At 41.8% G+C, this 101895-nt stretch overlaps 7 protein-coding genes, 1 long non-coding RNA gene and 1 other non-coding gene across 15 annotated transcripts; 4 read left to right on the forward strand and 5 right to left on the reverse strand.

Annotated features, from left to right (window-relative positions):
* Positions 1-330: 330 nt before the first annotated feature.
* rpl9 (ribosomal protein L9) lies at positions 331-3597 on the forward strand. Its single transcript, XM_028400623.1, has 7 exons — positions 331-482; positions 590-705; positions 855-950; positions 1080-1212; positions 1362-1442; positions 2950-3074; positions 3441-3597. Exons 1-6 carry the CDS (start codon positions 437-439, stop codon positions 3054-3056), a joined length of 579 nt encoding a protein of 192 aa, XP_028256424.1. The 5' UTR covers positions 331-436; the 3' UTR covers positions 3057-3074; positions 3441-3597.
* A 2887-nt stretch (positions 3598-6484) lies between these two features.
* On the forward strand, positions 6485-14005 carry rfc1 (replication factor C (activator 1) 1). Its single transcript, XM_028403595.1, has 23 exons — positions 6485-6588; positions 6948-7100; positions 7180-7255; positions 7465-7578; positions 7685-7977; positions 8069-8143; positions 8228-8305; positions 8389-8724; positions 8804-8917; positions 8996-9175; positions 9367-9471; positions 9790-10213; positions 10309-10421; positions 10510-10624; positions 10773-10861; positions 11033-11170; positions 11254-11349; positions 11428-11681; positions 11758-11875; positions 12368-12513; positions 12605-12818; positions 13096-13281; positions 13370-14005. The coding sequence occupies exons 1-23, from the start codon at positions 6586-6588 to the stop codon at positions 13463-13465; spliced, it is 3516 nt and encodes a 1171-aa protein (XP_028259396.1). The 5' UTR covers positions 6485-6585; the 3' UTR covers positions 13466-14005.
* On the reverse strand, positions 13964-23470 carry wdr19 (WD repeat domain 19). The gene is made up of 36 exons (XM_028403582.1): positions 23365-23470; positions 22733-22824; positions 22591-22656; positions 22367-22492; positions 22112-22227; positions 21909-22024; positions 21522-21602; positions 21214-21326; positions 20951-21124; positions 20796-20866; positions 20543-20715; positions 20336-20456; positions 20128-20234; positions 19892-20008; positions 19654-19809; positions 19355-19502; positions 19035-19251; positions 18741-18900; positions 18509-18619; positions 18285-18394; positions 18149-18206; positions 17824-17970; positions 17654-17736; positions 17486-17569; positions 17248-17394; positions 16869-16993; positions 16649-16758; positions 16497-16565; positions 16330-16407; positions 16043-16139; positions 15821-15945; positions 15437-15518; positions 15179-15329; positions 14915-15038; positions 14747-14823; positions 13964-14545 (listed from the first exon to the last, which is right to left on the reverse strand). The coding sequence occupies exons 1-36, from the start codon at positions 23368-23370 to the stop codon at positions 14431-14433; spliced, it is 4053 nt and encodes a 1350-aa protein (XP_028259383.1). The 5' UTR covers positions 23371-23470; the 3' UTR covers positions 13964-14430.
* A 3409-nt stretch (positions 23471-26879) lies between these two features.
* Positions 26880-63974, reverse strand: klhl5 (kelch-like family member 5). Of its 4 annotated transcripts, none has more exons than XM_028416615.1 (16): positions 63879-63974; positions 62428-62491; positions 61791-61848; positions 45721-46451; positions 42451-42639; positions 38420-38556; positions 38112-38308; positions 36670-36882; positions 33370-33556; positions 33010-33234; positions 32486-32561; positions 32113-32199; positions 31366-31440; positions 30936-31073; positions 30620-30791; positions 26880-29332 (listed from the first exon to the last, which is right to left on the reverse strand). In XM_028416615.1, the coding sequence occupies exons 1-16, from the start codon at positions 63919-63921 to the stop codon at positions 29276-29278; spliced, it is 2649 nt and encodes an 882-aa protein (XP_028272416.1). In that variant the 5' UTR covers positions 63922-63974; the 3' UTR covers positions 26880-29275. The 4 variants fall into 4 exon arrangements, with proteins under 4 accessions (XP_028272416.1, XP_028272435.1, XP_028272421.1 ...); XM_028416620.1 differs by having other exon boundaries at positions 29276-29332; positions 45721-47474; positions 61791-61910; positions 63879-63936; XM_028416626.1 differs by lacking the exon at positions 61791-61848 and having other exon boundaries at positions 29276-29332; positions 45721-47474; positions 63879-63924.
* LOC114442865 (uncharacterized) lies at positions 50785-51627 on the reverse strand. The gene is made up of 3 exons (XR_003671387.1): positions 51242-51627; positions 50941-51025; positions 50785-50822 (listed from the first exon to the last, which is right to left on the reverse strand). It is a non-coding gene; the product is annotated as an uncharacterized LOC114442865 (long non-coding RNA).
* LOC114442855 (uncharacterized) lies at positions 63958-68251 on the forward strand. 2 transcript variants are annotated; one of them, XM_028416681.1, is made up of 10 exons: positions 63958-64288; positions 64736-64981; positions 65222-65530; positions 66180-66290; positions 66379-66432; positions 67434-67469; positions 67544-67582; positions 67666-67692; positions 67779-67826; positions 68013-68251. In XM_028416681.1, the coding sequence occupies exons 1-10, from the start codon at positions 64201-64203 to the stop codon at positions 68063-68065; spliced, it is 1011 nt and encodes a 336-aa protein (XP_028272482.1). In that variant the 5' UTR covers positions 63958-64200; the 3' UTR covers positions 68066-68251. The 2 variants fall into 2 exon arrangements, with proteins under 2 accessions (XP_028272482.1, XP_028272473.1); XM_028416672.1 differs by lacking the exons at positions 67434-67469; positions 67544-67582; positions 67666-67692; positions 67779-67826; positions 68013-68251 and adding an exon at positions 66986-67424 and having other exon boundaries at positions 63984-64080; positions 64194-64288.
* Positions 68114-75359, reverse strand: fam114a1 (family with sequence similarity 114 member A1). Of its 3 annotated transcripts, none has more exons than XM_028416653.1 (13): positions 75171-75359; positions 73999-74319; positions 73840-73924; positions 73232-73464; positions 72977-73111; positions 72739-72891; positions 72483-72657; positions 71410-71495; positions 70973-71206; positions 70704-70843; positions 70386-70458; positions 69990-70043; positions 68114-69824 (listed from the first exon to the last, which is right to left on the reverse strand). In XM_028416653.1, exons 2-13 carry the CDS (start codon positions 74311-74313, stop codon positions 69696-69698), a joined length of 1812 nt encoding a protein of 603 aa, XP_028272454.1. In that variant the 5' UTR covers positions 74314-74319; positions 75171-75359; the 3' UTR covers positions 68114-69695. The 3 variants fall into 3 exon arrangements, with proteins under 3 accessions (XP_028272454.1, XP_028272461.1, XP_028272447.1); XM_028416660.1 differs by having other exon boundaries at positions 72522-72657; positions 75038-75172; XM_028416646.1 differs by having other exon boundaries at positions 75038-75172.
* A 470-nt stretch (positions 75360-75829) lies between these two features.
* trnap-agg (transfer RNA proline (anticodon AGG)) lies at positions 75830-75901 on the forward strand. The gene has a single exon. It is a non-coding gene; the product is annotated as a tRNA-Pro (tRNA).
* An 838-nt stretch (positions 75902-76739) lies between these two features.
* klf3 (Kruppel like factor 3 (basic)) lies at positions 76740-87908 on the reverse strand. Its single transcript, XM_028399595.1, has 6 exons — positions 87613-87908; positions 81793-81853; positions 80891-81386; positions 80382-80526; positions 78664-78830; positions 76740-78358 (listed from the first exon to the last, which is right to left on the reverse strand). Exons 2-6 carry the CDS (start codon positions 81832-81834, stop codon positions 78177-78179), a joined length of 1032 nt encoding a protein of 343 aa, XP_028255396.1. The 5' UTR covers positions 81835-81853; positions 87613-87908; the 3' UTR covers positions 76740-78176.
* Between the last annotated feature and the right edge of the window lie 13987 nt (positions 87909-101895).

Raw genomic sequence — 101895 nt, forward strand, 5'->3', positions numbered from 1 at the left:
TGTTCAACATATTGGCTGACAGAGGCCTGAAGCTATTCGTATTTGCTAATGGCTGCTGCAGATTGTGTATTATATTTAAGACTTGTTGTGTAGCTACAGTTCTTAACGTCCACTAACGTGTTAAAATTAATGCGATTGTTCAATTATACACATTGGACATACCAGTGTCACTACCTAGTGCAGTTTTAAACTAGCTTTAGCAGTAATGCTAGCTAATTCAACGCAGTGTGGATGCTCTCCGCTGTATCCCATACTGCCCGGCGTTATTGAAGTCAAGTACTATAAACAGCTGCTCTGTGTGTATAACAAGCTTGCTGTCCTGGATTGGTGTACATCCTTAACTGCATGTCATAAATCTCGCTTAGAATAGAAACATAGATGCTTATAAAACGGGCCAAAAAGTTAAGGAAAACTAACATTGTGCATTCTCTACAGAATGAAGACCATTCTCAGCAGTCAGACTGTCGACCTCCCCGACAATGGTAAGAAGAAAGTAGTGACCTCCATGTACACTTAAATTTCACTTTTGCCAGTGTGAAATGGTGTGAATTTAACTAACTTACATTGTTCTGTTGTGTGATTTTTGTAGTCGAGGTCAGGTTGAAGGGGCGCACAGTGATTGTCAAAGGGCCCCGTGGTAAGCTCACCAGGGAGTTCAACCACATCAACCTGGAGCTCTCTTTGCTGGGCAAGAAACAGAAGAAGGTAAGTGCTCGAAACACTGTATTACTGAGGTACAGCTTTATTTCATTTAAAGATTTTAAAACTGTCAAGCATTTGTTTTTGACATGGTCACACAAGTGTGGTCACACTTCAGTGAAGGGTATTTTGAATGGCTCTAATGTCTTCCTCAGCTTCGTGTGGATAAATGGTGGGGTAACAGGAAGGAGCTCGCCACAGTCCGCACTATTTGCAGCCACGTCCAGAACATGATTAAGGGAGTCACTTTGGTAAGAACCTGTGTTTCCCATAGGAAGAAGTATACGTTTATGATTTCTGTTTAGTGGTTGTATGTCTTGATGCTGCCCATTTTAACAGTCCCAACTTTACTCAGTTTTTTCACTTTTGTGTTTCTGCAGGGTTTCAGGTACAAAATGCGTTCCGTGTATGCCCATTTCCCTATCAACGTTGTCATTCAGGAGACTGGAACAATGGTGGAGATCAGGAACTTCCTGGGAGAGAAATATATCCGACGTGTCAGAATGAGGCCCGGTGAGTACACTGTTATGGAAATGTTGTGTAGGAGACAATGTATTTAAGGTTCTAACACTATAACTACTTCTTTATTGGAATTCTGAAAGTCTCTGGATCACTTGTGATTGGCAATAAAACATTTGCTATGTTCTCCTCTTGGCTTTCAGGTGTGGTGTGTGCAGTCTCAGCTGCCCAGAAGGACGAGCTGGTCCTGGAGGGTAACGACATCGAGTTGGTGTCAAACTCAGGTATGTCTGCATTTTTTTCAAACTGACTTGGGTGTTTCTCCTGCCACATGGTGTACTGTACTGCTGAGATCCATATCCTGTTGCTCAAGCAAAGTTGAAACATTTAAGGTGTTGCTACTGGCTCATTTTATTAATCAGAATCAGAATCAGAAATACTTTATTGATCCCCGGGGGGAAATTGTTTTCGTTCCAGGTGCTCCATGTATACTCAAAAAAGACAGAAATACAAATAAGGTAAAGTAGTGAGCGTAAAAAATAAAAAATATAAGATAAAAACCTAATAAATTCTAAACATTAATGTACATTCAAGTCAAATCCTGGCAAGTGAAGACTAAAGTCATATATAATACAACTTGTACCGTGTGCAGTAAAATCTTGTCTGAATAAATCCAATATGGATATGATTACAAGACAGTGTGTTCTGATCTCAGAGGGAGGTGTTGTACAGTTTGATGGCCACAGGAAGGAAGGACCTCCTGTGGCGCTCAGTGGTGCATTTAGGAGGGATCAGTCTGGCACTGAACGTACTCCTGCACTTCAGCAGCACGTGGTGTAGAGGATGGAAGCTGTTCTCCAGGATCCCCTGCAGTTTAGACAGCAGATTATGCGGAACCTTGATAGTCATACATGATGCTGCCTTAAATTTTACTAAAAAATACAACGGCTCTGTGACTTGTTTGGCAGAAGGCTGGTATCTCCTATAAAACCTGTAGACTTTTGTGTAGTGTTTTCCTACTCTGAACAGCCAGTTCCATCCGAGCTGTGTGGTGTAGCAGTTAATCCTGTGAAATTCCGTTTTAATGTGTAGCCTCCCCCTTCCTTTTACTTCAGAATGGACCATTATCCTCTAAACAATAAATTTGCTGACAATTTCTACTGTTCAATGGCAAGAGGGCTTCTCTCTCGTATGCAGTGCTACTGTGAGGTGCAAAGGGAGATTTGTGTTAAATGGGACTTAATTTTTCATTGAGAGTTGTACTTTTTGCTGTGACACAGGAAATGCATCAGAACTTCATTGATCCGACCCATCTCTTATCTCCAGTTTTTATTATTTTGTTTGTAATGTTTATTAAGAAACACTTAATATTTAAGTGGTTTTCTTGTTAAGATGATAATGCACCTTACTTCTTTTAAGTGTATTTTTCCCCTTTGCCATAAAGTAGTGTTAAGTAGTGCCATGACATTGGTGTCTTTTGGCTCTGCGCTTCCATAGAAGCATTTTCTTGTATTCAATTTGCTGCAGACCAGATGGACGTCTAGGTCCATCAGGAATTGGTTACGGCTGCTGCACAGGGCTAACGAAGCTTAGCTGGAAATGTCTTTAATGTGACGTAGGCAGACGTGCAGCTCAGTCTGTCTCCAGCTCAAACACAAATTGAAATGATGCAGAGCCAAAAATAAACATGTCATGTGGTACTTCCTGCACTGTACTCCTACCTTGTCTGTATTTACTGTGACTCCCATGTGATGTGATGTGCTGCTTACCATCCCAACTTCTCTGTTCCAGCTGCTCTGATCCAGCAGGCCACCACAGTCAAAAATAAGGATATCAGAAAATTCTTGGATGGCATTTATGTCTCTGAGAAGGGAACAGTAGTGGAGCCGGATCAGTAAAGGTTGCACCTGTTAGAGGTTAGATACTGCCGTCAAAGTTCCCTTATGTCCTAAAGGGGAGAGAACTCTTCTTTCTTTGCATGCTTCTTGTTTGTTTTTTTTAAATGAGATTTCTGCATTTCAAATTGCACACAATGTATGCTTATTTAAATTATTGAAACATATTTTAGCATAAGATGGATGCAAAGGTTATTGCCAAAAGTGGATCCATTTTTTTTTAATTTTCTTTTTTAAGGTGACTGCATGTTTTTGTCAACATTTCCGTGAATGTTTTCCCTCTGGTGTTCATTCTCAACTTTGAATATTTGCCTTCCAAATATGGCATTAGTTGGCATGTTTGGTCCTTCCTCTGCCTTAATACTCTACTCTTCTATTTGTCTCTAGCGGCCTTGATCCAACAGGCCACCACAGTCAGAAAGAAGGACATCAGGAAGTTCCTGGATGGCATCTACATCAGTGAGAAGACCACTGTGGTGGAGTCAGCTGCTGAATAATTCCTCACACTGTTCTGTTAAGACCAATAAAACCATGTTTTCCAATGCCTGCTGGTTTGTTTTGTGGCTAAAACTTAAACCAAGTCACCTGATCAGAACGGGTTTAAGTTAAACCTGTAAACATATAGTGAAGTTTATAACTAGTTTGTAATTACAATAAAACCCTCACACTGGATGTAGTACATGACTAATGCATCAGCAATGTTAACATTTATACTTGCCTGAAGGTATAGATGTGCCAAGGTAAGTATCAGGTGTCTTAATTCTGGTCATCTTAATAGTAAAGTCATATTGTCCAAAATAAATACATGCAGGGTTCTTGTTTCTATTGTCCTGAATAACTTAGAAGATGGCATTGACTTGAGCTGGGCAAGTTAGATTATGATCTTCAATGGCATGTGGTGACTTTTATGTGCAATTCTCAAATATGTGCTCCATGCTCTGGACACTGCTGACACAGCAAACCTTGCCACAGCTTGTATTCATGTGCCATCCTGGCTGAGCTGCACTACCTGAGCACCTGTGTGGGTTGTAGACACTGCCTCATGCTACCTCTAGGGGTGAGAGCACTGACAAAATGCAAAAGTGAGCAAAACATCAGGCAGAAAGGATGAGAGCAGAGAAATGGTCTGTGGTCAGCACCTGCAGAACCTCTCCTTTATAGGGGCTGTCTTGATAATTTCCTCTCATTCCCACCTGTTGTCTGTTCCATTTGAACAACAGCAGCTGAAACTGATTCTCAATCAGTGTTGCTTCCTAACTGGACAGGCTGATTTCACAGAAGAGTGACTGACTTGGAGCTACACTGTGTTCCCTTTATTTTTTTGAGCAGTGTATATAAGTCGACAGTGTGAGCTATAAGGCACGTGTCTTACAAATGTTTGACAAATGTGCGTGAAAATATCAGACAACTTTGCCAAAAAAACACAAATTTGTGTGAAAATATCTCAAAGTTGCCTGAAAAATCTCACAAATTTTCCAGAAAAAAAACTCCTAAGGAAAAATGTCACGAATTTGCTAAAAAAAAAAATGCTAGAAAAGATGTCACATATTTGCCAGAAAAAAACTCAGATTCAGAGAATTTGCATCTGTTGTTCTTGGTGAAGGAATCACGTTGTGTTTCCAAGACTTTATGTTCATATGTAAACTGGATAAAATGCAACTGTTTCAGGGCTGTTCTATGGCGACCACCACAGGTTGCTTGTACTTTTTGAAAAGCTACATGTCTGTAGTCAGCATTTTGGTATGATAACCCCATTGAAGTCACAGCTGAAGTATTGTTATCAGCTGGTAGACACTGGTGCATATCTTGGTATTGGCCCTTGTTGCGGACTTATTTCAATAATTTATAATATTAAATTTGGTATCATACAGAGGACACTGGAGCTCTTCAAACTTTTAATCACATTTTCCTGCAGAGCTAGGGTTAGGTTCTGTCGTGAGGCTTAGAGCCTCAAGTGAGACATTTCTGTAATGGTCTCTGTAAGCCAAATGGAGGTAACTTTGAACCACAACTCTGTGACCTTCCTAACTTTAACCCTAACCCTAGCTGTAACCCTAAGCCTAACCCTAACCCTAGCTGTAACCCTAACCCTAATGCAGAGCCAGGGTTGTACTGGATATTGGCCTCTGGAACAAGTTGTGTGTTGGCTGGTGTATTTTGGGAATGACACAAGATGAACTGATACCGGCTGCAGGGAAGTCGCACATGATATACAGGAGGAAGGGAGAGACAATGAGATACAGGTGAGAAATATTAGGGGGGGAGCAGGTAATCACCAGGAGGAGGGAGTACACGAAACGAGAGCGAGATCAGTGACTTCAAAATACAGGAATCCATACAAAACCAGAGAACTAGAACAAAAGCAAACACAACAAAACTACAAAATAAAAGCCCTGGTTCAGGCTGAAACCCTGACAAAAGCATTGTTAAAATAAACGTTTTACTTATTGAATTAGAATCTGCCAAGTGTTTGTTGTGATGAACCCCAAACTCAGAAAAACAAGTGAAGGAAGTGTAGAAAAAGACTTCTACATTTAAAATTAAAAATATCATTATCTTAACAACAGTAAGCTGCTCCATGCAGCCTGTATGAGCCTTCCACAGCCCGTCCGTGATTTGAGAAGAGACCAATCAATCACGCCAACCATGCCCCTCATTTATCGATCTTTATCATTTAATTTTATCTTTTTATTCAACAAATTATTTATGATAGACCACCAGATCACCGAAAACGCAAAAATTATGTAGTATTTTATTAAAGAAAATGTCGATTTTGTATTGTTTTTTAATTTTTATTATTGGAAAAATGTACACAACAATTTGGCATAGTACTATGTTTCAACAGTACATAAAGTGAAAATATTACAGTAAAAAAATAAATAAAAAACAATAATTAACCCAAATAATGAGAGTAAAAATGAAATGATAAATAAAAGTCCACCCCCCCCCCTCTCATTTACATACATACAAATAAATAAACTAGGGGAGAGGGCTAGGGGAAGTGAGATTAAACTCTACTAAATCATAAGGCTTCATTGCAGTTTTTCTCTCCATGTCTTTTAAAGATGAAAAGTAATGACACAACTCTCCATGAAAAGCATAGAATTGGGGTTTGGTTTTCATAAGTTTGTTCTTTGTATAAAACAAAATTTGCAAGGATGATGATTGTATTAATTCCCATATCATGCACTGGATCTTTTATATACACACCATATAAAATATTCTCTTTAACTAAATTGATAAACTTGGGGAATAGCCAGTTAGTCTTGTAAATCTTCCCAGAAGGCATTAATAAGTTTGCAATCATAAAATAAATGTTCTATAGATTCAATTTCATCATCACAGAATAAGTAGTTGCTCTGTTCACTTCCACTTCCGCATTGGCCTCATTTTTCAGCCCGGGTGGTTGCTGCTTGACGTTGCGTCATTTCCGGGCGACGACAGAACCTAGCTTCGCGCGCCAAGCAGTTGAAGGAGTTGCCTACTTGTTTTTGATAACAAACATTTTTCAACACTGCAAGACGTGTTCATAATGGTATGTTACACATTTCTGTCATTTATCCCCCCATAGAGACCGTATATGTAAACACGAATAAAAATAAATTCATCGCATAGTCTTGTTAAAACTGCTCCCCGCTGTTGAAGTGTGAATGCGCAGTGTTAGCTGCAGCTAAAGAGGATAAAATTGACAACTTGTTATTAAATGTTAGTGAGGCAAAATTCGGCCTGCTGCACAGTGAGATCACCTTTTGTTTAGTTCCCGTGTAACCGTTTCAACGTATCCGTTCAAATTGTGCACGTTTTCTGGCATCTTACACGTGAGAAAGTGAAATTTAGTCTGTATCAGTACCAGTTTGGATGTAGGCACTCTTCTATATGTGTGTGTGTGTGCAGGATATCAGGCGGTTCTTTGCGCCGACAACAGCTAAGCCTGCGGTGCAGAAACCAGCCCCAAATGGAAACATCAAACCTGACGAGAAGAAGAAGAAGAAAAATCCTCTCTCTTCAGACGAGGAGGTGAAAAAGAAAAAGAAAGAGACCTCCAAGGTAAGAACAATAATTCGATCTCCTGTCATTTTGCAAGGGTCGATCTGTTTTTATATTAAGTTATGTTTTTTTTTTTAAGGTAAAAAGCTCCAAAACAGAGGAGCAGCACAAGGATAGTGAGAAAAAACGAAAGAAACATGCAGTCATAGCATCAGGTATGAAGGATAATAATTAATTTGATCCATCAGTGTTTTTGATGTGTTATGAGGTTCACATTGAAGAGTTTATTACAATTTTTCAAACTGTTCAGAGCTAAAAAAAAGTAAATAAAAGCATTACTCATTAGGACAGAACTCTGTTCTTTAGAAATAAACTGATACAAATGTCTTTTCTTCAACACACACACATCTTTCTTTCTGCTCAGACTCGGACTCAGAGGAGCATGGGAAGTCGAAGAAATCCCCCCCAAAAAAACCTAAGACAAGCAAGACAGAGACATATCCTAAAAAAGATCCTGTTCAGTATGTCTCTGAAACAGGTGACGATTTATCTTCACATTACTCACACGTGTTATAAGTTAACAAAATGTGTTCATGTACTGTAGCTTTTTGAGTACAATGAGTCCGTATCTGCTCTGCTTGTAGATTCAGACAGTGACAGCTTTCAGACCTTGAAGAAGGCCTCCAAACCCAAGCAGAACGGCACTTTGAAACGGAAATCAGAGGCAGATAGTCCTCAGTCACGAGTCAAAGAGGGGGGTAAGAAGTCTCCTGCCAAGCCCTCCTCCACACAGGGGAAAACAGTTTCACCTGCCACTCCTAAGTCCGCCCCGCCTCCTCAGCCAAAACAAACCCCCACCTCCGTTCTCGACTACTTTGGCAGTGCGTCTATTCAGCGCTCAGAGAAGAAGCTGGTGGCCAGCACCAAACGAAAAGCTGTGAGTGCTGATGGGTCTTCTCTCACTCTTTTTATCATGGGATTACACCTTAACAACAAACCGACTTTTTAAAAACTTCTCTACTTCTCAGCCAACTCAAGACATGGATGACCTGATCAGTGATGAGGAAATTGCCAGACAGCTGCAGATGGAAGAGGACATGGAGGTAGATCGATGATGCATTCATTAAAGCTCTTTCTCTTTGCTATTCTAATGTTATGATATATGATTTTTTTACTTTTTCACTCAGCTGGAAAAGCAGGTTCATGAGGACGAGGAGTTTGCCAGAACAATTTCAATGCTGGATGAGCCACCAGTGGCGAAGAAGGTAATGAATATAGTGATTTAAAAAAAAATGTATTTTTTTTAAATGCTAGCAGTGTTAAATATCTGTTTAAACATCTCATCTAGGCTCGTAAAGACTCAGATCAAAAACACAGCCTGACTCCCCAAAAGAGCGGTGCTGGAGGCAGCACAACCAGCCCATTAAAGAGAATTAAAAGCATGCCGGAGGATGTGGTTGGTCCATCTCCTAAGAAGAGCCCTGTCAAAGCCAGCTCTAAACTGGCCATGATGAAGAAAAGGGACGAGGTGAAGGATGAAGTACCCAAGAGCAAAACTTCACCAACAAAAATTAAAATCTCACCAAAAAAGGAGCCTGTTACCTTATCTATTTCGGAAAAGAGGTTTACACCAAAAACAGGAACCACACCCTCTGCACTTAAAACTTCTCCCAAGAAACCAGAGGTGAGCCATGCAGCAGCCTTATTCTGGTCATAATGGATACAATCAAAACACACTAAATGCGCTCCTTTGTCCCAATCAGAGCACAAGTACCAGTCCTGAAGATGCAGAGAAGAAGAAGGCCAATGCCTCAGCTTACAGAAACTACCTCAACAGAGATGGACCACGAGCTCTTGGCTCCAAGGAGATCCCAGTGGTAAGGTATACTGTAAATCAATCTGTCATCGTGATGAGCGAAGTTTAGCTGATTGACTGTGTTTCACCTGTTTTCTAGGGAGCAGAGAACTGTTTGGAGGGCTGCGTGTTTGTGCTGACAGGTGTCCTGGAGTCAATGGAGAGAGATGACACCAAAACTCTCATTGAACGTTATGGAGGCAAGGTGACGGGCAACGTCAGCAAGAAGACAACCTACCTGGTGCAGGGCAGAGACAGCGGAGCCTCGAAGCTTGAAAAGGTGACAAAACTCTTTGGACTGGGATCCTTACTAGACTTCTCACTTACTAGTGATAGAAGGGAGGCATACTGAACATAATTAAGACAAAATGGTAAAAAAAGAAAACAGTCTATGAATTAATGATGTGTATACCTGCAAACATACAATGCTTTAAGAATTACCTTTATACTTTTATTTCTTGCACTGCTCAGGCTGAGAGTTTGGGCACCACGATCCTGGATGAAGACGGTCTTTTGGAGTTGATCAGAACCAAACCAGGAAAGAAGTCGAAGTATGAGATTGCTGCAGAAGCCGAGGTCAGTGTATGTCCTGGACTGTACTGTCATGTTAAAACTTTACATTCACAATGGTACAAGAATTGACTGATATTTATGTTTACCTGCCGTTTTTTTTATCTCTAAAAAGTCTGATCTATGGCTATGGCTGTCTAATCTGTAATGTGAAAAAACCTCTGAAAAAAATGGGTCTTGACAAAAAATAATCTGTGTGGACTTGCAGCCTAAGAAGCTGAATTATTGAGCAATTACTCAATAATTAAATTAATATTCCTGTTCATCAATCAAACATCTGTTTTTTGTAAAAATGTACTTTCAATGCGTTTCCCCCTCTGTCAGAGCAAAGCCTCCAAGACCAGAACTCCCCCCAGCCGGACTTCAAAAAGCACCCCCAAAGCCCAGAAGATCTCTCCCTCCAAGGGAAACTCCAGGTCCCCTCACACTCCGAGCCCATCAAAGACCAGCCTGGCACAAGGCCATGGAGCCAGGACCAGAGACACTGGCACCCCGCCTGGGAGAGGGTCAAGTCACACAGTCCGGAGGGAGCTGGGCCTTTCCTCCTCTTCCTCTTCTTCCTTAACTCCAGGACCATCATCCTCAACAGCAGGGGAGGGTGCCAGTCTGCTGTGGGTGGACAAGTACCGTCCACGCTCCCTGAAGACTGTGATTGGCCAGCAAGGAGAGCAGAGCTGTGCCAACAAGTTGCTGCGCTGGCTGCAGCACTGGTACACACGCAACAGCGGGGGAGCTGGCAAGCCAGCAGGTAACAGAACACTCAGTATGTTTCAGAGAATTTTAACTTTTTAATTGTTGGGATTGCCGAGCATGACATTTTTTGTGGCGCTTTCTGCTGTACAGTTGCGAGGTTTGGTAAATTTGGAGGGAAAGATGATGGATCAGGATTTAAAGCCGCTCTGCTCTCTGGACCACCGGGGGTGGGGAAGACTACGACAGCAGCCCTAGTCTGTGAGGTCAGTCTGAAAACACACACACAGGTGAATGGTTTGCATTTTAGTGTTGTATCACTCCTTCTGACTGTGTTTGGTTGTCACCCTTTAGGAGTTGGGCTTTAGCTATGTGGAAATGAATGCCAGCTGCACTCGCAGCAAAAACAGCCTGAAGGAAGTCGTTGCTGAGTCACTCAACAACACCAGCATTGAGAACTTCTACAAAGGTGACGCATCGCTCCATCTGTTTGCACAAACACCAGTATACATTTATAGACACAAGCAAAACATATAGTTTGTGTTTTTCTGCTTGTTTCTCATCAAAATAATTGTGGGCATCCATTTTTTTCTCATACAAAACTGACTGCTTTGTAGGCACGTCTCAGACAGTGAGCAGTAAACACGTCCTGATCATGGATGAGGTCGATGGCATGGCTGGTAATGAAGATCGTGGAGGAATCCAGGTATATACACGCCTTCCTTTTTTAGAAAAAAAAAAAAAAAAGATCATTAAGGGATCAAAGGGCCTTTTTCCAAACATAAACTCAGAATCAGATAACTTTTAAATTCACTTACTGGTTCCTCTGACATGGTTCTTTCTTTGATACTAATGTCTGATCTTTTGCCTCCTGTAGGAGATGATTGGCCTAATCAAAAATTCAAAGATTCCAATCATCTGCATGTGCAATGATCGTAACCACCCCAAGATCAGATCATTGGCCAACTACTGCTTCGACCTGCGCTTCCAGAGGCCGCGAGTGGAACAGATCAAGGTACTATATCCTGCATGCTATGCTGTGCTGTTGTATGCCTGTTGCTGGCTGTTAAATGTACTTTTTTTCTCTAATTTTTTTAGGGAGCCATGATGTCCATTGCCTTTAAAGAGGGAATCAAGATTCCACCCCCAGCTCTTAATGAAATAATTTTAGCCTCTAATCAGGATGTCCGACAGGTAAACAAGAGTTTAAGAATGTTCTCTTATGGCTTTGCTTGCCAGTTTTGCTGCTTACCAGTGCTGGTTTCTCTCCAGGTGATCCATAATCTGAGCATGTGGTCAGCCAAAGACAAGGTGATGACATACGACCAGTGCAAGTCAGATGCGACCAGAGCTCGCAAGGACATGCACCTGGGGCCATTTGATGTTTGCAGGAAGGTGTTTACTTTAGGGGAAGAGACTGCCCACATGACCCTCATTGACAAGTCTGACCTGTTCTTCCATGACTACTCGCTGGCTCCGCTGTTTGTCCAGGAGAACTACCTGCATGTTCGTCCATCTGCTGCCAGGTGAGACTTTTGAGACTTTCCTGAAAAGTTTGACATTTCTTTCAGTATTCCTGTACTGACTGGTCTTTTCTCACAGTGGTGATATGAAGTCCCATCTGGTGTTGCTTAGTAAGACGGCAGATTCCATCAGTGATGGCGATCTGGTCGACAGAAGAATTCGCTCAGGTCAAAACTGGTCATTGCTGCCCACCCAGGTATTGCACACACACCTAAAACATAAGTCTGACCAACATTAGTAAACAGCTTAACTGTTTTCATTGATGTTGTGTTTCTATGCTACATGTTTGTCTCTCTAAGGAGAGGATAACTAACACAGGCAGGGTAGCACTGTGGTGCAAACAGCATTTTAGCTTAGTGTCAGTGACACAGCCTAACAAGCCCAGACTCTATCACATAGTTTTCCTCAGAGAGGTGTGGTTTCATTGAAGTGGGATTATATGCCTAATTGTTTGTAGATGAGGGTCATCCTTGTCAGTGGAGCTCGGTGGCTTTAGTTGTTTAATGTTAGTTTAGTTTGTTTTAATAGTTGTCTGATAGTGAGTTAGAGGGGTGATAATGAAGTGTGCATTATCTACTGCAAGTAAAATACTCTGAGCTGCCTCACATGATTCCATTTAAAAAAAAAAAAAAAAAAAACTTTCCCTACATCAAACTTAAAAACATACCTTGTTTCTGTGTGTTTGTAGGCCATCTATGCCAGCGTGTTACCTGGTGAACTCATGAGAGGCTACATGTCTCAGTTCCCCGTCTTCCCCAGCTGGCTCGGAAAGAACTCTTCCACAGGCAAACATTCCCGTACTGTTCAGGAGCTGGCCTCACACATGAGCTTAAAGTAATTTTTTTTTCTCTTTTCCTTCTTACAGACACACTCTCTAACACCCTAAAGTGTTTGAGTGTAATGTGTGATTTTCTTTCCCCTGCAGGACAATGAGCAGTAAACAGGCAGTGAACCTGGACTACCTGCATTACCTGAGACAGGCGCTGTTGAATCCACTTCAGAAATACGGAGCAGAGGGTGCCAGTCAAGCTGTACAGCTGCTGGATGACTACCAGCTCATCAAGGAGGACGTGGACAACATCATGGAGATCAGCATCTGGGGTGGACAGCCTGATCCCTACTCTAAACTGGACTCAAAGGTCAGCAGGATGGTTTGGATAGTGAATTGGACAGGAAACAATTGCAGTCTGTTTAGCAACCCCATGCTTTACATGCTTTAAATGTACTGGGGAAAATTAGCAGTTTTTTTGTTGTTGTTGATAGGGTGAACGTGTTAGTTGCCAAATCAGCAATTATTTGTGTCATCTTTCTAGACAATAATCTGCAAAAATGCTAAAAAGCTGTTGTAACAAATGTCAAAACATGCAACCTGTATGTGGAACATTACGTTTTACGACTTGTGCTCTTTGCTCTTAGGTGAAGGCAGCTTTCACACGGACATATAACAAAGAGGTTCACCTGACACCATACTCCCTGCAAGCTGTAAAGAAGGGCCGCCGCGGAGGTGGCGGAGAGTTAGAACTGGGAGGAGAGGAAATGAGCCAGGGGGGTCAGGAGTCTGAGGAGGAAACGGACACTCTGAAAGCAGATGCTATGATCAAAGTAAGGGCAGTCATATAATCTGTGATGCATTTTATCTCATCCATATCCTCTGTATTCTTTCCCTCACAGTTCTTATTTCTCTATGCAGCAGAAGAAGGCAAAAGCCACTAAGGAGTCCAATAAGGAGAAAAAAGAAGATTCTGGGAAGGGAAAAGGCAAGGGCAAAGGCAAGGCTAAGAAATGACTACTATCCAGAGGAGGAGAATAAACTGGTGTGCCACACTGCACTAATATTAATCCATTATCAAATGTCAGAAAGTAGTGAAATTTCATCAGTTTATCTGTCTTTAAAACAGTGACTGACACATCATCCTTTCTTTTAACTCCCATTGTCACCATACAGCACAAATGATGCTTATTACCTGCCCTTTATCATGTATATACACCTCTGTAGTTACATGTCTCATTGGGAGTAGCGAGCGTTTCTTCTGTCATCACCTTGTGGTGCAGGTGTGAGGATGTAAATGAGTGGTGTAGACTGTTACTTTTTGCTACAAATACAACTCAGAGATCCCTTTGCTTTTGCTCTATGGTTAGCACTAATTACATTTTTCTGTAAATTGCATTTTGTAAAAAGTATTCATGAGGATTAAGAGAGAAATACAGTATGTTTCTCATGAGTGGTTGTTAGTTTTTTATATATATACAAAAGAAAAAGTCATGTTGATGAACAGTTTTATAGAATGGTTTGTTATTTTTCAGGAAATAAAATCAAATATTTAAATAGGTAAAATTCTTCCAAGTTTCAGAGAAGCTACCAAGTGTTTTGTGTAGTAAGAATGTCACAGAAATAACAAAATGTAATCTAACATTATGCAATAAATATAACCCTAAAAAAGAAAGAAAAGTCTTGCAGGACAGCTAATAACTGGAGATTATAATGATATAATTTGTCTGACAGGCATCAGATTTTTTTATTGGATTTTTCTACATTTGTCACAATATAGATAACTACTATGGTATAGGTATACCCAATTTGCCTTGAGCCTCTTAAATTAAGTGTTAAACTCAAATAGCTAAAAAAAAACATTTTTATAGAAACAAGTACAGAATATTGTAAAAGAAGAGTGCACAAATATCCAAGAAAAAACCTACTGTGACCCATAGGGTGCATAAAAAATATATGTTATATGTCCAACAACTTTTCTGTCATTGATCTACTTCATCAGTCTGCAGGTATTTGGAACAATCAGAGATCTTTTTAACCTGTTTGACGCTCAGACCCACAGAGCACATTGGACACATCGTCTCAGTCTCCAGCAACCTGGAACAAAGAGCAGTGTGGACATGAAAGTAGTGACAGTGGTGCAGTTTAGGACACAAATTTAATTTAGAGCGACTGCTCTAGTCTTTGATATGGCCAAGAGACTGTTAGCATAGCTCACCACAAGGATGTGCCTTTTCAAAAAACAAAACAAAATCTAACTTTGCCTAAACTATTATATATAGTTTGTGTGTCACTTACAGGGTAAACTGTGAGTAAAGAGCAGGAAATTCACAATGAGGACAGATGGACCAGTCCTCTTTCAACATATGACGACCCTGAGGAAAACAAAATGGTACAAATACCAAACGAAAAGTTAGTGGAAACAATCTGGTTCGGTAGATGTGTACTGTATAAGCTGTGGTGTACCGTGGCAATGCAGTAAGGCAGGTTGTTCTTGCAGGAAATACACAGCAGTTCGGTTTGTGCCAGCTGGAAGCCACAGAAAGGACATGGAGTAGTTTCCTCTTCAACCTCTGATGTATCAGGACGTCTGTGGTGCAGGTAGAATGTGAAAACGGAGATTCAGAGACAAAGGGAGAGGGACAAATTAAAAAATCAGAGAGATTAAACACATCATGTGTGTATAGAAAGACAAGGAAGTGTACAGGAGGTGTGGATGTCTGAACTTACCGAACCATAGCTTCAATCTTTTTCCTGTACTTTGCATCGATCTGGTTTCGGTACTCTGGTCTCATCAACATGGCGGCAAAGCTGAAAGCCGAGTTCTTTAGGCCAGCACGGTGACATTCAATTACTGCTGATGTCAGAATGGGGACCACATCTACACACACACACACACAGGGATGAGACTCATGTCAGACACATAAAAATTCCTTCAACAGATTTAGGTTTACTTATGTGTTCTGTGATCTGGACTGTATGACTTACGTGCAGGAAACTTGCTGATGTTGTTGCTGACACGAATGAGCATGCGTGCCCCTTTCAGGTGGTCTCCTCTCTTTACATGGATCTACATAAAAACACAAACACTACACTTACACAATGTCACATCACACTCATTGTCGATCATATCACTCTGATCAGATTGCTGCACATTGTCCCATAAATCTTGAAGAACTCTATATAACTACTTAATAATAAAAAAAAAATCAATTTTGCAAAAATTAAATGTATTTGACTTCTAGTGGATGGAAAGTTGTTACTGATCAGAGCTGTTTCCATAGCAACTGCCCATTGTTTAGAGAAAGCAGACTGCAGAATGCTGTGATCTAATCTAGAGGAGCTGCATTGTATGATTTAAACTGTACTAACCTTGACCAGCAGGTAGGAGTGGAGGATCATCAGATTAGTGGCCATCTCAGCAGGAATCTTGATCTTCTGAGCCTGCAGCTCCGTGTACATGCTGAACAGCACGTCATGTGCATTGCGGTAGTTCCCTGTGATGGTAACAAGACAACAGTTTATACAGTGATAAAACATTCCACAGTGCTGTAACAGTCACACAGTTATTCCTTTGTTTGAATACAATTGTACCTGTGCACTGCTCTTCTCTAGCAATGATGATTGCGGTGCGAGCGGCTTCTCTGTGCTGCTGCAGTGCCATGTACAGACGAAACAGGTACTTTGCATCCTGGGAAGGAACACAGGGATTAATCAGCCATCATATACTTCCAGTGTATGAACACACAGGGTAAATTCAGTAGCAGCAAATAAACACAAAACCTATTGAGTGAAAAAATCTGTCAGATGAAAAATGTGTGATTGTACACTACAGACTACAGAATGATGATCATCTCACATCATTTCAGTGTATTGATTACCTTGGGCATGCCATCACTTTCTCCCATCAGGTAATCTATGAGCTGATTGGTTAACGGGATGTCCTTGGCCTGACCCACCTGAAAAACACACATCAAAGAGATACACACATTCAGCTCAATGTCTAGATGCACACAGAGAGAGAGAGAGAGAGAGAGAGAGCTCTCACCGTCTCAATAGCCATCTCTATGGCCAGGTTGTCATCTTTGTTGGAACACTTGAGAAAATGCTTCAGTGCCTTAGAGGTGGAAAGAAATATCTGCATTAGATAATCTCCTAAAAAATGACAGATGAGGAAATAAATGAAGTCATGGTTCTTACTCTGCTGTACTGCCCACACTTCTGAAAAAACTTTCCAGCCTGCAGGTGTTTCTTCTCTTCTTCAAAGTACAAAGCAATGCTCTGATAGTCCTCCTGCGTGGCCTCGAGACCTGATGAACACAAATGAAATTACAGGTAATGAATATTAAAGTCCATTTAATAAAGAATTACACTGATATATCCACATGTACACTACACACACACATACACACAGACTGACCGATGATGTCTGCATAGACCTCCATCTGTCCATGCTGCTGAGCCAGCTGGAAGGCTTCATCGTTGCACTGAGACAGAACCAGGAAGTGAATGGCTGAGCCATAGTCATTCAGTCGCAGGAAGAACCTTGACACACACACACAACATTAAAGACACATTTTACAAAACTAGCAAAAACCTAAAAAACACAATTAGTTGACAGAAACCAGTCTGATGACTGTTATACATTAGTAATTAAGGTACTTATAAATAAAAAAAAATGTATACTGCCAATGCTTTCGTTATATAAAGCACTGCTAAAACTTGGCAAAATGATATTAAAATGTAATGACTATCAAGAAAACCAGACAGATATTTGCCAGGTAAGATAACAATCTTACCTGGCAACCATCTTTGCTCCATCGATGCTCTGCGTTTCCCTGACGATGCGCACAGCGTCCTCAGGATTGTTAAGGTGATCCAGCAGCACACGAATCACGTTGTCCCAGTCTTTGGCGCTCTCATATGCCTGTGCTGCATCTTTATACCTGGTGCACACAGTACACTTTACATAAGTTCCTTTTCAGTGATTTTTTTATCTTTTGCAAAAAGAGGCAGACACAGAGACTAAGTACGTACTTCCCATCTGCTTCCTTGGCCTTTGCATACTGCAGGTGAATCTTGGGAGAGGAGACATTTGGGAGCAACTCTCCTACCTTTGCCCTGTAGTAAAATAAATTAACTATCAGTTAAAAGGAAGACAAACGTGAAGGTCTGAAAGTTGTTGTGTGTTGATATTTGTCTCACCAGTTCTTGCAGCGAATGTAGACCGATGCAGCTTTGTCATAATACTGGCCTTTTTCATAGAGCTGAGCAGCTTCAGAAAATTGCTGCGATGAAGGAAAACAGATGATACATCAGATATCCATAATCTGTTACAGTGTTACAGGTTAAATAGGTAAATATCTGAGCTCTACCTTCATGCTCTCCAGTATGGCTCCACATTCCTTCTTAAGGATTCTGCTTGGATGCTGAACAGCCTGAGCAGCTCCTCTCCTGATGTCACCCATCCTAATGGACATCCTGGCTACACCTGCCTGGCACGCCTCATCATGGTCTTGAAACTGCGCAGCGAGAGAAAAAAATGAGGAAGAGGAGAACAGACACTGGCAGATTCAAGATTATTTCGCTTTTTTTTTTTTTTAAATAAAACAATAAAATCAAGTGGGAAAGAAAACTGAAAAGAACTCACCATTCCACCATTTACAAACTTCTATAAAAAAGGTTTTTAATCAGACTTACTTTGTTGTTGTGGGTCATTCCTTTTTCATAGTGTGCCAATGCATTAACATAGTCGCCGCTACAAAAGAGACAGAAAGAGGTTTAGTGATGTGTCGTCAGACCCACATACATAGGAGTGATGTGTGTGATCACTTACATAAACTCCAGATGGACCGCATATTCTTTGGATATAAAGGGAATCTGGTCTTCTGCTAGCCTCTTGGCTAACATCAGAGCACTGTCCCAATGCAGCAGTTCTCTTCTCATCTAATATACACAAAATGTATATAATGTGTTACTGACTATAACACAACTAATGGAATTGGAAGTGGTAAAAACAAATACAGGAAACTGTTCTTTTACACAGATATTCAAACACACCTCCAGAGCAGCAATTGGGCAGCTTGAGGAGAGATAAAGGTCTTGGGCCAGGTTGTAGTCACCCAGAAACATGGCCAAATGTCCTGCCAGCAAATTCCTGTCTTCTATACCCTGGAAAAACAGCAAGAAAGACACAGAGGAATGGAGAGATTAGGAGGTAAAGGAGGTAAAAATAGGAGTGTGTTATTTTTATCCAAGCATACAGTGGAGTGTCATGATCACTAATGTGTACCTGAATAGCCTGCAGTGACAGGACCATGCCCACGTTGCCACTCATGCGGTAGACCTGGATGCCCAATTCAATCTCCATGTGGATGAGACAGGCTTTGCCTAACTCCGCCCAGTCCGTGTCACTGCCAGCAGACTTGCACAGTTCCCATGCCTCGTGAAAACTGGAGAGGAGATATAGTCATCCCCAGGTGGTCTGCTTTAGATTCTCATATAAATTACTGCATACCTCTAAAGGTCTTTTCAAACAAAAGCACACACACAGATGTGTGATGTGTGTATTGACAGCATGGCTGACCTTTTGAGCATGAGAGCCTGAGAGAGCTGCTGGCTAAAGTCCGGTGATGATTCTGTAGCTGATGTGCGAGTTGAGTGCTTGAGGAAGGAGTGTGTGCTCAGAGCCACTTCACTGGTCTTACCGCTTGCCGTCTGACAAGTCAGCTCACCGTTGTACAGGAGCAAGGGCTTCTGGGAGTAGAGGAGTGGAGTGAACCCCACCAAAACCACCTGTGGGCCTGAGAAGGGTGGATCTTAATTTTAAAAAGGCAGCTATTGTCTGTTAACATCGGTATATTTGTGGTGTTTGGTTATTTTTTTTAACAGTATTAGGCATCATACCATATATAGTAGTTTTGTGCAAGGCATAGGTGTAGACCTTGTCGTCATCATAAGCTACAAACACCCCTCTGTCTGCATGCCAGTTGTCCCATAGCACTCCTGTGATGGTGGGAGAGAAGTTGGGGAGCTCAAAGCAGGAGGTTGTTGCCTGGATTGGACACACACAAACACACACATAGACACATATACTCTTCAAACTCTTTGGAATCCAAACTACCTCTGTGACTCTACTCTTTAAGGGTAACGTGACACATTTGTTTAACATACAGTAGTGTGCAGATATTTGTGGATGTACTGACATTTGCAGGGGAGTACAAAAAGCCGCCATTCTTATCATCAATGAACACCAGCCGCGTGCCATTGAGGTCAGGAAACACTTTCCTGACACCAACGGAGTGACTGTAGCAGCTCACAGTCTCCCAGTCCTCCACCAAGACACACACCACATTGCCTGACTGAGAAGAAAGAAGAGTACAACTTCCGTTAGTAGACGGAAAAAAAAACAGGCTGCAAATGACAATGTGTGCTGAGCCTTACATCGGTGCCGTAGTACAGGAAGTCAGCAGTGAGTGCGTGGCAAAGGATCCGACCTTTTCTGTCGTCCTCTGGAAAAAGCTTCATCTGCTTCCTCTCCTCCTGATGTCTGCCTTCAATCTTAACCAAAACAGACTAGTATTTTATTTATGCCTATAATAATGAACAGTAAAGCCTGTTCAATAACTGGTTATGGGTCAATAAAAAGAGAAACAAAACACGGAGAACAGACGACCCACCATGTGGAGCTGCACTTTTCCCTCAAACAGTGCTGCTGCATAGTCCGCATTAAGGCACATGCTGGCTATTGTCCCCAAATACTCGATGTCCTTCAGCTTGTTAAAACCTGAGCAACACACAAAAACATTCCAGGGACAAAAACCAATCACTAACTTTGAGGTGACTAAATGGCTCAGAAACACCATGTAGTATTTGTTTCACACACACCGGGTTTTTGGTCTACCAGAGCATAAAACCAGGCTCTGTTGTTCATCCCCACAGCCACATGGTACGGCCCCACTGCAATAAAGGTGGGCTCCACCTCCACTTCTATGGTCACAGGATTCTCCTGAAAACACGCAGTGACTGATTGCCGACACTGATTATACATGGTTATATTCCTGTGCGTGCACATGTGTGTGTGTGAGATCTCACCCCCTCTACGTGGTTGGACACCGTCACCTCCAGTAACGAGGTGAGGTAGGCCAGCCGGGTACCTAAACTGTCACCAAGGATGGGCAGCTTGGTCAGAAAGACATGGAGCGTCCCTTTTTGTGTGGACACAGCCAGCAGCTGGCCATCATCCGTCCAGCTCAGCTGATCCAGTCCTGCAAGAGGAGAGATGGAGAAGTGGGCGATGTATTCAGCCAACTGTGACTGTATGGCTAAAAAAAGAGGGCTGTCTCACCTTTAGTTTCATCATCCAGTTGAACTATACTGCTTATATCCTTGAGATCAGACAGCTCGTGGATCTTTATGCTGCAACAAACACACTGAACCTTCAATTTGGACCTAATAAATCATCTAAAAGGTGGTGCTGTTTTCATAAGAGAGTGTGTGTACCAGTTGTCGCCACAGGAAGCAGCCTTGTTTAATGCTTGTGAGATGGCCACACTGTTGAGACTATCTTTGTGGTTGTGAGCCTGATAGAGCTCATGTCCGATCTCCCTGATGTGAGTGGAAATCACCACAAAGTATCCATTGGAGAAGCCTATGAGTATATATCCATCACCATACCTAGGTAAAGAGAGAGCAAAAGAGCATTATAGACAAGATTTAATACAAGATTAATTAGCTGTGTGTGTGTGTGTGTGTGTGCGCAGTACCAGCGGTAGGACACAATTTTTCCATAGCGGGAATCAAAGGCCAGCTCTATTGGGTTTTCAGGGTCGTTGATATTAAAAAGCATCAGTATCTTCTTGTCCATAGACACACTCACCTGAAGGGTCCATAAATGCAACAAGATGAGCCAAATTACATTTCAAAGATCTGAAATAGGAATTTGTATTATACACTCCCATGACTGTCCGGCTCTGAATGTCAATAGAATCTTTAACATTTCACCAACAAATGCTCAATAAGGACTCCTCTCCTGTATACAAAAATGGTTTAATCTTGCAGAGGACACACTTACAGTACTCTCTCCTCGAGAAGACCTTTCATCTGTCTTCATCACTGAAAAGTAGACTTCTGCAGGTTCTCCACGAAGAGATGTCTGGAAAAGTAATTAAAGTATGTCTAGTTCATTCTTCCATATTTGGGAATACTGTGAATTCTGTTATGTATCAAAAACATCAGTTTGTGTTATTTCCATCAGTTTGTATTTGTCCTTCATTACATGTGGGTTTGTAGTGACCCCCCTTACTCTCTTATAATTTTTCATGATGGCTGCAGTATTGTAGTTTAGCACAGACAATTTTTAATATCACTCATTGCTTCTAGGTATTGTTCTATTTTCTGTATTCAAGCTCTTTGCAACAGGTATGACCAAGAAGTTAAAAACACATCAGTACTGACATACCTGTCTGATTGTGTCCCCCTCATGATTGCTGATGCTCAGTGTATTGTCATCGCTCCCCAGAGCCAGTAGATTCTGAGCACTCCAGCAGCCGCAGGTTATCTTCTTGGTGTGTTTGCCTAGCAAATGTGGAGGTAGAGGGGCAGACACTCAACATTACAGGACACAAAAAAAGCATATATGTAGGTGTGGTGTGCATGTATTACCCAGCACAGGGATCTTGCGAGAAGTCTGACGATTGTAGATCAACAGGTTTCCTTTGACGGTCCCGACAGCCAACAGTGGACCTGTCTTTGACCACAAGATGAAGGACATCTGATCTCTGGAGAAATCAACGAAGAAACAAACCCAGAATGTTAGAAAGAAGAAGCGATGCTTGGGCATTTAACAAGTCAAAAATTAAGTAATAGGCTCTGTGCTATTGTCTACCTCTTTGAAAACATGATGGATTATAGTCATACCTCATACCACTGTCAATGTGAGATGTTTTATTGACACTGGCATCCCACAGGTGGATAGAACTGGACTTTGCAGCTATTACTGCCAGAATGTCCCCATCCTTATCCCAGTCCATTCCCACACAGCGCCTACAGGACAGAACAGGACCAGAGCTTACTAAAAAAACTTTTGAACAGTAAGCCTTCTTTGGCAGATGGAAACCGCAGTGATTTATTTTAAGACTTACCCCGGCAGGTTGAGTTCTGTCCACTTGTGTCCATGTCGATCATATATTTTCACTGAGTTGTCCTGTCTGTATAATTAGAAAATGCAGTTTCATTGCCTGATGAAGATGAAGCAGATTTCTCCACCACACACACGTTACTGACCCTGCAACAGCGATATAATTGCCAAGGCTTTTCTGCCACCTATACAGAAGGCTAGAACCCGCCCAGGCTTTTTCAGCGAGGACGAAAACACTCTGTGGACATAAAAAAAAAGTCATTTTATCCACAACAGGCTATTGGCAGTTTCATGTCATCTTCTGTGGATTCTGAGAAATGTCATAAACTAAATAACCAGATAGTGTAGAGCATGAAAAATGTGGGCATTAAGAAGTGGTAACATTATTATTATTAAAAGATTCTGCAACAGGTGTGACAGACTGTTACGACAATTTTAGCTATTTACCAGTTAGCCGAACATTGGTACTCTTGTCTTTGCAAGGTCTATGTGCAAAAGTTTGACTGTCTATTAAAAAAAGACACGCCTTAGACATTATACTTGGAAATACAGCAGGTAAGCAGGTGTCTTTCATAACGTTACATCCGACAGAATAGCTGCTTTGTACCACTGGCGTGCTACATGATAGCTTCCAGGAGCTGCCTAAGTAAGTTGCTGTAGTTAGCATTAGCCTGTTAGCTAGCAGTTTAAGTCCATTCCTAAGATAACACTAAACATCGACCTCGTAAAATGAAACAAAAGTAAGGCTTGTTGACACGTGCTTTCCTCTGACACCAACCTTCATCTTGACGGTATTTAATCAATGCGACTTGGATATTATCAGATCTGTTTATGACATCTTCGACATTAGCGTTGTGTTTGTAAATTTCCCACAATGCTTCACTCCGAAGCGTCTACTGATGTTGCGGCGATGTCATAGCAACAGTCAGCAGCCAATAAGGCGTCTCTAAAGTGACGTAAAAATATGTTCTTAAACTCTTTCTTTTTTTCTGTATGTTGTAGAATTTTCTTATGAAAGAAATGAGTTGTCTTTTGTCACTTTAAAATTTACCACACACCACCACCACAGTGGCAGCAATGGCTCCAGTGATGATGAGTCCAGCTCCACCTCAAACAGCTGATGTAGCACCAGCCGCATCAGGCATTGTGGTGTCTGGGGGATTTTGCAGCTACACTAACAACTAAAATATCAACACTGAAAAACTTTATTTAAAAAAAACGATTAAAAATGCACTTTCTGAGGTATTGGTTGGGTGAGAAGTCTGAGGAGCCACAAAAAAGTGTGAAGTGTTACATGGATTTATGAATAGTCCATCATCACATTTTTAAATGGTAAACAAGAATGTGAAAAAGCAATAGCTTTGCTTTAGGTCTACAGTATGTAAGATAAAATTCAGCAACATCAGTAAGACGTGTTTGTTGTTTGTTGCTCAGTAGTGGGCACCTTAATGTGGTGTATTGTATAGTCAGAGGCAGAAGGTGATGAGGAGCAGGAGACTCAGGGTGGAGAGGTGAAAAGAAGTACAAAAAGTAAAAACCCAAACTTCAAGAAATTAGGTCAAAACAGCATAACTAAAAACCAATTACAAAAGTAGAAAAAAAGCAGCAGGATGAAGTTAAGACAAAGAGGAGCACAAGAAATAAATACACGAGGGTTAAGAGAGGTGAGAACAATTCATCCTCAATCACCAAGGAGGGAAATACAAGAGGAAGTAAAACAAACACAGACACACTAAAATACGACACTTTAAAAAAAATAGGAAAACAGCTATCAAAAGGCAAAAACCTAAATAAACCTGAAAACTTTCAAAACAGTAAACCGAGAATATAATAAGACCATGGATTATGACAAATTCCACGTCCTTTGACTCAGTAATACTAATGAAGTTTGTACATTGCTGTAACAGATGCCCAAACACGAGTGCAGCAGCTGCCCCAGTGCCTCTGCACACAACTGCAATAAGCAGAAAGATTGTCAATAACAACACCGACATTCATGAGATGCTTTATGGAGACCAGCTCAGCGAGTAATGGAACTGATATTTTCCACTGTCAAAGCAGCTTCTTGTGCAGCATCAGTCAGCTCACTGGATAAATGATCCCATCTGTTCACCCAGCACCCTGCAGGCTGCGGTTCACAGACAGAGGATGAACAGAAATCCTGTATAACCTCCAACTGTCTGATTTGAATGCATCAGCTGCTCTGTTTTATTACACGTCTGAGAGCTGTTTATTAGTGTATTTGTGGATAGATCCAGAAAAGATACAGGAAGGGTGGCAGCAGAAGAAATGTCATCTGCTTCAGAATGTATTCACCAGCAGAGCGAGAATGATCATTGAACTATTTTTAACCCTATAGAGGCTAAGTTGTTTCAGTTGACAGATAGAAGAAAGTAACTTCACCGTGGATCCAGTAGGAGGCAGCTTTGCACCATTTGTCACAGTCCTAAAACCTCCTAAAGAACTGCTGTTCCACCGTTTCTGTTGTCCTGAAAGTGTTGAAACATGAGAGGACAGTCTGTTGTTGTATAGTTTTGTTTTATCATTGAGGCAGGTGAACAACTGTGATGATGATGATGATGATGATGATGCAGTGCCATCTTGTTTACAGATGGAAAGTTTGTTTTTCCATTCAAACTCTGGGATGTGCCAGCTGTGTGACACAAATGTTCCTCATTGTGCATGCTGAAGCAGAATACACCCTGCTGACTCAGATCTCATTAAGCTGCACTAAAAGGAGCTGCTGTATTAGTTTCAAACAAGAACAGAAATAAAAACAGTCCAATGACAAAAACAAAGTTAGAAAGAAACAAATCTCTGTTATATAATTATATAGCAGTAAAACATGGACAGTGACTTACTTCCTTGCCTTAAATTCAGCTGCACTCATTAGACTGCGCCAAGGCTTCCTGCTTTGGCAGCTGCAGAAGAAATTAGGTTATGAATTTCCTCTTTCATATGAATTCTTCTGAGAATTGAGACAAACTGAAGATCTCATTCTGTACAGTGCATCTTCACACTCTCATACTTATTCTGCATGGATCTGCCTATATATATACTGCAGGGCAGGATCCTGCAGAACATCACATCTCCTTAAATATGGTTAATTCATACTGGACTCTGGGCCATCCCTGCAGGACAGTCTCATTATGCAGGAAGCAGCGAATCAGCGTGTGTAATGTACAGCGCAGAGAAATCAGACAAAAAAAGAAGGTTTAAATTATTTAGATAGTGGCAGTCCTGATTGTCAAGAGGCTCCACAGTTATTATGTCGCACTCTACAAATGCCAAAAATTTCTTCATTGAGAGCAGTAATAGCCTCAGCCTGTCTGAGAGCTGCGAAGTGACACTCCAGAACTTTAATTATGAAGAACATTTTACACTCCTAGGTTCAAATTAATTGGCTGAGACTTGCCTGTGATTTTCCTGTTTGGAGTTTTATGTCCCAAAAGTTTCTACTAAACACTGTGAGCATCACTGTGTTACATAATTTCTACACCAATAGAGGAAATCAAACCTTTTCCCTCCACAGTAAGCAATGTTTGACTTTTTTAGCTCTTCATTGAAATTTGAGGTAAAGTTCTCCACTAGGATTGAAAACACAACAACTGTGCACCTGACCTGTTTTGTGGGTTGTTTCTACATCTGGCTGTCGAACATGCAGTGGAGTCAGATGCTCTGTCTGCATCTTCTGTTTTCCTCTTGTTCCTGTCAGACCTAATAGACTCAGGTGTGTTAAGGCAGCCAGACAAGGTCACTGGCATCATCTCTCAGCGCCACACTGGGAGCCGTTTGTCAGAACTGCCGATGATTTAAAGCTTCCCCTGCAATAAATAACAGAGTGAATCAGTTGGCTACTGGTCGACGTCCTGGGGGTTAAAATGTCTGTAAATTGCGAGTGTTTCTCTTGCTCGCACTTTTGAGGAACGCTAAAATGTGCTGCTGCGCCTCTGGCTCAGGCTGCAGCCTTTTTAAACGGAGGGATATTAACCCCCAGGCGTGGGAAATTAATTCAAAAATGCATAACAGCAGTTAGAACCTGTAGAGAAACCTTTGAACTGTAAAGTCCATTGCTGGAGCTGCGTTGATGGTTCAGGATAAGAGCCAACGCATAAAAGGTTTTCACACCATAATGACATTTATGGTGATTGTAATGAATGCAAACTGCCTCCAAAAAAACATCTGTGCCATTAACATGATCTACAATCGATCCATGCTAACAGGAAAAACACAGAAACAACCATTAAATCACATATTGACTTTATTGTATAAAAGACATTTTGCAGTGGCATATATTGTACATACATAATTTATTTTGTACAAGAGGAGGTGTATAAAAAGAGGAGATGAGCAGCTGTGCCATTTCTCCCCGACCGGCTTTATTACACCTCTTCATCATCTGTATTCATAGTACACAAGGTAACACATGGCATATTAGTGTAATATACAACATGATGCAATAAGACTACATATACTGATTTATATGTACATAATATACACTAAAAAATAGCTTGACTTGGAATGTCTGTCTGTTTAAACCTCTGACTGAAATCACATGACACGGTGAAGGTGACACCTTTGCTCTGCTGTAGAGAATCATGGTAAGTAATCAGTGCGCAGGTCTGAAGGGGATGAAAACAGAACGATGCAGCAGCGCATTATGCTCGAATAAACATCAGCTCAGGTGTGGGGAATTCACAGACCTTCCCATGTCTTCTTTTTAGATGTCATGCTGGCAAATATGGGCAGCTTTTCAATCTTTCCTGGCTCCTGGGGCACTCGGCTTTCAGCTGTGTGTTTGAGTGTGTCTTTGTATAAACGGGTGTATATGTGTACTTATATGTGATGTGTTTGTAAAGTGCATCCTGTGGGCTATATTAGCTCTAGATCTGTCAGTTCAGACAGGATGCCTGCTTCTAACTGTCAGGAGTTTTTTTTCTTTATGCCACACACAAACACACACAGCTGCATGGCTATCTTTGTGAGGACATTCACTCAGAATGCATTACCACTTTATCTAATATTTACAGCAGACAACTTTGTCACGCAGTACTGTTGCTGTACCAAGTTAATTTCTCTATAGTTCACGGCATCATAGAGTTTTAAATCTAGTTTCTGTGGTGACATTCATGTCCTGCCATTCTCGACAGAGCAAGAGAGGGCAGACATGTTATGCAGGGTTGCTTTAAGCCTCCAACAGTTCTTTGTTGGTCTCCTTACAAAGGTGCATGGTATTATGTCAATACTATGGAGGTTTCTTACCCTGTAAGTTTGGTTAAACAAGCCTACACAAACATAAACACCTAGGTTTTTTTTTGTCACTGGGCTCATATTTCCCTCATGCCTGATCCTTTGTCTACAACAACATGAAATCTAATAACGCCATGAACTCAACATCAAACAAAACGCCGGCACCGGCAGAATGAACGTTATTAAATTCCTGCTCTCATTACATTGCCCGTTGTTCATTTTGGTCTGGGTTTTCAATTCTGCTGTGAAGTGATGCATGCATCTGTGTGTGTGAGTGTATGAGTGTGTGTGTGTCTGCGGTGATGAAATGGGAAAACGGGGATGAAGAGAAAGCAGCAGGGAGTTGAGGATGTGGAGAGTGGAAGGAAGGGGGGGAAGATTCTCATTTGAGATAAAAATATACTCCTTGCAATCTTTCCACACATGCACGCACACGCGCACACACAAACACAGACAACGAAGAAACACGTACAGTGAGGAAAAATAGGGTGTCTTGCAGACAGAAAAGCTCTATTGACCCTGTGTAAAACCAAGCCTCTAAATAGCTGACCCTGTGCTCTGGAGGAAATTGAAAACAGAATTTCCCTGCAGGGATCAACAAAGGGTCACAGTGGGATCATTATTGTTATGATTGCTAAACCTAATAACACTGCTTAACTGACCTCAACTATAGGAAAAAAAATTAAAATGGCATCCTGTTAAAAAAAAGGCTTCAATGAAGTGCATTTCACAGTCTGGAGAGGTTTCAGATGTGAGCTGATGCAACATGGAAGACATACACACTGAAAGATCAGATGAAGCATGATATGTTTTTCACTGAAAATAATAAAGCACCTCATACAGTGCTTCCACACAGAATGGCTGTTCATGAGTTTGTGCTGATTATGTCGAAAGTCTTTCTTTCATCTGTCAGCGAGCAACAGTGGGAAAGCAGAGAAGAGCTCATGCCAGCGGCACCTAATGGGGAATATATTAAAATAGCATCAATACACACTATCAGATATTGTTTGGAAAACTGAGGGCATAAAATGATGAGGCAATCTGGAGAATTTTCTGTCTCACCATGTTGTCAGCAGAAATAGAACTTGAAAGCAGACATGTCGGTTTATATATATATTTGTGTGTGTGTGTGTGTTTCACCTGCTCTACAGGAATAAAATAATGGGCAAGAAAAAAAAAACCTGCCTGACAGCTGATCAGATAAACACAGCAGATTCTTCTTCGTCAAGGGTACTGGTGGCAGTTCACTTCTGCCGTGAGAACATGAAAACATCACACACCTGACACATACCTAAAGCGTAATCTCTCTGATTAGCAGGCATTAAGGAGAGTAAAACCTGAAGAGTTTCTTTGGATGCAGGCAGAATCCTTCTGTGTCTGTGGATTCACAGGGGGAACGTCTCTGAGCCACATCATGCACTGTCTGCACCTTTATGTTTTCACAGTCTGACAGCCACAACGCACGCACCTGCCCTGCCCAAACAAAGAGGTGCCACCTGCAAACACAACAGAGAAACACAAGCATCACAGTTAGCACTTGACAGTAAAAGCAATGGATTGTATATGAAAAATCATTTGTACCCTGTCAGTAAAGATCACATCATCTGGTCAGAGGATACAGGCAATATTACTACCACTAAAACAGTTTATGAATAGCAGCAGGGGGAAGTGACAGCATAGTGGTAAACTGAGCAGTGCAGAGAAACACTGACAGCTTCAGCACTCTGCTGTTGTAAAAATGAGGTCTTGGAGTTCCAATTAAACTTGTGAGAAGACTTGAGTTAAATGTGAATGTAGCAGCACCATCTGCATCCGATATCCAATGACCTGTTGATTATGTGTAGTCTTGTTGCATTTTCAACATAGCATATATGTTGATGAAGATTCTCAGTCATCCAGGTCATCATACATTCATCATACATTCAGAACTGATGAAGCTGCTTGGATGAGCAGCGAAACGTCTTCTAGAAAACTCTACAAGTCCAGACGCCTTGCTTCAATCTTCTCTAAACATAGCATATAGTACCAACATATCTAAAGTTGACGTCGTCTTCTGTTCTATTTTCTGTCCATAGCCACAGACAGTCCAGGCTGTGCGACATAAACTTTGCACCCATTATTTCAGTTTTCGAGGTACCAAGACGGACAGATTTGTGCAGAAGCCAGCAGAGAAGTGATGCTACTGGGACAGGACAGACTATACACCCACTGGTTTGTTTGTTTCAGTTTCTGACAACGCATACAGGACACATTTAACATGTTCCCTCTCAACTCAGTATGTCCTCATCCTTCTGTGACAGTCTGAACAGTTCCCTGTATTCTGTATCCACCCACTTACACCTCTCTTGTTCTCAGCATGGTGCATGTCTCGAAAATGGAAGATTTCCATCAACTTTGGTTGGAAATCCTGTGAGGCTTTGCAGGATATGTGGTATGAACCGAAGCGTAATAGAGACTCCTAAAAGCTGCTGAATGAGGATGTTCTTAGTTTGAAACGTGTCCCCTTTGCTCCCTGCTGCTGCAGCGGCAAGGACAATATTAGCATGAAGAAACACACATTTAAATAACAATGGAAACATGCCAAGAGACACTGGAGAGGAGCTGGAGGAAGGTCAAACTGTGTCTGTGTATTTATATAACAACTTTATTGGTGTAAATAGTGATTTATCCTTGTTTTTACTTTAATTTCTCTGTGTACCTACAACTAGACACATACATGCTAATCTGCTGTGCATTTGCGTAATGTTCAACAACAGAACTTTTCTTGTGTGTGTATACAATACCTGTGTCCACTCATTTGTCTGAGGGTCGTAGGCTTCCACAGTATTGAGATACACCTGCCCATCGTAACCACCCACAGCATAGAGACGGTCGCCAAGGAGACAGACGCCAACAGCATCTCTGCTGATGCTCATCGGGGCTACAGCTGTCCACGCGTCAGTCTGAGGGTCATACCTGTGTATGCACACAATTACTTTTTTATTGTGTGCAAAGTCATGCATTGTAAATGTTCAGATATCAAATTGCTGCATTAAAAAGTATTCTATCACATCTCCTTAAACAAACAAAAAACCTCACATGCTTAAAATGTAAACTCACCTTTCCACGCAGTCACTTAACCGAGATGCCAGGGATGAAGCCGGAGCGTCGTGACCTCCAATAGCGTACAGGAAGCCGTGCCATGTGGCCACACCCACGCCTCCTCTCCTTTTAGCCATAGGAGCACAAGCATTCCACCTGTCAATGGAGATTGCAAATATGCGAATGAAGAGAAGTTTTTCTTTTTTTTTTTTTTAAATGCAGTGGACCAGATCCTCCTTTCAGCACCTCTAAGATACCTTAATGAACATACTTTAAAACAGAATTTCAATGAGGTCTATCCTAATGTTCTGGGACGGTTAGTAGTCTCCTTTGATCCGTGGGTAAATAATCTTAAAAGCAGAGATGCTTCACAGGAGAAAATGGTAGGCAGGAAATAACACAGGAGATAGCAATTAATTCTTGGCAAATGAAGTCTGCTGTGTCTGACCTGTTGGTGTGGGGGTCAAAACACTCCACTGAACGCAGGCAGGATGAGCCATCACGACCTCCTACTGCATACAACCTGAGGAAGACAGAAGATGCCGTTATCCCGTTACACATGCACTCATAAAACAATGACCACATTTCTGGACTCTAGAAGCCCCATTTCAATGTAGTGACAGTGAAACAGATGGTGCAAGGACAGTGTGTGTGTGTGTGAGAGAGGTTTTTTGGGGCAAAATGAGGTGAGAAAAATCAATCAGACAACACTCTTGGGGCAACACAACCCCAAGCAGTCACTCAGTGTGTGTGTGTGTGTGTGTGTGTGTGTGTGTCTGTGGATGAGAGGTTGGGACGGTGAAGGAAACAGAACCAGTCAAGCAAGTAATGAGCTCCATCAGGCAAAGAGCCCAGAGAATACACACATACATGCTACACTCAGTGTCTCACTCCCTCACACAGACACACACACACACACAACTGCTGGGCATGGTTAATACAAATCTGTTGTTTCTGTATTAATTAGCATCTATAAGGCTTTTCACTGCAGGTCTGAAGCTCTGAATAATAAAAACTGTGATGCAATATTTAGATAGACTCGAGGTCTGAACTCATCAAAGCCTGCTATTACAATGTGTTTGTTCATGTGTGTTCACAGTGAATGAGGTTTTCATTCCTTTTTTATGGAAAAACAACAGCGAGTCTGTACAGGAAGGACCTTACAACCAGTCATAGGCAATGCAAGTTCACTTACTTGCCATTTAGCACAGCTACTCCTACTGTACTTCTGGGTGTAGCCATGCTTGCGACAAAGCTCCATTGGCGGCCTTGAGGATCCCACCTGAAAGATAGGGAGGAAAATGAAAACTCTCATTTATCCAGGTCATCTTATATTCAAGGCTTTAGGATTGAGACTGGACCCATAGCATAGCTCTGTCCTTGTCAAAGAGAGAAAGTGTACGCAGTTTTAATGGAGTGGTTTCAATGTACTGTTATGGACATGTCATTGTAATGCAAAGAAGACAGAGACATGATGCGAGTATCTCAAAATGAAGCAAAAAGTAAATATAGTAATTAAGAGTGAAATGACCCTTTAAATGGATCAAAATACAGAAGTATCCTCTCACCTTTCCACTGTACTGAGGTAGCTCCAGCCATCATGTCCTCCTACTGCATACATGGGCCCTTCCAGGACAGCAACACCTAGAAAACACAAACACATGTGCGTGATTGGATCATGGTTCTGAACAACAGCTCAGTAAAGCCTGCACACATTTAGGACAAGAGGTGTGAGTTTTTATGGCCTGTCTGCAACCACACCCAGGGCATTACTCGTGCAGCATTAGCAGCATGTTGACACCTCCAAACTCGAGGGATTTATCTGTCAGAACATCTGTGCTGCCAGATGTGTGTCTCAATCCCCACCCTACTTTACACACATATGCACACATTTATAAAACACAATGAAACAGCACAGCATGCCTCACCAAATGTTGTCATAGTAATAGCAAGCCAGTGCCATGAGCAGAGAGACTGCCCTTCAAAAAAGAAATGTGGGTTCAATGCACCCAGTTTAAGTGTCAGAGGTCAAGTAAAGCACAACAAATTCACACCACACCCAGCTTGTTCCAAATGTATATCAGGTGCTCACCTAAACCATGTCTGTGTGTGGACATGGGAGGCATGACGCTCCAAGTTTTGCTGTGTGGGTTGTAACACTCCACAGTGTTGAGGGTCTTGAGTCCATCTCGTCCTCCAACCACATAGAGACGGCCATCGAGGACAGCTACACCAAACTGTAGTCTCCGTCCACTCATGGTGGCGACCTGGCGCCAGGTGTCCCGACGCAGACAGTACTGCTCAATACTTGTAGCACCTGGATAAAGCAAAAAAAAAAATGTTTTTAATGTTTTCTAGAAGTGATGTCTTTTGCAGCTCACTGTGGAGGCTGTAATGTTTTTTTGCAGTTGCATCACATGTGTCTGGCTGTGTGTGGGTTTTTGTGTTCTACCTTTTGTGGCATCCATGCCCCCCACAGCAAACATGGCCCCTACTGTGGCCTTGCGGGGTCTGGTACGGGGACTCTGAAGCAAAGGCCGGCGTTGGGGCAAAAGGTGATACTTCATCCCCTCCATCAGGAAGCGTTGGCACTCTACACTGTCCCGGAGGAGAGGATTTGACTCCAAATCTGCCAAGAACTACACACATAACAGCAATCATGTCACAGCTGCAGCTGTGAAACATATAATGAGAAAGGCGTCTGTTGCGGGTGTAGGCCCATGTTGCTTACGATGTTACCACTGATTGAGGACGCTTTAGAGTCGAAAGAAAGCTGCTCTCTCATTGATTGAGAGATTAGATCAGATCAGACCCACCATTAGTGATCTCAAACACAGGCATATACACACACAGGGGCATGCCAAAGCAGACCATCTGACACACTAGAAAACTAATCTGTCCTCAGCATCCCATCAGCTTTCTAGTCCATACCCTCTAACCTCATCTACAATCACACACACACACATCAACAGCCTGGGGCTGCTGTATGAAGCCCTTTAATTCACCTGTCTGTGCCTTAAAATACTTCCAGAGGAAATCAGCACCTGTGAGAGGTAGGGTGGTGAGAAGCAACTTTTCTCTGAAGGCAAGAATGATTTACATTTAGATAGGTGTGTGTTTGTGTGTGTTTGTGTGTGTTTGTGTGTGTGTGGGGGGGAATAGTTCCATAATTCATTTTCAGTGTGTATTTTCTGGCTTAAGCAAAATCAGCAGACATTCAAAGCTGGCTACTAAGATTAGGATATAACACAAACTGATAAAAGGATAGTTAATTATTTTTACACTCTCGTTTTCTTCTATAATTCAGACTACTACAAAGAAAGACTAGGCCTAAATACGTCAACTTGGTCACTGAATATAAAATCAATTTTCCCAGCCAGACATGTAGAGTGTAAAGCAAGCATGCTAAATGGATAAGCAGCTTACACACCAGGGCGAACCCACATTTCTATTGCATTCAATCACTGCAACAAATTACTGCGAAGACTAGTTGTTCATTCATTTGTGTATGCACGTGCATGTGCGCATGTGCTGAAGAAGGATAGATAGAGAGAACGAGTTTGCCCTCTCCTGTGGTATTTATCCATTCTGCTGTGTAGGTTTGAATGTGAAGGCCGAGATAAGACTGAATCCTGCAGGCGTCCTAGCAACTCCTCTGTCCTCTCTTTACCTCACAGTGGGCACTGAGAAAGTTGTGTTATCTTCTCTGTTTCTGTTCACACTTGGAAAGAGACAGTACATGCTCTCTACCCACTGATAACAGACACACATACACTCCCATACACACAGAACACCGCTTCCAGCTATGTACATTTTTTATGCTGTATGCAACTCTCATTTCCCTTGCAAGACAAGCTCCTGTTCTGCTAGCAGTGCAGTCCTCTCTGTACTCTCTGCACAAAACATACACAGCACACAAGAGCTAAAACAACAGGTCAATGGATTATTTCATTGACAAAAAACAACAAAACAATTAAATGTTGTTTTTTTTTAGTAATATGATTTAATGTTCAAACCCTGTGATGGACTGGTGTACCCTGCCCTCCAGGGATAGGCTCCAGCACCACCGTGTCCCTGTACAGGACAAGCAGGTTCAGAAAATGGTTGGAGTCAATGTTTGTCAGTCCTGACAACATACGTATTTGAACCTTAGGCCATGAATCTTGGTACTAACACTCATGGTGCCAGTGCCAGCTGGGTTTTTAATCTTGTGTGCATTTAGAAATGCTTAAAAACAATAAATTGTCATTGGGCTTACATGTAGTTGTATAGCTGTTTGTTGCAGTTTGTCAGGCCACAGATGCTTAATCGAGAAGTTTAAACAGTGTGTGAGTGTGTGTGCATGTGTCTGTGTATGTGTGTAAGACAAGTGTTAATGGGGAGAGGAGATTAAAAGGTATTAATCTAGTGAATTGACATCCTCTTGAAGAACAATCGCACAGCACCCTAGATAGAGAGCTGACTAATTGGATGATGAATATTGATCAGTGGTTTGTGTAAGGTTTATATCTGAGCCTATTGGCATTTCACAGCTCACGAGGTGCTGAACGTTTCATCTGTCACATGCGGTGTGGTGGTGGTGGGGGAGGGGCTGTCATACACAATACAGCGTTACTTTCGGTCTCTCTGCTCTGTTGCCATTCTGCCGCTTACCTCTCTGCCATCCATCTTCTCCCCTGATTACATCTTACAGCTACTTGTGATTTCAGCTGACCAGGGCAAAGCCATATATCTGAGGTGTTCATACTGTCTACTGCACAAGAGCACACACAAGGAGATGTATAGATGCAGGCAGAGACGATAAAAGGCCAAGGGAGGGAAGAAGAGTTTTATTGCTACAGTTTCTTTATATATAGCAAGGGGAAATCACCGATGAAGGCAACAGAGAGAACAGATAATTTAGCTGCAGTTAAAAGAGATATCACACTTAATTATAGTTTGTATCTGTGCGTGCACCAAATACGCCTGGCAGTAAGTGATGTTCTGCCTAGCATATAATCTTCTCAGCATCATACTACAAGGCAGATGCCCTACTACGCAAACTACAACAAGCAAGACACACATAACCACACAGATGGGAGACAAACCAACACCTACACCTGACAGAGTAATGGTTGTGATCTGTTGTAAGCATACTTTTACTTTTACTGCATAATGGTTATAGTCCCCCTAATTGTCTGAAGAGGATACTGTAAATAACTGAGAGGTAGAACGAATTAGAGGAGAGAGAGGGAGAAAGCTTTGACTGATCATCCTGAGGAAAAGTGAGCTGTGAGGATAGCGGCGCCTCCTACAATAAGCTTTAAAAATATAGACTAATGTCAGCCACAGAGGGACATGGGCACTTTCTAAATATTAGTGCATGTAATTAATCTTGGCAATAGGCAGACTAATTAAATTTAAGTGAGTGAAAATAGGGTGGCTGTTATTGCGACTATTGATATGCATCACAGTAATACACCAGATCTGCATAAACATAAATACTAACAATATGGGTGGACTGTGAATCAACCATGGCAGGCTTAAATCACATCAATACTGCTGCTCATTCAATGAATATTAAAATTTAGCATTTCCGCTGTCCATTCAGTCATGGCGACCAGCCAACTCAATTTTTAGTAAGTCAATATATCTTGTCTTCTTGTTACCTACATAAAAATAGTTTCAAGGAGTTTAAAACAGTCTAAAAGAAAATAAATGTTGAACTAAAGCATCTCAAATTGTTACTGTAGTACAGAGTTGTTTGTCTTACCTGTGGCTGCAGCAGTGGGAGTCGGATATGAGCGAGCAGTAATGGAAGGTGGCGTTGCCTAGTGGAGGCATCATGACGGACCCAGGTAAGCAAAGAGGTTACTACGGTTTCCTCGTCTGGCACATTGATGTCATCAGATGTGAGCAGTCTTTCCATCTCCTCCACTGGGAGTAACAGGAACTCCTGGCCTCCAACCACCTCCATAAAGTGTTCCTGGTGGAAAGAAAAGAGGCTAGAGCTCAAGCTTTTTCATGCTGGGCCAAAGAAAATAAATTGGGGAAAGAGTCAGCTTTCGGTCCCAAGTCAAATGTCTGCAGTAGTTACAGGTAGTAATTGCCTCCATAAACAATTAGCAGCAATATAAACATGCCACTAGACATGCACAGTCAGAATAGCACTATAGTGCAGTAACCCAAAGTTCTATGGGTACAGGGCTTGGGAAGGAAACGATTAGATTTAAGTGGGGTTTTCCTCCTGCTTTAAAAATGCATATACAGGATCACTTCAGAGTAAAAAATACAGTAGTACAAGTAAGAGATGAAACAGTTCGGAAGAAAAGAAACTGATTCGCTTTAAAACAGAAGAAAGGATAAATAATGTTTTGCAAGAGAAAGACGGGGTTAAGAAAGGGGAAAAACAACAAGGCGGACTTGAAAGGAAAGAGGAAATGGATTAAGGCAAAGAAAAGAAAGGAAATTAAGGCTTTAAAAAGACGGAAAGCATCTTGATGAGAAAACACTAGAATGATTCATTCAGAAGATGGAGAGTGAAGATAACTAATAATCCTTCATTATGAATTAATCTGATAACAGTTGTTTAGTCTATCAATGTACCCAAAAAATAATCAGTCCCAAAACTGTTCACATCTTTAAATTAGTCTTTTCGTACCACAGCTATATAAACAATGTTGTCATCTGATTGCACAGTATAGCTCTTACAGAAGGGCTGTAATAATCCTGTAAGCTGTGTAAATGTGTGTGAGTAAATGACAAATACAGTCACACCTAATAAAGGCAACCGTTGTGACATAATTACCCCAAATTAAACCTTTCTAGTAATCCACTTAGAGAGGAACAGAGAGAAAGAAAGAAGTGGCAGACACTGAGTGAAAAATGTGGCATGTAAAGACAGGAGAGGACACAGAAAGAAAAAGAATAATCAAGTCGATAAAGGAACTATTTCATCGTCACCATAGCAACTCTACTGAAAAACAGCCATTGTGACGATAATGGTCTTCTGCTGTGTAAACGAGGAGCCAATTTATTATCAAATACAACATCAAGGCCTGACTGTGGCCTAAGTCTTACTGTGAGAGTAACCGTATAGAGGTGGGGGATAAAACGTGAAAGAGAGAGGTGATAGAAAATATATTCTTACTTTTAATTTAAACATTGATAATAGTCTAACTGAATTCGCATCATTATTTTCTAATGTGTACCCACCATGGTGTAGGCGTGCGCAGCCCGCTGAAGGTCATGGCAGCCCTGAGCGTCGGCATAGGAGCGGATGCCGAGACAGTTGGAGGGGTGGAGCTGCTTCATGAGGAAGGAACAGCAGGCCTGAGCCACAGATGACAACTGCAGCAGGCAGGAGGCAGACAACAGAGACTCAATGGTGTCCTCTCTCAACTCCAAGCGGCCTGGACGATATGTCAGAAGGAGGAGAAAGGAGGTGGTATTTATATTTCTCTCTTTTGAGCAAAAATCAACCAGACAATATCTGCTCATCCATCACTAGTAAAAACAAATACCTGTGTATGCATACTGTACTAGGACCCACAGTGCATCAGGATCCACTCCTTCCATCTTCACCTCATCCTGCTTGGCCTCCCGCACATCACTAGTGAACATGGCCGCAAAGTAGTCTGACACAGATGAGAGGACCAGTCTGTGAGAGGAGAGGAGTGTCAGGCATCAGTCAGAGAGGAAGGACAGCTGTAATGGAGGAACAGACTACTTTGACCTTGCTGACAGGATAAGTGTGGACTGAAAGGGAAAACAAGCAGACACGACTTAGGAAGGCACATTTTGTATGTAGACATCAGGATTCATCAAATAAATAACTTGTCAAAGTGTCGAATAATTAGTATATATAAGGACTTTCATTGCCTCAGGTGCATGCCCTACTACCAAAGTAATAACTATGGTAGTTACCATGCTATTAGAATTGCTTCTCCTAAACAAAAACATACATCTGAAGGGAATTGATTTTTAAAAATGTTATTAAATGTAAAAGGAACTATGCAACAAAAAAGCCATTTCCAGATGAGTATAAAGATCTTCAGATATTGCTGAGTTGGATCAAGTTAACTCTCAACAGCAGGTTATTATAATCTAATAAATAATCTAATAAATCTCTAAAAAAAAAGTCTTTGAAACCAGGGTGTCACCAGATATCTAGAAGATAATTTCTATAAAATTAAGCTGATATTTGGAAAGATGTTTCCAGAGGCCAGAGCCTTTTTTCACTGACACACTTAAACAATATTGGACTAAAGACTGCTCACTTACTGATTCATCTTTATTATTGATTAATCTGCCAAATAATTATAATTTATTATTATTAGGGTAGTGTATTCAGATGCATCAAGGTGTCATCAACATCAGGGGTCATCAATTAACTAAAATTCTTCTGAAACTTCTTGCTGCTCCCTGCTGCAGCCAGAGAATGTTCCACATTTCTGGTTTAATAATGACTCATCAACAGTTGACAGATTAATATATAGCTCCAGATTAATGTTTTAATGTAGCTCTGGACTTAACATACTAATTCCACTAACAAGATTTATACAGTCCGATTTCCCCGTTTAAAGCTATAGTGCAAAATGTCTGCCTCCTCGCTTACTGCAGTGACTAACTGAGAGAAACAAGTCGTCGGGTCTGCTTTGCTATTATTTATTTATTTATTCATTTTTAAACAACTCTATTACGCTAGTAAACGCTAACATGGGTTAGCCCTGGAATGGTTTTCCCCTCACTGGAAAGCTTCTAGAAGTGACTGACAGCAGGCTTGCTGTCAGTCACTTCTAGAAGCGTGTCCACAACAGCAGGGTGCAGGGACAGTACAGAAGGAGAAGAGGAGAGAGAGAATAATATGCTTAATATAAGGTCAAAGTGAAATTTCATGCCAGAGAGTCAGAGAAAGAAGTTCTATGGTATAATGGAGAGCACCGAAGATGAAGGTCAGAGAGGCATTATCTTAAGGTCACTTGAACATAGACAGCTAATTAATTCCCTTCTGCAACATTCCATTACTCTTTCATGTCACTGTTAAGTTAAACACACACACACAAACATCAGGCGATTGAAAAAATACTTGGTTTATATGAAACACCAAGAGAAAATAAGATTAAACCTGGTTAGAGTGGCAACTCAATTAAGTGTCTGACAGAAAAATAATATTTTTGTAAATATTTTGATTAAAAATTCAAAATATGTTTGTTTGCAATGACTTTGCTGTAGGCTTGTGAAGATTTGTATCTTAATACCCCTTGGAGTTTGGGAGTATTGACTTGGTTACCATTAAAAAATATATCTTGGCTATCCAAAGCAAAGCAATCTTCTAATTGATAAGCAATATTTCTTGGTGCTTGCACTCCTTCCCCCCACATTAGACAGATTTTGACATGGCTCTGTGTGTGTTAATGAAACTATTTTCTGCCTCCACAGTTCTGTGTCTTTGTGTGTTGCATTGCCTTCATGCTCAACAAACTTGTGCTACATGTGCATACACTGAATGTGAATATCTTGTGCATATGTGTATATAATCTCATTACCAAGTGTAACACTGAGACCTTGACAGATACCCTGGAGCAGGGAGTGCTGTGTGTGTGTGGTTCGTGAACATGTGCATTGTGCAGACAAAGATGTCAAAATGCACTATAGTCAGCAGAAGTTGTTCTGCCAGTATTCCAGTCAGGTATCTTTTTCTGTTGTCTTATCTTCCTAGCACACATACACAATTAATTTTTCATGTGGGTCTCTGTCTAACTTGCTATGAGCGACACTGGCTATATACAGAACCGGGTTATTTACACACACACACACAAAAAAGAAATTGTGTTGAAGACAGAGACATGACAGCCAGTGTGTCACGCTGTAATGGAAAGAGCAAAGGGTAAAAATTCCAGTGAGGAGAGCAGGAAACAGACGAGTTGGACTCAAGAAAAGAGGGCAAGAGCTGGAAACTGAACACTGTGTCTGTTTGCAGTAGTGGAAAAACAGGCAAAAACAAGCAGCAGGTCATGAGAAAAAACTGTTCCCTACAGATACAACTATGCACAGGCATAGAAGAGGGACCTACAGTATATCTCCTAGTGTAGTTAATGGTATGGCAGTGTGCCTTTTAACGGCTGTGTGCTGCAATTTAACAGGTGCTGAGGTTAACTAGAAGCCAAAGAGTTAGTCCTTCTTCCCAAAGTCTTATCACTTGTAAAACCAACCTTGTAAAGCCTGTGTTAAAGAGCAGCCCATAGCTAATTCCCTGAGCTTTTCTAAAGGCCCTTCCTGTGCCATCACCCACACAGTGGATCAGAGATCTGAACTGGGTTAACATGGATGTAGTAAATACAAGAGAGCCATGCATCCTTATTGATCTACACTTATAGTAAACAAAGGTGATGGCATACTTTCTGAAACCAGGCAGCAGTGCCTATATGGAGGTAGAAATTAGACTTAAAAGAACATTTACTTGTATGCAATTCTACCCTAGAGAGAAAAGGTAAAAAAATGTTCTGCTGTGTTTTATGTAAACCCAGTCAGAGTTTGGCTCAAAGTGCTTTGCTTGCAACAAACTCCACAAGAAATGTGCAGCTATATACAGTACAAGTAGTCTATTCAGCATGTACAACATATTTGAATGTACATGCAAGACACTGTGAGAGGGAGAGAAAGTGCATATATTTTTGTACTATGAAAAGCACCTTTATCCTACACATACAATAAATCAATTCCCAAACAAAACAACTGCTTTCACACAAAGATGTCTTACTCCTACCCTCTTGCTGGCAAATACACAATCCACACACATACACATACCGACTAACTTCAGACGCCAACATACTCGTTCACATGCGCTATTAAGATTTCTGTACAGCAGGGTCTTTGGTTTGCTACCATCTGTGCCTGGAGGACTAAATCAAATGAGGCAGAAGAGGAAGGCAGTGGGAGAAAAGGAGTCTTTCTGCTGGTGGAGGACCACTTTTCTGTTTTATCCTCGGTGCAGATGGACCCTGCTGCTATACCAGTGTGGCCACATGCCCGGAGAGTAAGAGCAACAGAGCAGACAGTAGCAAGGGGCTATGAGGTGAATGGTCGGCACATGTGTGTATGTAGAGTGACTAATCTATGATTCAGGGACTCAGCTGACTACAATGTACGGTACAGAAATACTTCTAAAATAAAAATGGACTTCATATGAGTCTGACTGTGGTTCAGCTGAAAGACTTTCCACACATGCAATATGTGTCATCATGCTATATGTCTGCATATGTGACATGGTTAATTGCATGTTAATAGCCAAAACACAAGCAAATTAATTAAACATCTTGAACAATTTGGCGACGTGTGCAAGAGATAATAGTTGATTGCAGAGATACCTACAGATACCTGTCAATCTTTTATACTTGCTGATATCATGATGTCATCCATGATGTGCATCACTTCTCTTATGTTTCACATTTTTGTTGGGCCAAAACACCTTGTAATTCCAGCACAACTAAGGGATTATGTACCAAGAAAGGTTTTAACTATCTGCAACATTACAGCATTTCTTTGCTCCTACCTGTGAGCAGGTATCCGTCTCTCTCCTGCCACCAGTATGACGTCACAGAGCTGTCTGGTCTTCAGGTAGCCCTCCATCTTGCGGAAAGTGACATCAGCATGAGACAGAGCGGTGAACATACACTCTTCTGGACACACGCATGGCTCCATCGACACGCATGACGACAGCGTGGCGCTGCTGTTAGAGGTCCTGTAGCCACACAGTGACATGCAGACAAAGACACAAAAAGCGGAAGATGTCAGCTTTAAACGCATGTGTCCATGCCGGCTCTCTTTTGTTCAAGACAAAGAATTGCATGTGTGAAGAGAGCGACACCAGCTGCTCTGTGTCTTCTATGTAGTATCTTTTTTGTGCATTCGTTCTCCTTCACATTACTACAGAGTTACTGGATGTCGCCAGTAGCAGACAAAAGCTCTTTAACGGTCCAATTACTAGGAGAAAATCGCCAGATAAATTTAGCCCACTTAAAAGAGAATCTGCCAATTAAATAGCTCTGGGAGCTGAGCCCATAGGATATACCGTAATTTACTCGGCTCCCTGATGGTAACCAGTTTCCTCGTAGCTACACCAATGACAGAAAATGAAGCAGGTTTTGGGCGAGGTTGGCTTCAACATTCATTATCCACTAGTGTATTACTGAAGCTGAGGGCTGTTATGTCTTATTTTCTAGTCAGGGTTGATGAGTGTGTGTCTAACATGTAAACTTACATGTGTGAGTGTGAAAGATAAGCACCAAAGTATAGCTACCCTGTGAATCATCATCCATCATGGATCCCAAACCAGCATTTAATTTATGAGTGCCACTGCTGTACTACATTTTTAATTTAACAGCAGAAGTGGCAGGACTGGTCCTACAGCAACAAAGAGATAAAAACTGCCACTCCGAGGATAGCATCGTTTCGACTGCACCAGTAAAAGAGAAATCGCACCCTTTTAGAAATGTGGAGGTGTGTGTGAATGCAAAGCACAAGCTGTTGCAATCAAACTGTCCTAAATTGCAATTTTCTGCATGAATATTCTCTCAGGAATAAACAGAGAGGGAGCTCCACAACAACACAGAAAAGCAAAAATCTGGGAAGGTCAGTGTGACTCGTGGACAAAACAATGCATTAAATAAAAAGCAAGATAATCATAAGTCATTCCTATGTGTAGTTTGTCTTTGTCCAGGTCTTGACAGCTTTTTCATAAAAAAAGCAACCATAACATGAGACTGATGTTCATGAGTACATATACTCACTTTAGGCTTGTGTATTTGTGCTGCTAGCAGCAGTCATCTTCTCTCTGTCTCTCTACCCAATCTGTCAGTCTCCTGTCCCCACGTTTTTCTCCAGCTAATCTAACCATTCACTCACTTCATTCCACCTCATCCCATCATCCATCTCTGCCTCCATTTTCTCTCTTGCCTATCCTGTTCTAAACCTCCAAGGAGGCTTTTTGGCTAGCTTTCCTGCCCTCGAGAGTGAGTGTGTGTGTGTGTTTGTGTCTGTTTGCACAAGTGTGTATGTAGATGAATGGTGTGGCTAAATACTGCCAGAAGAGATGGCTTTGAAGTGGGGGAATGCTGCCTTCCAGTCCCCTTTACTGAGCCTGGCAGGCACTCAACATGGACATAGAGAGACAGAGAGGACGAGGAGAAAGAGAGAGTGTGTCTAGGGCAAATCAACACCATGCAGCCAGATTTTTTTAAACCCCTACACCAGGCAAGGACACTCAACCAAGTGTCATTTAGTCTTTCTCCCTGTCACTCGCTGTATCTCTCTCTCTCTCTCTTGCACATTTGCACACACATTTCACACACTAGCCAGGATAAAAAGCAGAGGGCAAATGAATGGCTGAGGGTGGACAGAGCTGAACATAGGACAGAAGGAGAGAGGAGGGGGTAAGTAAGAGAGACACAGCAGGATTAAATGATTGGGGAAAGCAGGGGTGGGGTGTGTGAAAGTAAAAGGGGAGAGGAGGAGATGAGTGGAGCAGAGCCTTCAGCCACTCTGGGATTCTGTACGCGTCCCTTCCCATGATCCCATTTGGGATTCTGCCACCCGTGTTCTTGGAGTATCATAGTGTTCACAGGAGCTCTCTGAGGGAGAGGATGAATTGCATACCAGAGGACATAAACACATACATATACAGTACATACTGCGGAACAAACAATGCTCAGAGCTGCACATTCAGTAAGTAAAAAAACAAAACAACTAATCTCTGTGTTGGTATGGCAACCATTATATGCATGCCTGTATCCATGTACTCAAAATCCATCCATTTAAACTCCTATCATCTCTTTTTGCCTATGCTAATGATGTGTGTGTGTGTGCATGCATTACTATTAAGCGGAAGTAATTTTCTGTGTAAGCGCTGCCAGACTTCCATCATCACAGAAGATATGACATCAAGCCTTGCATAACAATAGATATTTTTAAAACCATATTTCTCTCCCTGTCCCCTCACAAACACAGAAATATACACATCAGCACTAAAAACAAATGGGGACAGAATAAAAACACCGATCAGTTTTTTAAAAAATGGATCTGTCATTGCTCTTACTGAAAGCTGTTTTTAAAATTGCTTTGTGTGCGTGGTTTATGAATCATTTATATTTCCTGATGTGTGTCTTGGGAGCAGTATGATAGGAGGCTTTCTGATGCATCATTTTGCCATCATAGTAAACAAACCCACTTGCTGTATTCCTTCCTTTACATTTCACATTTACTGCTGCATTATGATAAAAACATGCATATTGCACAAAGGCTAAGTTATCATCCTCTAATTGGTTGTCTTGCTGTACCTTTCAACGCTGTTAATTAAATGTGTTTTCACACCACCATGCAGCTGGAAGCCCCCTCCATCATACATGTGCACACAGACATACACAAACACAAAGGATTACCAACAATCAGAAAACAAAACCATGTGAATGTCAGCCGCAGTAGACAGAACTCAGCTTTGGAGTCATATAGTAAATATGAATCCCATATTCATATAAGTGTGCTATTTATCTTTGTGCATAGAGTCTGGTTGGTGAAGCCTCAGAAGGTTGTGGAGAGAAATCTATTTACACTTCTCACTTGTCCTTAGTGTGTCCGTGACACTGACAGGAGCTAAACACCTCGATAATGACAGTGATCCATCATATTACAGTCCTCTATTACTTCACTGAAAACATGTCAAAACTTTTTGTTCTGGTAAGTGGTTGTGGTTTTATCAAACTGCGTTCTCTTTAAGTTCCAGTTGAAAAGTCTTAAAACTACACAAGCATCCTCCTTTCGAGCGTACCTGCATGAGCTGGAGTCTGTCTCCGGGTGGTTGCCCTCCTCTGAGCCCGCCGCCGCCGCTGCTGCTGCTGCTGCCGCCGCCGCTTCCTCCTCTTCATCCCCAACATGAGCGCAGGGCTCGGGTACCAGCTGGGGCTGTGGGGCCTCGCTAGGGGGCTCCATGCTGGTCAACGGTCGAGAGCGACGGTGAGGCGGTGGGGAGCCCCACGACAACGCCGCGGCGGAGCTTCTACACTCTGGCTGGCTGAAGGAGCGGGGACAGGAGCTCCCCGTGGCTCCAAGTGCCGACCCTGCCGGACCGCCCCGACTCCCCGCCGGCTCAGCAAAGTTTCTGTTGCTGCCGTTACAAAGGTTAGACCCAGCGCTGCCGCTGGCCACCAGACCGCCGTGACTCCCCGCGCTGGGGTTCAGGCTGGCTGAATTCGAGTTGCTACAACCGCTAACTGAAGGTCCGTCTCCGGAGCTGCCGCCCGTTCTCCTCCCGGCGAAGTAGTCTTCCAGCGGCGGGGAGTGAGGCGGCGGGACCGCGGGGTGACCGAACCACCTCCATCGGATCCTGAGGATCTGCTTCACATCGAACTCCTTCCGCGAGGAAGAGCCCGAGCCGCTACTCGACATTCCAGGGCTCGACACGAGGAAATGGCGGGGGAGATCCCGTGCCGCTCCGCTCTGCCGTGAAAGCTGTACACCGGACCGCGTCTCTCTTGGCAACCGCACGCCCGTTAACAGCGACTAAAAGAAATGAGCTGAACATACCGGAGTATATACAGACAGAGAGAGGGAGAGGGAGAGAGGGAGAGGAGGTGCTGGCTTCTCCTCTCTGACTTTAACGTCAGTGCCTCCATGTACCAAAACCACAAACATCTGCCACAAGAACAAATTAATGTCACATTTCTGCCAAATAACTCAAGCCACAAACATCGATTATCAATCAATAATAATCCACCATCAGCAGCCAGTGTGGGAGAAAGTGTGGTTTGATGTTTGAGTTGATTATCAGATAATTAAATCACCAATCACACACTCAATCATAAAACATCCCATCTATAATAGTCCAATTTCAGTTTTGTGGTGAACAACATAATAAAAATATCTCCTCCGTACCTGTGTTTCCTACATCATTACATATTCATCAAAGACTCTAAAATGTAATGAGTCGATGGACACATCTTAATCATCCTCATTCTCAGCCTGTCTGGCTGCTTTCACAGACTCCTCTCAGTAACTCTTCCTCTTTGTGAGTCTTTGTGTGTTATTGCCTCTGAAAAATCACACTTTGTTTGCCATGCTGCCATGAGCTGACTTGTTGTTTGAGCAGATCATGAAAACAGTATAACCAGCTTTACTTGGAAGCTTAACTGGACCCAAGTGTCTGTGAAAATTACATTTTACTCGAATCCCAACCAACAACACACACGCACACACACACACTTTTTACATCTTCCTCCAGTCTCTCCACAAACCATTACTCTTCTCCATCTATTAGTACACTTTCCTTTCCACAGTTTTTCTTCTTGTTCCTCCCTTCCAGAGCAGCTATTCATAGTCAATACTCATCAGTGGGAGAGGGTCCTGTGGGAGCCATCCCATCCACACACCCAAGGCACCCAGCAGACCAGCCAGCCAGAACCTTCCTCACTTCCACACTAGCCCCAGGATGACTGGAGGATAGGCCGGAGCTATGGAGCTGTAACACAGTGTGTTCTGGATGGAGTCCCACTAACAGGAGGGGAGGGATGCTTTAGGAGCTCCAATCTAGCAAAAATCAATAAGTCAAACAGCCGAGGTCAGTTTGTGAATTACACAGATGGGAGATGTGTTACTCATGAATTGGCCCTGCAGACTAACAGCCAGGACCGGTGACTTGTTTTCTTCCATAAATAAATGAGAGAAGCAGCTGAATTCAGCCAGTTTGGCTATTTTTGGTTTTGTTTGCCAGATTCTGCAAAACAAAGGGCGTTTCTACAATATCAAGACATGCTGGTGACTAAGTGCAGAACCACCATGCTCTAATCTGATCAATATTACAACGTCAGTTCACACACAGACACACACACAGGCCAAGGCAGGGAGGGAACATGAAAACAAGCAGCGGCAGCAGCAGCAAGGCAAAGAAATAATAGGAGTTATGGATTATTGTTTTAAGCACCAAATTATGAAAAGTAACTAACATGTTACATAACACACCCCATAAACCAGAGGGTGTTGCCTGGCTGTCTCAGACTTCCAGAAAGTTATGCAGTCCGGGAGGATTTCAGGACGCAGTGAGCCAACACCTTGGTCATTCAGAGCTGTTTTGACAACATGCTGAGATGTGCACAGCTCTTTAAAAAGGACTGTTGTGTGTTTTTTGATCTATCAAGATCATGTCATGGATTTTAATCTAACTTGGTGCAGAATACAGGCACAAAGACCACTAAACAAGTCAAATGCACCGATGTTTAGGGATTACAGAGTTCAAAGTAGTTTTCTATCAAATATTGAATAGAATGGAAACTTTGTTACATAGCATTTCTTTAATGCCATTAATGTTTGTGGTGCACCAATAAGTGCAGTGTCCACTTCACTTCTGTCTTTGTATGACAGTGTGTATTCTGCATCAGTGTTAATCTGACCATGTTCCCTATTGGTGGGGAACATGGTCAGTATGTGTTCTGAGAAAGGGGAATGAATTTCAGATTTCATTTATGTGCAGCTGACTTTAAGAGCCCCTGTGTTAGCAGGTTATGCGGATAACTTTATGACCCCATCTTTAAAGTTTCTAGCCAGAAAAGCTGCTCCACCTCGGCTCACAACTGCTAAAAAAAAAGTACTTAGGGAGGAAACGACTGCATTTCCACAACACTCACGATGGAAATACCGTCCTGTTACTAAGGGATGCTGGGAATTGGGCTCTGAGGGGAAATGAAGCTGAGGAATAGTGGGCAATTCAGCCCCGGTCTCCTTCAGTTGGATCTAATCATTGGTCACTTGGCAGGAGCCTCCTTGATCCACCTATGGTTATTAGTCTCCTGGCTGGGGTAGTCCAAGGCTATCACTCAAAACTCTCAAGCACAACTTTACGGCTCTATACACACATATCAACACACACACACACTAAAGAAAATTACACCATGCAATCACATACTCACTTAATAAGCATCCAGTTTATGTGTATTCACATTATGCAAGAATGCAGTCACACACAACACATGCACACTCTGCAGTCCATAAGACTGCACAGACTAACTCTCACATAAATACACATAAAAACAGGTAGTTGTCATCCAGAGAAGGATGTCGTAAAAAGGTTTTATGGGGCCAGAAAGTGAAACATTATCTGTCTGGTCTGGCTGAGATGATCAGCTCATCTATCATGACTGATGTTCATCCTCCAACGATCATCCTCCAGTCCCTTTTCTTCATATTTTCTGTATACTCATATACTCATATATTCATATGTCTGCTTTTTTTCCTCTCATTGCATTGCTCAGTTTTAAAAAGATGCCCTTTTCCCACCTTCTCTACTCTTCTCCCCATTTTCCCTTACAACCTCCATTTCCCATTCCCCATCTCTGCTGTTATACTGTGCCACACAAGGGACTGTGAGTGTGTATGTGTGTATGCATGTGCATGTGCATGGAATTGAGGGACTCTGGTGTTCATTCCCCGAGGTGTAGACCTGCCTGAACGATGCTGCAAAAGCCCTCATTCTGTACAGCCTCACAGGCAAACACCTAACATGCGCATGGTGTTCAAAGCCTGCACGGCTCTGACAAATATGAATCATATGCCCGCTATACATTCTGCATGCATGCACACGAAAACACAAGGGCATACTTTCATTCAAGTCACAGCCCTGCATCATGCACAAACACACACACAGCCACTGCCTGCTTCAGATGTGTAATCGGAGTGTTGGCTGGTACTGTAGCTGCAGGCAAGTCCGTCCTTCAGGCTCAAAGCAGGTTCAGACTGGCCAAGCAAATAATTACCTCTTCACACCAGCCCCACCCAACACATGAACGAGCCAGGAAGTCTGTGTGTGTGTGTGTGTGTGTGTGAGAGAGAGAGTGTGTGTGTGTGTGTGTGTTTGTGTGTTGCAATTTAATCGATCTGGTGGCACAATAGTCACTATTACTGTGCAGAAAATGAATTTCACTCTGACAAGAGGACTTGAATGATGTGAGGAAACCTGAGGGGTGAAATTTTAATTCAAACTATAAAGGCAACAAACCATGATTTCTTAAAGAATAGGCTCCTCTGACTTATACTTGAGCCTACCTTTAAATGTGATGATTAGTAAGTGAGTAGTGTAATCATAACATTGCTGGTGTTTAAAAGAGCTAATGTAGCAGATCCTGCAGTCGTCTACTCCAGTCCATATCACCCCAGTGTCATTCGACCACCTCACAATTTAGCCCTGGATTCAGGTGTGTTGTGCTTAGTGCATCAAACGTGGTTCAAGCTGACAGCCTCAGGCAGGAGTGGCTCGAGGTATTTTATCAGATTTTTACACCACTCTGCGTCAAAAAACACAACTTCATTATATGCAAAATAGCACGCTTGTATTGTAATGGATGGTAATGGCCTTTAAAGTTAATAGAATAGAAATGCATTCTGCAAATCAGTGTCTTCACCAGCATATTAGTGTGTGTGTGTGTGTGTGTGTGTGTGTGCACTCAAAAAAATAACTCATTGGATGAACTTAATTAAATTGTGGGAGACTTTTCCATCCAATAAATATGGGTAGCCCCAACTCAAAACAAGTATGTTTATACAATATAATGTATAACCTAAACATATCTATTAAATATAATTTAAGTTAGAGTTAAATCAACTCATTGTTATTGTTGTTATTGTTATTGTTATTTGTGTTTTTCCAACCTAAAGATATAAAAAAATTATTATTATAAAATTACCTTTAAATTAACCAACCCCTTAAGAAAAACATGGCACTATACCTGGTTGAGGTCCTTTTATTTAAATGCAGCAGAAATAGAAACAGTAAGGTGAATAACATTCCTCCAGGACATAAACCTTTGCATTTCAATATACCAAATTAAGTTGGATGAAACGACCACATCGCTGGGCTCCTGTCTTCAGAACGTGTAAGCTGCCCTCCTATAGGGTTAAAAAACACAAACACACAACACCCATGTCACATACAATCCTGAGCATCACATAAACATGTGAATCTTTCATCAATATTGAAGTTCCTCCTTTGTTCTGGCAAACTTACAGAAGCTTCTTTGAGAAGTGGTTCAGCCGGGCCATGAATTTCAATGCAAAGGCTTTGTGATGATCCGCAAGAAGTCATCATTCACCTTGAAAACAGTAGTAGTACAAAACAGTATTTCTTTGTTGTAGTTACTCTCACACAGACTTGAATAGCTATAAAGAAATGTGAGTTTTCATTTTACATTCATTAATTACCATGGAGAAATAAAAATGTGATTTAGTAGTAGCATAATCCATGTATTGAAAGTACATCTGCATGCAGGCAGTCTGTGTATGGTGTATGATAAGCTGCAGATGCCTACCTGGTTCCAAACTGCACTCTTCACACATCCACATACAGCATCCTGTAAAATAAAAGAAGTCAGAAAAGAGTCAGATCACATTGACCAAATAACAATAAGATGCTGTAATTGATTACCAAGGATATGATTAGCTACAGTCATTAAGAGCATAGAATGAGATTATATATTAGAGGTATGCATATAATAAATATGTTAAAGATGTTATGCTGCAGCAGCCACAATTTCACAATGAAACAGCCCAATTTCAAATCTGAAAAGCCTCTGAGGTCCACCAAAACTTGAATCTGAAATCTAAACTCGTTTTAATCAAATATCATTTAATAGGTATTTTTAGGTTGAAAAATACATTATATTGCAGAAACGTACTTGTTTTGAGTTGGGGCTACCCATATTTACTGGATGGAAAAGTCTCCCACAATTTAACTGAGTTCATCCAATGAGTTCTTTTTACACAGCACAGACACACATGCAGGGAAGCAGGCACCCACCAGCAGACAGAATTCAACGTGCCTGTGTAGAAAACTCCAAGTACTGTTTACCACTTACCTCTGACAGCTATGTGACGCGACCATAGACGTTAGCTACAACGAATGCTAACTAATCTTAGCTGCTTGTGAAACAATGACTGACATTTCCTCTTAAACTCAATGTCCATTTATCTTAAGGTGTGCACATTATTTCACACAAAGATAATAAACTTATTGAATAGAAGACTGAAAACTTACCAACAGTAGTTTCAAGCGGAGGCGGATGACAGGTAGGACAGAGGCTGATCTCGTGCACATTTGAACTCATTCTGGTTAAGTTTGAGAGGGCCACGGGAGTCAAAGCTATTTGAATGTATGTTACATCTGCTAAACATATTTGGGTATTGTTGGAATTAATAATATTTTCACGAGACAAACAAATTAATAATGTTTCACCTCTAAGAGGGGCTTAAATTATTTTTTTGAGTGTGTGTGTGTGTGTGTGTCTAATCTGAATAAAGCACAGCAGACCACCTTCAGCTGGTAATTTCTCTCTTATCCTCCATCACATCAGTCAATAACAGAGCCACACAGATCAAGGCGAGCATTCTCTGTGGTCTTTGTGTGTGTGTGTGTGTGGTTGTGTATTCGGTTCCATCTGCATTCTGCAAGTGTGTGTTTTAGCTCCAGATAGGCTATGTTGTCCCAGTTTCCTGAGAAGTAACTAATAAGAGAGATGAAACGCAGCCTCAGATTTAGACCCTCCTTCCCTACAGCCTCTTTCATATCTCTGTGTTTTCACATGAAATACATTCTGCAAAGTTTTTGAGGGGATTCTGCATCCAGAGTTCAGTTGAGTGACTTGTCCATTTTATCAATGCCCCCTTTGCTCGATGTCTTTTGATTGCTTCCTTTAATAGCTTCCTCCGTCCATTTACTGATGTCCTCCTTCACTGCTTCTCTGATCCATTAGTCTTGTTGTCTAATTTTCTCTCTATAGTGTCTCCCCCACAAAAGATGGAATATCTATTTGCCAAGGGCTGGTATTAATTATGTGTGTCTCATTTGCAGACTAATAAAAGGTTTTGAGTGCAGATGCAGTCGATTGTAATGAGTGGAAGTAAAAGACAGCAGAAAGAGAGAATGCAATCCAATAGCTGTTTGATCTGAGACATGGGAACACAGCAGGCAAGGCTCAAAACACCCCAATGACCCACAATTACATCCATGCCTTGCACTGACACAGAAACCAACATGCACACATAAACACACACACACACTCATCATGTGCTGAAGCAGAACCTTCCATCCTGCTCCCTCTGCACTGAGCAAGACTTTGACACACTTTTACTGCCATGTTTTATTAACACAAATGTAGAGACAGAGAAAACGTGAGAGTGTGTGTGTATGTGTGTGTGTTTCCTACCAGCTCTGGGAGGCGGAATATACACATATTACACACATGCACTCTTGTATGCACACAAGGCTTTGGACTGCCCAAGTGTGAACCAAACTGGCCAATTACTTTGATCCATGCCTGTTGCCGAGGGAAGAGAAAATACTTTCTCTGTTTTCGCCCTAAAGTGCACCACCTGGATATGCGCACGCACACACATACACACACCACATACACTAACGTAACATAATGGCTTCGGTCTGGCTTGCCAGCTCTGGTCCCTCTAATTGCCTGTGAGGATGGAGAGAGCAGAGAAGCAGGAAGGGAAAATGCAAACTGCAGAATTTAACCACACATTTTGAGCAGCACTGTTTTGCAACACCAGTGCATGAGGAGGGAGCAGGATGGAAACAGCTGTGGCTGAGAAAACAATTGTTTCTGGCTCTCATTCAAACCAATCAAACAGCTTGTTAGGTCAACTCCTGTGCTAACATACAGCCATGTAAACCTGCAGAGGCAGCCAGGGATGTTTTGATCTCTGATGTTTGGCCTTGATGGGCATCTCTTCAACCCTACATTCTGCTGCTGTAGCACAAACAGACGTTCATGAGCTGATGTGAGATTATCTGACCATCACGTCAAACAATAAACTAATGTCCATCTGACAATATTCATACAGTATGGAGGCCAAACTCCATCTATGAATCTACTGTAGCACTGAATTTTAGTATACAATTATTGGCCACACCATTAATCCACATATAGCAAACACTTGTAACCATGCCTGTATTTATGCAATTCAGTGCTGAGCATTAGGAAGTGAATCAGCAGAGCAGTAGGTGCTGCCTCAGACCTATAGACTCCTATATTGACATATATTACACATCTGTGCACAAATTGACACAAATGATCCATATTCTTTGTCTCTATGTGTTTGTGCTTGTTGTGATTGTTAGCCGCTGTTAAAAAAATTGCTGAACTATGAAGTTTGTAGCTGCACCCAACAGGAGATAATACACATCCTGAATTATTGATGGAAATGAAAACAACTCTATATTTTCTATCGCTAACCGTCTGTCCGCCCTGCTCTCTCCCTTTCTCTCCACGCTGGTGGTTTAACAGCACTCTAATGACAACAACTCTCTTATGGTCCCTATTTGGTTTCATTTGCAAGCAGATGCAGATACTGTACAAACACACCACACACACACACAGACAAGCAAACAGTCTCTATTCTTATGTGTTGGTTTGCACTTACATGATGCACTCAGGTCTCAGGGCAGGTGGCAGGTGTAGAGCATAGCAAAGTGCATGCCATGCAATTCATCAACACTATACCACTGCCACTCCTCCCTCTCGCTCTCTAATGCTCCATAGCTCTTTTTCCAATTTCCCTACTGACATTTTTTTTCCATTTCTGTCCATCACAACAAACCCCTTTGTCTCCGTTATTTTCCCCTTTCTGTTTTTTTTCTCTCTGTGCAGCAGTGCCTTCTTTCCTGTTCACTCTCTTCCTAAATGGGCAGAGTGTCGAGGGCGGAAAGGAAGTGAAAAACACGATGGAGAGAGATGGAAAGAGAGGCAGAGAGAGAGCATTTATGGCCAAATAAAGAGCAGGCCTTAATAATTTACTCTGCCCTGCAGCCACAAGCCAATCACAGACTATTGCTCCCATTGAAATGATAGGAAGTGTCACAAGCAGTGAGAGAGTGATGGGTTAAAAAAAAAAAGTGGAGGCTGGGAGGCTGCAACACTGACAGTCCCCCGATACAGTGATAAATTATTTTAGGTGATACCAGGTCTAAAATCTTTGAAACATACACATCAAAATGTCAAGAAGACCCAGATGTCACCTCAACATGACGTTGATTTTTTTTCCTTACTACATGCAAGTTATTCTGAATAAAGTGAAATATTAATAGGACAGATGATGCCTTCTCTTTCTTCTTGCAGCCTTATTATACACTTTAATTACCTCCACAGTCACAGATGTGGAGATGTTTGTAATTCTGTGGCTGTAAACATGTTTATCTCAACTGTAAATTTGGACTTTTTAAAAAGGGAGTTTTGTTGTGATTGACAGCCCATCCTTATCAAAGGGTGATCATTTTCTGTGTTTAGTGACCAATACGGTCATATTGCAATCCAGCAAGTTGTGGGGATTTACAATATCATTTAATTTTAGTCATTTTCCTCAGCACTTTACACTAATATTAATTTTCTGACTACTGGTCTAAGATGATGAGTGACCCTTGTCATATAATCCTTTAGCATTGTCAGTCACACATAGGAAGTTGGTTTGTGAGGCTTAAACTTCCCTTTAACCTTAATGGATTCAACCTTGAGTACAGATCTGGCAGTGAAAACGATTTATTTTGGGCAATTAGACAGGTTATTCACAGTCAGCTCATGTATCGTTACAATTTACACCTCCACATGCACCCTTGTGGAGCTCCTAAAGTATTCAATGCCCCTACTGTGAAAGAAATAGAGAGTGCCTCAGCAGCATGTTTAGCCTTTGGATTAGACTGTGCAATATCCAGCGAGCTCTTGGATCGGTCAGTCAGAGGAAGGTCACCTTGCCCCCCACCAATCATTGATTCATATATCTATGAGACAGCAGAGACACGGAAGAGAGGACAGGGATGGACTGAGAGAGAAAGTAAACAGGAGATGTGAAAAAGGAAGAAATTATACATTATCAATGAATTTTATAATACTGGTTGACAATTGGCAGCATGAATGTTAACCTAACCCAAAACCAAACATGAGCTCACTACTCAGCCAAGCCACTCGACACCTCGTCAAGTCGCCTCTGTGATCAGTTTTTATAATAAAAACATAAGAGAAAAGAGACAGAGGTGGATGAGCTCAGCAACCGGTATGGTTAAAATGTAGGAGGTCACTGAGTGGAGACTAACCAGGCAGATCACATGTCCTCACATACAAATGACCTAGTAGGTCAATTACTAGTGATATGCTTGTTGTGACCACAGAGGCCTCAAGGAGGTGGGACTGTTGTTACTGAAACACAACTCCAGACTTTCATCCAGAAGACTAGAGCATAGAGTGAGATCTATGTCTTATATATTCAGTCATCAAAACAAATGCAGCTCTTTTCTGTCGCTAAGACTCATTGGCCATGGTTTGATTGGTCTGAACAGTGGCTGCATGGGATGTAAGTATACACCACAGCTGTTAGAGTAGGCACAGGCAAAGCTCTATGTGAAAGCTAAGGATGCATAAGGCCTGACTCTGTCATGTAATGCTTAGGTGAAACCTATATAGTAGATGTGCCTTTTGAAGAATACAGCCCCTAAACTGAGACACAGCTAAATCAGAATCAGAAACACGTTATTAATCCCAGGGGGAAATTACCGGTACTCACATTCCAGGTGCTCCATGCATGATAAGAAATAATAACAGGCTAAAATATAAAAATAAGGTAAGTTGCATAGGGAGTTGTACAGTTTGACTGTCGCAGGAAGAAATGACCTCCTGTGTGCATAGGAATAATAAGTATAAAAGCACCATCTGTCAGACTGGGTGGTGGACCGTCTGCATTCTAAAGGTGTGTTCCTGTTTAATTGCAGAGTAAAAGGAACATGGCAGGACGGGACAGATTTAGAATGAGAATGAGTGGATAGCAATGAGAACTAGAGGAGGAGCAGGCAGGAGGTCTTGTTGGATAGGGTAAGTAAGCATTAATCAGCGGTATGTGGGATAATTACAGGGCGGGGGGGCATTTAGAGGACGCTGACACTGCAGCTTATCAGCCCATGGCTGGCCTTCAGTGCTTCATATTTCAGCACATGGAAGCTTTTAGCATGCATCTGCTGCACAGAATGAAATCACCCGATGACAGGAGAGCATTTAGGATGTAGTGACGAGAGATAAAATGTTAATCAAATCATGACTTTTTCATGCAGTCACTAATGTATGATTATAATCTGCTATGCCAGGATTGATTATAGTTAACACAGACAGAACCTGCTTCCACTGATTGATGAGGAAAATCTTTTTTATTCTCAAAGCAAATGCGGGAAACAGCTGACGTCACTGAAACAGCCAACTTTCTCCAAAACATTTCCTCACTCTTTTTTCCATCAAATTCAGGACCTATGAAGTCGGTAATGGTGAAATAACAAAGAAGTTTCATTTTACTTCAGAAATGCTCCATATTTACAAATCAGAAGTGTTTTCATCTTTTAAAAAGCACTTCAGTCAATAATACTTAAAGGCCTCTGTAAATAGCATGGCTGCACAAATAACACACACACACACATCTATAAATTCCTCTATAAAACCAGCCGAAGGGCAGCTTAGAGTAACATCGTCTTTACCCGCCTAACAATGAGTCATTTCAGCCTGTATGGATTGCTTCACTTTTCTAAAAGGATGCACTGAAGCACTTTTCAAAAACACCCTAATGGCATTGTTTGACAGCAAACGTTTGCTAAAAGGCTTTTAATCTGCCAGGAAAATTGGCTCACTGTGATACAACAATCTCACTTATTAGAGATTTGGTGCTCGCAACACCTCATCATGACACTTAAAAGTCTTTCCCGACTTCCCTGAATTCACTCTTTTTTTGCCAATCTTCCTGCCCACTTGATGTTTTCGTTGTTTTTAAAGACAAATTTTACACCAAACATCTCTTCAGAGAGTCCAATTAAGGCAGTGACCACTTAAAGTGACAGATTGTGAGCGTCCTGCTTCCACAGCCACCCTCAGCATCACTCATGTTCCATTGCCAGAGTCCACCACCATGGCTACGATCACATCACAAGCCACGTTGGTCATATGTGATTTGTTTGTTGTTTTTCTGCTGATCAGATTTGTCTAGAGATTTGAGCGGCAACAGTGGAATTGTCTATAACTATTTAGCAGTTAAAGCTATAATGCTTTGCTTAAAGATATTTTGTTGACAGATGCAAAGTGCTAGTCAGTGCTGGTCAATACTGTTAAAGCTCCAAACAGAAAACACAAACCGGGCAGATTTCTGTTCATAATCCAACGATTCAACGTCTTCTTAACATATTGGCTCTGTTTTTCCCTCATCAGAACTCCCTGGACAGGATCAGAAACTTGAACATCACATCAACAAGGCTAGAAAACAAGCCGTCTATTGAAAAATTAATTTTTTTTAGGGATGGGAGAAAGGTAACAGAAACTATAAGCGAGAAAGAAATGAGACAGCACACTAGCTTTAACGGGCTTTGAAATGACAAAATGGTGACAAATAAGATTGACTCAAGTTCTTTCAGTAAAACTGTGTCTGCCACCGGGCCGTCTGCTGACCTTTGCCTTTGGACTAGCCAATATTTTTAGTTTTAAATCAGATTCAGATCATGTAGGAAAGACATTCTGTTTGGCGCTGCTTAATAGAGGTGTTTCATCTGCCCGTCATCTTTCACTGATGAGAGTGTGGACTTGGGGCAGGTGCCCAGATCGCCCAACACCTTATCGAAACACTGCGTTTGATTCATACTTCCCTAACAACCGAATCACATGAAAAAGTGATGGATACACTCTATTCACCAACCCAGATACGAGTGATCTGCCAGCTGTGGTGCACGATAAACTTCTGGAGCTCTCGTGCGATGCTGGTCTGCAGTCGGTCAGGGGACGAAGGCCTGTGTAGGAATATAATATCACAGTACCCGGAGCAAAGGAGATAGAGAACCCCTGTGCTGTATGATCTATTTATCATGATTTTTATTGAGCCTTTATTTTAACGTGTTTTATTGTGTTTGTATTGTTTTTATGCTACATTTTTAGTGTGTGTTTTTATTGTAACTGTCTGCAAGCCTGTTTTCCCACCCAGAACAATAAAAGTTAATGGTGTGAATTGTGTCCAATAAAACAGCTTAAAGTGTGAATTGTTCGTGTTAAGACGCATCAACATAAAGAGGATTTAAACCTGGGTTTTTTTATGTCAGTGTATTCTACATTCTATGAAATTACTACAATTTTGCTTAGAAAACTTGACGCACACACACCACTCTGCGAGCTACAGCAGAACGGCTCGTGTGTTCGAGATGCACGCTTCAAAAAAGGTGCAATCGGAGCACATTGATTTTCCCTCATGTTAAAAAGCTTTTATTGACATGGTATTTTCTCACCAGAAAGGTTACAGCAGAGGAGAGCCGAGAGGGAGAGAGGATGTGAAACAAAGAGATGCAGCTCCATGATAGCTGAGAGCTTACTTTACATTCACCCCACTTTAACCCACTTTAGCAGGTCTGCTTTTTTTCCTTTCAAAGTGCAAACCATCCAAATGCACAGAAAGATGTGACGCTAAAAAGCCTTGGAATTCAAAAAGAGAGCGCAAGCAAGGACCCTTTCTATATTTCTTTGATTGAACTAAATAGCATGGAAGGGAAGAGAGACATTTAAGAGCATCCTGTATTCAGGGCACAGACGCTTGTAAAGTACAGTGATTCAGAAAGACAGTGAGACGGACAGATTGGAGCACAGGGAGGATCAGCCTGGAACCCTTCATCACCTTTAAAGGTTCGCTCATAATGATAATCTCTTTGTGAAATATCGTAATTTCTCCATAAAAAGTCATAAAGCTTCACAGTGGCTTTGTCTCAGGAGAGCCAGATGACGCCTTTCTGCTGACACAGCACTAAATCACCATGCACTCCTTCCTCCTCCTCCTCCTCCTCCTCCTCCTGCTGCTCCATTTTAATGGAAAAACATGCTCACTGCTCATACCTCATTTCCCACCATTTCTCCCAGATATGCTGCTTTTTTTATGTCCTGCTTAAGGGTTTTGAAAAAAAGATGACATTTTCCGCCAGTCAACTAGAACTCCAATGTTTGAGTCTGGACTGATGAGGCATCACTTGTATAGCTAACGACCTGACAGAGATGAGATATTGTGCTTTTCCCTTCTGAGACGGTAGATGAGAAACAAGATTTTGACAGTCACATGATAATGGAGACAAAAAGGGGGCCAAAAATGGTGTTTTTCTCTTCTCATTACCATGTTGAGCAAGTTTATATTAGATTTGATAACTCTTTTGTTACCCACAGGGGGAAATAGTCAGTTTATCCACACACAAATAACAAAAGACAAACGACTCATATCACAGCACACAAACCAACACACAACAGTTAAAATGTTACCCTCTGTCTCTGAGGATGTCAATCAGTCTCAACTTTTCCAGCTCAGACAATTAAAAATCCCAAACATCAGTGACCTGTCAACACCTTTTAACTGCAAACAGGGTCCGACCTTCCAGCTGATGATTTCAACCCTCCTGCTGGTGTAGAAGATGAAAGAGAATTTCATACCACTGTAGCTACTGATGTCTTAGCCCAACAGAAAAACACGATTGTGTCCATTTAAAGCAGATCCAGGGATTAAGTACAAACACCACAGCAAGGACATGACAGGGAAGATCAAATATCTTACATCTAATGCCTGAAATACAGCCATAACCTGCACTAAGCTTTGTTCTTAAATATCCTTTCTCTTGTACCTAAATCCCTAATCTCACCAGAATGTTACATTCAATCTCTGAACTCTCTACATCAGACTCTGCAGTAATACATAACTCCAAAAATAGAATGCATACAGAGATTCTAGTTCAAGATGACAGTGCAAACTGTCAAAGAGTCTGACAGAATGTCTGATTAATGTTCATGATACTGAGCTAATCACTAGGCCGTGAGGTAAATTTAAAGACACCCATCGTCAGCATTTGTTGTGTTCATCATTACGGCAGTGTTAAAAGTGATAGATGTGTACTATTAACCATATGTCAGACGCTCCAGACGGCGCAACAAGACAGATGATTATGGAGCACATCACCTGTGCGGCTGCATACATAATTAAAATGGTCTGAAGGTGAGCCAAAACTCCAAAGTGGATGTGTACCATAAACAAGATTAAATGTCTCAAAGTTCTGCCTGTGATCTCAGGAGGCTGCAGATTTCATTACAAACTCTAAAACTTCTGGATCGAACTAAAAACATAATGATTTGCTATTTTTTAAGTGCCAGTCTTGGTGCCAGAACAAAGGTCATCAAATGAAAAAAATGTCTCTTGGAATCCAATAGAACTTCTGTGTTCACAGAGGAAAGAATATGCAGTTGGTGCAGGGAGGCCAGGTTACTTTCAAAACACACACATTCATCAGCTGCATAAATATCAACAAAACTGAAACAGTTCCAAGCATCACTCAGGAGAGCTGTATCCTCCCAGAGTACCTGTAGCTATACCTGCAAAGTCAAGCGTTGGGCTCCAGCTTGTTGTTCTTGGCAGGCGTCCCTAAGCCTGGTGTCATGTCTCATAAGTGTGTTTACACTGACAGGCATGGCACTATGACTGCATAACATGGAGCATGGATGGTGCACGCACACACACACACACACACACATGTGACAACAACATACCTCTCTCTCTGTGGTTGGCAGTGTCACAACAAAGTACCCATACCCGAAAAACTCTGTCAGGATGCCAAAACATTCAGCCACTACACAGAACTGTGTAACATGCAATCACTGTGATACCTCTTAGCAGAGCTGTGTTAGCTTAGCCAAGTAAACTGAGCTAAGCTAATAATTTATTGACTTCTGGCCTAAGGTCTCTGTAGCTAAACACACAGCAAACACTCAATTAGACTGTCGTGACTTTCATGTTTTACCACGTGGGACCCAAGTGCCAACAAACCTGAAAGGAAGACACACTGGGAGGATTCACAGGCAGGTGGAGAGGCACACAGGTGAGACTAATGAAGGTGGAGAAGGCAGTTAGGGGGACAACAGGAAGCAACACACCACAGAAGGAATTCTTCCAAAATAAAACAGGAAACAAAACATCAGTCAGTACATTAATGGGAAAATAAGACATGGACTGCATATTTTTTTACATGCTCAGGTTAGTAAAATTAGGCCATAAAATTAATAATAATAATAATAATAATAATAATAATAATAATAATAATAATAATAATAATAATAATAATAATAACGTCTCTCCATGCTCCAGGTTAACAGTTTTTAAGTAATGCTACCTGAATAAAGAGTATTTGAACACCTGGCTTTCCTCCAACGATTCCGGCCCCCCTTTAGCTGTGCCTCTGCAAGTCCATCTGCTGGGGCTTCTACCTAATCAGCTCCAGTTATGATTTATTAGATGTTTGGCACTGTTGGCAGCACATCATACCTCTGAGTCATGCTGTTAAGACTAAAAGGAGGTTTACTTTACTGTTAATGCTGCTGTAAACCAAGTGTGATCACCCAGAAGCTTTCTATCCCCACACACACACACACACACACACACACACACGACAACAAGAAGGCCACACCTGTTGTTTCTTATCCAGGTTTCAAGGAGACTCTGGGATCCTTCAGGGGCCTCCAGCTGGTCCCCTGAAAAATGAGGAGCATTCGGTTTTACTCATTCACAGCACAGACCATTCTGATCAGGCCATTCCTCCCTGGAGGTTATCGTCTAGCTCTCAGCCTGTGTGCCATCTGCTTGGAGTTGTGCAGCTGTGAGATAACACAGTGTAAGCACAAAAATATGTAGTAGAAGGTAAATGTTGGTTTCTCTGTGTTGGCTGTCTTGTTCCTGGAATGTAATTAGAGGGATAAAATAAAAATGTCCTAAAAGTACACATTTTGACAAGTAGAGTCAAATTAATTCATTAATTAAATGAATGAATGAATTACATGCATACAGATGAAATAGTAATACTGTGTTTTTCACTTGCAATACTGTCAAAGTGGCTCCACTGTGGTACAAGTCCTGACACTTGCTGACATGCCACGAATCCCCTAATTCTATCAACAATCACAGGCTGCCTGGTGGTAAATGCATTTCAGCTATTTATTCAAAAATATTTAGAAATGCTCAAGATGTCAAGCAGCTTTGATTGGGTATAAAAGCACAGAAAGTGATTTTTTTTAGTTTTGGCAGCTTCTATCCACCTCTATAAGCTGCCGACTGAGCCCTGAGAGACGCAAGCTGCTGTGGAGTGGAGATAAGACCCTACCTGCCAGCTGTACTCATCACTGTGTTTGTGGATTTGACTGTGTGTGTTTGTCTGAGGCTCTGTATATACGTGTGTGTTCACATCCCAGGACTGCCAAGATAAGTGGTTCTCAGGAACCCAACCGTAAAATCTGTGCTACACTAAACACCCAACAGAGATCAAGTTAGACAGTACAAAGGGAAAATACATATTACTTTGAATATAGACAAGAACATGGAAACATAACAATGGGAAGCAGCAAGAAGAAGAAGACGGTTTGTAAGGGTATTTTCTCATAATTATGAGAAACACTGAAGAAACTACTTAAAACATATGTAGAAATGTCTTTACAGTATATGTGAATAATCTCATGGACAGAATATACCTTTATTTCAAGTGTGTTGGTTTTACTGTGGAAGCATGGAGGTGTAGTGTGGTGGGCTGGGGTGAAACAATACTACCAGTATGACTGCCCCGTGTGCAGTGGAGTTATTTTTAGTTAAGCCATCATTATTAGAAAACAAAGGTGAATCTAGTGTTCTTTAACACTGCTGGTCCATGCCATGAACACCGTCCAGACCACTGCCTTTCGTTCAATACTCAGCTATGATAATATACGTGTCGATTTGAGAGTTATTAGCAATCAGCCTGTTGTGTTGGACCACAGACATGCCTCACCATTAGTCCCTCTCACATTGTACATCTAAACCTCTGTTCTTTAGCAGTCACATTCACCGTCCACATAATCCATACCAAAACATAAGCACAACCTTTCTACTTACACTTGGCTGATAGAAACTCTCTGTTGTCCCTGCCACTCTCCATTTCTCACTCTTTCTGAGAAAACAACAGGAAGTGTAATAGGAAGTGAAGTTGCTTTGTATTCTGTGCGTGTGTCTTGTGCTGCTGTCGTCTGCGTCTATGAATCATGTCGTGAGGACTTCTTAGACACTGCCAAAGGCTACTCTCGTGGACAGAGACGGGGTATGAATGCGTTACTTCAAATCTCAAGAAGGAAGGAGACACCACGAGCCACAAAGTCATGCCTGTGTCAGTGTGAACTGTGACACAGTGTGAGTGTGCTTTTAATCTTACAGTACAACTATGTCAAGAACGGCCCTGATTAAACTTCTCTTCGTTGGGATCCTCACCTTCATCATCTGCCTACCAGAGTTCTTCACAATATACAGAGGTGGGTCATCCAAAGAGCTTCAGAGAGAGTCCACATGCAAAACTGTAGTTTATATACTGTATATTCTCTTTAAAGTTAAGCTTTAGAGGAAGTTAACTTTCATGTCGTTAGGGTGCTTTGTGTTGTTTTTTTCTCTCTGCTCTGATTCGATGTCTCAGTTAAAAATCAGACCCAAATATAGCTTCGTACTCTGACTGACAGCTGCTTTGAAAGCATGGTGCCTTTCTGAGAGCAGCTTCCTTTAACCTGTGTACTTGCGCACGTGTTTGTCTAGAGTGGATTTTCTTCTTGTCTCTCCTGTCTGTCACAAACAAACTGGAGGCAACAGCTTCCATTTTAAGATGCTGCTCTGATTTCTTACTTGCTGTTCTCCACTTTGTGCCTTCTGCCACAGAGAAATTGTGAATTGAACTGAATCCTTTGTTGTCGTTCTCTTTATTCTTGCAGTATCAAAAGTGAACTTCTTCTGCCTTCCCTATCCACCTTGTGAACAAGGAAATACAGTGAAGAAGGGTGAAAATAGGAAGACTGATGATTCTGCAGTCACAAGAAAGGACATGTGTGACTTTCCTCAGCAGAATCAAAGCAACATGACAAACTCGGCACCAGACGGAGATAGTTCAACGATGAGCTTGTTCATGTGTGAAGCCAACACAAACATGGCAGAATTAGACAACAACACCTCATTTACAGGTATTGCACAGTTAAATATTAAACAAAAGTTGTGTTACTTACACCAACATTTTTGTAGCATTTTCTCTAGCTTGTTAACTTCAGAATGTCTTTAAGCTGTAATTGATGCCACACCATCACACCTGCTGCACATCAGCACCATTAGGTTGCAGGTGTTAGCATTTAGCTAGCATTAGCAAGGCTTTAGACCCCAAGTTTAGGCCTTGTTTTCCATCATTACATCCATCTGTCTTTTCACAGATCTGACGTTCAGTCTTGAGGTGTCAGTCGAGGTTCAACTCACTGATGCAGAGACCCTCAATCTCACCTTGTATGGTCGCAGCAATCACAGCTCCTTACACCTCCACTCACCTGAGGAGGAGGAGGAGGAGGAGGAGGAGAAAGAGAAAGAGAAGGGTGAAGGACAGAGGAAAGCATTCTACTGCTGTCTCCCTCGCATGCCTGCCTCTGAACCAGCCAATCAAAGCCGCTGTCTCCTTTGGCTCGCCAATCTAACAGTTTTGACTGCAGCAGCGAAGGAAGAGCTGCCATGGAAACGGACACAGAAAGGTTGGTGTCAGTGATGAGGGAGCAGAGCTTCTTTGTTCCCCATGTGGCCAGAGCGGTTTGACTGTAAGGAGGGCGAGGACATAAGAGGAGGCCAATCTGTTTTCGTTCCAATGAAGACTGCCCTCTCTCAGTCCACAATGGAGTCATTTTTTTCAATAGAACAAATTTCCATCAATTCCTCTGCTCTTGACTCCAATCTCAGCTTTGTGGCTTAGTTTCATTCTCTCTGTGTACTGCACGATCAGTCATACTTTCCAAGACTCCACAGTACATCTTAATCTCCTTGTATCTCCAAGCCTGTATTGATTTTGGCTTTCTTTCTTTCTTTTCGGCTCTACCATGCTTAAAGCTACAACTGTCATATTTTCCAGTGTGCATGATGAAAGCTGGAAATCCATCTCACACACTTTTCCTGCCCCATTTCCACCAGGCTTTCCCATACACTCTGCTGCCTGTCTATAACTCTTTCTGCTCTTATTCCTTTGACTTTTTGCTTCCTGATTTTCTTTTCTCTTTTTCCTCCTCACTTGTATATTTTTTATATTCAGACTATTTAGTGCTAGTACACCTTTTTGTCATCTTATCCTTTTGAGATGTAAATATGAAGATGAAAGCCTCGACCTGTTCTGTGTTCCTCTCTGTCCTCCAGATGAGTGGCAGTGTGGGATGAGGATTCTCTGGCTGGCTCTGGTGTGCTCGGTGTTGCTGATGATAGTTACAATTGTGATCACTGAAATCTGCAGAGGGAAATACTTGTGCAGTAAGACACACAAAAACACACAGCACAGTTCAAGCTCATCTGGCCCGTTTGATAAGAAAAAATAAAAGCTTCCCTTTTTGTTTGGCAGGAAAACCCAAGGTGTGCCCGGTTAGCTACAACTTTACTGGTCACCATTTGAATGGTAAACACAAAAATCTGAATTTTTCTACTTTGCAGATGAGTTTTGAAGTTTTTGTTACACGTGTCAATCAGTCAATTGAGTGATAATTCAGAAAATTTGAGCAACCTTTAGTTCTGGGTAATTGAAATTTACAAGCGTGCATTTGTGCAATTGTGGTCCATGAAGACATGATTACAACACTATAGGAAGTGGGTTCCTACTTACAACATTTTGTTGTAGAAATTGACTGTTAAATTCAAACATGACATCACACCGCAGTACATTGCATCAGAGTACGACCATAAAGCTATACACAACAAACCCAAGTGTCCTAAAACTCCTTCGGCCTGATAATAAAACATGTCAAGGGGCAAGGAATTGTAACCAAAACATGCAGCTAAAACTTCCAACCAGATAATAAACAATTAAAATGTTAGAAAACCCTGGTCTGACAGAGAAACATAAATCAGTGAGGCCTGCAGACAACATGATGGCCTCAGTTTTCTAGGATGTTTACAGGGGAGTGCTGCAGACAGACTGGATCTGGAAAAGGGTCACACTGTTACTGTTGCAGGGGTCAACAAAACTGGCTCAGTCAAGAAGAGAAGAAGCTGGCACCAGGACAACAAAGGTCCACAGAGGAGACAACCGTCAGAAAGGACTGAAGACTTTAACCCACAGCTGTCCTTTTCACCTGATTCAATGCTGTTACTACCTCCTTCCCAAGACAAGGAAGAACAGAAACTAAACGTTTCAGTCTGCAGTCAAGCTAAACGGACCATCTCTTGTACCAGAGCTGTTGATCAGCTGTCCCAGAACAACAAATATCCCTTTATTTGTTCCACTTACTGGAAATCTAGCAGACAGTCCTGAGGGCATCATCCTAAAATAGTTATATTAATCATGCACCAGACCCAAAAATAAACAAACAAACAAACACTAATGCAGAAACAGAGTCATAATCTGTTCTGCACAAATCACAGCTGTGATCTAATATATTGTGTTTCTGCTATTTCTTCCAGTTGGACAGAAGCCAACAGAAGTCAGTGCTCCCAACGGTAAACAGAACCCTGATTTCATAATTATAATCTGCAATGTTCAGGAATTCTAACTAACATTTACTGCCAAACAGGAACAACCCTCCTCTCATATCGGCTGCAGCCTTGGTCAGGTCGGTTTACAGAAGTACACATGATTAATCACAATGATTTTAATGTGGTCAGTGAGCACATCTGTCTGTTTATCATTGCACAGGTCTCCCACCTATTCAAGAAATTGAAGGTCTGAGAATGCACACACACCTACACACACAATGACAGGTGTACACTGGTTTTAAGGTGTTTAACACTCTTCATACATTTCTTCAGATGACATAAATACTCTGCTGGATGGAAATATTGACCACTGCTATACAGGTAAAGTCACTAAAGCATCAAACAAGCTAAAAGAGTTAATGTTTATCTTGTATTTAATGAGCAGGTTGAAAGTCAAAATTATACATTAGATGACACCTCCATAGTTCAGATCGCCCCATCTAAACCCTTTGTAAGTGTCTTTTAACACTAGTGTGTTAATTACCTTCTTTTTTGTGATATCTTTAGAAAATCTACATCATCGCTGCCCTTCCTCCACTAGAGAGGAGCAGGCCTGGTAACAGAGGAGCAGCAGAAGGAGCACAGATAGACCACTGCAGAGAAATATCTGAGCCTTTTAACAACAGTTTACATGTTTATTTCCAATGTTTAATCTTCACACAGTCTAAGGGCACTTTATTAGAAATGAGTCTTTATACATTTGTAAACTGTCCACTGTTAAATAAATGGATCAGCCTCCAAACATCTTCAATACAAATCATTGTGTGAACTTAAGGCAGAAGCGTGGCTAATAAACAGCCTTACTCCATCTGGCTGTGGCTGAAAGGAGCCAAAACATTTGGACAAGACAGAACAATATTTTCTCTGCTTGCATCAAAGATTCTCTAAATGGGGTAAAGCAGAAGTAAGCAGAAGTAAAGAAAGGAAGGAATAATCTTTCAGAGGTCTGAAAACATGTCTAAACATTTACAATACAGAGCTATATTACAATATAGAGCTATGTGTGGATGTGTGTGTGTCAGGGTGTTCATGCAGCAGCAACCTGTGAGCACACCTTAGCATAAAGATTGTAAAGAGGGAGAGGGATCCTCAACTCGCATCAGCTCCACTAAAGCTGTTTGCCCTTTTTGTACTAGCCTAATGTTTGGTGTAATCAGCGTTACCAAGATGGCTGCTGTCACCATGGGCCTCAGAGCCACTTGTTGAGTTCAGGCTAACGGTGACCTCATAGAGGGGCTCATCCATCTTCTCTCTTAATGGTCCTGTCTCCCCTGAGACCATATGTAGGTTGAAATGAGTTAAGAGAAAGGATAAATGGATGGGTCTTAGTTCATTGTTTAGCAGTTAGCTAAACTGGAAGTGAGCCCTTAAAGAGAGAAGCTCAGGAGACATATACATCTCTTAATAGTCTGCAAAGGCCAAAACAAAGGAGGTCCAAAACATGACTCAGAATTAAAACAAGCATCATAATACACACATTTCTGTTTTTAAATTCTGTTTACAGTCCTTATGCTAAGCTAAACTAAGCTAAAGGCTGTAGCTCTACAGGGAGTGGTACTCATGTCACTCATTTTTAACTGAAAAATGTTAAAAATGAGTGACATGATGTTTGTAACCTACACTGGATGAGAATAAAATATAAGGTAGTGTTTCTTCTTATAATTTAACATATAGACAAATCATTTCAAACACTGGCATTTAGTCCACCCCAGATTAAAACAGTTAAATCAAACGCATTTTACTAGTGTTAGTATTATTTCTGTTGCTATAGCAACAAACCATAATGAGTGCAAAGAAAGCATCATAAACACTGCTGTGGAGTCCCTTCAATAGAACGAAAAATCTGTTTTTCTGTTGGTTCAGAAAATGTAAAAACACCACTGTGTGTTATAAAGAGTCACGCTGAGATTAGACACCATTTGGTTCTTTAAGCAAAAAATATCAGCGTCCAAACAGACCAAATAACATTCATAGATACACAGTGGTAGACCCTCACATACAGTCAGTATGTGGAGCATTTCTACATGTAACTGTTACTTAAAGCGTTACCTCCAAGATTCTCAAGGTGTTCTGTTTGAGGCGGCACTTACTTTAGATTAAAGCACTTATTTTTCTGTTCTCTACACTTTACTGTACAACAATAGATATAAGCAGGTGAGCAGGTAGCTTGTGTGCATTAATGTGTGTGTGTTAGTGTTGTATCTGTGGTGCTGGCTCTGTGGTTGGTCGGGAGTGGTGGTGGCTCTGGATGTGGGAGATCTGCAGGACAGGCAGCAGCAGCTGAAAAGCATTCTGGATGTAGTTGGTGCTGTTGGAGCCCTGTGGGCAGAAGATGCTTTATCCTTCATCTTTATCTATATATTCATCATCATCATCATCATCATCAATATATAATCATCCTTGTATAATTTAGTTTAGTTTAAGAAACAGTTTATTTAGTCAGCAGTGAATCACAGTATATAAATAATCACAAATATAACTGACCTCTTGCAGCACACTATCCACCATTGGATTCAACTCCTCTGCTTTCCTCTGTCCCTGATAGACAGATCATAAGATCAATGTAGAATCAATCAATTATCTTACAGCATCCAGTGTCTTACAAATTATATATGGGGGATAACACGAGTCTAACATGTTCACGTTCCTACATGCAGCACACTTTACCCGCCAAGATATCTAGGAGGTCGTTCTCAGAAAGAGCAGGGATTAAAAAAAAGAAAAGTTTACCCAATCCAAACCTGAACCTTGATCACACTGACAAGGTTAGACTAAGGCATTGATGGTTTTGGTCATTATATATGTATGCCTATATCTAGTCACACATTATATATGTATCCCATATCACAATACATAATAGTAACAAACACCATCACCTACCCCAACAAGAAGCAGTGTGTCAGAGAACTTCTTGGCTAAACACTCCACCTCCTTACACATGGCACATGTTAACCTGGGAAAAATATATAGATTTCAGATATAGATATCACTCTTCTGATTAGGACTCCTCTGAAAAACAAGGTATCACAGGTCATTGCATTAACTCACTTATTTTCAGTTACATCCCTTATATTATAATAATAATTAATGTTCTCCATAAGTCTCATGATTTATGTTGTGGGGATGTACCCAAAACGTTTGGTGCCTAGAATGTGTGTGTGAACACCATGTCCCCCAACTTTAAGTGCACACATGTACCTGGTGAGTACGTGTGCTTGGTCTCTGGCAGGCTTCTCCAGCTCTTGACCATGGAGGATGAGCTCTGCCACCTTGTGGAGCTGCTCAATACTGCGAGCTGTCACTTCAGCCAGACTCCCAACTGATGACAGGTAGACAGCCTGAAGGAGATGAGCACACACACACAGACACACAGAATAACCATATTCAATCAATTCAGGTGGTGACAGCAGGAGTAAAGGTGAATAAATTTAACACTGAAACAAAAAGCAGAGTAGAGCTGAACTTGCCTCTACAGATCTGGGGTTGCTCTCTTTAGCCTTCATTTCCTCTTCTTCTTCGTCCTTCAGCTCCTCCTCCTTTGTCTCCCCTTGCTCCTCTTCATCTTTCTTCTTCTCCTCCCTCTCAATCTCAGCAGATGAGGCCTCTCCTCCTCCTGTCTGGTCCTGTGTTTCCCTGCCAACTGTCTCCGTAGTGACAGGCTCTTCCACCATGTTCACCCAATCATGGGCCCTCATTCGAGCCTGGAGATGCACAATTACCATCAATCAGCTCTGCACGGTGAGAGATCGCCACCCTGATGTATGCTAATCAGATGCATGTATGCTAATGTTGGTTCTCTATATGTGGAGTCGATCATGCAGAAGGAGTTCAAAGTTGCCAACTTTTACTGATATTTCCTACAGGACTGGAGGGGTGTGTGTGTGTGTGTGTGTGTGTCCTTTACCTTGTTGAGCTTGTCCGGTGTTGCAGCAACATGAAGTTCAAACAGCAGCTCAGTGAGAACACTCACAAACTCCTCTCCATCAGCAGCTGACAAAGATAAACAGACACATTCACTCCTGTCACTACAGTATCCTTCAATTTACACAGTATGTGTGGAAGTCATGCATATTTGTACCACATGTTGGTAATGGTTTGATTTCCCCCATGCTGACATTATAATGATAATATTCTCGATTGTCTCCAGTGAACGGCAAAATTGCCTTCATGCCAAATTAACTGTGTGGCTCACATGCAGATTTAACATCTTGATCTGATGGATCATGCTGTGCTGGCTTTCCTTCAGTCTGTAGGGTGCATGTGTCAGTGACCTCTGAACAACAGCACAGGATCAGGCGGCGTGTTCAACCCTGCAGGTAAAGGGACACCTGTCTGCTTTGAGCCGTGCAGTGCTGTCACAATCTACCTAAAACCTTTGAAATATGAAAGTGTCATGAGGCTGGTGAGGTATGATGAAATCAAAAACATACGGCCTTGACTTCAGTAGAACTTATTTAACTTCATTAGCAAGGATAAAAGGTTTGGTGGGCTTTTGTACACTTCCTAAAATATAGAAATGCATTATTGATGATTATATTTTTTTCACATATTCGTTTTTCTAATTCTTACATAAGGGAAATGTTGAGAATGTTGGACACTGACAACAATTTACAACTCATAATTTTGATGTAACTGATCTGCGATGATTAATGCTGCAACTGAAACAGAATTGTTAAGTCCAGATAGATTAAAGGTTTCAGTTAAAAAACTGCAGTAAAAGTAATTAGCCTGAGCAACAAGACAACAATCATTACTGGAAAACCTCATGTTTTTGCAGTATCTCTGTCCAGGATGATAAAATCAAAATATGTCCTCCCTCTGTGTAAAGAAATGTAGCTGCTGCCGGCATATCTCTATGCATGTGTGCAGCTGTCTGGGAGTATTATCCATGTCCCCATACCAAAAGTCTGCCAAATGCCACCTGATCCAGGGTCGGTGCTCAGACTTCACCTCTACCTGGCTGGTCTGCTCACTCACATAAAGGGGTAGAACAGTGTATTTGGGAACTTTGATCACCATTAGCCTTCGTCTGTCCTCCTTCTTCTCCTTCCTCCTCTTCTTCGTGCTTGATGAAAATCTCTTTGATAAAAATCAGCTCTTTCTTCATTTCTTCCTGCTCCTCTTCATCCAGGGAGGACAGAAAGGCTTGGACCTACGACAGTAGATTATATGACTGCACTATTTTAAACAGATTTTCTAATGAGTGCTCAACATTCCTGACCCTCATGTGTACCTTTGCTTCACTCTCATTGGACAGGATCTCCAGGGCCTCGAGGTGCGACAGGCCCTGGTAGTCATCGAAAAGAATGCCGTAGTGAGCTGTGGGAGCACTGATTGGCTGGTTGCTGAGGCGTGCTCGCTCTTTCTCCTTTGCTTCCTTTAACATCTGAAAGATCACATCAGTGAAGTGTGCAGCTGTCGGTCACTTTGCGAAAATCACCAGGTCATGGAGGGACAGTGGGTTTGCATACCTGACTCAGTGAAGCGGTCTTCTGCATCAGGGTCTTGGTCTTTTTGAAGCCTGGGTCACTCTCAGCAAGAACAGTCATGGTCTTCTTTCCAATGAACTCTAGAGCATCCAGACCTCCACTGATCACCGACTTACCCTGAGAGATGAACACACAAAGACACACAATGACTCTGCAAAGATAATAAATGCACCCCCCCCCCCCCCCCCAATAAAAAACAACAGGAACACACTCCTTGATGTGTGTATCTTAACTGACTGTGTTCTGCACAGCGTGTGTGATCGTAGAGAAAACACCCCTGCTAGAAGTCGAGGCAGCATTCACAGAGGGCGGCAGGTCGGCTTCTCCGGTCTCATCTCCACCCTCTCTCTTCTCCATCACTCCCTCCTCTTTCTCCTCCTCCTCTTCCTCCCGTGCCTCCTCTCCTACTGAGGTCCGCTGGAGACGAAGAGCCTCTCCAGCCTTCACCTTAACTGAAGTCAGGCTCTGACCTGTACACAGAAACGCAAAATCTTAGACACACAAAAAGGGTGTCTGTGTGTGTGTAATATACATTAAAGGCTGGTGTATATTACATTATGAAAACTAGTAGCCTACATAAAATATACTGCCAGAAATCCAAAGAAAATGCTGTATTTTGCCTCTGAAAGACCACTTATTATAGTGTTTAAACAAGTTGTGTTAAAAAGTTAAACCTGGCTTTTTTCACACAACGTGTGTGTAAATATTGGCATTGACAGATGAAACAGATGGCCAGTAATCCAAAGGTGTGTGTGGACAGAGAGTGTAAAGTCTGTTTAGGGAATGGAAGAAACTGAACAGAAGGAGGGATGGTAGTCAGAGCTTGGATGGAAAAAGGGACTTACCGACTGTGGAGGTGGCGCTGCTCAGGAAAGATTTCCCCCATGAACTCCAACCACCCCAACCTGTTTCCTTTTCCTGGAGTGACCTCTGCACACACAGTCACATACATTTAGATTACACAGTTGCTAGAAAACAGAGAAGAAGTAGAGAAACTTACACACCTTCACATCCTCCTCTTCGGCCTCTGCATCAGGCTCTAAGCTCACTGGTTGGTCACATTCTATCACCTGACCCTCGGTGAGAGGCTCTGGTTGGTCAGCCTGACCATCTGATGAATCCGATTTGGTGGCAGTGGCAGCGGTGTCCTCTCCGACTGTCTCCTCTGTAGGCTGTGTAAGGTCAGAACACTCTGGGATGGATGGAGGATGCGGCGAGGTTGAGGGTGGAGCGGGTTCTGCTGGGACATCAGGATCAGCGGGGGAGAGCTGTGCGAGTGGAGGGGTGGGGTCTCCGTCTGTGGGGGCAGCCTGGGACATGGTGATCTGGAAAAGGGTAGATCTGGTTTAGTTTTGTGCTTTTTTTATCCTGCAACTAAAATACATGTTACATAAATCTGAATTTTAATTTTGAATTCAACATGTAATTCTGCAACTCCTTTAAATTTCTTTCTTTAAATTAGTTTTGCCATTTGTTTTCCTCACTTTTCATGAATTTTAATGTTGTGGAAAAATACATCTGGATAAATATCGCCATCCTGTGGTTTGTTGTAGCACATACATTTATATGACTGTCATCCAATGTTTTCAGTCAGGACTGAGTTTGTTTAAGGCTGTTTCCAGGCAGCAAAATGTCATTTAGAATCACCTTATCTTTGATTTATTGTACATATGACGTGGTAAATAAACCGCCTATAAACCTATGCACACTCACAAGAAATGTAGAAACAAGAAGCTGCAAAACAGCTATTCTGTGACAGAGAAAGAAGTTTAAAACATAAAATGTTTAACCTCCAACATAAATACAATATATAGTAATATACATAAAAAGAATCTCTGTGTTAACTGGTTACAATAATAATTTTGTACCATGTTAAATTCTCCTGTGCTCCTCTAACACTATTTAAAGCCTGATTCCTGCTTGACAGCACAGAGAAATGGATACAACGACCACTGTTACACTGTATATCAAAGCCAACATGACAATGAATCTTATTCAGCTTCTAAACGAGTCTCACACACAGACACACACACATTAACTGACCTGCAGCTACTTAAACAAAAAGGAGAAATGGTCAACTTGGTTGCAGATTTAACTCCATCAGCTGAAACCCATAAAGGAAACTTATAAAGCAGAAAGAGTGTTTTGTTTGTGTGAAAGTGACGGTGCAGCTCACCCGTGTTGTGCCAGCCAGCGGCTCCTCTTCCGCCCCGCCACGTCGGCAGGCCGGTCAGCGGCCGAGCCAAAGAGCAACAAGCGGCAAGATGGTTCCGGCCCGAGGAACCACAGTGACGCTCCCACCGGAAGAAAGGACAGTACACACTCACATGTGAACTGTCACTGTGCTGTTTGTGAACCAGAATGACTCTTAACATGCCGACAGGACAATCTGTCCATCAGCAGAATATGTACTTCCTGTTTCACAGTTTTATGGGCTTTCTAGTCTGTAATTAAATGGCGTCAGTTGTTTACACAAGTTATCCAAATTTTTATCCAATTGTTTTTTTTTTTTTGCAATTTCAATATTTCTGTTTTCGACTATTGGACTAGTTTGGCCACATGATATAAAAGTTTAAATCTCTGTTTTGATGTCGGGACGAAATCTCACGGCAGCAGGAGTGAATCATCTTGCTTCATCTGGATAGTTGCGTATCAGTGGCAGTTACATTAAATGTGTGTCGCAGCTTATCAGACCATTGATTAAATAAAATCACTGTTAAAATGTTATTATTATAAAAAAGTAATTTACAAAAAAGGCAAGAAAATTAGAAAATGACGTACCTAGACAGGTAGATTTGATATCCTTAGATGTAGTATTGAGGCAAACAGTGCACCGGCTCGTTGGTCTAGGGGTATGATTCTCGCTTAGGGTGCGAGAGGTCCCGGGTTCAAATCCCGGACGAGCCCTCTGTTTTTACACTGTATCATTAAATGTGTGTCGCAGCTTATCAGACCATTGATTAAATAAAATCCAACCGTGACCGTCAATACAAACCCTATGATCCTCTGAAATAATCCAAATAATTGTTTAATTGTGCAGATTACTCACACTCAAAACAACAGTATAACTGGTTTGATCAGTCACTTAATACTAAACCCTTATAGCAGTGAATGTTTATCTTCACAAAGGTAAGCTCATCTTTTTCAAAGATGACAATGGTGTAGCATATTGTTGCACCTAGTCCATAATATATATTATTTTATACTATAGGATGTATTGTCAATCATATGCTGATTTGGTGTGACATTTTGTCTTTTAATCACTTAAATATAAAATGATTAAATCTGATATTTATTAATGACCACACTATAGCCAGACACAACAATCAATTGAAGGCACAATGATTCATGCTGAAAATATTATCATTACGTTTATTAAAAGATATGAATATTCTGTTTAAAAATGAAAAATTGCAGATAGACCTGTACAGTTATATGTTCACAGTTTAACGCGTTCCCTTTGAATTGCAAACAATTAGATTAAAAAGAGATAGGGTTTACACAATATTATAGAAATGTGTAATAGAGTATCAAAATCATGCTTAACAAAAACCTTTAATTGCCCTTTCAGTCTAGTAATCAATTATAAACTGTATATTTATATATATATATATATATTACAACTTGTATTTGCAGAGATACAAAAACAACATATACGAGCAAAAACCGCAGGAGCAAATGCAGATCAGCTGAGGCGCTACATTCGGTGCAGGTGTTTGTGTGTGTGCTTGTGAATAAATGAAAGGCTCACACCTTCTGGCAAATGACAAACCGGACATCTGCTGAATGTTTCTGATCAAACAGAGCAGCAAATCTGTGAGTAGAAAATGAACTAAAATATCTGGCATTGGGGAATGTTACAGAATATAACCTGTATATATATAACTATATACTATATAAAGTGCACACTGGAGATGTACAAAGATGCTAACTATTTTGTTCTCCAGAAGATGTAAGGAAAAAACAAACAAACAAATGTGCTCTAAATCATGGCATTTGGTAACTTATGACCTTTGATTTGGACAACAGGGGGGAGTTTTCCCCATTGTGGGACTAATAAAGGTTTTCTTAATCTTAATCTTTTAGATTACATTTAATCTCTGATGGGCTGGAATATAAATCATCTGCTCCTGAAAGACAAAACACTTTAAGAGCATGTTTCCCTGCTTTGCGCTTTGTAATTTTTCCTATATAAAAGTGTCATACAATAATAAAAAACATGGTGTCACATAACAAACTGAAACATAAGTTTATGGATACATGATATAAGACATTTCATTGCTTCTACCCTTAAACCAACCAAGTGGTGTCTTTTCATCACAATAATGCCCCTATGCAGCAACTTTCACATTTCTGAATGAAAACATTACAAAACACTTCACTCTGACAGTTCCCATTAAAAAACCCCAAAAGCACAGAACACCAAGTATGAGCTGCTTTTAATAAGTGCATGCATCGTGTTGTGTGTGAGTGTGTGCATGTGCGTGTATGTGTGTGCGTGTATGTACAAGAGAAAGCGAGCATTAGTTACCTGGCATCACTTCATGATGTAAGCTTGTAGAGGCAGATGAGGTGTGTGGTGTTATGATGTTTTTTTTACATGTAGCGGTCTATGAAGAAGGAATTAGCATTATGTCACAGGTAGCGGTGCTAATGATAAACAACAAATACAACAGCACAGTAGGTGTGATATAATACATTCTGGAAGGATTCACATTTTATTGGCTTAGCTTGCAAAAAGTGTGTGTGTGTGTATGTGTCCAGGGTTTTTAGTTGAATGTTTGCAAAGCAATGAGAGCCGGTGCTGCACAAATAAGCTTGAGCATGCCATCAGGACGGGGTGCAGTTTGGATCTGCAGCCACAAGAGGCCGTTGCTCTCAGGCCAGCTGAGATGCAGCAGCTGCTCTTTTAAGACAAAAAAACCGTGTCTGGACCTTTCACAGCTGATCAGAGGTCTGGTACTGTAAAACAATGTGAAGAAAGAAGCAAGCTGACACCAGCTCAGTTTTTAGGCTAATGAGGTGAAAAGATTTAAACTTGCACCCTGAGGAACGTTTCCCTACTCCCTGTCAGAGTCCAGCGATTAAAAGAAACCAAGCTCCCCTCAAGTCAAAGTGGTACAGTCCAACATTTGAACCCAGCACAGAGTTTCTTTCAAGTTGCCCCTGGCGAAGGTTTTTTTCACACCAGGAGGTGGCGTTTCTTGTGCAAAGCCAGGTGGTCGGAGCGGGAGAAGCTGCGCTCACAGTCGGGACACTGGAATGGTTTGACTCCTGTGTGCTTGCGGAAGTGTCTCGTCAGCTCGTCTGAACGGGCGAACTTCCACGTGCAGCCTTCCCACATGCACTTGTACGGTTTCTCCCCTGTACAGTGAAAGAAAAAGAGATTTTTTAAAAGGTGTTCATTCAGACAAAGGACCTTACTTCACATATGCACATGTGTACATGGTGCCATGAATTCCAGAAGTAGAAAGACTGCACAGCTTAAAGCTGCTTCTTTAAACTGTTTTCTCTTTGTTTTGAAATTTAGAAAAAGTGTCAAGATGTTTTCAATAATATAATATCATGAAAGACCAGTGATTTAGTTCACTGATATTTTTCTTTATCATCTTAACAATTAATGGCAAAATTGTCTTTTAAATGGACAAAGATCATGTTTCCTTTCTCACCGGTGTGTGTCCTGCGATGTGCTTTGAGGTGTGAGCTCTTAGTGTACACTTTGTTGCAGCCTGTGAAGTCACAGCGGTGGATTCGTCTCTTTTTCAGAGAATCAGGGGAGTCAGCGGGGAGAGGATGCTTTGTGCCCGGGTGAACTATTACTGATGGGTTGTTACACCTGTAAGACAAGAAAACAAAACAAAAACGAGATATTAACCTCCGTTTTTTTACCTGTCCTCAACAGATCTGACCAGCAGAGGGCACCATCGCCCTCTGTCACAATGCTTGAATCTAAACGCAGGTTTTAATTTTAGACTGCAGCTTTTCTCCAATACAACAACAGCTTCTGCTAGTCAGGAAGTATAAAAACACCTCCTGCCTTTTTCCAGTCTACCACGCCTCTGCTTTGTCCTGTCACCTCTGTCATCACTGATGTGTTTTTTTTTTAAATCCACCAGTCAAAACTTACATTCACTGGAAATCTGTGCGAAAACAAAACCTCCAAGAGTCTGAAAGCTGAGAAATAATAGATGACTTTTGCAAAACTCAGAACAGATTAGGTTTCTGTCAGATTAGATCGTATGTGTGTGTGTGTGTGCGTGTGTGTGCATTCAAGTTCAGTACAAAATATAAAGTTGACAAATGATATCAGAGTTGAATACAAGACCAGAAGTTCCCCGTCTTTACAATTAAAGGGTGTGTGTGTGTGTGTGTGTGTGTGTGTGTGTGTGTGTGTGTGTGTGTGTGCGTGTGTGTGTGTGTGTAAGTGGCGGTTGAAAGCAGGTGTCGAGTGTTGAAATATGAATCCCACGCAGATCAATTCTACATAAAGGAATGTGAAGAAATTCCCCTGCGAGAAACACACACACACACACACACACACACACACACAAATAACACAACGGCCAAACAATCAGTATTAAATGTAGCAGCAGTATGTTTACATTAGTGTGTGTGTGTGTTGTGTAGGAGAAGTGATGACAGATAAAGGCACACCCTTTTTTTCTTGAGGATTCAATTATTTCACAGTTGGCAGAATGACAAGGACGGCAACCGCCCTGCCAACTACTGCAACACAAACACACACACTAACTGCCGGTTACTCCTCACTATAGGGGCTCATACAACCTGCAATTATTTCTGAAAAAGTTGAGAAGGAGGTGGACAGGGGGGGAGTGTTAGGGAGCGGGAGAAGTTGAACAATGAGCAATAAATAAAAAATTACAGGAAGCCTCAGAGTGCAGAAGGAGAAAGCAAGGAGGAAGAGGAATTGGAGGAGGTGGCAGGATCAAGATGGTTGATATGAATGCGTGTCACTTTTTTTAAACTATAAGGAGCTGCTGATCAGGGGCATGGCTGATGGGCAGAACTGGAAATAAAAGACGCCACAAAGGAATGTCAGGATGTGACACACCCAGCATACAGTGTGTGTTGATGTGTGGTTCACAGTGACACTTATTATGTTAACCTGGTCCTGTGTTATGACTGTAAATCAGGGACTCATCTCTGTCAAACTAAAAAAACTTCCGCTCACACGTTGAAACACACCAGAGTATGCAGAGTCCTGTAACTACAAAGATCACAGCAGGAACGTGGATTCATCTGAAATGAACTCCCTGACCTCCACTTCCATATAAAGTAAAAGCAGCAGACGGTGAGACTTGTGAAACAGTTTGTCGCTTTGTTTCACAACATGTGAGTTAAAAGTGCTGGTCTGTGCGTTACTCACTCCTCACTCCTGATGACCGATGACTTCATGTCATGTCCGATGTGTGGGTCATGGTGGTGAATGAGTTCAGGGCGGGTCTCCGGTTTGATCGGCTTGTGCAGGTCGTGGACATCGCAGCGTGGTTCAAGGTGCTTCGTGGAGTGAACTGTGATGAGAGGACCGCCATGAACACACATTTAACATCAGACATTTATAGTCCCCAGAGTCCCCACAGTAATATTTTGGTAATATTTCTTAATCCTAATTTGTTCCCTAGGGATGGTCTCTGCACACAAACACAGATAATGGACACACAGATGGAAGATTCAGATACAATGAATCCTGCAGAGGATATCAGTGACCTCCGGCCAACCACAGAAAACAGAACTAAAAATATGGCTTCCTTTAGAAACAAGAATCAGTGTTATTCTAACAAGAGAGGAAATGAAAAGTACTTCCTCAAATTTCAGTAAAAGATCTGAAACATTTAAGAAGAAACTAATTTAGGAAAAATATAATTTCAAACTCACCTGTTTTGTGCTCTCTGCTTTGATGATGGTCGTCGTCACAGGCAATGGGTGGGCTCACCATTAGTGGTGGAGGCAGGTGAAGAGGCCAGACGGACAGAGGCAACATGACAGGGGACACCACGACCCCCGAGTGTGAGCTGATCAGGGGAGCCACCATGGTGGGGTAAGAAAGTGATGGAGTGGGTGGCGGGAGGACGTGAGAGGGCGATGAGCGGAGCTGGGAGAGCGGAGGGGAGCGGCGCGGGGATCCACGGCTGGCTGTGCTGTGAGGGGAACATGGGGAGCTATGAGGGGAGGCTGGGGAGGAGGTGCAGCGAGGAGAGGAAGAAGAGGAGATGGAGGAGGAGCGCTTGCTGACTGACAGGTCCACGGGCTCCAGCTGGGTGTGCGGTGGGTTGTTTGGGGTGTGAGAATGGGGAAACGTAGGCATGTGCACTGGGTAGATGGGTCCAGGATGAGGGAAGATCACACCGTAAGGCTCTTTCAAGTAGAAGGGCTGTGGGGAGGAAGGGGAGAGGAGGGAAGCAGTGTGGGGACACAAAAGAGCACAGAGTTGAAAATTTCCGTTCTACTTTGAATAACAGTTTCTGCCACACAAACAACTACAGCCAGCCAAAAAATTTGAAACTGTTATGTCTCAGCATACAGTGTGTGTGTGTATGTGTGTTCATTACAACACTGACTGGCAGTGTGTGTAACCATTGTATGCAAATGTCCACTGTACAGTAGCCTGTTTGTTCAGGAAGAGCTGGAATGTGGGAACCAGTCTGTCTAGACACGTAGCAAGAGAGTGTGTGTAGGTGTAGGTATCTGTGTATGTTTGGGAAGGGGTGGGTGTGAGGTGGCTGTATGGCATCACAAACATGTTCAGGCATGATGAAACACACACACATGTGCCTTACCGTCTCCATGTCTGTCTTTAAAGGGTAATCATACATCAGCATGGCTGCACAGGCCAGGCTCCTACAAAATAAAACACAATCAATTAACAACAAATCAGCTGACCTTGTTAAGTCATTCACCACCACATTTTGTAATTAGTATGGTTTCACACGTAGGTGTATTCATCAACAATCCTATTTATTTGTCTTGTTAAAATTATAAAATGATCTCATTTCCTAAAAATGGAAAAGTGAAACCACATAAACTAGAGGGAAGGATGAGACGTCTGCCGTTAAATATAGGTGGATTCATTCAACCTCACAGCAGTAAATCACTTCAAACAACAACCTGAAACAAACATTTTACACATCTTTTTGTCCTCTCTACTCTCGCTGGCTGCCTCACACTGACAGTCGGTCCATCCCGATTCTCAGACAATGCTCTGTATGACTTAAGGGTGTGTTGTTTTACCTCCAGTTCCAGGTGGCGAGAAACTGCCCAGTATCAAAGACAGTGCAACTTCTCACATCACTTCTCAAACATTCACATGTGTATACACACAAACACACACACACACCATCTTGGTGTGTCAAGAGTTTGGATCAAAAGCGTGTGAGGTTTCAAAGGTGGTTCCAGTTACCTTGGCTTTGAATGGCCAGGTGCAGCTGGGATGACTGTGTGTTTGTGCCTAAATTAGTGTGCTTTTAACCATCATGTGTGTTCAGTGGAGGCAACATGAACTGTCAAAGGATGCAGCCTGAGGGTGTGTGTGTGTGTGACCTGATTAAAGTCCACAGTCTGGAGACAAGTTAGCCTTTAATTATTAACAAATTCACAAGAACACAAGCCATCAGCAGAAATGCACGCGCACACGCACACACACACATACACACACAAACACACACACAGTCCAGATGGAGAGCAGACCAATAAGTGGGCAGGATGCTTGCTAGCTGGGTCAGGAAGGGTGTGAACATGACGACTGCAGCCTCACCCTTTGCCCGGCTCCAGAGAAACAAAAGAGCCTGCAGTCAGGTGTGTATGTGTGTGTGCTTTAACGGTGTGTTTGCTAATCCGGGTTAGTATTGTATTGTGGTTCAACCGGAGGTCAAGCAGTTGTTCTATTGGTGGCTGACAATCACACATGTAGGTGACAATAGCACACAAACAGACAGACCTGATCTACAATGTTCCAGCAGTAATGCAGATTGTGTGAACTGATAAAAACATAACACACACATATCTGACTCTTTAACACTTCACACAAAAATGTAAAAAGCAATCAGTCCATAATGATGGAAACACCAGAAACTAAAATCTAACTGCAGCCCCACATGTGCACACCTCCTACTCACAATATCAGTTAATCTCTCGACTCTGTGCGAGTCACAGATTACATACTTCTCTTGTTTGTTTTGTCTGACCCACAGTCCAAACCTCTAAAACAGACAACTCTTAACTTTGGTCTTAAAGTGTACTGCTAAACATGCAGTGGATATTTCACTAATTCTTTGCTTTATTTATTTTAGAGAAAATTAGCAATATTTGTTTTACACGGTAAAACCGTGGCACAGGATCTGTGCATACACAAGAGTACTCAACAATCCTGATCCAGGATTTCAGGAAGAGTTTCTGACACTGACATAGTAACTCCTTTGACTGTAGGAGGTGATACTGAAACCACTAAAGTCTTTTTTTTCTTTCACAGGCTGGCAGAGGTGCAAAAGAGATCTGAAAATCATTTCCCGTAATTTGGGAGCTCTGTAGCCTGATAAACAAAAACATATGTATGTGTTACAAGCCAGTTAAGTACAGAGTTGTACAGCTGGATGCCATGTGTGTATATCTGTGTGGTTGAACATGTTCAGGTACTGAGAGAAAAGCTTTAAAAACCTCAGTTATCTGTACATTTCTCACAAAACCCCTGCAGCATGTTCAATTCCTTTGAAGAACACATACGTTAACTAGAACATACCATTCCTCTCAGAGTTCACCTGTCATATCCATCTCTGACAAACCTGCTCACGTGAAGGTGATGCACGAGGACGAACGTGAGGGGCACACACTGCTCCACAGAAGAGTCACACAAAGTTTAAACAATTACAGGAAAGACATTTTATTTAGCAGATGTATCCTACTCAGTGCACAGATAAACACAAATCTGCAGCTGCAGCTTGTTTGTTGCCTTCATTTCAGAGCTTCAATAAAACAAAGCTGCAGTTCCAAAAATGACCACTAGATGCTGGCTCCAAAAGTGAGTTAACCACCACGATCCTCAATGTTAAAACAGCTACTAGAAATACTCATGTTTACTGCCTCACTTGCTTAAATTAATGTAAAGCTTAAAGTATAATTGACCGCTGCTAACGACACATGGTTGCTATTGGAGACCCCAAGCTGTCTGCTTCAGCTCCTCTGCAGACTCAGGTGCTGCCATGATGGCGACAGGTAAAACCACCACGCGAAGATTTGATGCGCGTAAATATCGACACGGCTGTAGGCCGGCAGCGTGTTAACATTACCCAGGTGTAAACAGATACAAGCTAAAAATGTCAATAATGTTAGCAATACAGCTAAAATAAGTGCAGGTAATAACAGAGTATGTTCTTAGTCATGACCACCACTCAGTGATTGTTTTTTTTTTTTTACTGTTGAGTTGTATAACCATTTCAATGAATTCTGGCTGTTGGATAAAAGCACTGGATTTAAATTACTACATCCCTGGAAGCATCATCCATATTACAGCCTCCTCAGACCAGACAGCTTCACCAGGCTATTTTCAGGTAGATCTGTTAATAAAAAAAAAAAATCAAAGACGAAGTGAAGAAAGAGGTGCATCCGTATGTCAATAAGCCATCCTGTCCTGAGTGTTTTCCCCCTGCGCCCTGCTACAGGGCGTGTGTTTGTGCATGTCTACAAATATTGTCCTTCTAGGTCAGTAGAGCTACTGTGTACTCAACCCCAGCCCTCTCAGCAAACACGTCCTACAGCACCTCTCTCTCTGTCTCTCTCTCTCTCTCTCTGTCTCTTTTGGATCTTCGTTTTCTGCACCTCTTCTTCTTCAGCGATCAGTCACGTCTCTACTACTGTATTTATCTGAACCACACACACCAGCCCACTCTCCCCCTAACTCTCTATGAATGATATAAAACAACATGAGTGAAGGGGAAAATATTGTGGCTTGGAGTCCCTGGCTACCGACTCAACCACACACACACACAGAGCCGCACACCAAGTTTCTGCTAGCTCAACAGAATACACACACTAAATCACTAAAGGACTAAATTATTACAGGCACGCATGCAAGCACACACACACCCACACACACACACACACACACACACACACACTAATGGCAACAGGCTGGAGATGATGAGATCACCAGAGAGACCAGAAACCTCCAGACAACAGCTTTGTCCAAGAACACACACACACACACACACACGGTTTGCTCCCTCCTTCGTCTCCTTTTTCTCATCATCTCTTGTCAGTCCTGCTCTGCTCACATCAGCCTTTACCTGTTCACACTGCTCAGGGGAATTACCCAGATATTTAACATCCAATTTGCATGACTCTTACTGCACTCTTCCAATTTACTCACCCTGCTCCCTAGTTTCACCCCTTTACCTCACTTACTACTCCTCTCACACTCAAGCCATCTATTCGCTTATTTTGGCTTCCCATTCTGAGCCCACTTCTCCTGTCCTTTAACTCCCTCAAACACACACACACACACACACACACACACACATAGAGGCGCACACTCCTCTCCAGCAGACTGTGAGGCTGCAGGCCTGCCGACCTCAGGGGGAAGCCAGAGGGGGCCATCAGCAGGGGAGAGGAAACAGGATCCATCGTCACACAGACACACACACACACAGATACACACTTTTAAACACACTGGAGTTGTCATAAGACACATGCGTACCTCAAGTTGTCAAAGACAGCAGTGCTTTGAGTCTGTCCAGACAACAGGAGAGGACAGCGGTGGAAGGGGAGAACAAGCAGTGCTGCCAAAGAGGAGAGAAAGAGAGAGAGAGAGCAAGCGAGCGGAAGCCCTGAGAGTTTAGTCTGACTGTTATTATTTCCACACTGCGTGATGGGTCGGGGGGTGTAAAGAAGAGAAGGAGGAGGAGGAGGAGGAAGAGGAGAGTGAAGCCAAATGGGGGGTGCTGCTGCAGGGGGCCTGCGGTTTCCTGTCTGACCCCCCTTCCAACACCACATCCACACACACACTGCAAGAATGAGAGGAGAAAAGGGGGGAATGGAAGGAGAGAAAAGGGCAAAGAAAACAGCCGCTCTGACCAAACTATGTCAAAATGGAAGTGGAAAGAACAGGCAGAGACAGAAGCAGAGAAGAAAACCAAGTGGGTTTCAACCAAAATATGACAAAACTCCAATGAACCTCAAACATGGGGAGGGAGGGGGGTGCACTAAAGAAAGGGCTACACAGTCACAGTGGCTCAATCCAGTGGTTTGAAGCTCAAGTGTGTGTATGTGTGTGTGTGTGTGTGCTGGCATGTATGTGAAGTTGTGTAACTGGTTACAGCTTTTTAGGTTTATGGCTTGTCTGTGGCCTGTAGTGTCCTTAAGTTCTCATGGAGAATCACCAACTATTCAGCATCCAGGAGTTTAATGTTTAGCCCTAATGTTCATGTGGACATGCCCTTTGAGCACTTTCAGTGTGTGTGTGTGTGTGTGTGTGTGTGTGTGTGTGTGTGTGTGTGTGTGTACACAGTCTTGCGCATTTTGTTCCACCAGATAACATCAGCATGTTGATTCAGGAAAAGAAGGCGTAGGGATAGGTGGGGTATTTGGGGGGAGCCCGTGTGTGTGCTGACCTAATATTAGATAAATAAACAAATAAATACATAAAAGAGGCACCTTTTACTTAAGGTGTTGATAGAAGAAAGCTTCAAGACAAAAGAAGCAGAGAAAGAAAGAGAAAGAGAGGGAGAGGGAGATGTCGCCCTCATTCCACCCGACCACCCCCCACATCCCTCTCTCCTCCCTTATTTCTCCCTCACTTCAGGCTCTAAACAGGATAAGGGCTTCATATGCCAAGTGGAATGTGTGACGCAAGCCTCAGCCTTGAAACAAAGCACAGGAAACAGGGAGAGACAGAGACGGAGAAACACACACATACGGACGACAGAAAGACATGTGTATTGTAAAGGATGCAGTGAAACAGGAGGGCAGACAGAGAAACCCAGGTCTCATTCACACACACACCTGTCACACACCTCTCCATGTGAAAACCATGCGGCTACGCTCAGGGCCATCTCTCACACACCACCTGAAAGCTGATATATGAGTCTATGAATCAGCATGAATCAACCATTTTTGAGTATTTAAGGTCAATTCAAATTGTATTTATTTAGATTTTCATAGCAAGTTCACACTGAGCTCAAAGTGAACATTTCAATATAAAAACCACTAAGTCCATGTGATTACACCAATAACTATCACCTTATACCCATAAATAAAAAAACATCTGTGTTAATTAACAGCAGCATGCTCTTTATAAAGCTCCAAAGGCTAAAAATAGCTGCGTCCTTATAGCGGGTTACATAAGTAATCAGTCAGATCTGCAGCCATCACCAGGTCAATAAATCAGAGATACAGCCAAATACAGCCATTAATCACACACACACACACACATACATCTCATTAAATTCTGAATTTATGGACTTCTTCTCCTCCATCTAATAAACCGTGCTGTAACACAACACATCCACCACATCACAACTTTTAAAAGACCACGTTGCAATTACAGGCTTTACTGCACACACACACACATCCAAGAGGAAATAAGATCAGCATGCCGGGCTCAGACCTACTTCTCAGTCTTCAGTGTGTTCCTCAGGCTGACAGACGCTGCTTTCACAAACTCAATCACACAACTCCGCTGAAAAAGTGACGCAGGCGACGATCCGCCGTGTCACTGACACATGAGGGAAAAAACACGATGATCGATGCCTCCACAAAACTTCCCGAAGTTACGAAATTCCCTCGTCTCTCTCTCGCTCTTTAGTTGTATGTGTGTGTGTGTCTCTCCGTGTGTGTGTGTGTGTGTGTTTGTGTGTGTCTGTACTTTTGTCGTTTGGAGAAACTGCTGCTGTCACATGATCCTCTGTCTGTTCTCCGTGGGGTCGGGCCGCTGGGCGGGACCGGGGCGGGGTGGTCCGGTGTGTGTGTGTGTGTGTGTGTGCGTGTGCGTGTGTGTGTGTGTGTGTGTGCGTGTGTGTGTGTGTGTGTGTGTTGCAATTTTAATTTCAAGTGTGGAGCAGGCAGCCAAGAGGAACTGTTAGAGTCACTGCAGCTGCTTAATACATGAACGAGCCTGATCATTCTTATGTAAGTTAAATTAAACTGAACATGTGACCTATTCAGGGCAATGTGTAAGAAAATAACACAACAAAAAAATTATATATATAAAAAAAATCATCTTCAAGAATTAAAAACCAGATCCAACTCACCATTAAACAATGATTAACAAGATATTTAACTATGTTTTACCATAATGAGTAATGTATGTGTGTCATTTTGAATTTGTAATTTTCTAAAAACATTTTTTTTTTACAATCCACCTTTACATACATCAACAAAGTAAACAGATGTGTTGTGTGTTAAATGTACACATACAATAAAATCTGAAGCCAGTAAATCACAAAATTTAGATTTACAATGCAGTAGTACTATATTAAATTATACGTTTTCCAGGGCAGGGACTAATTCAACATTAAAACTGAACAACTTTTTTTATTTATTTGAATTAAAAAAATTACTGACAAATTACGTGTAATTCAGAGTTACTCCAAGAAACATGCAGCTGAAGTAATAATTTCCTCACATACTGTGGATGATTGGTAAACAAAAAGCTGCGAGTAGAGGAGAGAAGGTAAATGCTGGTGTAGATCCGGCTGCAGACTTCATCTCCACATTACTTTGTGACTTTGCTTTCAGACTCTGTTCTGTCAGGCTTAGGTCAAAGGTTGTGCACGTTCATAGTATTAACCCCAGTTCACCAGGTCAAATTGTCTTATATGGTGAGATATTTGACACAGATACACCCATCAGATACCTTTTATTGTTCTCCTGGTGAGGACGGGCTGATAAAACCAGACTGACTGATGGTGTTGGTATCATGCGCACACAACTCGTGCCGCCATTGTCGTTGTTGTTGTTTTTGTTGTTGTTGCTGTCGGAGTGAGTGTGTGCGGGTTAAAGGAGAGGTGGGGCTGAGGCGTCATTGTTTCAGAAAAGTTGTGTTTAGGGTGTAAACACGGAAACATTGAAATCTGCTGCCATCAGGAAAGAGACCTCGAAGCCTCTGGGCCAGGACCAGCAGTCTGAGGGACTGCTTCATCATTGACTTTGATATCTACCCACCCTGTTCCACCCCTGTGCGTATTTGGGCCCCAAAACTCTTGATCTGTGTAGATGAAACACCCATACAGTAAAAAAATCTTTTACAGATAAACCTAAGCTCGTCTCTGTGTCTGGATTTATTATTTTCCATTTTCTCTTTTGAGAAAAAAAACTCCTTTTGATTTTAACTACAAATAAAGTGTAAATCTGGATAATGATGATGAGCAGCCACAGCAGAAAGTTCCTCCTCTACATTTTATTTACACCTTCCTCACCCTGACACTTACTTTTCCATTTCACTTGCATTGCACAGCCGTACTGTTTGAGTTGGAAGCTGTAGCCACAGTAAATAGTTGGTGGATGAACGCCTGCCACGTGCCTTTCATTAGAATACCTCTAACATAATTCCACTGAACAGTTTCCACCCTTTATCTTTGGCAAAGAGCCATTAGAAGGTGTAACGAAGCACTTTACTGTAGGCGATTTAGATAAACGCAGAGCGGAGGACTCATTCCCTGCCTTCTTTTTGCATTTCTTCAATAACAGGTCATAATATGCAAACATGTATTTTTGAGGCAGGATTTTTTGTCACTTTTCACACTTTTTCCCAAAAATACTTCATATTTTTGGAGATTTACCAATTTATATACAAATATATAAAGAGACAGACAGATATATAAACTCATGTTCATCATTTTGTTATTGTTGTAATAGAAAAGGTGGGGCACACACACACACACACAGTGACTGTGTCGTCTGTCATCACTGCGCTGTCCTCCATGCTCACTTGGCCTGTGCAGTGAAACAAAGCCATGGCGCGTGTTGTTGCAGTGATGACATGACAGCTGTTATTTCATGGATGGTTTCTATATTAGTAAAGGTATAAGCCTTTCAAGTCTGAACACACATCCACAGAGGCTTAGCCGGCTCTGTGAGAGGTGCGTGAGAAGTGGAGCGTGGTGTGTTAGTGCTGGTTGATGAGAGTAAAGTCACTGTAACTGTGTTTCTGTGTCAAAAATGACTCAGACATGCCTGAATCCAATGCTAATCCAGTAAATGAAGAAGTGTTGTTGGTGTTTGCATTGGAAAGGGCCACTTTTATTTTGAATTGGCTGCAATAGGTTTTTACAGTGCAGCTGTACATCACACAAAATAACAGCAGAGCAGATTTTCTGATTAACAATCCTTTTGATCAAGACATCAAGTCAGTAGATACATATCAGGCAGACAAAATACACATGCTTTGGCAAAGAAACTGCAAATACAAAAATCACATCATCAGTTCACAGAAAGTTTGTTATTATTTGCTGTTTATTTCCAAAGATACTGCCTACAGCACGGTTCTGACTAAAGTGGAGAGGGTGGACAGCTTCAGACACCTTGGAGACACTCTCAGGCTCAGACATGGACGTCCCACATCAACTCCCTGGTGAAGGAGAGACCACCAGCGTCTTCAAGCTCCCTGTCAGGAACCTTTACACATGCACCATAGTGAGAATCCTGTCAGACACACACACAAAACCTAGATGGGGGCCTGCACCAAGCAGGATTTTCTGGTGCTCAGAAACCACCCTCCCAACCTGTAGGACATTTACAAACAGCGGTGCAGACCCAGGACCAAGGAAATCTTCACAGAGTCCAGCCACCCAAGCAATAGACTGATGCTTCCGCTGCCTGAAGGCCAACATATGGAGGCTCCAGGGGAGCAACAACAAAACTGATGCACAAGCACACTTCTACAGTCCTACACTGATTCACTTTAGGCAACAAACTGCACATATTTATTTATGTAACTGAATCAGCTCTTGTATTTATTTATTTTCTGTCATCATTTTATTGTCCTGAGGTTTCCTAATAACCTGAACATGAGCCTTTTTTCATGCTATTTGTTTGGAATGAGGAAATCATCACACAAATGCACAGAAGACAGCAAACTATATACACTGGGCGTGTTCCTCAGAGTTCAGCTGGTCCATCAGGTTTTGTTGTGTGTGTGTGTGTGTGTGGGATTGTTGGCTGTAACACGTTCCATTCTGCTGCTTTGGCATTTGTCCCAACTGGTAATTTTACAGATATATAATATGTTATTATTAATAATAATAACTAAAAGTATGATATTAGATGTACAGAATGTGTGTGTTGGGGGGGGGGTATGACAGCTATGGCATGCAGGTGTTTGTTCTGTTATGTGACTGGCTGTATCATATTGTTTTCTGGTGAAAGGGTTGACCGGATTTCTTTCTGTGGAACGGCACAAACAAAGCTGGTCATTGTTACAAGATACCTGATCCTGAGCAACAATGATGAGGGGACGTGAAATACATCCCAGCCAACGGCACAACAGCGTTCTTAATGACAGCTTTATAATTAAGGCCTAATAAAAAAAAAGTTTTCGAGACAATAAAGTGCAGAAACCTCCTTGTTTCACAGGTAAAATGTGAATACAACTTAAAATCAATGTGACAGCATAATAAAGTTCTGCTACTGTTACTGCTATTGTATTTAACACAGCTTCAGTGTAGATAGTTGTCTATCTTGATGTTCTGGATTATTACCAAACTGTGTGTTAACAGCAGCGTCTCCTTCCAAGGAAGGAAAAGAGAAAGCAAAGGGAGCTTCATATCTTTCTTCTGTGTGTGTGTGTCTCTCTAAATTAGTCAAATATTCCTCTAAATCTGTTCACAGTGTCCCACTGGACACTGTGAACAGGACAAACTAGGGTTCAGATGATGGATGGATGGATATCATCTCATTATTCATTTTTATTACACCCATCTTGCCAGGGCCCACCTGTTAGATGCACTGCTACAACTTCTAGATGCACTCAACGGTGTCACTTGTAGGTCAGGCTGGCATGACATGTGTTCAAGGCCTTTCCTCAAGCGCCTGCACAGTGGTCATCACTCACATAGCCGCCCACCCTTGTTTTCTGCTGACTCAGCACAGTCATACACACACACACTTACACTAGCTGCATCCTTGTCTCATAACACGACACACATCCCCATACATGTTTTTCCCTCCACAGGTACATCAAGACAGACACAGCTCCGATAACAGAGATCAGAAAAGGACGTCCTCCGCGTGTTGATGTCTGTTTTGTAAATGATGATACTATATACTGAAACATTTAAATCAGAGTTTGAAGCTAATAATAATCACTAAACAAACATTTTTGTATGATTTGTACCTTCAGCAGCCATGCGGTGGAATGAAAGGTCACATCTTAAGACAACAAGTGTGAGCATTTTATCACTGTCATCATGTCACGGTCAAATGTTTCTTCAAGTGTGAGCATGAACATTACTGTGCACAAATCTTACAGGTTTTCTTTGACAAACAGCCAGAAAGAAAGAATGTTGGCTTGTTTCTACATCAGTGTTGTTGTAGCTGTAGAATTTATATTTTTGATGCAATATTGAAACTACATATAAACAAAGGTTCTGTTTGTAAAAAGAAATCAGATCTTAGTACCTGTGAAGCAATTTCCCCCTGGGATTAATAAAGTTTTTTCTGATTCTGATACATTTGACCATGACCCTGTCCTCTCAGACCCTCATAGTCTGCACAGGTCCTAATGTGTCCACTGATGCCTGAAACTCTCCTCTCCTATCATGACACTGCATTGCCATGCACACAAACATCTACTGTTAATGTAAAGATGATGGGTGCTGCCCTGACTTTTACTGTAGAGTGCAAAGAGACACACATACCGACACAGGGCTGGGCTGAACTACCCCTCCCGGGGCAGGTCACACGTGATAAAAACATATCACATGTACACTTCAAATGCTTGCTCATTGCTCTTGCATTACATTTGCACAGGAATGAAATGTCAAGGAAACAAAAAGCTTTATTTTATGAGTAAAAACATGCAGCTGGAAAGACATCTTTTTTGTTTTGTTTAAAAAAAACAACATTTTTATCATTCTTCAAGTTCATCCAAGCCTTTCCTACCTAACAAGGCGAAATATCACCATAAACCAGTGCAGGTATGAGGGTGGTACGGGCTGACAGGCAACCAATGGCAGCAGAAAAAAAGGTGATGCGGAAACATAGTTCTGTGGAAGCCATGGAGACTGGCAGAGGGTAGATGACGGGCACGATTTCTCTGGAAGCACAGGTCTCTCACAAAAGGTGAGATAAAACATGACTTCATTCTTCTGGACAGTCAGAGCGGCTCTGGCTGCTGCCACAGTAAAAACAAGCAAACTAAGGTTTCTGTTAACTCCTTCATATCCTTTGGCTACAAACACGACAGATGAAGTCATGCCAGTCGCCACATGCCTCCTCCAATGGGTTGATTAATTGAGCTGCCATTTCCTTTCATGGTTGATGAAGCTCAGATTCAACAAAGATACGGATCAGTGCAGCAGCGGCGTCTGAGCGAACTTTATTTCACCATAACCAGAATTGCCACATTGCAACTGTTTGCCCTCAATATACAGTCAGTTAGAGTAAACACACATACCTGTTCTGACTCATACAACATAATGACAACATGAAGGAATCTTCATATATATGTATGTTTTAACATTATGTCAGCATTTGAACAAGCGCTCTTAATAAATATTTGTCTTTCAGTAGAAACTAACTGCAAGGCTCAGAAATGAAGCTGCATAAAAAAAGTGCAGTTCCTCCTGCTGCCTCTAGGGGCTGACCACAAAAGTAGGTCAGTCCCCCATAGACTCCCATGTGAGAAGGGACAACTCTAGAGCAGAAATAAAAACAGCTTTGGTCTCTATTGACAGGTTCTTTTTTTGTATAAAGATACACTGACTTGTTTTAAATGTATTGAGACTTTTTGTGTATGCCTCCAGGTTCTGTGACTGCCCGCCCACCTTAGCTCTGCTTGCACTTTCTCTTTGCCTGTGTTGATAGTTTACGTGGACTGTGATGCTGCCAACATGTGAGAAACATTTTTAAATCATCAGAACATTTCTTCAAGGCGTGTATGAGACATTGTTATAGTTTAGACTTTTCAAAGGTACAACAACAAAAAAGTTGTACACTTCTTCAAGGTTAATTTGTGGCAGGGACTTCCAGTGAATGCATCACATTTGGTGTGGATTTGTTTGTGTCTATGAGGTACATATCCTGTCTATCTCTACCTGTAAATCTCTCCAATATTACAATGAAACAACAACAATAATTGTATAATAATAATTTGCTAGAAAGCAATACAATGACCTATTCAAAGTTATCAATAAAAACCCATTGATTACAGCAGTGGTAGAAAGCTATGAATCAACAAAAATGGTGCAAGGACTTACACAACTGGGACTTTTCCTACACTAAAGGAGCAAATGTTTTGGCACACTGTGGTTGATTTTAAAAAAAACATAGGACTCAAATGTAGCACACACTGCTGCTGATACTTAAACAAAGGGGAGTCTGCAGGTGACTGCAACCACAGAGCCAGACAAACACAAGAGCAGGAAGGAAGCCCAAACTGAATTTCAAAATAAAACAGGAAACAAAACAAATGATCAGTTAGCCTATATTTATATCATTTTGTAAAGTCCATACAGACATGTGCATGACATGACAGCGCTGCTTCTGAAAGTTTCTTGCCCCCCATCTTTACTTATAATTATACACACTACATACACACTGATTATAATCTCACTGTTCACACTGTCTCAGGTGACACACCTTTCCCTTTGAGCTCCAACCGCCCTGACTGTTATTTATTAATTTAGATTTGATTGCAGACTGATAACCGCAGACACCTTCCACCAGGCGCTCCACCTGTCTGTAAATGACATTGATTTATATTTAATCCCAGACTGATAAGCCTTGCCCATTGCATGAACTGTGCTATAAAATAAAGCTGCTTTGCCTAAATATATTTATTATGATGATTTACAATGAATCACAAATATGCAATGACAGACACGAAGCTCATATAAAGACCATGTGTCTGTTTCTCTTGACATTAATGTTATCAAACACTTTCTGCAACGAGGAGTTGTTGAATTTTTTTCGGGCAAATTAATATAATCTCTGACAGATCTGCCATAAAATATATGTGTGATCATGATCATTACCATCTCTACTTTCCATATTAGATCCTGTGTGTGTGTGTGTGTAATGACGCTCCTCCTAAGTTATGTTATGGTATAATAACGTGTCTGTGGGGAACAATCACATCTCTGTCTCTATTTAACTGACTGCAGGCAGCAGGTATTATGGAGTAACCGCACACAGTAAAAGTAATGAACACTTATATTGTTCACGTGTGACCTGCAAAATCGTGCCAAGCTCCATACGTTGTTCGATTTTTTTTTGCGTGATTTCTTTAACTGAAACACACAGTCAGCCCATAGTGAAGTTACTCTGCCCTAATAAAAAATACATACACACACAGAGGCATTGTGTTTCTTCACACTGAGTCACTCAGGAACGAGATTATATTTGTGTGTGTGTTGTTGCCAGACGATGAGGGTGATTTATGTTGATACATTAAAAGAACCAATAAAATAGGGTGGTTCAGTGATGTTTTGATTTATTAGTCTGTAATATATTGAAACAATGACAGTTTTACTGTGCTTATAGCACAAAAATATTATGAACTTTTTAATTCACTCATGAGTCATGATTGCCTTTGGTTTGCTTATCATTACATGAACAGAATGATATCTGATAAAGGAGCCAGGTGACTGCAGAGTGCTTTTTATGTCAATATCGTTATGTCATCTTTAAGATTTTGGTCAACATATAGATTTATTTTTTAACTAAATAAACTAAAAATATTATGTTGAGAGGTAAAAAGTGAGGAAAAATAAAAAGTAGTTCTGTATTATTCACCATTTTTAAATGTTTTGATTCATATATTTCTTTTTCTTACAATATGAAATATATATATATATATATATATATATATATATATATATATATATATATATATATATATATATATCCTATTTTATTGTATTTAATTAATTTGTAAAACAATAATGCTAACCGACCAACAGAAATAAAATATTTGTCTCATTGTAGAGCACTGAATGAGGAGAAGTGAGTGGGTGTGGACACTGATATTAGATTACCGCTCTTACACAGGCTGGTATTTGTAAAATATTAGGAGTTGGCTGTGTAGCAATTATAGGTTATTGTCTTGTGCATTTCTGTGTATTTATACATACAAACACAAGCCTTGTACTTTCCAGAGCGTTTGACCTCGCTGTCAGTCCCTATTTTAGACTGTAATCCCCTGATCAAACACATCTTTCTGTGCCATTGTTATCACTGACAAACGTGTGAGTTAACATTAACACGCTGCTCAGATGTTAAAATGCACTCATAATTTATGTAAAAGCCCCACGTTAAAGTAAAAAGGCACATTTTTATATAGAAATACAAGAAAGTACATAATGTTTGTGATGTTGCAGTGACTGCCAATGATGAGCAGTTTTAAAGGCATCAAGGAAGTGTTTAATATTTACTGTGGCTGTCAGTCAGGTGTGTGTGTGTGTGTGTGTGTGTCCAAAAACCACTCCCAGTCACCCGATCACTCAACATGCATGTGTGCTGCCTCCTTCATGTTGTTGTCTTGTCCAGCCCTCTGAGTTAATAAGGTTCCTGAACACACACACACACACACACACACACACACACACACACACACACACACCTATTATCAGTCAAACACCGGCTCCACCCCTGAGGTGTACCATTCCCCTGCTTTGCATAGAAGCAGCTTGAGGGTGTGTCAGTATGTGGGCTGTCATATCATGTTGCAGAAACAATATCATGGCCACAAATATGTTTGTGGCTTATGTAAGCTAAAGAAATGCACAGACAGGTTGGAAACTGAACAGTGTGTGTGCGATTTGAGTTTAGGACAAGCTGGAGCAGCACAACTGTTACTGTGATATGAGCCGGTTTGTGTTCATGTATATATTTTTGTAGAGGCCCCTTTGAATTCAATGAACAAGACGCAGCCTTGACAGGTGTGTGGAGTTTATTGGCGTAGCATCGTGAAAGCACCACAAATGCCATTAGCATCGAAAGCACCATGAAAACTGCAGAGATTAAACAAACTACACTACACATGTACAAGATAAACATGAGGTACTCAGACCAAACTCTCAGCGCACACAGATACAAACAACAGTCAAACATCTATGATCACCTCAGCCGGCCTTCCAAAGGGGGCTAGCTTAAACAAGAAAAGAAAAATTCACAAAAGGGTGGCACTGGTATCCCTGTGATACGACTATTCTTGGTCAATTAAGACACTTATTGATTATTTATTTACGATTATATTTGTTCTCTGCCTTGGTCCAGTATGTAATACAGCATTTTAACACCTATTGGTTGTTTTTGTACTTTTCAAAATGACAGTGAAAGTGTGTATAAATTAGTATTTGGCAGACGCTTGAGTTACTAGATGATGTAAGTGTAATATCTACTACAACAACTAATGTATGGATGGCTGTGGGATTTGGTACATGCTGAGTCATTTGATAATTACAAAGGTAATTTTCTCATTATGTGCATTTAGACAAAAAACTGAAAACTCTCCCTTCCATCCTGCTCTACAATGTCTGCTCCCTGGAGAGTGATCCACCTCTATCAGACGACCGGCTGCTGAACAAACGTGAGCCGCACAGCTAGATGGGCTCAACATGTTCTAATGGCTGCTGGAGTAGTCGGTCAACTCCTCCTTCAATATCTTCAACTTTTTGAGACATTTCATCTGTCATCAATCCACATGTACAAAGTGAACACAACATATTCCTTCTGCCTCCGCTGACAGATAAACGAGGTGTAATAATATTGTTTAAATCAGCTTCAAACTTCTCAGATGGCATCTAATTCTTTCAACCTGCGGTGCACCTTGATCCGGAGGCCTGAGGGAAGCTCTCCACTCATAGCTGAGCTAGAATAATGTCGGCCTCTATTTTAGACGACTTCTTCCACGGTACGGTTACTGATTCTTCTTTACAAGACAGTAGGAGAGACTTTGTGCTGAAAGACAGCCTGTGTGTGCAGCCTGTCAGTTGTGTGTCCACAGTAGTGTGTGCGCGCGCATGTGTAAGTGTGTGTTTGTTATGGGTGGGGGCTCTATGAATCGTCTCCCCACCCTGCAGGGAGTAGTGCTTCCTCTCCAGGGTTCAGAAATAACCAACAGACAGCTTTATTGTTCAAGAAAACCTGCCTGCTGTCTCTGTGTGTCACACACACACACACACACAAAGACCCCCTCTCCTTTTACAGATCTGAGTAACTGACAAGTTGAGTCTTGGTTACACCCTGGCTCTAAGGAAGGGTGAAGAAAAGGGAAGAGAGAGAGAGAGAGAGAGAGAGAGGGTGAGAGTAGGCAGGGGGGGGGTAAAGGGAGAGGTCATGTGGACACTTGATGTGCTGACAGGACAGCGGTGGTCACACCCAAGCTGTGGCGCCTGACCTTCTACAACAAACAGAAACACCCACACACACACTCACACACACCGATCGTGTAACATCATCCTTCCCAGTTCTCCAGTGAGGATGTGTTCTCTCTGTTCAGCCTGCTGGTCTATGTTAGCAGTGTGTGACTCAGCAGGACGACTACAATCTGCCTCTTTCATAATCTGGGCCTCTCTCTCTCTCTCTGACTGTGAGGTCATCGAGCAGCACACTGTGCTCTCTACATTCAAGTACCAGCACTATTTTGACCACATTAGACCTCATACAGGCTGTGAAACCAGCACAGTGCTGCTTATGGCATAAATCTAATAATCCAATATATTAAGCAGCATCATTTGTAGGCAGTAGCCGTTCAGGATTAGAGTTACACATAACAAAGAGTGTGATAGCTTTGATCATCATCATCACTGGTGATCTCTGAACTCCTTCTTCATCTTTGGGAAGAGACAGCAGTCTGAAGGTTGACAAATGCGGTAAACACGAGTTCAGAACCTCAGACCTAGATGGCAGCCATCACCACTGTAGATTTGTAGACTGCTGGAGCACTCCTCTTGTCAGAGGATCAGTGTGACAATTTTCCAGGTAGTCCACCAGCAGGGTTCCCTTCCTTGCCTGTCTGACACCAGAGGTCATCGCCTTGCCTTCAGCCTTCTCGGATTTGTCTTTGGAGTGTAACCTCTGGACATTTCTGTTGTTTTGTTATCTGGTTGTAAGTGTTACACTTCAGCCATCTATCCATCATTACCGGCTGCAGAAGTCTCTCCCTGCAGACTGGTGACCCGTGTCATTATGCTGTGAGTGTTAATCAGTTTAGATATCAAGTCATAAACTATTGTTCTTCCAACATGCTGCCTGATGCAACCTCAACCCTTATCTTTACATTTGCTCCCTTATCATCTGCCAGATACTTTGAAACGAAATGACATGCAGGACAAATCATAAATGAGATCACCCAGTGAAAACTATACATCGACACAACAACAGGGTTCTTATGTCACACAGTCCAAAACAAAACGATTTAAAACAAACCAAATAAGCATGAGGTTTTTTTTTTAATCGTTTAAGTTATGCACACCATTTACTGCATACTGCATTAAGCAACAGTGACATGCAGTAGTTTAGACATGTGGAGTTGCAATGTCTGGGTGGTGTGATGAAACACACACCAACACACAGACTGTGATGTTGAAATGTGCAGGGCGGGATGTATGTGCAACTTACAAGTGGCTGTTTGAGGAACTGCAGTTTTTGGCACTTCACTGTACTGCGTATATTATTTACTATTATTTATATTATTTACTTACCATGTTGCATATTAGTATTAATAAGCTGCTAGCTGTGTTCACTCACCTGCACCTGCAGATGTGTTCTCCTTTCAGGGGCTGTATAGTAACAGTTCCCCCTTTTCATAATTACAGAAAAAAGCAACACAAGTAAACCAAAATTAAGAATGTGATTATTCTTATTTTCTTTTAAAAACTACAAAAAAAGCCACTTCGGTTCTCCTTTTTCCTCAACCTATTTATATTGTAACTTAGATCATATAAAATGCATACTGTCCTGTGCAGCAGACCATCACAGAAGAGGCTCATATTTAAGGATGAGCTATCTTGTGCTTCTAGTTGCTGCTGTTTGTAGCTAGTACTCCCGATTAGATAAATCCTGAACAACTAAGCTTCATAACAGACTGAAAGTTTACTGCACAGCTCCAGTTTAAACAGGAGTTAAAATTACATTCGCTGCAGGCGCTTATCAAAATTTATTGCTGCGTGGCAGTGCTTTATGGGCCGTTAACGCTGCAGTTTGACCTTTTGTACTGACCAGTGCCCTTCATCCCTGTACCTGATATACTTTAAACAGAGCATCACCGATGATTATAAACTGCCTTAATTACTTTATACACCACATAAAAGTGTTAAGTTGATACTTTTGGGTGTGTAAAGGCGAGCAGATAAGCAGCTGGATATTAAACCATGCGAGTGTCTCAATAGGGTCATTCAGCCCAGCTGGAATTATTGTCATGACGTTCATGATTGTAGCACTTTTACCCATGTTTACGTGTACACTACCTGCCCAATTTCACCAAATGACAGAGTTTAACAACCTCTGACATAACACACACAAACACACACACAGTAATTATAATCTCCAGAAAAGACAGTCTGTCAGACAGTGTGGAAGTTGGGTTTCTAGGAGGATACAGGCATGTGAAGCAGGGTGGGGCACAGTTGAGGTGGAGTGTGGAAGGATAAACGGATGCCAGATCAACTAAAGCAAAACTCCGGGCAACAGCACAACCTCTGGCAGTCTGCTCATCCAGGCAGCAAGACACATAAACACACAGCGCACAATAAGCACACTGTTTACACACTCGGTGTGTGGACAACACTGCAGACCGAGGGTGATCTGCTCCCTCTCAGCTCAGTCAACTGCAAAATTAAGAAAACCTGGCCACAGAGATTTAACCAGTATCACATGAGAAGCTGTATCTCCTGAGCAGATGAGAGGGCCTGTGCCTTTTTCAACCTGTAACAACACACAACATGCCGTGCTATTACAACATGCCAGGATTACATAGAACCATAACCAGGAGATTATCACAGATTAGCTACATCGAGCCCGTGAGGCCGGTGGTCTGCAGGGTGCGGCCACGTGCGAAGCGTTCGTGCTAATCAGTTACATTAGCAGAAGAAGGTGTGTCCAGCTTCTGCATGTTGTGTATGGAACTCGACTCCCTTTGTTGCTGATGCGTGGAAATCTCCATTCAGCTTCTGTGTTTGTTTTGGATTAAGTCTTTAACTACCTTTAGAACTCCATACGAGTTCAATGAGATGTATTAATTATGGTATTATGTTAATACCAGTGTTATTTTTCTGTTTATCCCAGAGGGAAAGTCTCTATGGGCAGGGCAGAGGTCAGGGTGTCAGAGGCTGTGCCCAACTTTCAAACTTGCCTTGTATTTTGTTCCAGTGACAAAGAGGTGTATGACAGCACTGATCAACATTAAGGTCTGACACGGCACGGAGAAGTTGCTGAATCGAGTGAATTTCGTCTGAAAAGAGAAACAGTATCAACTTGTATCACATTGGTCCATTTTGTCTTTCTTATACCTGCATCATTACCTCCTTCTCTTCTCTTTGATATTGTTCAGTAGTGAGAAACCAGATGAAATGGGAAGAGGACTCATGCACAGCAGGGGGGCTCAGGGCGCTGCAGTGAGGACTCAGCTTCACTTCATCTACCTGCTCTACAAAGGGAGCAACTAAGGTGTACCGCTGCAGTTTTTTTCCACGTGAACACACAATCACACTTGCCCAAACATGCTGTTTCTGCAA

The sequence above is a fragment of the Parambassis ranga genome, chromosome 1 (genome assembly GCF_900634625.1).
Source record: "Parambassis ranga chromosome 1, fParRan2.1, whole genome shotgun sequence".
Classification (NCBI taxonomy): Eukaryota; Metazoa; Chordata; class Actinopteri; family Ambassidae; genus Parambassis; species Parambassis ranga.

What these genes read in the sequence shown, in the direction of transcription:
- rpl9 (XM_028400623.1), top strand. Translation starts at nt 437, where the DNA reads ATGAAGACCATTCTCAGCAGTCAGACTGTCGACCTCCCCGACAATG. An exon ending in TGATTAAGGGAGTCACTTTG is followed by an intron (nt 951 to 1,079) that starts GTAAGAACCTGT and finishes GTGTTTCTGCAG; the next exon opens with GGTTTCAGGTACAAAATGCG. An exon ending in ACGTGTCAGAATGAGGCCCG is followed by an intron (nt 1,213 to 1,361) that starts GTGAGTACACTG and finishes CTTGGCTTTCAG; the next exon opens with GTGTGGTGTGTGCAGTCTCA.
- rfc1 (XM_028403595.1), top strand. An exon ending in GGGAGCTGGCAAGCCAGCAG is followed by an intron (nt 10,214 to 10,308) that starts GTAACAGAACAC and finishes TCTGCTGTACAG; the next exon opens with TTGCGAGGTTTGGTAAATTT. An exon ending in ACTCTAAACTGGACTCAAAG is followed by an intron (nt 12,819 to 13,095) that starts GTCAGCAGGATG and finishes CTTTGCTCTTAG; the next exon opens with GTGAAGGCAGCTTTCACACG.
- wdr19 (XM_028403582.1), bottom strand. An exon ending in AAAATTGTGTCCTACCGCTG is followed by an intron (nt 21,125 to 21,213) that starts GTACTGCGCACA and finishes CTCTTTACCTAG; the next exon opens with GTATGGTGATGGATATATAC. An exon ending in AAAGTGATGGCATGCCCAAG is followed by an intron (nt 16,140 to 16,329) that starts GTAATCAATACA and finishes GTTCCTTCCCAG; the next exon opens with GATGCAAAGTACCTGTTTCG.
- klhl5 (XM_028416615.1), bottom strand. Translation starts at nt 63,921, where the DNA reads ATGGAGAGTGGCAGGGACAACAGAGAGTTTCTATCAGCCAAGT. An exon ending in ACCTGGATAAGAAACAACAG is followed by an intron (nt 61,849 to 62,427) that starts GTGTGGCCTTCT and finishes CACCTTCATTAG; the next exon opens with TCTCACCTGTGTGCCTCTCC. An exon ending in TTAAGTGACTGCGTGGAAAG is followed by an intron (nt 30,792 to 30,935) that starts GTGAGTTTACAT and finishes GTGCATACACAG; the next exon opens with GTATGACCCTCAGACTGACG.
- LOC114442855 (XM_028416672.1), top strand. Translation starts at nt 64,201, where the DNA reads ATGTCAAGAACGGCCCTGATTAAACTTCTCTTCGTTGGGATCCTCACC. An exon ending in GTTCTTCACAATATACAGAG is followed by an intron (nt 64,289 to 64,735) that starts GTGGGTCATCCA and finishes TTATTCTTGCAG; the next exon opens with TATCAAAAGTGAACTTCTTC. An exon ending in ATGGAAACGGACACAGAAAG is followed by an intron (nt 65,531 to 66,179) that starts GTTGGTGTCAGT and finishes TCTGTCCTCCAG; the next exon opens with ATGAGTGGCAGTGTGGGATG.
- fam114a1 (XM_028416653.1), bottom strand. Translation starts at nt 74,313, where the DNA reads ATGTCCCAGGCTGCCCCCACAGACGGAGACCCCACCCCTCCACTCGCA. An exon ending in ACACTGTTCTACCCCTTTAT is followed by an intron (nt 71,496 to 72,482) that starts GTGAGTGAGCAG and finishes TATCTTTGTCAG; the next exon opens with CTGCTGATGGAGAGGAGTTT. An exon ending in ACACACTGCTTCTTGTTGGG is followed by an intron (nt 70,044 to 70,385) that starts GTAGGTGATGGT and finishes TCTGTCTATCAG; the next exon opens with GGACAGAGGAAAGCAGAGGA.
- klf3 (XM_028399595.1), bottom strand. Translation starts at nt 81,834, where the DNA reads ATGCTGATGTATGATTACCCTTTAAAGACAGACATGGAGACG. An exon ending in AAGCAGAGAGCACAAAACAG is followed by an intron (nt 80,527 to 80,890) that starts GTGAGTTTGAAA and finishes CTCTCATCACAG; the next exon opens with TTCACTCCACGAAGCACCTT. An exon ending in ACATCGCAGGACACACACCG is followed by an intron (nt 78,359 to 78,663) that starts GTGAGAAAGGAA and finishes TTCACTGTACAG; the next exon opens with GGGAGAAACCGTACAAGTGC.